This window comes from Cydia strobilella, chromosome 7, assembly GCF_947568885.1.
Source record: "Cydia strobilella chromosome 7, ilCydStro3.1, whole genome shotgun sequence".
NCBI lineage: Eukaryota > Metazoa > Arthropoda > Insecta > Lepidoptera > Tortricidae > Cydia > Cydia strobilella.
The window spans coordinates 19,179,498-19,323,676 of NC_086047.1; the positions used below are offsets into that span (position 1 = coordinate 19,179,498).

General features: G+C 37.8%; 6 protein-coding genes across 6 annotated transcripts; 1 reads left to right on the plus strand and 5 right to left on the minus strand.

Moving 5' to 3' along the window:
• Positions 1-7,225: 7,225 nt before the first annotated feature.
• Positions 7,226-38,027, minus strand: LOC134742636 (cadherin-23). The gene is made up of 25 exons (XM_063675812.1): positions 37,867-38,027; positions 29,557-29,767; positions 28,780-28,923; positions 28,305-28,453; positions 26,893-27,021; positions 26,451-26,669; positions 25,801-26,013; positions 24,761-25,585; positions 24,398-24,593; positions 23,738-24,038; positions 22,572-23,454; positions 22,136-22,321; positions 21,635-21,809; positions 21,032-21,151; positions 19,869-20,089; positions 19,387-19,513; positions 18,934-19,109; positions 18,621-18,741; positions 18,339-18,505; positions 17,279-17,451; positions 16,145-16,282; positions 15,542-15,602; positions 14,541-14,689; positions 13,800-14,050; positions 7,226-7,756 (listed from the first exon to the last, which is right to left on the minus strand). Exons 2-25 carry the CDS (start codon positions 29,765-29,767, stop codon positions 7,647-7,649), a joined length of 5,445 nt encoding a protein of 1,814 aa, XP_063531882.1. The 5' UTR covers positions 37,867-38,027; the 3' UTR covers positions 7,226-7,646.
• Positions 38,028-43,342: 5,315 nt separating this feature from the next.
• On the minus strand, positions 43,343-71,366 carry LOC134742628 (uncharacterized). The gene is made up of 2 exons (XM_063675805.1): positions 70,939-71,366; positions 43,343-45,603 (listed from the first exon to the last, which is right to left on the minus strand). The coding sequence occupies exons 1-2, from the start codon at positions 71,095-71,097 to the stop codon at positions 43,456-43,458; spliced, it is 2,307 nt and encodes a 768-aa protein (XP_063531875.1). The 5' UTR covers positions 71,098-71,366; the 3' UTR covers positions 43,343-43,455.
• An 8,251-nt stretch (positions 71,367-79,617) lies between these two features.
• LOC134742665 (protein Spindly) lies at positions 79,618-86,621 on the minus strand. Its single transcript, XM_063675853.1, has 6 exons — positions 85,975-86,621; positions 84,959-85,116; positions 82,964-83,055; positions 82,721-82,835; positions 81,512-81,659; positions 79,618-79,858 (listed from the first exon to the last, which is right to left on the minus strand). The coding sequence occupies exons 1-6, from the start codon at positions 86,499-86,501 to the stop codon at positions 79,618-79,620; spliced, it is 1,281 nt and encodes a 426-aa protein (XP_063531923.1). The 5' UTR covers positions 86,502-86,621.
• A 1,796-nt stretch (positions 86,622-88,417) lies between these two features.
• LOC134742629 (signal recognition particle subunit SRP72) lies at positions 88,418-102,628 on the plus strand. Its single transcript, XM_063675806.1, has 13 exons — positions 88,418-88,573; positions 88,913-89,147; positions 90,660-90,804; positions 91,055-91,245; positions 93,121-93,258; positions 93,768-93,900; positions 94,363-94,542; positions 94,653-94,811; positions 96,620-96,835; positions 97,357-97,454; positions 99,190-99,291; positions 101,730-101,834; positions 102,461-102,628. The coding sequence occupies exons 1-13, from the start codon at positions 88,471-88,473 to the stop codon at positions 102,588-102,590; spliced, it is 1,935 nt and encodes a 644-aa protein (XP_063531876.1). The 5' UTR covers positions 88,418-88,470; the 3' UTR covers positions 102,591-102,628.
• Positions 102,629-103,207: 579 nt separating this feature from the next.
• On the minus strand, positions 103,208-107,005 carry LOC134742630 (probable rRNA-processing protein EBP2 homolog). The gene is made up of 5 exons (XM_063675807.1): positions 106,854-107,005; positions 106,087-106,307; positions 104,684-104,842; positions 103,899-104,046; positions 103,208-103,601 (listed from the first exon to the last, which is right to left on the minus strand). Exons 1-5 carry the CDS (start codon positions 106,905-106,907, stop codon positions 103,239-103,241), a joined length of 945 nt encoding a protein of 314 aa, XP_063531877.1. The 5' UTR covers positions 106,908-107,005; the 3' UTR covers positions 103,208-103,238.
• A 3,014-nt stretch (positions 107,006-110,019) lies between these two features.
• LOC134742751 (uncharacterized) lies at positions 110,020-111,933 on the minus strand (the record flags this gene model as incomplete). Its single annotated transcript, XM_063675938.1, has 3 exons — positions 110,020-110,392; positions 111,241-111,308; positions 111,357-111,933. Coding segments are annotated over 3 exons (882 nt in total), but the record flags the coding sequence as incomplete, so codon positions are not given.
• Between the last annotated feature and the right edge of the window lie 32,246 nt (positions 111,934-144,179).

Here is a 144,179-nt window from a genome sequence, read left to right on the forward strand (position 1 = left end):
TGTCAGATTATAGCTTAGGTGCTGTTGTGAATCAAAATTGGCTCGGTCAGCCACCTATTTTCTACCAAGCCACTGTTCCCTCTTTGGGTCCAGATATTTGATCCAAGTGAGTGTTCAGAAACTTTTTATGGAAAATTGTATATAAATTTGCTTTATGATGTTACGAGTTATTTACGAAAAACTAAACTACCTACCTTTAGGAACAACCGTGATCTGATTCAGTTGAAATTTAAATTACTTCTTTATGTCCGATGACAGTGTAATAATATGCTAATGCAAAAATAGACGTGATCAGCCGGGCTAGCACATGATTAGCGCGAGAGTATCTCGCCGCGACATAGACTACTCGTCCCTCTTTAATTCATACAGTTAGTAAAAGACGGGTAGTCTATTTCGCGGCGAGATACTGTCGCGTCAATCATGTGCTCGGCCTACTGATTAGATATGAGCGCCGCCGGTCAAAATTAGTCGGCGGCGGCGACGAATCGGCGGGATGGCCTTAAAAGGCTTGATGTAGGTAGGTATGCAAAATTTTGCCTTGAAAACGTTATAAAATCAGCACATTATTCATTTCAAGGACAATTTATCGAATAATGGTTATTGGGACCGTGCACGAAGACAGCGCCACACAGCGGTTGCAACTATAGGCTTGTATTTTATCAAAGTATTAAGCGAGCAGTAAGTATATCGTAATAATTTCAGTGAAAACTACTGAACGGATTTTTATGCGGTTTTCACCTATGAATAGAGTGATTCTTGAGGAAGGTTAAGTCGTATAATTTGTTAAGGTTTTGTGTAAATTGGTTGTAATATGACGATATTTGGTAATCAAGTCAGAAAAAAATCACGCTGGCTAACACATTTAATCGAAAACGCTGCCCAACCCGTTTGAGATATAACAAAACAATGTATGGTGGAAAGATCTCTCTTTCATTGCTCTACAAAAAAGTCCGCGATGGTGTATGTCTATCTTTTAAGGATAACTTACTATACCCATTCTTATCTTTACTACAAAAAGATTTCATAGTATGTGGTATTTGCAAAGCTATTTACACGGATACAGTATTAATAATAATTACCAAATTAAATACGTCAGTTATATTAAGCATTTCATACAGATTACAAAGGTCCCTTACACCATACAATTTAAATTAATATCTCAGGAGTAATCGTAAATTAAACTTCCATTTCGACCCATATAACTTGTATGAAATGTTAAAGACGCTAATCCGTTAGTTCAGTTAGTTGTCAATCTTTACCACCTTATGCGCTGACAAAATATCTATTTTCTGATTCGGAAAGTAGTAGTATCTACAAGGTCACGAGGGAGTCCAAGGGACGCATTTATGCGTTAGAGCGAGAGCGAGCAAGTGATATTGATATCTCATTCCACCGCATAGCTGCGTCCCTTGGACTGGCCTACGCTGGGCCATCGTATAAGAATGTACAAATATATTGAAAAATTTATAAGAGCCATTTATAACGGTATTACGTTCTTTAAAATCGACAATCAGGATACCATGGCCATCCCAAAAGATTGTGCACATCAGCTTTTTGGTGGACTGGTGCACCTTCGCTTTAATAGGGGGCTTTTCGTTTTTAAAACGCCACTCAATCGACTCGCGTTTGCTCTCGGGATCATAATAAAGCACCATTGTTTCGTCTCCAGTTACCAGCCGTTTAATTATGCTTTTAGGGTTTTCGCCACAGAGCTCCAAAAATTTAGAGGCACATTTCACGCGTTCTTCTTTCTGAACAGCTGATAGAAGTTTAGGTACCCACCTTGCACTGACCTTACTCATGTGAAGATGATCGTGAATTATGCGGTGGACGGTGCTCTTAGAAAGCCCTAGTCTTGCTGCTATTTCTCTGATCTTTAGGCGGCGATCACTTAAAACTTCCTCTTGGACGCTGTTGATATTTTCAGAAGTGAGGACCTCCACTGGTCTTCCATCATGTCCCAGATCTTCGACAGCTTCCCGACCAAATCGAAACTCGTTTACCCAGTTTTTTACGGTGCTATAACAAGGAGAACACTCGCCGAATACGCCATCTAAACGATCTTTGATTTGAGCGGGAGATAATCCTTCTTTAAACAGGAATTTTATGACACTTCGGTACTCAATTTTGGACATTGCTATCCAATAGTGCATAACATGTCATGACATGTCGCGCAGAAATGGGTCAGTCCAGGTCATTATGGGACAACCTGGTACACCTGCTCTTATTAGGTACTATCTTTGTATACCAAATTAAAAAGCAATAAAAATACTTCCTTTACTATTATGGTTTTGTTATATTCATTCAACTCTTTTAAATCTTTTTTACATAATATTAGGACTACTTGGGCGGTTTACAAGTAATTTTTTTTGTTTGATATCTTGCAATCAATAAAAGTTTTTTGTTACAAACAAAAAATGGTACTTGTAAACTGGCCAAGTAGACCTAATATTATGTGGGACGAAAGTACACGTATGTATGCATATGTAGTTGTGCACGCACACATATATACTTAGTTTCAGAATAAAATCAAAGATGGCGCTTTCAAATCAGTTTCCATAAAATGCTTCAAGTGCTCTCTTTACCTATTATACTTACTTTACTCGTTGGTATAAATTATCTATTGGCATTTTTATCTGTCACCTCTCCAGTTATATAATTCTTAAACCTCCTTTATAGTTATGTTAGCCTGGTACATGTATGTATCAAACAAGTATACACAGAGAGAGAGGGAGATAAGACACCGTGCTGGTCGAGCGAAAGTTAACTTTAGTGAGTTAATAATAGAGTATAAAATTAAATTATCTATGGTAGCGATTTATTCTTGATTTATTAAGAAGAGCATCAATTACCCTACTTTCGGGAAATTACCCTATTCAACTTACTGGTCACACTCTTGTATTTGTATGTTCATAGTTATGTTCGCCTGGTATATGTATGTATATTATGTATGGTATAAATTAAATTATTATGTATGGTAGCGTTAAACGTTTAACGCTGTCAGTTGGAAGTGCCATAAGAAGTTTCACTTCAAAAAATATTTGAGATTCTCACAATGAGTTCTTTCATTTGATATATAACACGATATAGTTTGAAAAACTTTATTTTTTAATTTTCTCATTTACCAAGTGCTTAAGATCCATTCCTTCGACAAGGATTCCCATTTCCAGCAACAAGGATCTATGGAATCGATGCCACCAAGTCCCGGTCAAACAAGAAATCGCGAAACGGAAGTGGAAGTGGATAGGGCACACCCTCCGAAGACCAGATGACAACACGGCCAGGATTGCTTACAAGTGGAAGCCGCACGGGAGCAAGCGACAGGGCCGGCCGGCGCACACGTGGCCAGGGCTCGGAACCGGTATTTTTTTTAAACCCCGAAATAGCCCAATATTTTGAATTGTTTTATGCTCATTACGTAGGACTGAATCATGTATTTAGGAAACAATTTTGCATTATTAAAATGTCCCATTAAAAATGAAATTATAAACAAAAGAACGAAAAAGAACGTAATAATACCGGTATTTTTGTATGGAGCAAATACCGGTTTCCGACCCCTGCACGTGGCAGCGCACAATCGACGCTGAGCTGCGGGCAGCAGGACTGAGTTGGAGGGACGCGAAGCGCGAGGCGCAGGACAGGAGCGGATGGCGACGTCTCACGAAGGCCCTTTGTACCGATGGGGTACCATAGGACAACAACAACAAACAACAACAACAACAACATTTACCCATGACTTAAAACAACTTCATTTTTGAATTAATAGATAGACGATTTATTTTTAAAATGTGCTTCATAAATGGTCTCCAATACGAGTACCTATAATAATTCAGTTGCCAAATAAATACTTGTTACCTTTCTGAAAACAAACAAAAGCTGTAACAGCATTAAAACACTACTCATATTTATATGTATAACTTAGCTCCGTTTTAGTTGCTAATCTATTTATTTTAGTACTCATTTAAATTTATTTAAACAACCAGAATTAGATTAATTAGTTGACCGGTAAAATACGTACCCACCGTGGTCCTTTGATTCATTTCTTTCTCCGAAAATATTGGAAGGAATGGATAGAAATGAATTGGAGGGGAATGAAGTTTCAACGTTTTTTACTTTTAATTTCTTTATCGTCTTTGTGGCTAGAGGGTATCAAGCAAAAGGAATGAAAATATGTATACCCAAATGCTTATAAATAGTTAACGATCTTTTTCATGAGATTAATAAATTACTATGTATAAGGATAACAATGAGTAAATTAGCATTTTACAAATTCATGTGACCAGCTGACGGTGTTTCCACCGCGATACAGCCAGCTAACGATTATTTTTATTCACAACAGCACCTAAACTATCATCTGACAAAGTATCAAACGGGAGGCAATGACTGAAAACAATTTTTTTTTAAAGAAAGAAAGAAAGAAACAAAGAAAATACATTTATTTTAACATCAACCAACAAGTTCACAAGTTTACAAGTTCACTGACCACCTAAACACCTAAACTACCACCTGACAAAGTATCAACCGGGAGTCCTCAACCCACCAACGGAGCGGCAGCTGACTTCCACTAGGGTGCATCTTAAATACTTTGAATGTTTTGATGCACCAGGTGGATATATTTTCCATTTTTGCAGTATTTTTTATTAGATTTAGTGTCGTCCCCTAGCGGAAAAGTTTTGGTCTAGAACCGGCACTAACACACTACTGATATGCTATCACTAAATATATGAAAGTAAATTAACTAAAATTTTATTGAAACTCATGCCTGCTCTGCACCTAAAACAGTTTTTTGTGCAGCAGCAACACAGCAGCATCTGACAAAGTATCAAACAACGGGACGGGAGGCCATGACTGAAAACAATTTTTTTTATATGTTCATGTGACCAGCTGACGGTGTTTCCACCGCGATACAACCGGCTGACGATTGTTTTTACTAACAATAGCACCTAAACTACCATCTGACAAAGTATCAAGAGGAAGGCGATGACTGAAAACAGTTTTTTTTTTTACAAGTTCATGTGACCAGCTGACGATGTTTCCACCGCGATACAACCGGCTGACGATTGTTTTTACTAACAATAGCACCAAAACTACCATCTGACAAAGTATCAAGAGGAAGGCGATGACTGAAAACAGTTTTTTTTTTTACAAGTTCATGTGACCAGCTGACGATGTTTCCACCGCGATACAACCGGCTGACGATTGTTTTTACTAACAATAGCACCAAAACTACCATCTGACAAAGTATCAAGAGGAAGGCGATGACTGAAAACATTTTTTTTTTTTACAAGTTCATGTGACCAGCTGACGGTGTTTCCACCGCGATACAACCGGCTGACGATTGGTTTTACTATCAATAGCACCTAAACTACCATCTGACAAAGTATCAAGAGGAAGGCGATGACTAAAAACATTTTTTTTTTTACAAGTTCATGTGACCAGCTGACGGTGTTTCCACCGCGATACAGCCGGCTGACGATTATTTTTATTCACAACAGATCCTAAACTATCATCTGACAAAGTATCAAACGGGAGGCGATGACTGAAACTTTTTTTTTAAATTTTCATGTGACCAGCTGACGGTGTTTCCACCGCGATACAACCGGCTGACGATTGTTTTTACTAACAATAGCACCAAAACTACCATCTGACAAAGTATCAAGAGGAAGGCGATGACTGAAAACATTTTTTTTTTTTACAAGTTCATGTGACCAGCTGACGGTGTTTCCACCGCGATACAACCGGCTGACGATTGGTTTTACTATCAATAGCACCTAAACTACCATCTGACAAAGTATCAAGAGGAAGGCGATGACTGAAAACATTTTTTTTTTTTACAAGTTCATGTGACCAGCTGACGGTGTTTCCACCGCGATACAACCGGCTGACGATTGGTTTTACTATCAATAGCACCTAAACTACCATCTGACAAAGTATCAAGAGGAAGGCGATGACTAAAAACATTTTTTTTTTTTACAAGTTCATGTGACCAGCTGACGATGTTTCCACCGCGATACAACCGGCTGACGATTGGTTTTACTATCAATAGCACCTAAACTACCATCTGACAAAGTATCAAGAGGAAGGCGATGACTAAAAACTTTTTTTTTTTTTACGTGTTTCGGTGGCTGCCATTCCTCAACCCACCAACGGAGCGGCAGCTGACTTCCACTAGGGTGCATCTTAAATAGCCGTTAACCACTATACGAGGTTTCGCGAGGAAGGCGATGATTGACGAAATTTTCGCCTGGCTCGCGGACCATAAATGAAGTAATTTTTAATTGATACTTTAAAACTCCATTTAAAACACAAATAATTTATTTTCTATATACAGGTCATAAAATATTTAGATACCTTTAAAATCATAGATTTTTTTTTTAATAATTTGTGACTTAGATATATTATTTATAATTTATTATCACACTTATCTTAAGTTTCATGACACAAGTTTGTACATGATGGAGCTTATATGAAACATCTCTTAAAATAATATTTACAATTTCTAAAAAAACCTGTCTGAAAAGATAAAATACCATAACAGACAATAGGTATTGTAATCCGCCAACTGTCCGATAAGGAACTTCGTTCCAAAACAGCCTAAAATCGGCACAAGTTATTTTTCAGACTTATTTATAGTGAGTGTTCTTATACTTCTTATATATGAATGTAATAAAAAGGTGTTTTTTACCATATATCGGTATCTCTGTTTGTAATATCTGTTTTGTATACCAAAATATAGGGTCTATCGGGAACTCGTAGAATACAAATGTTGGTTGGTATTGGTGTTTATACATATTATAAATGTAAGCGACCATGAGTGGAAATCGTATTAGCATTTGTAGCCAACTTACAAGCTTAAAAACATCAAACCATTTATATCTTCCTATCTACGATATTTTGCCCGTGTCAAATTGAATAGGTATACCGTCCCAATGGTTTGTAATCTATTAAATTTAATCTTATGCTCAAACTTATTTCGGCATAATTAGGAAATTAGGCTAATCGTTTTGACATTCCAAAAAATAAACTGATTTGTCAGTCGGTCAACTACCCTATTCTTCGTGCTTAGCGTGCTTACTTTAGTTATTGGCACGGCATTGAAATCTTCATTTCCAAAACCTTCATTTATCCTCGTAATGCCCACCATACAAAGTTTTCCTATTTTTAGTGTGAACCTTATTGTATAGTAGTTTTTAAAAGGTTCGAATTAAATTGAAACAGAGTGTACTAATAATGCAAATTTTGGACCCGGGTATGTCCTTAAACTACGTCCAAAAGAGAGGTATGGGCACTGTGAATGACATCTCGCTTTGTGTGGTAGGGCACAGGACAGCGGATGTCATTCCAGATCTAGAGCAGAGCCCAACTGGGGAGGTACCACCACCTTACAGAAAATCGCAGCCAAATAACACTAGACCGTACTCATAGTGTTGTGTTCCTGCCGGTGAGTAAGGTTGCCAGAGCTCGAGGGAGAGGAGTGTTAGGGTCGGCAACGCGCATGTAACTCCTCTGGAGTTGCAGGCGTACATAGGCTACGGAGACTGCTTAACATCAGGCGGGCCGTATGCTTGTTTGCCACCGACGTAGTATAAAAAAAAATTGGGCCTAACGAGGTTATACCACAGATAACTGATAAAGGTTCAGACGGTTTAGGTTCTGTAGAGCGGTTCAGCGTACAGCAATGTCGGCGGCGCGGACATGTTACTGGTGGCCGGTGGTTCGCGAGATAGAAGCAGTGCTGAACGCGCCCGTTGTTTGGCTGAAAACAAAAATAAATGCTATCAATATAAGTATAAGTAGGTCTCGCTATTTCGAGACTCGTTTCGGACACATTCCACCAAGATATGGAACACATCTTCTTTTACTCCACATTCGGTACAGTTTTACACGTACGGAGATAAAAAGTCGTAGCGATGAGAGTTCAAGTACCTACGATTCACTTTATTAGATACCGGAGTATGAGTAACCGAGGAGATATAGTATGAATTTCCTCAAATGATTTTTACGCGTCACACCCTAATCTGTTAAACAAAAGCCTTTGTTTCTTTTGTTCAGCGGTTACCAATGCTACCGCTACTGACTGAACGGGAACAAACTCGTTTAAAAATAAATTTTACCGTAATATTTTTATGGTTCAAATTGCTCTGTATTCTGCGGCCGCACACAGGCAACCGATCGTCCTTCATTACCCCAACTCGTTATCTTAGAAAGAGCTGTTACATTTTGAATCTTAATACCACGATAGTTGCTTTTTAACGACATGGTTGCTTTGGCACGCGCTCGGCACGCGACTAAGGCGCCTCTCCAAAAAAGAAACAAAGGTTTTTGTTTAACGGATTATGGTCTGAGCCCTAAAAATCATTTGAGAAAATTCATACTATACCGTTACTAGTATAGTCCGTTGTCAGCATGAAAATATATATCGTCATCCTGTCCTGGCCGGTTTCGTCCACGGCGACTGGGTTTGTACTGGCTAGTGAGAGCGACGGTCGTGAGCTCTCAGGTGGCTGACGTAGCCTATTTTTGCAGTGAATGTACGGCCACACTCACCGCAGGTCAGCACCCCTCCGACAAAATTGTAGTTGATGACCGCAGGTGGTCGGGCCTTTAACTCGTCACGCTTCGCGTCGAGTTCCACTCGTCTCTGCTCTTCGAAGACCTGCACTTTTGTACTCACTGTATGCCTCCACTTCGGTCGATCTTGTGCCGAAGTCTGCCAGTGCAATGGTTCAATGTCACATCTCCGCATGTAGCGCTTCAGTACATCTTTGTATCGCAAAAGTTGGCCGCCCTGTTTCCGCTTCCCACTCTGCAACTCTGAGTAAAAGATGCGCTTAGCAACTCTGTCATTGGACATACGGGAGACATGACCACACCATCGCAACTGACGCCGCATTAGATAGGCTTCAATGCCGCTGACATTAGCACGGCGTAGCACTTCTGTGTTCCATATCGTAACACCTCCTCAAAGGTGTGTTGTCTATTTGATGCTGACGGTTTGAACCAGTGCCAAAGAGAGAAACAAGTTAGACTTACCATTAGAATGCAGCTATCAGACAGTGTTGGCCGTAATTGTTAATTTTAATTAACCATTGATCAATTTTATTAACCATTAGTTCCGCCATTAACCAATTGCATTAAAGTTAATTCGGATTAAAGTTAATTCGGATTAAATTTTTGAGACGTTAATGGCCATTGAAGTTAATTCGGATTAACTTTAATTCGGATTAACTTCAATGGCCATTAAAGTTTCAAAAAATTAATTAGAATTACTCTCAATTGCATTAACGTCTAATAAAATTACATTCGTGATATTTTAAAATGAGACAGCAAAATGACCCTGACTGAACCCTGGCAGTAGTAGCAGTACCTACCTACTACCTAGTAGAATTCTGGTTTGGTGCAACACAGACATACGCGGTTTTGGTCATTTAAATCGTCTTGATGAGCACTTCGGAGAGCCGTACCCATGATAGAGCTGATGCTGAACCCTGGCAGTACCTAATGGATCTAAGGTTTGGTGCAACATAGGCACACGCTGTTTTAGTCATCCGACTCGTCTTGATGAGCACTTCGGAGAGCCATACCCATGATAGAGCTGATGCTGAACCCTGGCAGTACCTAATGGATCTAAGGTTTGGTGCAACATAGGCACACGCTGTTTTAGTCATCCGACTCGTCTTGATGAGCACTTAGGAGAGCAGTACCCATGATAGAGCTGATGCTGAACCCTGGCAGTACCTAGTGGATCTAAGGTTTGGTGCAACATAGGCACACGCTGTTTTAGTCACCCGACTCGTCTTGATGAGCACTTAGGAGAGCAGTACCCATAATGGAGCTGATGCTGAACCCTGGCAGTACCTAGCGGAACTAAGGTTTGGTGCAACATAGGCACACGCTGTTTTAGTCATCCGACTCGTCTTGATGAGCACTTAGGAGAGCAGTACCCATGATAGAGCTGATGCTGAACCCTGGCACTACCTAGTGGATCTAAGGTTTGGTGCAACATAGGCACACGCTGTTTTAGTCACCCGACTCGTCTTGATGAGCACTTAGGAGAGCGGTACCCATGATAGAGCTGATGCTGAACCCTGGCAGTACCTAGTGGATCTAAGGTTTGGTGCAACATAGGCACACGCTGTTTTAGTCACCCGACTCGTCTTGATGAGCACTTAGGAGAGCGGTACCCATGATAGAGCTGATGCTGAACCCTGGCAGTACCTAGTGGATCTAAGGTTTGGTGCAACATAGGCACACGCTGTTTTAGTCACCCGACTCGTCTTGATGAGCACTTAGGAGAGCAGTACCCATGATAGAGCTGATGCTGAACCCTGGCACTACCTAGTGGATCTAAGGTTTGGTGCAACATAGGCACACGCTGTTTTAGTCACCCGACTCGTCTTGATGAGCACTTAGGAGAGCAGTACCCATAATGGAGCTGATGCTGAACCCTGGCAGTACCTAGTGGATCTAAGGTTTGGTGCAACATAGGCACACGCTGTTTTAGTCACCCGACTCGTCTTGATGAGCACTTAGGAGAGCAGTACCCATGATAGAGCTGATGCTGAACCCTGGCACTACCTAGTGGATCTAAGGTTTGGTGCAACATAGGCACACGCTGTTTTAGTCACCCGACTCGTCTTGATGAGCACTTAGGAGAGCGGTACCCATGATAGAGCTGTTGCTGAACCCTGGCAGTACCTAGTGGATCTAAGGTTTGGTGCAACATAGGCACACGCTGTTTTAGTCACCCGACTCGTCTTGATAAGCATTTAGGAGAGCAGTACCCATAATGGAGCTGATGCTGAACCCTGGCAGTACCTAGCGGAACTAAGGTTTGGTGCAACATAGGCACGCGCTGTTTTGGTCATCTGACTCGTCTTGATGAGCACTTAGGAGAGCAGTACCCATGATAGAGCTGATGCTGAACCCTGGCAGTACATAGTGGAACTAAGGTTTGGTACAACATAGGCACACGCTGTTATGGTCATCTCACTCGTTCTAATGAGCACTTGGGAGCGCAATATTTGAATATTATCTTGAGATACTCATAAGATAGATGACATATACTTATGGCAGTAAGCAGTAGGTCCTAGTAAGTACCTAGAGGTACTTACTAGGACTCAGGTATGGTCCAATCTATTCACGCGCTGTTTTGGTTCATCTTTTTTTATTAAGTTGATGGGAATAGTAACAAAAGTGCTGCCTAATCAATGTTTTGTAAATTTTTGTATTATTCAACACTTTCAGCGCCAAGCGCCCCATTTCAATAACAAAATGAACCCGACTATCGGGTTCTTGGCACTGAAAGTGTTAACTGATCATGATTACCAATGTCATGGTCATGCAATATTATGTAAGATATGAAAGAATATGTTTGTATTTATGAACTGAATCGGAATCCTTACAGGGATAAATTAAAATAACATATTTATTTATCATTATTTATTTATTTAAGAAAATATATTACAAATTATATACCACTAATTATTTTATCAATTATAAAAATTAAGTCTTATTTTATACATAATGATACAGATGTAGTGCATAATTGTTTACCATCGTATTTTCGCGGAAACGCACGAACGTGTCTTGCTATTTCAGTCAGTCTCAGTACAAAAATACTGAGGTTGACAGAAGTAGCATGACAAATACGAACGTTTCCGTGAAAATACGACGACAAACACTTATGCACTACATCTGTATCATTATGTATAAAATAAGACTTAATTTTTATAATTGTTAAAATAATTATTGCTGCTACTGCCATAAGTATATGTCATCTATCTTATGAGTATCTCAAGATAATATTCAAATATTGCGCTCCCAAGTGCTCATTAGAACGAGTGAGATAACCATAACAGCGTGTGCCTATGTTGTACCAAACCTTAGTTCCACTATGTACTGCCAGGGTTCAGCATCAGCTCTATCATGGGTACTGCTCTCCTAAGTGCTCATCTAGACGAGTCGGGTGACTAAAACAGCGGGTGCCTATGTTGCACCAAACCTTAGATCCACTAGGTACTGCCAGGGTTCAGCATCAGCTCTATCATGGGTACTGCTCTCCTAAGTGCTCATCAAGACGAGTCGGACGACCTAAACAGCGCGTGCCTATGTTGCACCAAACCTTAGATCCACTAGGTACTGCCAGGGTTCAGCATCAGCTCTATCATGGGTACTGCTCTCCTAAGTGCTCATCAAGACGAGTCGGACGACCTAAACAGCGCGTGCCTTTGTTGCACCAAACCTTAGATCCACTAGGTACTGCCAGGGTTCAGCATCAGCTCTATCATGGGTACCGCTCTACTAAGTGCTCATCAAGACGAGTCGGGTGACTAAAACAGCGTGTGCCTATGTTGCATCAAACCTTAGATCCACTAGGTACTGCCAGGGTTCAGCATCAGCTCTATCATGGGTACTGCTCTCCTAAGTGCTCATCAAGACGAGTCGGATGACTAAAACAGCGTGTGCCTATGTTGCACCAAACCTTAGACCCACTAGGTACTGCCAGGGTTCAGCATCAGCTCTATCATGGGTACTGCTCTTCTAAGTGCTCATCAAGACGAGTCGGATGACCTAAACAGCGCGTGCCTATGTTGCACCAAACCTTAGATCCACTAGGTACTGCCAGGGTGCAGCATCAGCTCTATCATGGGTACCGCTCTCCTAAGTGCTCATCAAGACGAGTCAGATGACCAAAACAGCGCGTGCCTATGTTGCACCAAACCTTAGATCTACTAGGTACTGCCAGGGTTCAGCATCAGCTCTATCGTGGGTACCGCTCTACTAAGTGCTCATCAAGACGAGTCGGGTGACTAAAACAGCGTGTGCCTATGTTGCACCAAACCTTAGTTCCGCTAGGTACTGCCAGGGTTCAGCATCAGCTCCATTATGGGTACTGCTCTCCTAAGTGCTCATCAAGACGAGTCGGGTGACTAAAACAGCGTGTGCCTATGTTGCACCAAACCTTAGATCCACTAGGTACTGCCAGGGTTCAGCATCAGCTCTATCATGGGTACTGCTCTCCTAAGTGCTCATCAAGACGAGTCGGATGACTAAAACAGCGTGTGCCTATGTTGCACCAAACCTTAGATCCATTAGGTACTGCCAGGGTTCAGCATCAGCTCTATCATGGGTATGGCTCTCCGAAGTGCTCATCAAGACGAGTCGGATGACTAAAACAGCGTGTGCCTATGTTGCACCAAACCTTAGATCCATTAGGTACTGCCAGGGTTCAGCATCAGCTCTATCATGGGTACGGCTCTCCGAAGTGCTCATCAAGACGATTTAAATGACCAAAACCGCGTATGTCTGTGTTGCACCAAACCAGAATTCTACTAGGTAGTAGGTAGGTACTGCTACTACTGCCAGGGTTCAGTCAGGGTCATTTTGCTGTCTCATTTTAAAATATCACGAATGTAATTTTATTAGACGTTAATGCAATTGAGAGTAATTCTAATTAATTTTTTGAAACTTTAATGGCCATTGAAGTTAATCCGAATTAAAGTTAATCCGAATTAACTTCAATGGCCATTAACGTCTCAAAAATTTAATCCGAATTAACTTTAATCCGAATTAAATGGCTAATGGTTAATGGCCATTAACCTTTTTAATTGTTAATTTTTAATGGTTAATGGCATTAGCGTTCGGCCAACACTGCTATCAGAGCAGCGATAGGCAGAACCCCAGCTAACGTCAACAACGCATGTTGCGTCGGCGTATGCGTGGCTCTAGATATACCACAGCTTGTAATGTTCAAGTCATACTTGTTAGAGAGAGATACAGATATAGAGCTGACTCACCGTTAGAATGCATACAGCATAACACCAAAGCCGCTATCAAGGCAGCGATAGGCAGCACCCCAGCTAACGCCAACAACGCATGTTGCGCCGGTGTGTGCGTGGCCCTAGATACACCACAGCTAGTAATATTGTGGACGTCATAAGTTTGTAAGATCTGTTGGAATTCGGTTCCGAGGGACCGGATTACTGCCTTCATGGCTTTCGGGGTTAAAGCTTCACCGGTGTCGGTTTTTCGGAATTGGAAGCATGGTCTGAAATAATAATAAAAAAATATTAATTACAAATTAATTCAAATGAGCCTTAAACAGAGAGGAGGCGTGCAGTGGACTAACCAGAAATTAGCACCTATTCATGAAAAACGAATAGAGGACCCTTCGATATCGAATCATTTGGATTGGACAATGTAAAAACGCTCTTATGCGAGGACCGATTTTCCCCGGGCCAGGAGTTTGTAGTTACGAGTACCTATCGATGGAGGAGGCCAACATTCAGTAGACTATGACTTAGATACCCCGGAGTGTCATGGAAAGCGGCAGCCTCGTGCAACTGTAGGTACAAGGTAGGCCTTTAGGGGCTTCTACAACCCGTAAGGTTCGTAAATTTTACATTTAAAACTCATTTAGTAGCGCAAGGTAGGTAGACAATTGAAATTAGGACCTTTTCGCTTGGTTAGGAGTTTATAACTATTGACGCTATCGATGGGAGACCTGTTAAAGTGGGCTATTTAGGCTGATGGCTTACCCAGGAGTGTCATGGAAGGCGGCTGCCTCGTGCAGTTGCAAGCGCAGGCCTTTAGGCGCCACGGCGGCGGCCACCCGCGCCCGCAGCGCCGGCACGAGGCGCGCGCTCACCACCAGGCGGAGCAAGTCACGCTCCCTCACCACCACCACCTGAAAACAGGTTAGATTAAAACACACACACACACCCACACACACACACACACACACACACACACACACACACACACACACACACACACACACACACACACACACACACACACACACACACACAAATCGGGTAGTCAAATCTCTGTTTTGACATTTTGCTGGGACATCAGTTAGCCGCGACCACGACCAGTGAAACCTGTGTCGGAACGTCGGTAAATAAAGGTAACAAAAAATAAATTCGCGATAGACCCGATTGTAAATGTGATTTAATACGAGTAGGTTAGATTAACTTTAGAACGAGGAAAACTTCTCACAAACTGCGACTTAAAGTTAAATTGTAGAATTATCAGTTCTTAGCACAATCAGAAGCCATGCAAATAAAATAATCATTCTACATAGACTTGGTCGGTTAATAAAAACATTCAAAACTAAAAAGTACCTGTATACATGTTATTTATAATCAATGTAACCTTGTATACATGTTATTTATAATCAATGTAATGGTAACCTTTGTATATTAAAGGACCAATTTTGTAATTACAGTTCAGTATAATTCAATCACCACACCACTTGGCCACAGAAGGCCAAGGATAGAAAAACTTGGCGAACACTGGAGGAGGCCTTCGCCCAAAGAGGGATTTTTACGAACATTTTTAAACATAATTAAGGAACTTTTATATTTATTTAACATTGTAATCTCGTAGATTAATAAAGGCTTTTTATTTATTTTGGTTTTTCAATCAGTATCTGCTTGTTTTATTCCTCATACGACTGAACCTTACATGGCGACCCTGCCATGTTTGTGCTCGAAAATTCTCAGAGCAATGTCTACTATCACTGTCTTTCACTTACCTCGACTAAGATGTCACTATATCTTTCAGGGTCTCCAGAATTATTAGCTCGGACAGTTAATCTGAAAAATACAGTCTTATGATAATTATCAACTAAAAGAAACGCAAAATTGTAATGACAATTACAACATTATAGAAAATTGTTGCTGAGCAAATTATTTAGCTGCAGAAGCTTTCCCAGAGAATGGGGATTAGGGATTATAACTATTGACTAATTAGTAAATATATCTTTGCAAAAATCAAGACAGGAGAGACGCTAGAGGCAGAAGATAGAGACACAATTTTGCAGAGAACTGTTCGACCCTTTTCCAGGCAGCACCAATCTACAAGGTTATCCCAAAAAAAATTTATATATACTTATTCCAATTAATACAGTTTTGATGATTCATTCGAAGACAAAAGACAAGTCACATTTCCCGAAAGTGCAATGTAATTTGAACCTAAATCAGAATGTTGAAATTTTATTGGTTGATAAATCCCACACACTGTTAACTGACAGTTCGTAAACCTAATTAGCAAAGCCATAAGGTCCCCCAATGGACAGAAGAGTGTTGCTGTTTGTACTATGCCTGGAAAAGAGTTAATATATATAAATAAAACTTACCGGAATATACCATCGGCATAATGTATAAGGTTCTTCATGATCCGTAGCTCTCCCGTGTTGTTGTTAAGTGAAATCACGTCCGATACGTTGTTGGACGACCGCGCTCGAATCGGAGACTCGAAGCTCATGTTCACGAATCTGTAACAGAAATGTATAATCGTACTGTTAAAGCACAAATTTAAAGGCACTGCCAATACATTATACTCTTGACAACTCTAGCAACTTTACCGACAGCATAGAGTAACTTATACTAGAGCGGTACTGTCATAGTAAATTTTGTAACCCCAGTAAATTCACTACCATCTGTCGACACACTTTAAAACTAGAAATGAAGATTTATAAAAATACGATAAAATGTATTTAAATATAGATAAATGATTTTTTTATTTGCATTAATTATTTTTATGATTTTGACCCATGTTCTGTCACTGATATGCGTTAAAATTGTTAAATAACAAACGAAACCGTCAACGCCATCTATACGACAGTTGGCCAAAACTAGTAGCGCCCTCTGAACGAGAATCAAATTTTCTTGATTTTCGAGGCACGTTTTTTCCTTAGACTGTATCCATCTATTACGGAGTTATATCTACCTTTGCCGTCAGTGAGACAACACCAGATACAAACAGAATACCTAAGTAGTAAATAGCTGTTTTTATGGCTGGCTGTAGTCTTATGTAAGGAGTTCTTCACAAAAAGGGCTACATATGACAGGACATACTGCCATATTATTGTCTTTGGAAGTTGTTTTATAACACTCACTTATGAGACTTCCGGTTCGAGCGCCATCTTGATAGTTAGCATCGTGATTAATTACTTTGTTTTTTGCTCATTAATATTGTTTAAAGTGTAATATCGATAGCTTATTATACAGTAAACTAATGTGGTAGTGTGCAGTGAATGGAGAATTAATTTTGAAGCGCGTTTAACCACCATCTTGGAGTCAACGGCCGGTAGTCCACGTGCTTCTTGTAAAGTCTAGCTATCAATTTACAAGAGCTAACAAATCACCGTACACTGTCTTGTACAACCGTACAATTTTTGTCGTTTTTAAACCTCTTAATACCTTGATACTGGCGAAATAGTCCCACTGGGCTGAAGCCATAATTTTAAAAGAAGAAGAAGAACACTCACTTATACTGAACAGGTAACGCGTCAGGATCCTTGTCAGTGGCCTTGACAGTAGCTATGACAGTGTCAATTGGCACGTTCAGTCGCACTCCTACTGTCATGTTGGCGCTCTCGAACTCAGGGAGATGGTCGTCTATGTCTAGAATCTTGATTAAGGCTTGCGTTTCTGAGGGGTCCTGAATAATCAATCCAGAATGCGTCCATTAAGTATAGGTACCCCACGTCCATACCAATTTACAGAACTTTGTATGCAGGGGAGGTGCCTTTTCTCTGCAGCTGACTGTACAGTCGAAGGCAAAAATATCGGGCCAGAGACATGGCTCAAAAATATGTGAACACGACTTTATTGTCTAAGATGTAAGAGCGTACACATATTTTTGAAACTTTGGGAATGTATATATATATTTATGCCCTTGACTCTACATAGTGTGGGTGTCAATCAACTTTTAGTGTCACTGTTGCCATGGTTACGGTTAGTTGCCCAGAATAAAAAAAAAGTGTGTGCGTGTAATCTTTACGCGCGATTGAAGTAAAACTTCTTTGACGATGCCGTTTATCGCTATGTTGACATTTTGACGTGTGTCCTTTTGTGCGTGTGTCACACAGACCTAAAATTTAGTGGTGTGTCACTACTGAGTGTTACTTCCGTCAGAAAAAATCTGAGTTACCCTCTAGTCACGTAGAAGTTTAACTTCAAAAAACTCTAAACTGGGTGGGAGTGTTAGGGTCGGCAACGCGCATGTAACTCCTCTGGAGTTGCAGGCGTACATAGGCTACGGAGACTGCTTAACATCAGGCGGGCCGTATGCTTGTTTGCCACCGACGTAGTATAAAAAAAACTAAAATTTTATAATGTTTAAATCAAGCATGCATTTTTGTGGCGCTTATAAAGCCATTTCCGTAACATGCTATCCGCTAAACATGTTAGTATTTTTTTATCTAACAAGCTATTAAAATTTTGTCCTTTGGACAACTGGATAAAATAACAACACGAAGTTCAGTCAGTATTTAAACTCTACGAGTAAAAATAAATGTTTTAACATTTAAAGAATTAAAAACTTACCAATCGATTATAAGCCTTATTAAACTTAGGCTTGGTTCCATATTTGAAGCACTTGATAGTGACGAGTATTCTCGCAATGGCCTCTCTGTCAATGCGCGCGGCTGCCTTTATGAAAGCTTTGCTGTCATTGGTGCGCTCGAGTTTCAACAAGCCAAGGTCGTTGCCCGCTGAAAGAATTGCAACCTTATTACTTCAATATTAAAGTTCACGTTACATTGAACTATATTTGTCAAATACTTGAGTCGTTAGGGTTCGTTTAGAAGTGGAAGGATTGTATTATACCAGTGATGGTATAATCAATGGCTGCGTTGTTTTCTATATCTTCATCTATGGCTTGAAGCTCTCCGATGATGGTGCCAACTGGTATCTCCTCTTTGGTCATCAGGAGGACTGGTGGGTCATCCTAAAACACATAATAGCTACTTTTGTGAAGTCATGTTCAATGTACGTCCATTCAGTAATGTTATATTTTGTTATTAGATCCTTCTCTCGGTGAGATTTGTGTTCAAAGTTGGTGGTTGGACTGGTTTTATGTAACCAGGCCAACCGCCTGGCCGATGTGTTTCGGTTGATAAGAAATATATGAACTTCCTACCAAGTTCCTAGCAAAGTGTGGCTTATGGTCGTCCACATCTGTGACATCTACGGTGACAATCCTGGTGGTCTGCTGAGGAGGCGACCCACGGTCTGTGACAAGTAGTACTAGTGTGTATGAGGCTTTACGCTCCCGGTCTAGCGACTGGCGCGTTGTAATCAGGCCGGATTGGGGGTCTGAAACAAAATTTTCTTAGTTACCAGCGTGGTCTGTCTGGAGAGTTACTCCCTGATTACATAAGCCTTTACGGCAGTGGGCCACTGTTATATGAAGTAGAGCAACCAGCCTGATGGCTGCGTGGATTGTTTGGGACATTCGCTGCAGCTTACTATACTGGTGAGTAACTACCTAGTATGTTCTTCTGTCTGGAGATTTGCTCATCGATGACAAAAGCTTTAGCGTCGATATTAGACTGTTGGATAGAGTATTCGGTTTGTATAGAGAGTTACTCACCTATAGCAAAAGACTTAGCGTCGGCATTGGTCTGTTGTATAGAGTAGAGTAATCGGCCTGACGGCTGCGTGGGGTCATCAGGGTCACTTGCAACTGCTTGGAACACTGGTGAGCCTATTGTTGCGTTCTGCAAAAAAGAAAGGAATGCTCAGTGAAAATTCTTATTTATATGAGAAAATAACTCTTAAAACATCAAGACAGTATGTACTCATGGAGGCAATTAAGCGTATCATGAATCATTCCCTGCAAGATTAAATTAAAAGTGAATCTCAGAGAATTGAATCTTATGAGTGATGGCAGAAAGGTTTCTAATTGGTATTCTACTGAGCATAAGCTGGAGAACGAAGCCCCCAAAAAACTGGACTCGGGTTCGGATGGTATATATGATCTACGCAGTTTTCTGATTGGAAAAATCAAGTTATTGCACACTTAGTTGACTATTGGTACGTATATGTGGATGCATGAGATGATATATCTCTTACCTCGCTCACACTAAGCTGTTCCCCCGGCGCGGGCCGGATGAAGTGCGGCACGCCGTCGTTGGCGGACACGTCGCCGATGTACAGCGACAACGACGTGTCGGCATTATGTCCGCCGCCGTCCGTGGCTCCGATGAGCAGGCGGTACGGATCCGTGCGCCCGCGTCCGGTCAGGTCGCGGCGGGATTTGACCTCGCCGGTGTTCACGTCGATTGTGAACAAGCCTGGAAACCAATAGTTATTTGTGCAACAAGAGAGGAAAGTTGGTTTTTCTCTTGAATGTTGATTTTACGTCCCGAGAAAGCGAAAGATTCTAAGTTATAATCTTGAGCGTAGCGAGGGACTCAAAAACACGAGATGTAAAATAACTTTTCTCTCGTGTGACACATATAATTACACAAAATAATACAGAGAAAAAAACGAAATTATAATAGAAGTATGAAGTGGCAGTTCATGGCCTTCACTAAATTAAAAAGCTACTTTGTTTTACTCCCTGGAGTGAGGAAAGTCGCACTTTCCTCACTCCAAGGAGTGACGAAAGTAGGCTTGTTCGAGCTGCTGAGGTGAAAAAATAATTTTACTATTCAAGATGATAATTCAAAATATTTAGATCACTACGGTTTCACTCAGTATTACCGTACCGTACCGTAGAACTGCAGTGATCTAAATATTTTAAAATATGTCTCACGATAGTTTAATTTCGAAGATGATAATTATTGATGAATGATGACGTTGATGTCCTAACACTCCTAACCAATTTCGATCACAATATGTGTCACAATGTGCGTAAACTGAATATTGATTTAGATATTTAAACATGTTAGTTGATACTAACACCGATATAATAAATATATAAAGGCGTGCGTATTTGGGCGTGCCTTGAACTCGTTTTATTTCATAACATTCTCCTTGAAACCAAGAACTAAGTATACAAACCTACTTACTACTTAGGTTTTATTTCATCAACCATCCTAGGTAGCCCTGGTTATTTTCTACTAAATTGTACGAGTAACCTACCATTGGCTTCTCCTTCGTTTAACAGTTCATCCTTGATTTCCCCTCCAAGCCCTTCATCATCGCTGGCAGTGATGCTGATAACACTGATGCCAACTGGGACGTTCTCGGGGACCATCGCTGTAAATGTAGTGATATGACTTGTGACTCACCATTAGCCTCTCCTTCATCTAGCAGCTCATATTTGACTTCCCCTCCTAGCCCTTCATCAGGATCGCTGGCAGTTATATTGATGACACTAATGCCGACTGGCACGTTTTCTGGAACCACCGCTGCAGAAAAAGAAAATGTGGTCATTCCGAACAAACAAACATTCTGAAATCCGAAGGATGGCATTCTGTAGCAAGTTTTCTTCAAGAAGTTGTTAATCATTGCACGCTGCATGGCGGGCATTTTATATTCGCAAGTAGGAAACACGACGAAGCATGTGAAATTGGAAAATGATAATTCCTGTTATATAAGATGGATTTTTTACATGGGTCAGTGATGTGAGGTGTGAAATTAGGTACTATTATTTATTCTGTGATGTAAGATTGTATCAAATCTCGTACTGCTACATAAAAATGGTCTTAGAAGATTTTCCCTAACTTTTTAATCATGTTTTTGTAGATCAAAGTTCACTTTTGTTGAGTACATTGTACATACTTATTATTGTTTTTTGTTCAAAAAACTGTGTCGCGTGACCAAAATATCCATCCAGTAACAATCCACTAATGTTTTAGTTAGTAAAGTAATTTTGCAATAGAAATCTTTACCAGTATACACTGCTTTCTCGAAAGTAGGCGCATTATCATCCACGTCCAGAACATCAATGAGTATAGTGGCAGTAGTTTTCAGTCTTTCAGCACCTCCTTCTGGCATGTCCACCGCTTCTATCTCAAGCCTTAGCACGGATTGACGTTCGCGGTCTAAAGTTTTGTTTGGGGCCAGCTGAAAAATGCAATAATATTACAGGAAGAATTTTCCAGACCAGTAAAGGACCATACACTCTTTTCATGCTTACTGGTCATGTACTGCAAAAATTGGGCCACTTTCCTACCAATGACTATTTATTATTTTTTGTCACAAATTAACGCGAAATATTTGATGCGTCGTGCATTTCTCATGAGGGTTTTTCGAGTGGTGCTACATTAAGTACTCAGTTCACTGCGACTGTGTGCCAATTATGTTATATTATGTGTTCTAATTTCAACGTTATTTGGTACAATAGTTTGAGTTTAATTACAGTAACCAATTATTTATTTAATATTATTTACCTTAATAACTCCAGTGACATTATTGATCGTAAAAAGATCAGAGTTTTCTCCTCTTAACGTGTAGCGTATATCAGAATATCCTTTAGCTTTATCTTCTTCAGTCAAAACTGCGTCTGCATCACTAGCTGTCACTGTTAAAATCTGCTCTTGGTCCTTTATTGATTCTAGGACGCTTACTTTGTAGAGCTGAAATTAAATTTCATAGATGATATCCAAGATCAACCTTATTTTATTAGAAGCGGGTGTGGAATGTGTGCCATTCACTAAAACGATTTTTCTGGGATAATTTGAAAACTATTTTGGTAAGCGCAGATACTATAATAGAAATGGATAGAGTGAATCATCATCCCAACCGAAATTAAACTTCCTAGTTACTTTAATTAAGTTACTCATTTAAATGAACGATAACGTTGGTTTGGTTATATCTTTTGCTTACCTCTTTATCAAATTTAGGAGGATTATCATTCAAATTGATCACTTCAATAATGACTTTCGCCATCGTATGTTTACTTCCATCATTACTCGTCGCCTTTACAGTTAATGTCAAATTAGGTGTTGTTAGTTCTTCATAATCAAGATGCTTTGTTAAAACTACTTGTCCACTTAAAGGATCCACTTGTAACAGCCCAGTTTCAGAATTAACGACTTTGAAACCTGACACTAAGTGTCCAGATATTGGGTCTTCAGCTATTAACACCAAAACAGTGCTACCTATAGGTTGTTCTTCTTTGATCTTATGATAAATTATAGGGTGTGAAGTCGACCAACCAGGGTTTGTAAATTGTGGATTTTTATCAGCATAAGGTTGGATATAAATCGTATGTTCCACAATATCGAACTGTTTATCCTTTTCAACCTCTGCATTTATATCGACTACTTTAACAGTCAAAATGATTATAGAAGCTTGGCTATAATCTAGTGTACCATTGACTATAATTTCACCAGTGTCTTCATTGATACGGAAAATGTGTTTATAGTCATATTGTGCGTTAGGTTTCAAATGGACACCAGCTTTGGAAAAAGCTTTTATTGGATCGATGATACTGTATTTAAGAACAGAGTTAACATCTGTGTCGTGAGCGACTAGTTGTGTAACAACATCATCAATTTTAGTTTTCTCTGAAATATAAGTGGTTGATTCGGTAATATTGAATTTAGGTGGTTTATCATTGACATCTTGGATGGCGACGAATACTGTGGTGGTTGCGGTTTCAGGGATAGGCACTCCACTGTCGACTGCGGAGACTATTATTTCGTAACGATCTGCGTTGACGTCTCTATCTAAATTGGCATCGTTTGATACTGTTATAAGACCAGTTCTGAAACAACGATTAACATTAAAATAGCCGTAGGAATAAAAACATGTTATAGGACCAAACTAGTAAGTAGGTACACAACAATATTACAAACACATTAATCTATAAAAGGTCAAACCAGTCTTAATTAAGGGGATGCTTTCAGCGACGGATTTAAGGATGAGCCGATGAAATACTCAATTACGCAATTCACCTAAGCAAATGAAATTATACCCACATGACGCTTTTAGGGAAATATATGATAAACGCAAAAAATAAATAAAGATATTATCAATATAACACTTACTTTTCATTAATAATGAAGTTATCTTTAGATCCCGATACAATGTGATACGTCAAAAGATCATCCAACCCATCCGGATCATTCGCCACAACCATCGTAACATTCTGCCCAGGCTTGGCATCTTCTTTGATGCTAGCTTTATAGTTCATCGGATTGAGCTCGAAGGTGAAATCCTCATTGATGTCGGGTTGCTGGTTGACGGTGTATTTGTAGTGGTGGTAGTTGCCCTTGAAGGTAGGGCGCTGGTTGCCGGGCACGCCTACTCGGATGTAGACGCGGGTTTCGTTGTGGAGAGGAGGTTTACCTAAAACCAGTAAACAGTTTATTCGTAAGTGGTCAATATTTAGAAAGAAATAGTAACTGTCTAAACTATTGTATTAAACGTATTTCAATTCAACGGTCGTGAGTCATACTAATATAACATCAATTTTAGGTTAAATTCACGTTATTCTAGATCGGACTCTTGTGAAAGAGTTTCTACTATAAGCGAGTTTCGCGTTTCCCTTTGGATTGCTGTGCCAGTCCTTTGTGCCAAGAACGATGTAATAGCTTAACATTTTATGGCATAGGTACTATTATCTAAATTCGTCTTAGTTTAGATGTTTAACAATTTTCACTTAAGATTCGTTTTTATTCTATCATTATCAGTTTAAAAGAACTTACCGTAATCAGTAGCTCTCACAACAAGTTCATATTGTCCTCTAGGAGTGTCCATGGTTTCAACCTTTTCAAGAATCACGATCTCACCAGTATCTTCATCAATAGCAAATACATTGCCTTTATGGGTAATGCTGTTATCAGACTCTAGAGAATATTTGATTCGACCGCCACCTTGCGATGGACCATCCGCATCTGTAGCCTGTCGAAGCAAATCATATATTTTTATAATATAATCTATAACCTTATTATAATAATCAAGCATGAATATCAGAAATTTTGACAGAAATCTTTTCTGTTACGCTTCTCATTGGGATATTTGTTTGTTATATGTATATACATTTATTTGGTTTTTAATGTACTACTTACCGTAACCACAAATTGTGGTTCAAAACTAGTCGCACCATCTCTTATAGTTCTACTATACTCAGGAACTTCGAATACAGGAGCATTATCATTCACGTCAAGAACCTCAATGTACACACTGGTAGTACTGAGTTTACCTCCACCGTCCTTCGCTATAAGCGTCAAGCTGTAACTCTTCTGCTTTTCATAATCAAGTAATTGACCAACGTACAAATTGCCTTTTGCTTTATCAGTTTTGAACAAATGAGATCCAAAACCAGTGAGTGAGTATTCGATTTCACCAAAAATACCATAGTCTTTATCTGTAGCTGCTACATCACCGATCAGACTTCCAATGGGAGCATTTTCATAGACATTAAATTTATAACTTGTTTGATCGAAAATTGGTGCATTGTCGTTCATATCAAGAAGCTTTACGTTAACTCGTGCTGAACTCAATTCTATATTACCAACAGATGATACTATATCGAAGCTGAATAGTCTTTTATCATCATCATCGACATCATAATCAAGTCGAGAAGAATCTTTTACTTTTATACTAATTGGAGTTCTGCCTTCACCATGGTCTGTGCTTATTGAAAACACTCCTTCCGAATTAAAAACATCTCGTAAAGACAAATCATATTTGCTGTTTTGCCCAATGTCATTATCTTCAACATAGATGGATAAACCAGGTATTGGACTTCCGTTTTCGATGTTTTCTGGGATCGAAATATCAAATTGATCTTTATTAAATTTAGGTTTATGATCGTCAACATCGGTTACTATTATAGTTATTGGCGTGACTGTATAGTCGGATGGCACTTCGTTGTTTATCAGTTCTGTAGCCTGAAGAAAAAGTATGTTATTAGATTTTCTCGCTGTTTAAAATAGCATAATCTTTTCCACATCTTTAATTATTTCATCAGTGATTTCAACTTTTACGATTTTAGAACCTTATTTTTTACTAAAACGGGATTTAACCACATATAAATAAGCCTGAAAATTAATCTCGAATAAATTCACACGTCGAAGGTAATTTTCAAGCTAATTAAGATAATTACCTTAACGAAGAAGTTATAAACTCCTCCATTCTGCATGACGACATCACTCTCCCTATCGATAGGGTTGTGAGAAGCGACCAGCACAGCTCGTCCGATAGGCCTCTCTGGCAGCAGCTTAAAGTACTGCTCACTGTCACCTTCAAGGGTCAGTAAGACTGGTCGTGGGTGCGCTGTATCGCCGTCTTTAGCTACTATTTCCATTATGCTGGTGTTCTGGAAAATAGGAAATTCGGTTATTATTAGTTAAAAGGTTTATTGCGGCAAAAAACATAAAGTTAAACGTCCTCAAACTCGGCTGAGCCTGTATAAATAGTCACGCAATTTTTTCTATTTCAGACGTAGATAAAGCTATACATAGAAAATAAGTCTTAGAAGGCTGAGCTCTCATAATCCAGCCATGGTTTCCACCTCAGTGGTAAATAAAGTTGATAATAGAAGATAGTAGACCTAGTATCTTACATCAGTCATTTCTAAGCTAAACAGGCCAAGCTACACTAGATAATGTAACATTTAAGGATTTGCCACGCTAAATGCGTTCTGCAGGCAGCGGTCAGGTCAAACTTCAACTTCAAAGGTTAATACGGGTTTGACCTGCTGACCACAGAACGCATCCAGTGTGGCAAATCCTTTAGCAGGTAATATCATCTTACCGGTGGAGTATTTTCTGGTACTGTAGCCGAATATGGCGCATTGATCAATACTGGTGGTTGGTCCTGTACGTCCCTTACAGCAACTGCTACACTGGCAAAAGTGCGTAAAGGCTTGTCAGAAGCATCAGCTGCTTCTAAACTTAACACGTAGGCTGAACGGCTCTCATAGTCTAGTGGTCGTTGGATGAATAGTCGTGCTTGGAATTCGTTTGGAGAAATCTGGAAAGTTCAATGGGTCATATATGATTAAAGATACTGATATTGAAGCTTATTATTTAAGTACTGAATAATAAGCTGTGTCAACATCTTTATTACCATAAATTATGGTAATAGAGATGTTGACACATGTTAAATTTTATAACTAAATCTAGTTAAATAGAGAGAAAATGAGCAATTTATCACATGGGATAAAGGCTAAGATGATGATGATGACAGGTCTTACCATGTCAGTAACGACTCGGAAGGTGGCACAAGCCTCAGCATCGCTGCCTCGCTCTTTGGTGGAGCACGTGACCTTGATCTCGGCATTGCGCCCTTCGTCGCGGTCCGTCACTATTATCTTTGGGTTCAGCTGAAAAAAAAACGTTAGGTTAGCAGTTTAATTATGTGCATCAACATCTTGCAGATAGCTAGTAAGTAGTCTATGTTGCATTTAACTTCTTAATCCATCTGCGTATTCAAATACAAACCTTACATGGCGACCCCGCCAAGCTTTGATTTTAAGTATACTTGCTTAAGGTAACGCTTAACGATTGAAATCGGTACTAATACAACAATTTATCACACAAACACTTCGGCTCACATTGTGGCCACCTTAAGAATGTGATAAAGTTTTCATTTACATTATTTGGCCGCCATTTTCTAAAAAGTGTGTACCTAAGTGTGAAAATGACGCATGAAAGAGTAAGAGAAAAATATCTAACCAATATATCCGTACCCGGGGCCTAGTTAAGATGACAATCGTACAACGACAAACGATAAACGAAAAGAAATTATGTAACGTCACGTAATTATTTCCATAGATATTTAAGATTTTTCATTATTTAGACGCAGCGGGCATATAGCGACTTGCGAGTCCAATATAATACCGCGTTTAGGGTTCTGTTGGGGTTGCCGCGGCACTGTAGTGCGTCGGGTATGTTTGCGGAGGCGACCGATGATTTTGCTGCCATAATGCGCAAGCGGTGCACCTCCCTGCTAGCCCGAGTTTGCTGCAGCACCAACGGGATCTTCAGCGCGTTCGGGATTCCGCGCTGATGCGTCGATAGACGCAGCTACATGTCTCGCGCTCCACGTAGGTAGGTTATTAGTTTTGTAAGTTTTATTTATTTATATGTAACTTTAATTGTTTTATTTGCTTATATGTAATTGTATTTTTTTTATACTACGTCGGTGGCAAACAAGCATACGGCCCGCCTGATGTTAAGCAGTCTCCGTAGCCTATGTACGCCTGCAACTCCAAAGGAGTTACATGCGCGTTGCCGACCCTAACACTCCTCTCCCTCGTTGAGCTCTGGCAACCGTACTCACCGGCAGGAACACAACACTATGAGTAGGGTCTAGTGATATTTGGCTGCGGTTTTCTGTAAGGTGGAGGTACTTCCCCAGTTGGGCTCTGTCTAGATCTGGAATGACATCCGCTGTCCTGTGCCCTACCACACAAAGCGAAAGGTCATTCACAGTGCCCATACCTCTCTTTTGGACGTAGTTTAAGGACATTACCCCGGGTCCGGACGTAGTTTAAGGACATACCCGGGTTACCGCATACATAATGTATTATTTATAATTGTAATTGTATGTCATAATATGGGACTAAAATAAATATTATTCATTAATTCATTCATAGAAGCATACCTCAACCTCGCTGCCCACGGGGGTCGCTTCGCTAATGTTGAGTATGTACGGTCTGTTGTGAAACACTGGGGGGTTGTCGTTAACATCTTTTACTGGGATGACTCTTCGGAGGGACACCGTATTGGGGTCTGTGTTAGCGATGCCTTCATCTGAAAAATACATGAAATAACAGAAATTATGTACATTTATTAAAATTTAGTGCCACAACATAGCACAGACTAAAAAAATGTAACATAATAAAAAACATTGGATTAAAACAGAAATTCTTCGATAGACCATGATATTTTAGGAACTGTTCATTCGTTCAGCAATGTAAGCCAAAATAGCTACTGAGTGGGACCCACGGGATACCACAGAGGGCCGCCGAGCGAAAAGCAGAACGAAAAGAAGATGACGGGACGAGTCAGATACGATTACCACTTGTAATTGTTATTATGAGATTATGGGAGTACCTATTATGCTCCTAAAAACTAACCTGTAATGCTGATGATGACTTCCAAAGACGGCTGCTCTTCGCGATCCAACTTCTTGGCCAGCGTCACTACGCCAGTAAGGGAGTCCACGGTGAAAAACTGTCCGGATATGGAGTACCTTAGCTGACTGTTCTCCGGGTCTATGCCTGCAAACAAAGAATAGATTTAATGTTTGTGATGCTTGAGACATAATGAAAGAATGTCTGATTCACTGGTACAGCCACGTTTTGCAAAAACCTGCCAATTACGTGAGTAAAAATGGCTTACTATGCTATGCCTGGATTCGTTAGAGTAGAAGGAAAAAGTTCAAAAAGTGCTAGTTGGAGTTTGCGAGACATTATATGCGTATAATAGCCTTTTTTATAAGCCAACTACACCAAGTTGGCTAATAAAAATGCCCCACTGTTGGGCAAAGGCCTTCCCTCGATTTTACTACTCGACCCTGTCGTTGGTATGTTCCCACCATAGAAAGATATCTATGGTTCCCACCATTTCGGATATAATTCGTCGTCACTCCATCTCCTTTTCAGTCTGCCTGCACCCCCTTCTGCACCATAGGTATATGATGTTCTTGGTTCGTTTGTTGTACAATAGTCTTACTTATTATGAAAGAGGATATTGAAGACCGTGAGATATGAACGAGAAAGTTTTAGAAAACGGACCATATCGCTAACCAGAATGAAATGCTAGGATGCCAGAATAATAAACAGTTTTCAGCCAGGACTTGACTGGGCTGGAGAGTCTAAAAAATGTTTTGCCTTTAAAAGGGGGTTTTGTACCTTGTAGCTGATAAACTGGTGTTCCCACAGGAGTGTCCTCCGGCAGACTGAGCTGGGACATGTCACCAGCTTGAGGCACGAAGTGAGGAGCTCTGTTGATGACCTGAGCCGAACATAGCCCCAGCAGCGTCAGGATAAGGAGAATGATGAGGGGGTTCGGCTCGTTGACGATGATCGCGAATTTACGGCGGTTCGGGATTATTTCTGCCATCTGGGAAAGAAAGGTGATACCTACGTGAAACATTTTTATAATAATGGAATGTTATGTGTATAAGAATGATAAAAGTATGAAAACCCACCGCGCGCACGTGGGGTTTCGCGGTAACCGAAGACAATAAATATTATGTACAAATGTTTTTTTATTTTTTTTTATTAAATATTTATTAACATACAAGATATATACAATGGTACTACGTAAACGAAATTAATTACTAGCTAAATCTAAAATAGGCCCTTGAGGCATTTTGTACCAAGGATGCTGGCGGCATTTCCTCGCTGTATCGCAATGCTGATACGTTGTGAATGAAATTATGTTTCAAATGTTTGTTTAACTACTTAGTTACGCAATTTTGAAGCTTACTAAACTCTGGTTCAGCAAAGAATGTTAAAAATTCTCGCACAATAGATCTCTCTAAATGCTCTATTTCATTAAAGACGATTGGTGAGAGAATGTAACGCGGTCACGATTCCGTTTCGCCTTATTACCACACAAACATCACAATACTTTCGAACCTCGGCTAATCGTACATCATTTTATTGTTTTTAGGGTTCCGTACCTCAAAAGGAAAAAACGGAACCCTTATATGATCACTCGTGCGTTTGTCTGTCTGTCTGTCTGTCTGTCTGTCACAGCCTATTTTCTCCGAAACTACTGGACCAATTAAGTTGAGATTTGGTACACATATGTAAGTTTGTAACCCAAAGACGGACATGTAACGTAAACAAATGAATTTTAACCACGGGGGCCACTTTTTGGGGGTAAATGAGAAAATTAAAATATAAAGTTTTTCAAACTATATCGTGCTATATATCAAATGAAAGAGCTCATTATGAGAATCTCAAATATATTTTTTTTATAATTTTAGGATAAACAGTTTAGAAGTTATTCAAGAAAATAGGCAAAAAATGACCCCTTTATCTCCGAAACTACTGGGTCAAAAATTTCAAAAAAAATACACAAAATAAATCTTTATCTATAGATCACAGGAAAACCTATTAGAAATGTGCAGTCAAGCGTGAGTCGGACTTAATTACATAGTTTTTGATCCGACCGCTACGGGTTTTTTAAAGACATTTCACTCACGACTCACGTTTCACATAAAAAATACATTGTTTTAATTGTGTAATGTACGGAACCCTTAAAACGCGAGTCCGACTCGCACTTGGCCGGTCTTTTTACGCATCTGGTTACGCTCCAAAGTGTTATCCTAATGGTAGCAGACTCTGGTATACCTACAAATTATAGTAATATGTAGGTACTTTTTAGGGTTCCGTACCCAAAGGGTAAAAACGGGACCCTATTACTAAGACTTCGCTGTCTGTCTGCCTGTCTATCTGTCCGTCTGTCTGTCCGTCTGTCTGTCACCAGGCTGTGTCTCATGAACCGTGATAGCTAGACAGTTGAAATTTTCACAGATGATGTATTTCTGTTGCCGCTATAACAACAAATACTTAAAAGTACGGAACCCTCGGTGGGCGAGTCCGATTCGCACTTGGCCGGTTTTTTTCTATATATCTGTATATTTGGGTCCAGTAGCATACGCAAAACGTACCTATGCGTGCATGAATGTGTGCGTGCTCGGACATTGCCACCGCGTTCAATTCATAGTCGTACTAAACTTGTACAGTCGCCGTCAGATATATCTGAGCGGCCGTGTTGCTCACAAATAACTGAACACGCCTCTATTGTCAAGACGTTAGAGTGCGTGTTCAGATATTTTTGAGCACCTTGGCTGCTCCGATATATCGACTGTATGTACCACTGTGCCACTATCCCACTTCTCTAAGACAATTGCCTTACATCGTGGTCTGTTGCAAACTCGACCACATCTGTAACCTGTAACCCTAGTGTAAATTTAATTTCATTTGATAGCGTGACATGACGTACATTTGCGTTAAGTGTAATTTTGTATGGGATTTTGAGTTTCCAAAACGTCCCGCTTGGCGCGCTGTTCAAAATCGCATACAAAAATAGACATGAAATGGATACTAGGTTCTGGCGCAATGACGTAATGTGTGGTTGCAAGCTTCAAAATGACGCTTGTGAATTTCTGATTTAGATCAAACTGTACATCAAATTTATCTTTAACCTGTTAACAATACAGTTAAAAAACCGGCCAAGTGCGAGTCGGACTCGCGCACGAAGAGTTCCGTACCGTTACGCAAAAAAACGGCAATAAATTCACGTTTGTTGTATGGGAACCCCACTTAAATATTTATTTTATCTGTTTTTAGTACTTATTTGTTGTTATACATAACAGAAATACATCATCTGTGAAAATTTACACTCTCTATCACGGTTCATGAACTATAGGTACAGCCTGGTGACAGACGGACAGACGGTCAGACAGACAGACAGACAGACAGCAGTCTTAGTAATAGGGTCCCGTTTTTACCCTTTGGGTACGGTGCCCTAAAAATATGGTCTTTATACTTATGAAATCCTCATCCTCACCAAAATGGCAACAAGCTGTGTTCAAATTTCAGTCTAAATGTGGTAATAATACAATTTTAAATTGTGTACTTAATTCTATTGTATTAATGGGTGTTTGTAACAATTACGGAGTATTGCGTAAATATTTTTCTCAGTGCGGTCAGTGTAAAGATTCTTGGTGTAGATAAGTTAATTGTAAGTATAGCGTAGTTGCTATGTTTCTGGGCCCTAATTTCCTTTAGGCGGGCCAGAACAGATTCGTATTAAATCAGTTGAAGTTTAGGCCTTAATCTGAGTAAGTACGACTCTAAGGTTGCCAGTTTCTATTTAATTCGGATTCTAAATATAAGTATCCCTAACCGCATTTATACGTCATTATGACGTCAGCAACGTCATTATTACGTCATTATGACGTCGCTGACGTCACTTTGCTACCATCAACCTAAGTCAAACATCTGATTTCAACCTTGAATGCCACAACGATACCTTGTCACATTAATATGTAATGTAATATAAGGAATATTACGCGAAACTCTGCGTAGGGGGCGCCACTATCACAATCTGAGGGTCTATCGCAAAACAAGAAAATCGAAATTTCGTTATCTAACATCTCTGTCACTTGCATATTCGAGCGATAAATAGGCAGATAGCGAAATTTCGGATTCGCGTTTCCCGGTAGATCCTCTATAAACAAACCGCCTTGATGCATCAATGTCATATTAAATTCTATTATCTCTGAAAACCTGTTAAAGGTACAGTATGTATAAGTTACTGGCTAAAAGGCTAGTGCTGCACTCTGGTGGCAGAACATTGCAGTAATATCCCCTATTAGGAAGGCGATTCTGTTTAAACACCCTAAGTCACGGCTAACTTGTAAATGTATAGGTAATAGGCGTAAATTGACCAAACCAATGAATATCATTAAATACCCAATGTTTAAACATGGTTTCCTTAAATCCGTATTTGTTATGCAGTATTACGTGATCCAATCCAACGCCTCAATGCATTTGTTACAAATTACAATTATACTGAATGCAGTAATTTAGAGCATACGTTTTGTTGACTGTATATTTGGCGCGGCGTACGTAAGTGTATACGTAAGTTAAGCGAGTAAATATTCTTTATTGCAACAATAATTATACATTTCACAAACACGTAAAACTTTAAAGCAAAATAGAACCAGGTAACAACAGGCGGTCTTATCGCTGAAAAAGGCGATCTCTTCCAGACAACCTTTGGGTAGCAGGAAATGTAGAACTTATACAAAAGTCAAAAGGTAGTGTAAGGAGCTAAATTATGGAGACTATTAAACACAAACCAGGGGTCGGAAACCGGTATTTGCTCCATACAAAAATACCGGTATTATAACGTTCTTTTTCGTTCTTTTGTTTATAATTTCATTTTAATGGGACGTTTTAATAATTCAAAATTGTTTCCTAAATACATGATTCAGTCCTACGTAATGAGCAGCATAAAAAAAAATTATTTATTAATTTCTGTTGCCGTTATAACAACAAATACTAAAAAGTACGGAACCCTCAGTGGGCGAGTCCGACTCGCACTTGTCCGGTTTTTTAGCAAACTCCAACCATAACCGCATAATCCTTACAAAAAAAAACTTTGCAGAGGGAAACCTTGGTTGGTAATATTGCTATCCATTACCGAGTCAAACTCTCACAATACCAGTATAACCTGACCTCAGAGCTTTAACAACTATGCGTGGTCTAAGAAAACACTTACATTGGTTCTTCTTAGCGTTGGACTCATTTGTTTTTATCAGCGTTTGGAACACCACACCTTCATTTTCCCACGACTATTGTTAGGTACAGAAACCACGATAATTATGCTTGCGTAATAGCTCTTACAGCATTGGGAAAGAGTTGATAATTGCGCGTTTATGTGCGTTTAGATGGTGTTATAACGGGTCACTGGCATATGGAGTTACGGAGTTACGTAGGTAGGTTGTGTCACGAGACTTTTTGGGAGATGAAGTTGGTTTGACTAGTTTCTAACTTATTTGACGTTATAGCGTGTATTGCTTTATGTCACCCCTGACTGTACCATATTCTTAGAAATACCAAAGAGGATATAATAGGATAGAGCGGTATTGTCATAGTAAAATTTGTCATCATCATCATGTCAGCCAATAGACGTCCACTGCTGGACATAGGCCTCCCCCAAGGCTCGCCACTCCGACCGATCCTGTGCCGCGTAAATTTTGTAATCACAGTAAATTCACTGCCATCTATCGACACGCTTTAAAACTAAAAATGAAGATTTATAAAATTACGATAAAATGTATTTAAATTAAAAATTTGCATTAATTATTTTTATATGATTTTGGCCCATATTCTTTTACTGATATGCGTTAAAATTGTTAAATAACCAACGAAACCGTCAGCACCCTCTATACGAGAGTAGGCCAAAGGTAGTGGTGCCATTTGATCCAGAATCAAATTTTCGTGATTTTCTTGGCATGTTTTTTCCTTAGACTGTATCCATCTAGAAATACACTAGTTCTGATTCACATAAGGCCCATAGGTGTGTGTTCCGTTCACAGTCTCCCCAAATTACGGTAAAAGTTTCTCTTTCCGTTTGTTCCCGTTAGTCTCAAAGTAATATTACCCCAATTTGGTTAATAAGTAGCTATGCAAGTCAGACTATTTTTCTACTCGTCACCTGTAATGGTTGAATTAAGATTTCTTATACTAAACTGTAATTGGGTACTTTTCATGTATGGGCTCCCAACTCAACTATAATATTCATTTCGAAACGGTTTAGTCAACTATAATGAATTTGACCAATCACTTGGCACCGCGGTCCAGTGGAAAAGACACCACGCGCGACTATTTCATAAGTAATACCTATTCATATATGGGCATTTTTCTATGAAAAGGGACCTTATTGTCGATGGCGCTTACGCCGCACAGCGTCGCGCGGCATTGTATTTATATCGGAGCATCGTTAATAATGGCGTAAGCCCCATCGACAATGAGGTCCCTTTTTATAGAAAATACCACATATTATGCACGCGTTGGTGTCTTTTGTACTACTGAGATACTTACCTAATTTTCTTTAATTATTTATATAGATTTTATAGTAGAAAAGGTATTAAGTATTTTAAATCGTAGAAAAAGTATTGTATACAATAGTGTCATCCATACTAATCCATACTTCCATACTAATATTATAAATGCGAAAGTCTGTCTGTCTGTCTGTCTGTCTGTGTGTTCCCTCTTCACGCTTAAACCGCTGAATCGATTTAGATGAAATTTGGCATAGAGATAAGTTGAGTCCCGGAGAAGGACATAGGATAGTTTTTATCCCGAAAATCATCCCTTAAGGAAGTAAAAAGCGGGGTGGAATTGAGATAATTAATGAAGTGTCTGCTAATTTGTGTGCATAATATGCTCAAATTGAATAATTGCTATAAGACTTTCTCCAGGCGCTATTCTTACTCTAGCTGGGGTTACTAAGTCCACGCAGATGAAGTCGCGGGCAAAAGCTAGTTGTATAATAGAGAGCTTTTCAGTCACGATAGAGCAGTGTAAGTAAATAGAGTTAAGGTACTTAGAGACCTTACAGTAGTTGTAAGTACATAAATACGGTACAGGGATGGCACGATAAAAGATTTAGGTAGTCTAAAATGGGTTTATGACGAATCTAGAGGACTATGAGAACCTATGAGAATTTATTTTGTTCTGTTTTTAGTATTTGTTGTTATAGCGGCAAGAGAAATACATCATCTGTAAAAATTTCAACTGTCTAGCTATCACGGTTCATGAGATACAGCCTGGTGACAGACAGACAGACGGACAGACGGACAATGGAGTCATAGTAATAGGGTTTCTAGGTCTAGGGTTCCCTTTGGGTACGGAATCCTAAAAATGAACAAAATAAAACTGCAGGAACCAGTGGAAAATGGCGCATTACGCGGGAAATTAAATGTGATCGTAATTTCCTGTATTTTCGTTCAGAGACCTCGGAATCGAACAATCGATCGGTTAACGTAGATTTATAATGGTGACTTGTATTGTATTTAACTGTCAAAGCATTTATTTCTGTGCCACTTCGTACCCGGTCAGTGTCACAGTGAACTACCTACATCTACAGCTACACCGGCAATGGCTATTTTAAAGCCTAACGCCGCTGCGTAGGCGAACACGCGAACGCGAAGCGAAGCGATGCGGCGCGAATCAATTCTTTTATAGTTTTGATACCTATAGAAGTGTCCTACGTGGGCGATCACCACAGACATAAATGTGCTATTTTCTAATTTCTATAAAAAGGGACCTTATTGTCGTTGACGCTTACGCTATTATAAACGATGCTCCGATATAAATACAATGCCGAGCGGCGCTGTGCGGCGTAAGCGCCATCGACAATAAGGTCCCTTTTTATAGAAAATGCCCCAAATATACCATAGATGACGCAAATGGATCTACTTCGCGTGTCCGAACCCCGACCAAGCGTCGAGGTTGGCCGTCGCTACTGACAGTCCGCGCGCGTCGGTTGTTGCAGCCGGACGTCCGCGAAAACTTGAAAAAAGCCTCGTTGCGTGATAATTAAGTTGTTATTGTTGTTAATCTACTTACAATCTATTTTCTGCAAAGTACCTAACAAAGAATAACACAAACAAATGTAACAGATAACTGATAAAGTTATTGGAAACATAATCGTATGTTACGCTTCCAGATTTTTGTTTATAATTAATAAAATAAGGAATAGATTTGTTGTATGAAAATGTAATAGAGCCATGGGTAGTTTAAATTAGCAAATTGCTAACCGTTTGGCATTTAGCTTACCTTCATATTTTTTTATAGTACCTAGACCTCAAAGAACATAAAAATACGTTTTGAAGGTACCTACCTACCTACTAATCTACCCAAAACATATATACAGGGTGACAAAGAAAAATGGGTCCACTGAACTGACCGTAAAACTCGATGTTCATCAATGCCTCTAACTCAAAATAATTAAGATGTGTAGTTTGTCAAAGGACTGTCTCATTTAAAACATAGACAGAGATAATCATACTATCTTTGTCTTACACTAGTACTAGCACCCAAAAGAAAAGGATGAGTATAGTTTTTTTTTTGTTCTTATTTACTGACAATTTGGTTTGACCAACTATATAAGATTATAATACAATCTACAGTACCTACTTTATTATTTATTTAACCTCAGGAGTCACAGGTTTGGTTATTATTATTTTATTCTTAACTTTTCTTTAAGTGAAATGTATATACCAATGACAATATATGATAATTACTGAATAAATGATATAATATCATATGATATAAAAAGGTACATGAGTACCTCGTTTAACTACAGGCTTGATTAGTTCTATACAACCTTGTCATTTAAAATTGGAAACCCTTTCGCGTTTAAAAGTGTCAAACCTAAATAAAAACTTATTGCGATAGAGTTCTAGGTCTCAGTTTCCTTAGTAACTAAATATGTGCACTTAGAATTATTAATTTCGCCTTAAAATGTAAGTATAGGAACATTTAAATCTAGTACTAAAAAGACCTAAGAATAAAGACCTTACTAATATTATTGCGCAAAGCACTCTAAAAAAAACGGCCTTGATGACTCAAAGAAAGTTCCGTCTATTGTAAACATAACTGTAAGTAGCAAATAAAACGGTAACCTACCTTCAAACAAATCCCTTATATGCCAATATCACTAAACTACACCACACAAAACATATTAGCACTAAAACACACTATAAACACTAATAACATTTATTTTTATAACATATTTGTTACGTTCTAACTCCTCTGCGTTCAAACCGTACTGTCAAAACTTGCACCACCGGTACAAAAACTCGTTATATTCCGTCTTATTCAACCAGCATTATTATAGTAAGTTAGAGTAAGATCGATATATTTCTCAGCTCCTTCGTTGAGTATCTGCAAGATACAGCCTTTTTGCGAATGAATATATTCTTCTCACATACCGGGCGTTAGACAAACGAGCGCTCAACAGAACCATCATAAGCACGTTCTCATTTCTACCTACATTTGCTTGGAATTTCAAGGTCATAGTTATGCTGGTTTTTACTTCGCTTTATGACACCTGCGTAAGGCAAGTTTTTGTATTAGCACCGAAGGTAAAAGTAACGGGGTTTTACTTGAGATGCGTGAGCGTCGAATTCCCAAGCAAATTCAACTAACCATCGTAATGTGAGCTTAGATCTCTTACAAATATATAAAATCGCAGATCGCTTTTATACTGGTTATATTTTATGCGCTTGGGCAATGGATAAGACTTGAGATAGACAGATGAGGGTCACGTGGGAGTGAAAGAGATGGATAGTGGGTCATATGGTGGAGGGCAAGACAATGAGGTCATTGTTGGGAAAGGTGAGAGGTCTATGTGGGAAATGGGATCTCGGTTATGTGAGATATTTATATTATACCTTAGTATTTTAGGAATACTAGATTCCCTAGATTAACTTACTTACTTAATCCTTGTTTTTATGTCATAGATACTAAAAATGGCAGTTCTATTGCCATAATTTGTCTGATCATTTGTCATTTTAGAACAAAATTGGTACATAAACAGGATGATTTGATAGAAAATTGGCCAATCAAGGTATCATTCAACTATCTAGGGCATTAACGAGGAATAACTTTAGTTTAGTATTCATAACTGTCGCCTGCGGTATTTCCGGACGCCGGCAACGTACTTGAAACCCCTCTGGTGTTAAAGGTGTCCTGGGTGACGCTTACCATCAGGTGATTCTACTGCTTGTAGGTACGCCTCCCATATAAAAAAATGCAATTAGTAATAAATATAAAAATGAGTCAAAAAAAATTAAAACCTGGCTTGACTGGCCTGACTAATCAAATATGGAATTGAATTGTCTATTTTTATATAATATTAATATTCCTTTTTGTCTTCACCATCTAAATTTCACCCTGTATAACTGCCTGCACTAACCCACGTCCAGCACTTTCCACGCAATTGCAAATAAGTCACGTTCATGAATTATTAAAATACAGCCATCACAGAATGTTCACGTATTTAGCATTATAATCATAAATAATTCTGTGATAGGCGTGATTGTAATGGATAATCAGGGCCACGGTAAAAAAACAAATAAAGGTGACTGTCCATTTATGACTGCCGCTGCACTGCAGTTGCGACGTTACGCGGTCCAGCACTACTGTAGCAGCACGACTGCTGCTGTTGCGGCGTGCAGTCGCGACAGCGTTCGTTGATGGCTTGTCAATGTCAAGTCATATAATGGCAGACGTACAAATAAAATACTTATTTTATTTTTGTATTTTTTACGAGAAGAAGCGAGTAACGATAATGCTACATGTTACATGAAAAAGAAGACCAGTTTGCCTTTCTACAATAGTACAATAGTCAGAGTCCGACGAAGGCAGCTACGCAATATTAATATAAAATCTGATATTTAATGGTGATCGTTTATTCAGGGAATATTGCCCATTAAACGAAAAGCAATTCAACATTGAATGAGACTTAATAATTGACGAAATACAACCAAATTCCTCAAATGAAATTAATGCAGAGGAAAAATATTATTCTTAACATTAAGGTAAGATCACATTGTGAAATTTTCTTCCCCATCCTCTTGCCTGAATGCGTGACCACCGCACACAGCAAGCCGACGCAAACGGGACTCATGTAGATCGTGATATATACTACTTAATCCACCTGCATCAAGTATAGGTACCTACTCGGCCGTCAGAAACGTGCGGCTGGATTTAGAAGTCTGTGATAAACGTCCCCTCAAAACCATGCCAGTAGGCTCTTTATCAGGTTTTTCATTGATTTCTGCAGTGATTCGTGGGTTCCGGAGATGGCGATGCGACACGTAACAATAAATTATCCAATGGTGGGCAGACAGTCGTTCCGTATTAGCAAAATATTACAGATTTATCTTTCTAAGTATCCATATTAAGTAAATTTTACTTTCTTTAGGTACCTAACAGTGAAGTATGATGAATAAAACTAATTTGTAAGAGCTATAAGTAATTGCGCAATTTACACTTCATATTGTCCAGTTTCGTATTTCAAACTGAAACACAAATTTAAATCTTATAATTCCTCTCGTGTTGCAGGTGTCCCACTCTTCATGATATGACCGCACCATCCATATAAAACTTGACGGGCGAGACAAGAAATCCTTAAGCTATTTGCCTCACCTTGGCCGATAGAAAGAACTATTAATAAATTAATTTGAATAATAAATGGTTTCCTCGTGTTGGTGTAATGAAAAATTACGTGTTGCACTGTAACAAAGTTTGTTTAACCCTCATGCCTTGAGATCCCCGCAACTGTCAATATTCTAAATTTTAAACCATTCGCTTCTCTCGTAGTTCAATTTTGTATCCATTCGTACGTTTGGGTATCAATACCATGAAATATTAAACAACATCTTTGCCCCTTGTAATAAAAATTAACGATTGCTTCTTTTATTTAGCTCAGAAATGGCTTTGCAATGACAAAATGAGAAAGTGTCACCATAAACGACATTATATAATTATAGTTTGTCAAAGGACTGTCTCATTTCAAACATTAGATGACCAACTATACTATGATATTACGACTAGAGTTGCCAGGAATATTCGCAACTATTCGGTATTCGGCCTATTCGGCCACTTTGCCGAATATTCGGTATTCTATTTGCCTCTCTATCGCTCGTGCCCTGTCGAGCTTATAGGCCTTATGGCTATCTTCGCAAAACTACGAAAAAATATAAGAACAGTTTATATAATGAATTTATCATGGAATGTTAAAAAAATCACATAGGAAAATATAGGGACTGTCTCAATTGAAATAGACAGAGAGAATCATATACTATCTTTGTCTTGGGCTAGTATACTATAGCACCCAAAGGAAATGGATGAGTAGATTTTTGGTTGTTCTTATTTACTGACAAATTGGGTTTGCCCTTCGAGCAACACGGAAGGGAGTCGGCATTCGCACTATTTCCCCTCTGTCGAGGTACAAGATCAATTGTGCATGCATACAACTAGCGCGGTACGTACAACACACACCTCGTGTTGCACACAATAATTGTGTAATGCGCTCTTTATTATAAAGAGATCGAGGTGTGCAAGACTTGTCTTTGACGTGTGTCATTTTCTATGTATTTGTGTCATCATTAGAGATTGGATTTTGTAAGTAGTGAGTGAGAAGTGCGACTGTGTGCACGTTTTCCTCCGTAAAAAATGGCAGAACGATTTGTACGGTAAGATATCGCTTGGGCTCCTCCCTTCCGACGTGTCGGAAGCCGGTGTTGCTCGAAGTGTTTGCCAGACTATAGTTAACTTCCAAATTTGACGCTCCCTTTTCGGACCTATCATTCTAGTTTCCTGACTGGCTCTGTGACATGGCTCAATCTAGGAGGATATTACCAAACGGAGCCGCCACGTCTGTAATTTGCGGTACAAAAACGTCTGCCAATTTTTGCGGGGGAGGGGAACGTCAAATGTATACGTAACGTCAAAATAGCCATGTCAGATAAACGTCAGTCCATACATTGTGTATGACCATTGGCCGACTATTTTCGACAGAGGGGAATGCCAATGGCTACTCCGTTTTGTTATATCCTCCTAGGGCCTATATTGAGCCTATATTAGCAAAAAAGTTACAGTCGCCATCGGATATATCGGAGCGACCGAGGTGCTAGAAATATCTGAACATGCACTCTAGCGCCTTGACAATAAAGGCGTGTTTAGATATGTGTGAGCTCCTTGGCCGCCCCGATATATCTGCGATATATGGCGACTGTACCATCGGGATTCTTTGTCCGTGGGTGTAATAAGCTCCTTAGAACGTAGTGGTTATATCCTCTTTGCTTAGAACTACTAATATCTGTGACCAAAGACATTTCAGTGCAGGTGACAGATTTGACGTGCGGTCTGCAGCCGCAGTTGCAATAATACACCAAATACGCAAAAATGGCCATGCTACGTGCGGTCAGTCTTGTCATTCATTTTACTATGGAAATTGACAATAACACCGACGTGTCGGAGCAGTAGTGCAGCTGCGGTCGGGAAAACGTTAAAATCACCATATTACGTGCAGTCGATAACGTCATTCATTTTACTATGGAAATTGACAATAACACCGACGCGTTCAGGCCGCTGCAGTAGTGTCGGTGCAGTCGCGCAGCTGCGGTCAGAAATGGACTGTCACCTTTATGGTTTATTTGTTTTTTCTAAATCAACCTGGGGAAATGAAAAATGAATAATTTGGATTCAGCAATGTTCAGTAGTATGGGTAGTTTCAATTATCAAATTCTTAACTTACGTCAACGGTCAATATGTTTAATGAACTACGCCTGCGTATTACAAGCCAATCGTGAATCTTATCCTACAACTGTTTGGTTGATGAAGATTATGTATTAAGTACGCCAAATCAGCTCCGGCTTACCTAGAGTTAAGTTTGACTTACTACTGCCATCTATGAAGATTAATTCTAAGCAACATCAAGTTGTAAAACAACAAGAGCCTGTGCGCACGCTCACGCGCAACTCACCTCAATCACAGCCGCAAGTTGTCAGGAGCGTTTGCACGTAGTTTACAGCCTTGCTCATAGATGGCGCTTCAACATGAAAATAAAAAAAGGCCTGTGAAAGTTGATGGAATGGGCTATACAGGATGTAATGAAGTCGATCACTGCTTATTTTTTTTTATTTAAGCTAAAAAATAATTACTTTATAACTTGTATATAAAATGTTATTAAAACAAGTGTAAACTTTTAATTTAATGCACCAATTGGGTTGGCTGGCATTCGTTGAGTTTATTGACAGTTTTATTTCACAATGCAAGATAGTACCTACTAATGGCCGGGTAATAGTCAACCAATGGACTAACTAAACTATTCTGGCTTGGCAAACCAATAAACAATAACTATTAATTTTATGTATTCGTAAGAAAGGGATAAAATATGAATTAAGTCACTAATAAAATTGAGGCTTGTAAAGTTGTATGAATAAGGTAGGGGGGGGGGGGAGGGGATATGATTTTTAGATCTTGTCCGAATAGCTACTCATTTATGCTTACAAACTGTACCTATATATTTTATAAGCTTTGTGAGTCAAACTCATATTTTTTTTAATAAAACAAGAATAAATAAGTTAATATTTTTATTTACAAAATTATCTACAGCTACAGCCCCACATAGAAAACTATAAATTAAATATATACATTACATTAGGTAAAGTCGGTGGGACACAAGATTAAGAAAATAATAATCTATTAATTTTCATCTTTATTTTCATTATTATGGATGTTAGTATTATTTCGCTTTATTTCTACATATGTTGGTTTCTTCAACCCTGTGACTGTCATTTCTAATCTTTTTTTCCTATCATTTTCATAGTCTTTATCAAACCAATCATTGATCATTCTTGAGTTTTGGTTGACGCTCCTATAGTGACCGTTTATTTGCGGTACATAGGTTTGTACTGTTGTAGTTTCATCAGAATCTTCTACTTCTGATATTGTTTCTTGAGTAGTGGTTGTCGTAAGTTTTATTTCATTTTTGAGTTTCACTACTAGTGTTGAGGGCTCTACATTTTCTTGGATTTCTATACTGTCTCCATAATTTCTTCTGTTCATTCCAGTTGGGGTACTAGTACTAAAATCCATGTCGCGAAATCTTCGATGGGCATCAATATACTTAGTATATTCAGTATTAATCGGCCTACTATCAATATTAACAGGGTAACTATTGCCTATTTCCTTTTCCCCGAATCTTCCATAATGATTTAAAATTTCTCTTTCCTCAGAATTAAAATCTCTATTATTATAACCATTTGGCCCATTACCAGCTTCTACTTGTTTTAACTGATCATAATGGTCTTTAAACTTTACGTCGTGGAGGTTCAATGTCCGACTGTTTACTTCAGTTGTGTAACTACCACTTTCCATTTCTTTTAATCTTTGATAATGATCAGGGACCTTAGCATCTTCAGCACTAAACTTGACTACATCTGGTGGATGTGTGGGCCACGAGTAGATTTCACTGGTACTTGATACTGTGGTTTCAAAGGTTGGAATAAAAGGCGTCACAGGGGGTGGGGGTGACGGAGGTACTGTCCCGTACTCCACTGGTATGATGCCTGAACTTCCCACATGATGATCCTCTACTTGTGGGAAGGATAACTCTGGGGCTTGCGTTAAAGGTCTACCTGTATTGACTTGTGTGGTGGTGGTTACTGGAGTGGTCGTATATTCTTGTTTATTTTCAGTAACATTACCGACCTCTTTTACTACCGTCCTCTGAGGATACAGATTTACATGAACGATCATTGTCGCTTCTTTGTTTGGGCTCGATTTCCTTAAAATATCTTGAGGAGGAGGTTTTGTTTTATTAAGTATAGGTCTTTTTAAACTTCTCGGCATATACATACGCCGAACGGGTCCGTTTGATTTCCTCTTAAATTGAAATCTAACAGGCCGTGATGTTGTAAAATATACTTTGTTGATAGCTGAGGAAGTTCCGTCGCTTGGAGAATAGTCTATAGTTGTTTTCGTTGGAACGTAATTCAGCATAACTTTGAAGGAATTCGGCTTGTCAACAGTCGACGTCTCGATGTTTTTGATTTCGCTCGCTTGCGCATCAACAACATTCTTGTCGTCATTGTCTTGTTTCTTTCGTATCGGTCTGAACATCGGTGTGGTTGGCTTGTCCAAAGTCGGGGTTGGGGCGAATCTTAAGAATCCATCCGCTAACAGATTTACGTCACCTGGACTATCAGGCTTGAAACTGAAAAGCGGGTCTGACACGTGATTTCTCGTTTCTGCTTTAGAACTTTGCGATAATAAATCTAATGTGGATGTTGTCGGTTTCTCTTCCTTACTGGTCTCTGCTGACGGTTTAACATATACTCCAGAAAACGCTATATGAGTGCTTGGATTAGAGGGTAGCTCGTGTAGATCTCCAAATTTAGCATTAATAGTCCTCTCGAGATACTGTATGACTTGTTGGAGATTCTCAAGCCTCTGCGCGTTGCGGTAGCTTTCGACCCAGCTTTTAGAACCGAAGTTTCTACTAAAAGGTGTTGGTGTGGGGCTTCTTAATTCAAAAATGAACGGTCTCGGGCTCGTTCTTCTGATGGACGTCGTTTTTGTGGTTTTCGTTTTGTTTCTAAGGAGTCGTGCTCTTTTCGTAGGGACAGATATTTCTACGAAAGGGTCGATGTAGTGGTTTTCTTGCATGGCATTGACGAGGAGCGGCATGCGTTCGTAGTAATCCTGGTCGAAGCCGAAATAGCTCCTGTCCAGGCGATCGGCAACTGGCAAGTCCGAGCTCCCATTCAAACTCAAGTTTCCATAACTGTAGATATTTTGTACTATGCTAGATTCTACTGCAATCCCGTATTCGTAGATTAGTAGAATTACCTAAAAATAAAAAAATAAATATGTTTAGAAACGTTACGTTTAAACAGGGAATTACTTATTATTGTACATAACTCAATCTTTATATGTGCCATTCTCAACCAAGGGTACTTATTGTCGGTTGTCAATAAGGCGCTATTTCCATATAGCTTCAATTTGAAATCAACCTTATCGACTAGCGACAATGTGGTACCTTTTGGTTGAAAACGTCACATATTTAAGAATATTGCCGTTCCCTACCAGGGCCCATGTGAAACACCTGTGTACCTACCAATGGATGCAATAAATATATGAATACTACTATTTACTTCTCGTCTACCTACTTAATCTTTCTGGTTTAGCCCATTGTTTGACTGATAGAAAATGCCTTAAGGTATCAAGTGCGCCATTTGTACTATATCATGTGTTATGCAGTTAAGATTAAATAAATAACAAGGCATTGTTAACTGGTTATTGTCCATTACTCAGGTTGCTATTATTTTATTGTATGTATACATTCGTGCTGTGTTCACAAGTGTCATATTATTTATTTATACAGTATGTTGCTAGTAACAATGAGGTAATAATAAATAAACTTAAATTTAAAAGCGGAAAAATTACTGCCTTGGATGAGACTTGAACTCACGGTCTCTGGATCCTATCCAGAGGCCGTGCAGTAATTTTTCCACTTTTAAATTTATTCTAAGCTTAACAGCATCGATCGCAGACGTTTCTGCTTGATAAAAACTAATAAATAAACTTAACTAACTTAGCGGTTCACTCACGTGTTTTTAGTCACTCGCGCGACATGTTCCGGAGAGCCTGTTACTGTTAGTGCTTGAAAATGGAGACCTAGGCTCTCCGAAACATGTCGCGCGAGTGACTAAAAACACGTGAGTGAAACCGCTAAGTTAGTTAAGTTAATATGTCTCACGATAGTTTAAATTCGAATAAATAAAATATGTATGATTGTAGAATTGATGTTGTCATGAGTTGAAAAAAAGGGCAATCTGAATCGTATTTTTTTATTGGTGTCATTAATTACAATGAATATAAACGATTCTAAGGCCAAGCGCGCACTACGATTTTTTGTCGTGCGATAATTTTATCACAGAAATGCAACATATGTGTTTATATGTCAGTACGGGCATATTTTATTTTATTTTATGTGATAGTCAGCAAACGAGCAGACGAGCCGACAAAATACGACAAAACATTGTTATATGTATTATAGCGCGATTCCGAAATCGTGTCGCTAAAATTAAAATAGTAGTGCTCGCTTGGCCATTAATACTTTTAGATAAGAATTTCAGTAAATTTATTAGAAAACAACACATAACTAGCTAATTATAATTAAGTATCATACTAATAACCAACCCTTCGTATGCCCCTGTCAAAAATTTGCTACTGAATTAATAACCTTGAAATTGTAAATTACAGTCCAAATAGTGTGGGACGTATACGGAACAAGGCATACGAAAGGTTAATAGTGTTTTCGGAACTAGTAATTAATTGGTTTGCCAATAAGCAGTAGGTACGGAATTAAACAAAAAACTTATGCCGATATTCATAAGTGTTTTCAACTAAGCAAACAATGAAAACGGATTCTTTGTATGAAGAATTCTGTAGCAGCTTTCATTACCCGTTCATACAGTTTCGGAATTCTTCATACTAAGGACACCTTTTATCTTTTGCAGGTTTTGGCGATATTTGAGTGAGGCAGAGACGCAGATCAGCAACACCCTAACCCTATAGTACATACGAAGCCAAATATGGCAGCTCAACTTTATTGACATCTATTTAAGTTCAAACAAAGTATTTCATTTAAGCAAATAATTTTATGTCACATGCAGTAAAGGGTTAACTGCCCGACAGTGAACTTCATGTCTTTGCAATTGGACGGTGAATACTCAGCAATATACCTATGCCGAACAGTTAGAAATTTGTTAATTTAACCCACCCGTGGCTCCAGCCAGTACAACCTGTTTTTATTGCTGATGATTGTAGCAGTCATAGCAGACCTTTGGCACAGGGCGGATACGCTAATATACATCAAAAATCACTTGCGTTTCTGTGTGTGATCGACACGTCTGCACACGCGTCATGCGTCATAGTGTGAGTAAGTTGCTTGAAAATAGTACTTAGCGGCCGGCAAACGGCCGTCAATCTGCTGTCGCGGGGCGAGTTAATTCGAATCGGGGCGGGGCGGTGCGTGGCCGTTCTGTATGATAATACTATTACTTATTCTGTGCCTTTGGATGAGACTAGCCCAGGACCGGGATAAGTGGAGTACACGAAGAGAGGTCTATGCTTAGCAGTGGGCGACTGAAGGCTAGAATGATGATGATGATGATAGCAGACTTAAGTTTTTCAGGAAAAGACGAGTGCATAGCAAAAATAACAACGACATAGGTACTCGTAACTCTCAACATTTCCATCTTCACTATTTAGAGGGTTGGCATTCCAAAACTGTGCGGTTGTGCGTTGACACCCCTAATAGAAAGGAGGAGTGTCCCTCCACTGCCAATACGACGTTCAAAGACTTGCGTTGCGATCCCTCTGGTATTGCAGGTGTCCATGGGCGACGGTAATCGCTTACCATCAGGCGGTTCGTCTGGTCGTTCGGTTAAAGATTGCATATATATACAAATTGGGACAGGCAACGCCGTGGTCGGGTATCCTAGAGGTCCAGCGGCGGTAGCACGGTCGCATTTTTATCGCTTGTCACCATGTCTGACATTCTAACGAGTATGTAAGTGCGAAAGTGACGGGTATAGTGACAGGTGATAAAAATGGAACCATGCTGCGCCCGCAGGCCGTTAGCCGCGTAATAGACCTGTACCAATAACTTCTGAGGTTATAAGAATATTAATGTTGCTTATTTTTTATATATAGTTTCCAGACCATATACTAAACCTAAAAATAATATTTTGTGTCATCCTAGGTATTTGCTTAGGTAGAAATTTAGGTATTTCTTTTTTCAATCAGCATTCCGTAAAAAAAATATTAGAGACGAAATTCTTTGTTTCCCTGTACAGGCAAAGTGGCTTCCGACGTACACACGCATTTTGTGTCATTTTCATCCACGGGTATAATGGCATTTAATAAATACCTAATATTGATCCTAAAACGCCAAAAAAAATATTTGAGTCGGCAAGTGAAGTGTTGTACTTTACAGAACATTGTTATATGTTATTCAAACAAATCTGTGTCAAATTCATCCACCGCTTTTATTTAAAAAAAAATTTTTTCTAATTAACACCCTGTATCTGCCACAAAAAAAAATTCATATTATTAAGTTTACGTCTACAATATTATAATACCACATTGAGACATCATTCATAATTTGGGTCATTTTGATCCACGGTTTTTTTACTATCTGGCAAAATAAAACTCAATTGAGCAAGAAGGGCGTGCGCGGGGAAGGGTACCTACGCGGGTGGGGTGCTTATTATACTTGCCGCAATATCAGCTTGCGACTGAGATCTTAATACTATCTCCTTTACCCTTGTTAAGACCAACCAAGAGTGAAAGAGATGGCATTATGAGCTGTCTCGCCACTTAGTTTTGCGATACAGTGTATTTATTTCATTCGGAGGCATAATTACATTGTCTTATCAATCTTACCGTAGTAGGTATATAAATATAATTAAAAATAAACTGTAGGCTGCACTCCTCATACTGACCAACATTTGTGACGTTCCTAATCAAAAGGTACCACTTTCTCTGACAGGTTATTTGTATAAAGATATAATCAAATTTCGTCTTTATGGTAAACGACAAAGTGGTACCTACCTTTTGATTGAGAATGTCACATCAGCGACTTAAAAATTACTTTTGTTTCGATTTTTAGTAGACTTTTTAAGTTTATTTTAAGACGCAATTTATTGTGATTTTTGTTATGATTAAGCGTGGCAAGCAACATTAATTACAATGATGATGATGTTCATTAAATACAATATTTTTTCATACTATACTGAACTGTCACCCTATACATGAGAATGAACAGCGCCCTCTTGACAATGATCATATATTACTGGTCAGGCTTTAATATGTGTCATAATTTAGTAAAGTCCCCTTTGTGGAATCTAAGTTTCCGAGTTACAGCAGTTTAGTGAGCGTTTTTTTTTAATATAAATTAAGGGTTGAATAAAGAGGAAAGAAAATTTGATTATTTTTGCGCTACGACGCACGGTTTAGGAGATACAGCCCTATAAAGTTTTTTTTATTGTTTTTTTTCTTTTTTTCTTTTTTACATTGTGTTTTTTGTATATTACTTTGGGGTTTCATAAAGGGGAACGAAAATTTAATTATTTTTGCGCTACGACGCATGGTTTAGGAGATCAAGCCCTATAAAAAAAAACTTTTTTTTTTCGCTTTTTTTGTATAAATTAATGGTTACATAAAGGGGACCGAAAAGTTGATTATTTTTGCGCTACGACGCACGGTTTAGGAGATACAGCCCTAAATAGATTTTTTTCTTGTTCTTTTTTACATTTTTAAATCTTAATTAAGGGCTTCTTAAGGGGAACGAAAAATTTGATTATTTTTCGCTACCATGCACGGTTTAGGAGATACATCCCTAAAGTTTTTTTTGTTGTTTTTTTTTTCTTTTTTTTGTCATTGCGTTTTTTGTTATTACTTTGGGGTTTCATAAAAGGGAACGAAAATTTTATTATTTTTGCGCTACAACACACGGTTTAGGAGATACAGCCCTAAAATGATTTTTTTCTCTTTTTCTTTTTTGCGTTTTTCAATCTTAATTAGGGGCTTCTTAAAGGGGTACGGATATTGATTATTTTTGCGCTACGATGCACGGTTTAGGAGATACAGCCCTATAAAGATTTTTTTTTTTAATTTTGCGTTTTTTTTAAATATAAATTATGGGTTGCATAAAGGGGAACGAAAATTTTGTTGTTTTTGCGGTACCACGCACGGTTTAGGAGATACAGCTCTATAAAGTTTTTTTCCTGGTTTTTATGTTTTTTTTTTTAAAGTATTAATTACGGGTTTCTTAAAGGGGTTTTTTTAATTATTTTTGCGCTACGACGCATGGTTTAAGAGATACAGCCCTATAATGTTTTTTTTTTTTAATTTTGCGTTTTTTTTAAATATAAATTATGGGTTGCATAAAGGGGAACGAAAATTTTATTATTTTTGCGCTACGACGCATGGTTTAGGAGATACAGCCCTATAAAAATTTTTTTTAAATATTGCGTTTTTTTTTAATATAAATTATGGGTTGCATAAAGGGGAACGAAAATTTTATTGTTTTTGCGGTACCACGCACGGTTTAGGAGATACAGCTCTATAAAGTTTTTTTTCCTGGTTTTTTTTTTGTTTTTTTTTTTAAAGTATTAATTACGGGTTTCTTAAAGGGTTTTTTTTTTAATTATTTTTGCGCTACGACGCATGGTTTAAGAGATACAGCCCTATCATGTTTTTTTTTTTAATTTTGCGTTTTTTTTTAAATATAAATTATGGGTTGCATAAAGGGGAACGAAAATTTTATTATTTTTGCGCCACCACGCACGGTTTAGGAGATATTATATCTATATATATATATATATATATATATATATATATATATATATATATATATATATAGCTATAATAGCTCTATAAAGTTTTTTTCCTGTTTTTTTTTAAAAGTTTTAATTAAGGGTTTCTTAAGGGGAACGAAAATTTGATTATTTTTGTGCTACGATGCACGGTTTAGGAGATGCAGCCCTATAAAGATTTTTTGTTGTTTTTTTTCATTGTGTTTTTTGTACATTACTTTGGGGTTCCGTATAGGGGAACGAAAATTTTGTTATTTTTGCGCTACCACGCACGGTTTAGGAGATATAGCTCTATAAAGATTTTTTCCTGTTTTTTTTTAAGTATTAATTAAGGGTTTCTTAAAGGGGAACGAAAAATTGATTATTTTTGCGCTACGATGCACGATTTAGGAGATGCAGCCCTATAAAGATTTTTTTTGTTTTTTTTTTTCATTGTGTTTTTTGTATATTAGTTTGGGGTTCCACAAAGGGGAACGAAAATTTGATTATTTTTGCGCTACGACGGTTTAGGAGATACAGCCCTATAAAGTTTTTTTTTGTTTTTTTTTTTTCATTGTGTTTTTTGTATATTACTTTGGGGTTCCGTAAAGGGGAACGAAAATTTTATTATTTTTGCGCTACGACGCACGGTTTAGGAGATACAGCCCTAAAATGTTTTTTCCTCTTTTTCTTTTTTGCGTTTTTCAATCTTAATTAGGGGTTTCTTAAAGGGGTTTTTTTAAAATTATTTTTGCGCTACGATGCACGGTGTAGGAGATACAGCCCTATAAAGTTTTTTTGTTATTTTTTTCTTTTTTTCATTGTGTTTTTAGTATATTACTTTGGGGCTTCAATAAAGGGGAACGAAATTTTTATTATTTTTGCGCTACGACGCATGGTTTAAGAGATACACCCCTATAATGATTTTTTTAATTTTTTTTTGCGTTTTTTTTTAAATATAAATTATGAGTTGCATAAAGGGGAACGAAACTTTTATTATTTTTGCGCCACCACGCACGGTTTAGGAGATATTATATCTATCTATATATATATGCATCGTAGCACATAAATAATCAAATTTTCGTTCCCCTTAAGAAACCCTTAATTAAAACTTAAAAAAAACCAGGAAAAAAACTTTATAGAGCTATTATAGCTACCTATATATATATATATACCTATATATATATATATATATATATATATATATATATATATATATATACCTATATAGTAGTAGTAGTAGCTATATATATATATACCTATATAGGTATATATATATACCTATATATATATATATATATATATATATATATACCTATATAGTAGTAGCTATAATAGCTCTATAAAGTTTTTTTCCTGGTTTTTTTTAAGTTTTAAAAAGGGTTTCTTAAGGGGAACGAAAATTTGATTATTTATGTGCTACGATGCACGGTTTAGGAGATGCAGCCCTATAAAGATTTTTTTGTTGTTTTTTTTTTCATTGTGTTTTTTGTATATTACTTTGGGGTTCCGTATAGGGGAACGAAAATTTTGTTATTTTTGCGCTACCACGTACGGTTTAGGAGATGCAGCCCTATAAAGTTTTTTTTTGTTTTTTTTTTCATTGTGTTTTTTGTATATTAGTTAGGGGTTCCATAAAGGGGAACGAAAATTTGATTATTTTTGCGCTACGACGGTTTAGGAGATACAGCCCTAAAAAGTTTTTTTTTTGTTTTTTTATTGCGTTTTTTTTAAATATAAATTAATGGTTACATAAACGGGACCGAAACGTTTATTTTTGCGCTACGACGCACGGTTTAGGAGATACAGCCCTATAAAGATTTTTTCCTCTTTTTTTTCATATTTGCGTTTTTAAATCTTAATTAGGGGCTTCTTAAAGGGGAGCGAAAATTTGATTATTTTTGCGCTACGATGCACGATTTAGGAGATACAGCTAATACAGCCCTATAAAGATTTTGTTTCTTTGTTTCATTGTATTTTTCATGTATTACTTTTGGGTTACATAAAGGGGAACGTAAATTTTATTATTTTTGCGCTACGACGCATGGTTTAGGAGATACAGTCCTATATTTTTTTTTACAATGCATGTGCTCGAAAAGTGCGTTTCCTACGGAGCCATATCGTGCGGAAAGTACTGCTTTTCCGCACTAGTGCTTTTTACTTTACTTTACTTACCGTGCATATGTCGAAAGTTTAAAGGGCCATATGTACTGTAAAACGTACGATACACGTGCGAATAGGTAATTCGCAACTCTTGTCGATTTAAAACACTCCTTTTAATAATTAAACTTATTTGCCATGATATGTTTTTTTATTTACTCGCACAATGCATAGTAAAACATTGTATGATACACGTGCGTAAAGATGATTTCCGCACTTGTTGCATAAATAGCAATTTTTTTTATCAAAGAATAAAAGAAAGTCACGGTATTAATAACCAAATTTTACTTTAGTGGTACCTTTTCCCTATCACTGTCACAAATGTATGTGGCGTTCACGTAAACGCGATATTTTTAAGATTTCCCTGCGCAATGTTGCCAGCTCGCTCGCAAATCAAACATGTACTTACAGTTCTTTTGCATAATGGTGACATTGTACAATATCTATAAGTTTTAAATAGATAAAAGATAATTCGACGCATTCTTTGCTTGCTTGTTGCTTGTTGTTGTGTTGTATGCGTAACTTCTTTGAATAAGTTGCGTTAATTTGGCGCACAGGCGAAGTAAACATGCGTTGCGTACGGCAAGGTCACGCCGCGGCCCCACCCTGCACGGCCTCCGTTGCTCATTCAGACCGCCCGCTAGCTTCGTTTGAACGCAAATAATATTTTTGTAATATTTGTTTATGCAGTGGATGCAAGTGACACAAATTCATACATCTTATTTATCCCGCATTTCAAATTAATAAGATGTAAACTCTAATATCTTTAATATTCTTTTGTAACGGTGACAGCCTGTTACAACAAAATCATCAAATATCTTATGAAGCTATGCCTTAATAAGACACAAAATCATTTAATGGACCTATTTAAACGATTAAATTCGACCTAAGTAATTTTTTTTAACTCTAATTTTTTTTTGTGTCATTTAGAATATTATGACATAGTATCAGATTGCAGTGGACGTAATTGACACAAACTATGTTTTCACACTAAAAACACTATCCTAAATGCAACACAGTTACATGTTTTCTCTCGAATATTTTTTTCTCCAAAATAATTCAAAATAAAAAATAATTACCACAAAATAACAAATTACTAGAAAAGCAAATTATATATATGACACAAAACAAAATGTAAGATTTACATCTTAACAAAGTATTCATAAGCGAAAACAGAATTGACTTTAATATTTTTATAACCTAGGGGTCAAAATATAGCCAGCGGTACAGGTCTATAAGCTGAAGCCGCCGGTTCGGATCCGGCCTCCGCCACTGGAGGGCTTCGCCACTTTAGTATATATATTACATCCATTTCGGTTTATCATTTCCATATGTTTTTTGTGCTCAATTTATTGTGATAAATTGCTTTGTAGGTATTTAATAATCTGGATTTTGTTATAAAATACATGTACTGTCATCCAAATTGTGCTATAGGGTACACTTTTTAATAGTTATTGTAACAAAACTTTATTCATAATTAAATAAAATAAAATAATTGCGAACTTTATTTTCAAGCTCAACTTTGACTGTATTTGAAACAGTGATTCCTGGCAATGTTCGGCTCAGTAGGCAATGTTGAACAAGTGTACGGTACAAATTGTTAAATCACACGAACCTAGCCATACCGTACCGTACCGTACCGTATTCAAAGTTAAACTGTCATAACATAAACTTTCAAATAAGTAACATAATACAACTAAGTCGGCATTTTTTTCTGTAGTGATGCACTGGACTTTTTCCCCAAAATAGGTAAATTTAATGTTTTTCCTACTCAGAATCACGAGCTCCTTCGTCCCTACTAATAGGAAGAAAAAAGCGTCCCAAGTTTTTATTTCCATTCCGTTACCATTTTACAAACACTGCACGGCCGAGTACGGCGGTAACGAAATTGAAAGTACGTAAAATGTATAAAAATTTTGGGACATTGTTTCTTTCCTAGGAGCATGGAATCAGCTCATGATTCTGGGGACAAATTAACATTAAATTTACATATCCTAGAAAAAGTCCAGTGCATTACTACAGAAAAAAATGCCCAAGAATGTCTAGTATTAGTTTAGTGGAAAAACCGTTTTACATAAAAAAACTTCTACTTGTTCAATTTTCGTGTTACTTATATATAAGAAAATTTAGCAATTAAAACTAATAACCGACATGTATATACGCTAAGTACTTAAATGTTCAATGTTCATGCCAAGTTTCATGTTACTTAACCCTTCGAATACCTTGTCCCGTATACGTCACAGACAATTTCAACTTTAATGTACAATTTCAAGGTTATTAATTCAGTAGCAAATTTTTGACACGGGCGTTTGAGGGGTTAAGTATATCGTTTTAAAATGAGAGTATACTTCAATGTATGGCGGCGGCTCGTGGTTCGTGTGTTAAATATGAATCAAAAATTTAAACTAAAAACACTTTGTTCGTCATTATTGTCATTAATGTCATTAGTATACCAACTAGTCGGATAGTAGTCGGTCAGTTCAGGATTACGTCGAATTTCCAAATTAGATGGTCTAGTTTTAGGCATCATTGATTTTGATGTTTCTGCCGATGCACTGTCTTCTTTATTTATAAAAGTATTCGCAAGAGCGGTATAGTTAATCGGAGCATCTTCAAAATACATTAACGAACTCAGCTTAGTTTCGAAATCATCTATTGGCGTTTCGTCACCGGTCATGTAAAATATTTCTTTTATTTTCGATCGTTTGTGTTCAGTAGTAGGTGCTTCAGTAGGTTTAAGTAATTTTCTAGTTGACAGTTGCATCCTTGGAACTTTCTTTGCTTTCTTTCTTGACTTTTTTGGTGAATGTTTGATGTTTTTGACATTTCCTCTATTTATACCACGCTGTTTTTCCTCTCTCCATAGACTCCAAGCATCTTTGTCTCCATTTATATAATATTTTTGTGTCTCCGTGGTAATTGTTTTTGTGTGTGTTCTTAGCCTACTGACATCTCTGTCTTTATTTAAATGATGCTTTCGTGTTTTTTTGATATTTGCTTTTCTACGTTTCATTAGACTATTGACATCAATTTCTCTATTTATATCGCGCTGTTGTACTTCTTTAGTAGTTGTTTCTGTGTGTAGCTTCAGACTACTGGCATCTCTGTATATATTTATATCATGTTTTTGTGTCTCTGTGGTAGTTGTTTTTGTGTGTGGGCTTAAACTACTGACATCAAGGTCTCTTCTTTGTGCATCTTTAGTAATTGCTGTTGTGTCATTCAGGCTTGCATCATGTTCATCTTTTCTTATATTGTGCTGCTGTGCCGCTTTAGTAGGTGTTACCGTGTCTGTTTTATGAGTGCTTAAATACTCATCTTCCTCATCAAATTGTATATTTACTAGCTTTTTTTGTCTTGCCTTCTCATGTGAAGATTGTATACTGTCGTGGACACGTTGACCCCTATTTTTCTCATCTTTCTTCAATACTGGGGTAGGCGTTGTTGTGTGTGACTTTAGACTAATAAATTTTTCTTCATCCTCAAAAAACCTTAAATGAAATGGCAAATCTTCTGATGATGAATCCTCCCGCTGCAGCTTATTGGACATTGTAGTCATTTCGTCTAACCTCAAGATTAATCCACTATCTTTTTTAGAGAGTAAAAATGATTGCATCATTGGGGTTAATGGTATGTTTTCATCCACGCCATTTACCAAAAATTCTGGTGTAGATTTAAATTTTTCATCATTTTCTTTCAACGATGCACCTGATTTATATTTATATATAACTGGTGTTTCTTTAGTGATTTGATAAGGCAGTTTTTTCTGTTTATTTTCATGAAGCGCTTCAGTTGGAATAGACACACGTTTTATCGGATCTCCTATTTCATGATTTAAAAAACGCTTAAAATCCCATTGCATCATTTTAGGGTCTTCTATAAATGCTGCCGGTAGTGCCGATGTTTGAGGTTTATTAACGATTAAGTTTTCCAATTTACTCAAACCGCTTAAATAATTTTCGAAGTCATTAAATTCTACATTTTTTTTGTTATTAATTTTCTCAGGACCTGTACTTGTATTTAGGTCTTGAATAGATCCTGGTGCGATATTGTAAAGTTTGTCATCGAAATCATATAGCTCTTCCTGTGCCATTTGTGTATATTTCACAGTGACATCACTCACTGAGCTGTTTTCGTTCGTCCTATTGTTCGTAGGCTTAGCGTCGGAATGTAGTGTTTGGATGTAAACATTAACAAAATCATCGTACCTTGTGTCTGTTTCTTCATTCTTATGACTTTTAAATAAGTTTGATTTAGTGTTTGTTTCATTTATATGCTGTTCAATTATTGAGATTTCAGATCCAAAGGTGTCGTTATTACTTATATTAGAGATGGGACTATATGCATTTGTTGCTGTTTTTATTTCGGGAAATATTGTTGTCGTTGCACGTTTAATATTTTGAAATTTTACAGAAGGCCTTTTGATAGGAGAATAAGTTTTAGATTGTTGATTCATGCCCGTCGCCGTTGTGTGCTCTTTGTTAGTTTTATTATCATTAGATTTAACTTCAATTACTTTTGGATGTAATTGCTGGATACTTTTATGGAGTTTTTCTAAAATTTCTGTGAGGTTGCTACGAAATGGACATTTGCAGGATAAATGTTGTGCTGGAACCATTTTTGATTCAGCTTTATTGTTTTCCGATCGCTTGGTTTCTGCCTTAGAGGCTTGATGGTAATCTTGATGAAAAATGTCATCTGTAATATTTTTCCGGGAATTCCGCCCGATATAAATATCAGACTGTGTCGTTTCATCTGTATTTTCAGTAAAGGACATAGAGTTAAGATAAGTTATCACTCTCTGATAGTCGATAATCTTTCTAGCTTTTGCAATACCATCTTTACGTCTATTTGGGAGAAAGCGTGAAGGCTTATATCCTGGTATTTTCCGGTTTTTAGCATCAGAAAACACATCTTTCTGAAAAGAGTAAGTTGTTTGTTCATGTGAAGGTTTAAGGTTGGATTCTTCTACTATAGTTTCCAAGTGTCGTTTCTGATCTAAAGATTTGAGTATGAGGGCTAGTAGTTTTCCGTTGTTTTTCATTGGGTACTTGTCGAAGACATTTGAGTCGTTGACGACGTTCATCCAGCTGAGCTTGCGTAAGGTGTTTTGAGTCGGTTTGTAATCTGTTCGGAATCCAAACTCGTAGATCAGAAGAGTTACCTGCAACCAGCAAAGTACAACGTGAGTGCTTAATATGTATACGTCGCTTACGTAGTTGAATTTATTTGTCTGTCGCATGATGAATTACAAGCAAAAATCGATGATTACAAAAGAACAAAGTGCAAATACATATTATTAGCAACAATAAAGTACTTACGGTTAGGTACACATCTAGCACAGAAGAAAGACACACGAGTGTTAGATAATACAATGTATCTACCTAACGTATAATCAGAGGGCCTACCGCGAAAATCGATAATCGAAATTACGTCGTCGCCTCCCTATCGCTCATACAAATTCGAACGATATTGGCAAATAGACAAACTAATTAGTCGAATAAGTCGCGGAAGGGCCTCAGCGATTAAAAAAATATTTTGACAATTGTTGAAACCAGAGCTCGGAACCGGTATTTTTTAAAAACCCCGAAATAGCCCAATATTTAGAATTTTTTTATGCTCATCACGTAGGACTGAATCATGTATTTAGGAAACAATTTTGCATTATTAAAACGTCCCATTAAAAATGAAATTATAAACAAAAGAACGAAAAAGAACGTAATAATACCGGTATTTTTGTATGGAGCAAATACCGGTTTCCGACCCCTGGTTGAAACGAAAGCATATCTAAGCTTATGGGTACCTAAGCGGCGGACGACACTAAACTTGACGTTTATTGCATTACTGTTATAACGTAGGTTACATTGTACTGTTGATTAAAAAATCCATATACAATGTAGAAAAAAAAGAACAATAAACAGACCATTTCGCATTGTTTTTCACGTCAACCGCCTTGCATGTTACCGTCCAGACACAGCCATTATGTCCATCCTTAAATTAAGTATCGAAAAAAAAATTATAATGAGGTTGGTATACACGCATGCGCGATAAATCAAATGAGAAAGCGATTGTTACCTATAAATTGCTTTACGCGTATTTTACGATATGTCACTGGTCAAGTCATATTTCACGGACACTAGCCAGTCAAGTGTAAAAATAGGAGTGCATATAATATAACACTCAAAAATATGTCCCACAGTTCTTAATTCGCTAACATAAGAGCTATGGGACATATTATTGATACGATGTGTGCACCCATTTGTTTACACTTAACTGTACATACCACTGGCGAGGAGTCCATTTAAAAAAAATATGGGGCATTTTTTATGAAAAGGAACCTTATTGTCGATGGCGCTTACGCCGCACAGCGCCGCGCGGCATTGTATTTACGAGTATATCGGAGTATCGTTAATAATGGCGTAAGCGCCATCGACAATAAGGTCCCTTTTTATAGAAAATACTACATTTATCTTTGTTTCAGAGAATTAAATCCATAAAAAATATCCCTGTAAATTCTATTTTCCGCCCTCTGAACTGGAAGGTCAGATCAGATAGCAGTCGATTTGGTAAAAACCAGTGCTCGCGCCATTCGCTAAAATTTTAAAGCTCCTTTAGGAATGAGGAAGGAGTTGGGCAAATTATTTTCTCACTCCCTAGTAGTGTTGTGATAATTGTGAGCTTTGTATAATTCAATTCCCACCGGCTGTATAATTAGGATCATCAGCAGCTCTATATAGGGTGAAATTTTAACCATCCGTTCATACGTAGTGACTAGTGACTTTATAGGTCATACTGAACAACTTTTATTATGGCAACAATAACAAATTCGCGAAAAAAAATTTGGCTGTTTCATACATTCCGGCTGATGTGATACAGCTGATTTCAATGGGACAGCCAAACATTTTTTCGCGATTTCGGCATTGGTCCCATAATAAAAGTTGCTCGGTATGACCTATAAAGTCACTACGCAGTTTGAACGGTGGTTAAAATTTCACCCTATATATGATTCATTTTTACCTATGGTGAAATGTTGCAAGTGCTTAAAAACTAGTGTTGTATATAAATTTTACTGAATTTGTGGTCTCATTATTGGTGCCACGTCCATTATAAGGGAGTTTACTATATTTATTTTTTTGAAGTTATTGTACAAGTATTTATCACCTAAACGTTGTAGGCCCAATGCCTATAAAAAAAACATAAGCGCTATATTTTTGTACAACGGTGCGAACTCTACTGCATGTAATAATATTTACATTTTCAAAGCATAATATGGTCAATATGGTCATAAACTCATCAAATTATGGCCTATGACCCAAAGAAAGTTGGTCAACTGGCCTTTCCAGAAAGCACGTATTTTAATACAAATCCTTATCTTTATCTAAATGTTTAGAGAAGGCCTATGGTGATTACACTGATATCGTTGCATCATCAACATCATATGCGTTGCCTAAAGCAAATATACTTTACACCCTTGGTAATAAAGTCGCTTTTACCTCTACCCTAGAATCTAGATGCTTATTTCTGTTTGACCTTGTTACTGCTCCATTATATTCTTGATACATCATAATGATAAAACACATAAAAGCGCGCATCATATTCGTGGACGTATAATGACCATTGTAAAGAAAGCACACTCGATTGACCTTTTGTAAGCTTTATCGTAAGGAGTTAAGGTATATCGTCAGTTAACCGTTTACCGCCATAATAAAAACAAATGACTACAACAAACGTGTATAATTTGCGGCTTTCTTCCGCGTACGCGTTGAGCGTAACGCGGCTTTTAAAAGGACGTAAGAGACGTATCATATACATATACACCAGCGTCTATCTACTGGTGGTAACTGAGGATTCGTAAACCTTAATTTAATGAAAATAGGGTCGAAAATTGGTCAGATAAGTACGATTGTGGTCTTTTGAACTTGCGAGCTTGAAAACAATTTAGAACAATACGGTTAAGCGTCCTTGGCAAGTTCGGTTCTCCATTCAAACTTACGTTCAGCTCTGAAACGTTGTACTTACAATAGGATAAGGTTAAGAGGGGCTCCCATACAACAAACGTGATTTTTTTGCAGTTTTTTGCGTAATGGTACGGAACCCTTTGTGCGCGACTCAGACTCGCACTTGGCCGGTTTTTTAAAAGGTGTGTAGGTCGTACCGGTCCGGAAATAGCAGTTCATTCCCCAGTTTAGCAGTGCGAGGCAGTTTTTTTTTTTTTTTTTGAAAAAACGCACAGTTGAGGACTGCCAACCATCTAAGTGGTGAAGATGAAAATGTTGGTAAATCATGGCGGAAAGAAGCGGCAGGGATTAATCCGAACAATTCCTCAGAGCACTTCAAAGATTAAGTCTTAACTTAACCAACTCTACGAAGAACGCATGCGCTCAAGCGACAAAGACAAACAATTTGTCGTATTCTACGCCACGCTTGCGCGCGCGCCGCGAGAGCACGCTTCCACAGTAATTATGGTTGGGGAGCCCAAGAGGGGATTTTTGTAGTTACTCGGGCGCGTCAGATTCTTCTTCTTCCAGTGCCATCTCCTACCGGAGGTCGGCTATCATGAGGGCTATACGAACTTTAGACGCAGCCGCGCGGAATAATGAACGTGTAACGTGTGCTCTGTTTGATTTGAACCATGTTCGGAGATCTTTAAGCCATGAGTTACGTCTTCGTCCGGATGATCTTTTACCTTGGATCTTTCCTTGGATAATGAGTTAAAGCAGTTCATAATTCTCGTTTCGCATATATGACCACTCTTTATTTACCAACTGCAGCACTCTTTCGTTAGTTATTCTATCCGTCCATGATATTTTCAGGATTCAGATATGAAGGCGTCAAATTAAGATATGAGTAATATCTTGCTTCCCCGTGGAGTCTACCTTTACCAATTTTAGCCGTCTATGTTGAGCAGTTGGTTGGTGGGGGGGTTTTAAAAAATCGTTAAGCAGATTGTAGATTTGGTCATTTTAGTCCAAATTAATGCTATAATTGTGCTATTACTAAATCTACAATTATTTGTACGCATTTCCTTAATCTGACTGTTACAATGTTAAATTGGGCGTCGAACTTGAGGTCATCAGGTTAAGGAAATGCGTACAAATAAGTGTTCATATTCAGTTATAGAAAAATTATAGCATTAACTTGGACCACAACGACCAAGTCCACAATCTACTTAACGATTTTTTTAACCCTCCACCAACCCCCAGAAATTTAAAAATATCTGTAGACGCTTTCCTGCTCGCTGGAAAAAAAACTTTATATAACCTTATTTTCTTCTTATCATCTTTCGATTCCAATAGGTCTCTTCGACGCTCGAGTAACTACACATTTAGCATCGCCGGCTCCCCAGCTATTAAAACTGTCATTACACACACAATTTCCTCCGTACATGTGTTCGCTCAGGAACATTTGCATATAATTGATTTCCTTTCCTGCTTTTTTGGTTTTGCGGTTCGGAAGTGAAAAGCAATTAGACGACGACCAGAGAGTGTAATAATAGTTGAATAATAATGTACATTCTGTACATTGTGCAACGTGGGGGGTAAGTGAAATATTGGAGACAAGGATGGTAATTAAAGACCCGAGTTTGCAATATTTTTTACCCCCGGAGTTACAACACAATGCTTTTCATCACTCTCTTGGGAAGAAACAACTAACTTTTAAGCGAAATTATTCTTAAATACGGTGACATTTCAAACATTCGCCTATGGATGGTATAGAAAGGATGCCAATCTCTTATGGCAGAATTGTTGCAAAAGTGACCGCTTTCAGCTTTAAATAATAGTTCCTAATCTCTCCGGTGGCGCTAGTTAGGCTCTGGGACATGAGTATAACATGAACCAACAAATAACCCGACCAAATTACGTAGGTTGTTTTTGGTAGTATTTCGGTGTATGGTGGCGCCGCCTAATTACTGTTTTTTGATGGACACTTTTCATACATAGAGATTTGGCTCCTTTATATAGTCTCCATGCATTCGCCCGCGATTTTGTCATTTTTTGACAGGTTAGGCGTTGAAGGCACAGACCGATTGGTTTGCTTAAAAATATTTAATTTGATTAATTTAATAGCCGTTTAAAACTATATTTACACAATTTTCAATTGTGGTTGAATGTCTATGGGTCTGGTCTGTGCCTTCGATGCCTAAACTACCAAAAAAATTCAATATGGCGGACGAATGTTTGAAATGTCACCGTATTTAAGAATTATTTCGCTTAAAATTTAGTTTTTTCTTCGCAAATGTGATGAAAACCATTGTGTGTAACTCCGGGGGTAAGAATATTGTTACTCGAGTGTTTAATTAGGCCAGGATTACACTCGTAAGTTTTACTTACGTAAGTAGGGACAAAGCTATTTGCTAGAATGAGATAACGATATTCACATCTCATTTTGTAGTATACCTGTGTCCCTACTTACGTAAGTGAAACTTACGAGTGTAATCCTGGCCTTATATATAGACTCGTACAATAATTCACATACCCCCCACGTTGCACAATGTACGTACTAATTATACCTACTTGGTTCGTATGAAAGTGACATAATTTAAAAAAAGCTGTAACACAATCTTCACAATCCATAACTCCCGTAGGATGAATGCATTTGTCCTTTAGTACCTAACACCTGCATGAAATATGATCTTGTTCGAGCAAGTGTGATGAAGAATGTAGAAATGGTTGAATTCGATGGTATTCCACCCTATCTCGCGCGTAAACTTGAATGGAAGCCTAACCGAAAGTTGAAAGGTTTGCGTGAGCAACAAGAGCGTATATCTCTTCCACTACTCCGGCTTCAGTCATTTGGAGGCAGTTTTCGTTATGCTGCGTCTAAGTGCTGGAACAATTTGCCGCCACCAGTAGTTAACTGTAAGTCCCTGGCGGTTTTCAAACTACGTTGCAAGGCTTATTTACTGGACCTCCAAAAGGAAGTAACATACACTTTTGGTTGAGTGACCTGCTCAATAGATATTTAAATTTAGCACTTTAGTTAGCACTTTTTTATCCACTGCGCATTGCTCGGTTTTGCTATCATGTCCTATATGTAATAGTGTAAATGTTTATACTGTCCTTAGCTAGATACAATTACGGCGGTGGCAGAATAACAGCGTCCGTTGCTGAAAACCTTTGGGGCTGCTGTGCCCCGAAGCCTTTTTGGCACAGACATCAGCTGAGCCACCTTCCCTTTCAATTAGTTTGTAAGCATTATCGTGTACTTTTATTATGTACCTATGTTACAACTTCTTGAATAAACGTCTTTTATTATTTATTATTATTAAATGTCTAAGTTTAATCGTCACAATGAAAGTATAAAAATATTGCCAATTATATCATTAGAAATTAGAAGTAAGTAGGTACCTACAGCTAAGTAGGCGTGTTAATTTATGCTAATAAATTTTATTGCTAGTACGTGCAATATCTTGCGGGAAATTACCGTTGAATTTTTACTACATTAACTAGAAATTTCCTTTTTTTGGACTTAGCCATTAAAGAAAGTCATTACTCATGCTTGAATGTGCAGCCCAAGTGCAGCCCAAATGGGGAAGTAAGTTGTACACAAATACATATTTATTAGTTATATATGACGACCGGTCTGGCCTAATGGGTAGTTACCCTGCCTGTGAAGCCGATGGTCCTGGGTTCGAATCCCGGTAAGGGCATTTATTTGTGTGATGAGCACAGATATTTGTTCCCGAGTCATGGGTGTTTTCTATGTATTTAAGTATTTATATATTATATATATCGTTGTCTGAGTACCCATAACACAAGCCTCCTTGGGCTTACCGTGGGACTTGGTCAATCTGTGTAAGAATGTCCTATAATATTTATTTAATATTTATTTATTATTATTTATTTATATACTAGGTTGTACACTGTCGGCCAATATGGCCAAATATATTGTAAACATTCCTTTGTTACCATAGAAATTAGAATATTTGGCCACTTTGGCCGTCGTTGTTTTTTTTTTCTTGAAGGTCAATGTGGTTCAGTGTAGGCAAAGATAGATATAACTCCGTAATAGATGGATACAGTCTAAGGAAAAAACGTGCCTCGAAAATCACGAAAATTTGATTCTCGATCAGATGGCGCCACTAGTTTTGGCCTACTCTCGTATAGAGGGCGTTGACCGTTTCGTTTGTTATTTATAATTTTAACGCATATCCGTTGAAGAACATTTTTTTTTTATACCACGTCGGTGGCAATCAAGCATACGGCCCGCCTGATGGTAAGCAGTTACCGTAGCCTATGAACGCCTGCAACACCAGAGATATTACACGCGCGTTGCCGACCCTTTAAAAACCTACACAACCTAAACATGGTTTAAAATCGTATAAAAATAATTAATGCAAATAAAAAAAATCATTTATCCATATTTAAATGCATTTGAACGTAATTTTATAAATCTTCATTTTTAGTTTTAAAGTATGTCGATAGATGGCAGTGAATTTACAGTGGTTACAAAATTTACTATGACAGTATACCGCTCTATCTTATGTAGGGGACGGACTGAAAATGCACCAATGCGCAGTCAATTTGTAATGAAATGGCTGACGCAGCTCACGCAGCATATGCTGAGCCCGTTCCTTTTGCGCATGCAATTTTTTTTATTTTAACGTTATATTTTGTAAACGAACAGATTTTAATTGTGTGTGGCAATAAATGGTTTCTTATTCTTTGATATCGCACACCTTACAGAAGACCACAACCAACCATATATAAGTACGTTCGGTTTTGCTCTAGTTTCGGCCGAAACGTGATTTTTGTGCCAAAACCTGCCGAAACCGATCGAAACTTCGGTCGGACAGGACACTACTTACCGAAAATACAGTTTCGGCAGTTTAATATTGGGATAAACCGAACCTTCGGCCCAGATACGGCCGTATACCTATTATCTTACAAAATACAATCGATCAAAACAGAGCACGAGTTCTCGAGCCATTTAAAATATCAATGAAATATGAATTAATAACTATTTTTGACCTTTACTGGACACCTTCATCAGCTGCAAGTTTACCTGTGACCCGTTACTAACTTGCTACTACATGCTATTATTACACATTACACGAATTACACATGAACTACAGATTATTAGATATAAAGCACATTTGCAGCAACACATTTCCGACATGTAGAGTTACGAAAACGACATAAACATAACATTATGTTATGTGAACCAATCATTAGGTATAGTATACACCCATCGCTCAGCACGATTCAATGATACAATACGTGATACAGCTTCTAAAGCATGATAATATCGAGGTATCATCTGATGCATGGGCCGTGTTGCATAATGTTACAAGCGGAACTACTTTTCTAATTTCACTTATTAGAAAAAGATCAGTTCCGCTTGTAATATTAGTTGTAGTTTATTATGCATCACGGCCCTGATTTCTTATAGGGATATACCAGTGGTTTCGATTTATTAACAGGTCACATTTCGATCCATTTCGAGAATCTTCGCCATGAACCACGACGGTTGCCTAATGAACGAAATTGCAGTTCTTGGTTTAGTCAGGGCCAGGGACCGGCCCGCTATCCCTTATCGGGGTTTTATAAGGGTATTGCATAAGGCTTAACTCACCATACCCTTTGCCAGACGAAACCCTTTGTTTTGGTTTTAAAAACCCTTATATAAAGCTACCACATTTGAGTAATCGGTAGCCCAAATACCCTTACAAAACCCTTATCATCCGCTCACCAACACCTTGCATATTGCTTATAAGGGTTAGCCTTATAAAGGGCTTCCCTTTTAGCATATAAGCGTGCTAATTTAAGTCGTCTACCTTGTTCATAAAGCACACATTACTTCGAATCCGAGCGATCGTCGGCGGCGACGGCGGCGTTCTTTGACTAGGCACGTATTTTCTTTCCTTTTCATACACTACCGTAGATATATACTAATCCTGTCTCTTTCACGCAAAGGGAAACCTTTATAAAAAGCGCTTAAAGATAAGGGTAACCCTTATTAAGAGCTAGCCTTATTTTTGGTTAGCTTTTCGGTAAGGGTTAGTCAAAGGTAAGGGTATGAATGGGCTTGCAGTTCAAAAGGGAAAGTCTTTCAATGTGTTAGCCGTGTTTAAGTGTCGCCCATTGAAAGGGTTTTATCGCGGAAAGGGTTGTCCGGTCCCTGGTCAGGGCGGTGTCACTTTGCAGTTTAGGTACATTTGGCCGGCGCGCCTCCCGGGCAGGCGTAAAGCAATAGGCTGCCGCTCGACTCGCGCAAAATTTAAAATACATAATGCCTTCGAAACCTAAATCTATAGATATTGTTCTGTTTACGGATGTCAGAATAAACGGAAGAACAAGGAAGCAGAAGAAAAAAAACCGGACTATATTGACCAACATATTTTCAAAGGAATAAGTACTTCTGTGGCATACCTACTTCCGTGAGAATCAGACATACTATTTCCGGATAAAAAAATTATGTTTACAGAATCAGCGCTTATAATTCCTACATATTTATCTTAAAAATAATAAATCAGTAGGTATAGATACAAAAACTTGTCAAGTGACAACCCCGTGCCGACACTCGCAGCTCGGTCATAAAACTGCGGCGCGCAAAGAAGATTAACGGTTCGTGCGCGGTTATAAGTTTCAATTTTGCTTGCAGGCGGCGAGTAAAGGTATAATTTTATACCTAAATCTGACTTTTGTGAAGGAGTGAATTTTCTGTACGGTAGTACTATTAGTTATTCTGTGGTTTAGTCGATCATTTTAGAAAGCAAACAATAATTACCTTCAAACATCTCAAAATTAGCCCTCATATAATCTGATAATAACACCATGCATATGCATTAGTATAATTATGTGGTTGTTTTTCAATTGGTCGGAATCTGTGGGTGGAAAAATGGTTTCCAAAGATTTTAGTGAAAGCGTGCATGTTATTGTGTTGCCTGGTGTTAAATTAGAATACAATGTGGTAAAAGTTTGGTTGCAAAACTGGCAAAGAATTGTGGTCAATGTAAAATTGAAGGGCCGGAAAAACGACAGATCTTTATGATGATGGTTGATGGTTGTCAAGCACAGTTGTCAAGTTAACCCTTTACATAACTAACATTTCAAAAATGACAATCGAATGACATTCTAAAGGGGCCCACTGATTACAAGTCCGCCGGACGATATCGGCCTGTCAGTTGTTTGGAACTGTCAAATTTTTGTTCTAACTGACAGGCCGATATCGTCCGGCGGACTGATAATCTGTGGGCCGCTTTACTCATGTTTGAAGTGCCGTATATAGGAAATATATATCTCTTAGCCTGGTAAGGGGTTAATCAGGTAAAAGAAAGAATACACAGTACCTATTTTATTATTCTAATACATACAGTTGTGTGCAATAAAATAGCAGTCAATAGGAAAATGAAAATTAGGGGAAAAGAAAACTATAACTTTAGATCAATTATATTGGATTTTTTTATAATTCTTCTGCATTACTTAACATTGTTTCAAAATTAACTGTAACCTTTACTTAAATAATATTAAAAATTGAAAAGTATAAAAAAAAATATATCATGAAAATCGGCTTTTTACTACCTCGCTGAAATTCTTATAATAACGTAATAACCTACGAAAAAAGTACAATTGTGTACTATAATTGTAATTTAGTATCTTGACTATTATGTCCAATCAAAAAGCTTCTAATCTAAACCCATGTCATCCAGAAAAAATAAACTTTTCTATAAGACGAATCTTCGTCTCAGAGTGTACTAGTGGTCCATCATTCGGACTTTTTAGGGTTCCGTAGGTACCCAAAGGGTAAAAACGGGACCCTATTACTACGACTCCGCTGTCCGTCTGTCTGTCACCGAGCTGTATCTCACGAACCGTGATAGCTAGATAGTTGGAAGTTTCACAGATGATGTATTTCTGTTGCCGCTATAACAACAAATACTAAAAAGTACGGAACCCTCGGTGGGCGAGTCCGACTCGCACTTGGTCGGTTTTTTGTTGATTTTTAACTAAATACGTCATTACGGTTAAAGAGGTTTTATGTTTATTAATTAGGTGTTGTGTAGGGTAACCATGATTCCATGATTGTAGAGAATTAAATTTGTCCTCGCCAAAAAGGTAAAAAATCTGAAAAAGTGTGGTATGTTTCAACTAAATACGACGGTAATTGATTAATCAACAGTTACCGAGTATGCAGGATTAGTCCTGCTCACGTCTCATGAATCATCCTGTATAGGCATCATCCTCAGGTTAGGTTAGTAACACGCAAATGCGTATGAGCTCTTACCCACTAGCGACGGCCGCTAGGCGTTTTCCCGGCGGTTCCATATCGGCAGCGCTTCCTCCACCTCCGCGTGTTATTTTGTATGGAAACGCCGAGAAAACGCAGGGCAGAAACACTAACACTAACAGGACAGAAACTACAGGCACGACTGTAAGATCTAACGCGTAATGCGCGTGTAAGGCTAACTATTCAAGCAGAACGTTACAAGATAACAAGACTTTTCCCAATATTCTCTTGGCGTGTTAAATTTTCCTTATGTTTGTCTCTTATAAGTCATATAACGTTAAAAAGGAGAAAACATTGGTGTGGTTTATCGCCTGAATGCACTTGGTTGGCTTGGTATTCTGTAAAGTGATGGATGAGGACGTAAACTAAGTAAGAATGCGATTTTTCTAAGTATTTGGAATACTAGATCAGCTTTGTGCGTGTGACAATGACAACTGATATATGATTTAGTGCCCATTTCAATTTGTAATCATACGTCTTGTTATTTTTGATCACGTGTAAGATTTATACCCTTTATTTATAACTAGCTTTTGCCCGCGACTTCGTCTGTGCGGACTTAGTAACAGCAGCTAAAGTAAGTTGGAAAAATTCTCATAGCAATCATTCAATTTGAACATATTATGCACACAAATTAGCAGGCACTTCATTAATTATCTCAATTCCACCCCGCTTTTTACTTTCTTAAGGGATGATTTTTGGGATAAAAACTATCCTATGTCCTTCTCAGGGACTCAACCTATATATATGCCAAATTTCATCTAAATCGGTTTAGCGGTTTAAGCGTTAGACAGACAGAAAGACAGACAGACAGACAGACTTTCGCATTTATAATATTAGTATGGATAAGGATAAATAAGTTGGTCATTAGCAAAATATTAGCCATTCTCCGGCGTAATAATGTCATTAATCGGTGCATTGTTGTTTTTGTTTGTACAGTCGAAGGCATAAATATCGATCCAGACCAATGGCTCAAAAATATGTGAACACGACTTTATTGTCTAAGGTGTAAGAGCGTACACATATTTTTGAAACTTTGGAAATGTATATATTTATGCCCTTGACTGTACCTATATTTGAATGAGTGATGGCATGATAGCTTTAATTTTTCTATTGACCTAGTGGACACATGTATTGGCTAACTATTATTTAATGTCAAACATTGACTAACTAATAACACCAAACACGCAACATACACAGGCAAAAATACCTAGCCAAGATGATAACCGTTGATGGTTGATAGAAAACGCCAATCAAAACTTAAATGTGACGTTTACAACCAAAAGGTACCACATTGTCGCTAGTCGATAAGGTTGATTTCAAATTGAAGCTATATGGAAATAGCGCCTTATTGACAACCGACAATAAGTACCCGTTTGGTTGAGAATGGCAATTGGTTAAGCTGTTAGAGGTTAGACACTTCCAAACTCACCACAACAACTGTAACAGTGATAGCAGTGGAAACAGCCGCGCAAGCACATCCTCGCCTAATCTGCCTCTTCCTTGACAGCTTGAGGAATTCCGCCGTATGCGAATCGATGGTCTTGTACAATCCAAACTGCCGCAACCTGCTGCTACCCTCACTAGACATGTTCACATCACTATCATCACTAATGTCACACCAAGATACTACCTGGCAGGCGAACTGAACTTTTTTTTGTCTCTGGCAGTTGAGCGAGTTTTTTTTAAGAAAAAAATTGTGGACGTCATGCGCGGTCGGCGTTCGCGATAGTGTGGCGCGGGTGCGAGGAAATGTGTTGATGTTTTCTTTTGAGATTGTTTTGGGATGGGCGTGTGGGTTGTCGATAAAGTGAAAGTAAGGTTATTTTTGAGGAGGGATGTGTATGATGCCATTGCGTAAGGTTTTCAGACAGGAGCAGGAGTTTCGTACCCGAGGTGCGAGCTACCTTAGGGGCGCGTAAGGGCAAAGACAGCCGCGAAAACTTTCTTTCATGCAGTAAAATTCAACTTAAAGAAGGTTAGGAAACCCTGTTTCAAATTGTAACTGTCCGAAACACGGAAGTGAGTTTGAGTGAGTGTTCGGCTTGGAAGTTTTTTCTCTATACATTATAATGTTTTTGAATCAAATTCCCTATCGACTGGATTAATTTAATAGTAAAATAAGCAAAATGTACCACTTCTCGATTTGGGACCAGTGTGCGTTGGTAACTGGCCAAGTAAGCGGCCAAGTATCAGTACGTATCCTTACTTCGCCATTTCTAGGTTGGAGCTACGCCCAGGAATTGCCGGTATCTCAATTTTCATGAGAGTCGCAAACAAATTAGAACATATACCTAAAGGAAGTCGCACAGCAACCAAAAACAATTGGGACCCCTGCTGTAAGCAACAACACAGCTAATTAAAGACTTACTTAAGTGAAATAACTGGGAAAAAGTCATTATAATTTCAATAAAAAAGGCTGGAGATAATCTTCTTAAATAAGTCTTACCATATAGCGCTAGCAGAATTAATTTCAAGAATTATCGATATGGATACATTCGATAAAGGTATGTAAGTACATCACTATATCTCATATGCGCACCGAAGCGCAGCAGGCTCGGCGCGCTTGACAGGTGAAACGACCTGCCCGTACCATCTGATAGCATCTGATCTTCTTCGCCATCTCGGTGGTCTATCTGTTGGCGGCCGATCGTAAAATAAGACAGATCATGACATTTCTAGGCATATCGTGAATCGTGAAAATCATTGTCTCGTTCCCCGAGTCGACGGAGCCCCGATACGCGGGGCTGCTATTTCTGGAGAGTCAGCAACAAGCAACCTAACGAACCTATCCTACCTATATAGCCGGTACGAGCCGGGGTTTGAATTGCGACCTCCGGATTGAAAGTCGCCGATAGGCTACCAATGCTTTTTTAGGGTTCCATACCCAAAAGGTAAAAACGGTACCCCATTATTAAGACTCCATTGTCCGTCTGTCTGTCTGTCTGTCATCAGGCTGTAACTCATGAACCGTGATAGCTAGACAGTTGAAATTTTCACAGATGATGTATTTCTGTTGCCGCTATAACAACCAATACTAAAATGTACGGAACCCTCGGTGCGCAAGTCCGACTCGCACTTGGCCGGTTTTTTTTCTTAACTAATAGTGAAGACAAAGTTGATTGACTATTATTAACTAGTACGTAATTACCATAGGCGTTGACTTTTACGAAATACATCATTAAATGTCTAATAAATCGCGTATTCGAATCAGTATCGGCACCGACGAAGTGTGACGGCCGACGGTGATGTATCAGTTCTCTTCCTATACAAAAACGTTATAGGCCGAGATCCAACAGTAAATCAGTCGTAAGAACGTTATCCGGCCTGGCGTCGCTATTGGACCGAGCGTGGAGGGCTGGAGTAGCGTTGAAAAAACCGGGAAAATTGCGGGAAAACGGCTCGTTTTATTCAAATTTCTTTCGAAAAAAACAATATATTTTTCAATATACTTAATTAAGAATTTAAACAGGTAGGTTAAGGTTGCATGTGTAATGTGTTTGTTTATGGCATTGACACTGTCATCACTTATCAGTGGCATTGTGTGTCACGTATTAAATTTTTCTGAATAGAACTGGAAAAAAAACGAAATCAACGAAATTTTGAAAAATTCCCGAAAAAAACATTTGATTTTTTCCGGAATTTTCATCCCTAGTCTGGAGGTGTCGGAAAACGGGGCTCACTCCAGCAATTCCTTAGACTGTATAATCACACTCAATATGTTATTCTTATTCAATCTATAATTTATATTTAAGTCAGTGTCGTCTCTAACGATATAACACTTTAAACTCTCGCGTTTTGTACACATAATTCATGTCATTACCATTTAACGCGATTAAATTTCATTATTTTACCTTTTTTCCGACGTTTCAGCTAGGTTGCAGTCTTCTGTGACCACAGCTAGTGCAACCTAGCTGAAACGTCGGAAAAAAGGTAAAATAATGAAATTTAATCGCATTAAATCATTTTACGGTTTAGACTCACTTGTTTTAGTCACTCGCGCGACATGTTTCATGTTTTACGGTTTAGACAGGTGAGTCTAAACCGTAAAATGATTTAATGTTAGTATGTCTCACAACAGTTTAAATTAAATTTAATCGCGTTAGTCCCGGTGACATTAATTATGTCTGAGGAAGTTATGTCATCCCATAGGTAGCCCATAACCACCCAAAACTGACGGCGCGGTTAGGTTCGCGCCACGCTTGACCATGGCTATGGCATGCATGGCACAGGCTAAATACGCCCCTAGTTGAACTAAAGAGATAAAGATAGTTTATTATTCAAGTAGGCATATTACAATGCGCTTATGAACGTCAAACAAAGCTACGCCGGCTCTAACCCTACACCTCTGCCCCGAGAAGATTTAAATTAAATTAAAATGGCGGGACACATCTTTACAAAACAATACATCTTATAATTAATATGCATTAAGAGTAAATAAGAAAAAAAATACAATTTACAATTACTAGGACATATGAAGTATAAAATATAATATGTAATTAACTAATTATGTTAACCCTTAAATTTTGGAAAAAATGATTTTATCTAGTTATTTGGATGTAGGATCTAGGAATCTCTGAGGTGTCCAATGCTTTGTATACATTTGGCAACAATATGCATTTAAGGGTTAAACCGTAGCGTTTGCCTGCAATGTCACTCTTATAGAAATGTGTTGCAGCATTAATTAACCAATTCACTATTCACTCATCCTGCTATTGTCCTAGTTTTGCATTAAAATGACAGATCGGCCGGACAAAGCTTTGTACTCTTTCAGAGAAAACAATTCTCTGATAACTTAATGAACTCGCAACAATCTCAGTTGGATCTCGTACTACGTATGTTTAATAACGCCTGCGCAACACAAGGAGAAAATGCGACAATTCGTCAAGCGTCGCCGGGTGAAAATCATATGCATTAGTGACCATTGTATAGATGTATACTATCAAAGACCTATGTAACTTCGTATAAGATGAATACAGTCACAGAACGTATAATCAAAGATAGATATAACTCCGTAATAGATGGATACAGTCTAAGGAAAAAATGTGCCTCGAAAATCACGAAAATTTGGTTCTCGATCAGATGGCGCCACTAGTTTTGGCCTACTCTCGTATAGAGGGCGTTGACTGTTTCGTTTGTTATTTATAATTTTAACGCATACCAGTGAAAGAACATGGGTCAAAATCATATAAAAATAATTAATGCAAATAAAAAAATCATTTATCCATATTTAAATACATTTTATCGTATTTTTATAAATATTTATTTTTAGTTTTAAAGTGTGTCAACAGATGGCAGTGAATTTACTGGGGTTACAAAATTTACTATGACAGTACCGCTCTAGTATAAGTTACTCTATGGTATAATAGTACTAGGTACAGAAGATTCACTCCCTAACAAAACGCGACTACTACGCGCAAGGCGGCGCAAGCGCGTGCAGGCGTCCGTTCCATAGCGGTGTGCGGCAATGACTATGGCAAAACCTCAAAATTGAGGCGGCCGCAGGTACTTGTAGCTACGCGACCAAATTGCGGAGGGAGACACGCCTGATACAGTCTAAGGAAAAACGTGCCTCGGAAATCAAGAAATATTGATTCTCGCACAGATGGCGCTACCACCAATACCAACCTTGGGCTTATTCTCGGCTAGATGGCGTTGACGATTTCGTTTGTTATTTAACAATTTTAACACATATCAGTGAAAGAACATAGGTCAAAATCATATAAAAATAATGAAAAAATCATTTATCCATATAAATAACTAAAAAAAAACATACAAATAATTTATGATTTACGTTATATGGTATTTTTATACATCTTCATTTTTAGTTTTAATCGTGTGTCGATAGATGGCAGTGAAAATACTGGAGCTACAAAATTTACTATGACAGTACCGCTCTATCCTATTATATCCTCTTTGGTCGTACAGTGAAGTTATCACTGTACAATACTTAAGTGAACAGATTCGAAGCACGAATTTTTCTTAGACTACACCGCTTCTACTTTTCATCACTCTTTGTTCTGGACTGATATAATGGCTCCCTCTACACGATGGCCCAGCATAGGCCAGTCCAAGGGACGCATTTATGCGTTAGAGGGAGCAAGTGATATTGCTATCTCATTGGACTGGCCTACGCTGGGCCATCGTGTAGAGGAGCCATAAAATAATTAATTTTTAACAAGCAGACACGTCTGCAATCGATGCTATTAACATATTAACATCGTAACTGGTGAATTTCCAATATGACTTGGAACTCCGGTGGCCGTTTAAGAAGTGTAACACTCTTACGGTAGATGTCGCTAGGGCCCCTAGACCCATATAGTGGAAAGATTTGCTGACTATGGATGAGGTCTTGTTGGCTCAGTTGGCAGAGCGCTGGAGTATCGATCCAGAGGCCGTGAGTTCAAGTCTCACCCAAGGCAGTAATTTTTCCACTTTTAAATTTATTCTAAGCCATAAAATAATGACCATGACAGAACCATGGAATATGACAAGGTATAAATTAAAGACAATATTAGTATAAAAACGCATTAAACTTATTTATTTATACTAATTTAATAGCTAAGGCACTTAATGTATTAATTAACTAAATGTCAATGGGCCAAATGAGGATATAGTTCACTCTAAGATTAATTTTTATATTTTGCATAATGATGATAGTTAATTTTGAAGTGAACAAACACAGAACCATGGAGACTATATAAAGGAGCCAAATCTCTATGTATGAAAAGTGTCCATCAAAAAACAGTAATTAGGCGGCGCCACCATACACCGAAATACTACCAAAAACAACCTACATAATTAAGTCGGGTTATTTGTTGCCTTATATGGTTCATGTTATACTCATGTCCCAGAGCCGAACTAGTGCCACCGGAGAGATTAGGCACTATTATTTAAAGCTGAAAGCGGTCACTTTTGCAACAATTCTGCCATAAGAGAATGGCATCCTTTCTATACCATCCATACACAGAACAAATTGTGTCCGCGAGGTGTCCGCCATTTTTTGCGTTTGACGTCCTGTCACTAAGCTAAATATGGATGGTATAGAAAGGACGCCAATCTCTTATGGCAGAATTGTTGCAAAAGTGACCGCTTTAAGCTTTAAATAATAGTTCCTAATCTCTCCGGTGGCGCTAGTTAGGCTCTGGGACATGAGTATAACATGAACCATATAAGGCAACAAATAACCCGACCAAATTACGTAGATTGTTTTTGGTAGTATTTCGGTGTATGGTGGCGCCGCCTAATTACTGTTTTTTGATGGACACTTTTCATACATAGAGATTTGGCTCCTTTATATAGTCTCCATGAAGCTAAAGAATAAGCGCAGCTAGTCAGTAGCAATGAAGTGTATGCACTACATTGAGGTGCGAAAACATTTTCTTTGAGAGGGTTTACTGTTCGGCGAAAATTACTTGACAAACTTTGAGATCCTAAACTATTTATCCCATATTTTTAGTTGGGCAAAACTTCATTTCGCAAATTTACATAATCCAACCTAACCTAACCGTCTAGTACGCCATTTTCATTTCGCAAAGGGGTTGGGAAATGAAAGGGGATACCACCGTTTAGCCAAAATATTTTTCGCCAAATTTCACTTCCCAACAAACTTATGGCATCAGTTTCATTTCCCAAATCAAATTTTAGCAAGTTTTTATTTCGCAACCATTTCATTTCGCAACTCTATAGTTGGGAAATGAAAATGACGTACTAGGTTGGGTTAGGTTAGGTTGGATTATGAAAATTTGCGAAATGAAATTTTGCCAAATGATAATTTGCGTAAAATAGTTTGGGAAGTAATATTTTGGGATTTTTGGCAATACATTAGTAAACCAATGAAATGGTTGCGAAGTAAGGTTATGCCAACGATTGGTTTGCCAAATGAAACTTTGGCGAAAAGTTAGTTGCCAAGTGAAATTTGGCGAAATAAATTTCGCCAAAAAGGAAGTACACCCTTTGAGAGGCCGCCTCTAGATACATATTACCTCAATGGTTTTTTACATGGAAAGTTTAATTTACTTAACTATCAGAGAAATTTCCAAATATACATATAAACAATATGCTAAGGCCCACTTGCACTATCCACTAACCCGGCGTTAACCGGTTAAACCTGGAGTTACCAGTACAATTTGACACTAGGTTAACTGTTAACCCCGGGTTAGTGGAATTATACGGCAACTTCTAATTAGGAATAGTGTTTAGACCTTAAGTACTAGGTATATTATCTAGGTCCCTATAAAATATCTACAATAAAAATTATCACATCTACCGGGTGTTTCCTGTAACGGGAGCAATAAATTAAACCGGAGGCCGTACGCCTGACCAACATTTGTTCAGCAACTTTTTAAAACTATGAAATTTTTAGATTATATCTTTTTCATACAAATTAAATATTATTTTCAATGTACGCTGCCATCTGTGTGTTTGAAGTAAATTTTGCAATACATTGCGTCCAGAATAAACTTTAAAGTGTAATGAAAATCAAAACGCAAGTTATTTTTAAAAGTTGCCTAACAAATGTCGGTCAGTTCGAGGAGTACAGCCTACAGTTTAAATCAATGCTCCTGTTACAGAAAACACTCGGTATATTCTTTTTCTCAAAAATGGACGGCAAAGTCGACGTTGCCGGTTAAAAAGTAGGTCGCGAAGTGCGTAGTTTATGGTCAGTCAAAAAATTAAAAAGTTAAAATAGATGTAATAATGCCTTATTGAAATTTCATTGTGCTGTATTTTTTCTTTTTCTTTGTGTATCTTCTTTAGTTAATTTCGAATTATGAGTTTACTATAGCTTTGGCGTGTAAATGTAGGAATCGTGCAATAGTGCTAACCACCAATTGTTTTTGTTAATATGTAGCTACTGGTGAGAACCTGTAATTGGCTTTTTGTATCATATTTATAAAACCTATAGACATGTTAACAGCTGTTGGATCTCCGAATAATAAATAAATAAAAACATTGCAGTTTCGATTTCGGGACTGCAATGTTCCATACAAATTCCATTATTTGTCGAGTTCCAAACTTTTTAAAAGTTGAAGTGGCCATATCAAATGAAGTCATAGGTTCATTAAACAGCCAAACAGATGATCGGTACTTATTATTATAATGTCGGTACCGCGACTATTTAGGTGTCTCAAATAGGTTGGCGTATTTGCAGCAGAAAAATACACTTCCATTTTTAATTAAAAAAATAAAACGGCGGCAAAGCAAATCTTTTTACTTTTTTCTGTGAAAATATATACATAAGAACGTCGCTTCTGTAAAATATTTCTATTATATTTGCATTTATTGCGCCATTTTTGAGAAAAGCACTATACCTATATATGACTCGGCTGGAAGGTTACTTGCTGGCATATTAAATATATATTAATAACGGGTCACTCACGTATTTTAAGTCAAAAACGCTCGACATGTTTCACTCCGTACCGAGGAGCGTCATCAGGAGCTTGCGTCGTTGTGTTTTCGACTTAAAATACGTGAGTGATCCGTTATTAATATATTTAATATGTCTGTGTCTCACGGAAGTTTTGTTATTAAAATGGCTACTTGCTGGCTTCGGATTCAATTAAACGGACTCCCAAGGTCGTCCGTTCAAAACGAATCTTCAGCGTGGAAGTAGCTACTTTCGAGCCTCGACAATAATGTACTATTTGTTAACTACTGTGAGCTCTGACCTCAATTAGCCTCATGCATGAAGTTTATATTTGAATGAAATATGTTTTATTCGGATGTTTGTTACCGTTATATCATGTTACAAATGCATTTCCGTTTTTAAATTACCATTTAATTACTTAAAATTATAAATAAAAAGTACAAAAATTTGCCCGCGAAAAGCTAGTGAGCGAAACGCTCGAAACGCCACGTGACGTCACGCGTTCGACAGATTAGTGTCATTAGTAGCAAACGTCAGTCGGGCCGCCCAACGTGTGACTTCATCACGCTCTGTCGAATTCGCGCCAAAAATTATGAGCGTTTCAACCGCTCAAAAATTTTCAACATTTTAAATATTTTTTAATAAAATAATGTTATGGTTTACAAAAGTATTTTTATCATTTCCGGTGTTCCAACGATATAAATTATGAATCCAAAAATAAAAATAAATTCATGCATGGAGCTAATTGAAGGAGACTTTCTTCCTAACGTCATCGGGCGTCATCCTCTTCACCTGCACCGTTTTGTAGACGGGGGGTTCGCCGTCGGCGGGTGCGGGGGCGGGGGCGGGGTCGGGCTTGCCGGGCGTGGCGCGCGCGGCGAGCAGCGCCACCTTGCGGCGCAGGTCGCGCACCTGCGCCGCGCCGGCCAGCTGCGCCGCGCCCAGCGCCAGCACGGACGCGCGGAGGCGGTCGCACTCCGTGCTGACGGAGTAATGTTGCATTACTTACACCAAAGATAGATATAACTCCGTAATAGATGGATACAGTCTAAGGAAAAAACGTGCCTCGAAAAACAACAAAATTTGATTCTCGATCAGATGGCGCCACTAGTTTTGGCCTACACTCGTATAGAGGGCGTTGACTGTTTCGTTTGTTATTTATAATTTTAACGCATACCAGTTAAACAAACATGGGTCAAAATCATATAAAAATAATTAATGCAAATAAAAAAATCATTTATCCATATTTAAATACATTTTATCGTATTTTTATAAATATTTATTTTTAGTTTTAAAGTGTGTCGACAGATGGCAGTGAATTTACTGGGGTTACAAAATTTACTATGACAGTAACGCTCTAGTATAAGTTATTCTATGCTTACACCCCAGGCCAAAAGTATACAAACAACGTTGTTTATTTAATACCTCACGTTTCTATCTTTGTTGTATATATTTGTAAACTAAGACTTACATTAGGCAAACCCAAAAGATTAAAAATACACGCTTAATATGAATACATCCTAAAATATTGTCAAAAAACTAAAAAAAGACTTAGATATGTAATTTGTTATGTATGTTAATTTACAACTCTAAACTTTAATACTCTAAAAAATAAATTAGGAAAAAAATACATAATTATACCTACCCTTTAATTACATGACAAAAAATGTTGAATTGGCAACTATCACAGCCAGAGTAATTTACTTTTAAAATGTTCTATTATTATTTTCACCAAATTGTCAATGAGTAGTATAAAATCCATCGCTTTAAAGATCACACTTTTCTATTGAAATACAAGCTTGTTTCCATACTTTTCGCCTGGGATGTAGGGCCAGTTGCACCATTCCCACTAACCCGGGGTTAACCGGTTAAACCGTTAACCCGGTGTCTACTTGTACTGGTAACTCCAGACCCCTATTTCATCACGGTGACAGGTGCGACATCACTGTTGCTGACGTCGCAGGCCTCCATAAATTACGGTAACCGCTTACCGTCGGACGTGCGGGGTGCTTGTTTGCCACCGACATTTTAATTTATAAAAAAACTCCATTATATCGCCAGTAAATAAGTACTTATTTTGCGAAGCTAATGACAATTGTCACAAAAAACACGACAATTGTCACGAAATTCCGACACGGAACTCGTTTCCTGTCAAGAATTACCGGTGACAATTGTCATCATAATCATCATAAACTTTTTTTAACCGATATAATAATATATTTTTTAAATAATACAATGATGGTGGCAAACAGAAATACGGCCCGCACGATGGTAAGCGGTAACCGTAGCCCATGGAGGCCTGTGACGTCAGCAACAGTGATGTCGACAATTGCACCTGTCACCGTGGTAAAATAGGGGCCAGATTTAACCGATTAATCCGGGTTAATGAATAGTGCAGGTGAAGTGGCCCTTAGTTAGGTTCTAAATTTAAATTTAAAAATTTGAGGCCTCGCGTAAGGACTTGAACCAGCGCGACAACTCCCGCCGTTAGCGCTCACACAACTCCTCCGAGTAGCTTTCTCTTGTATAGTAAAGAGTAACAGAGATAGCACTACTGCAATCGCTCGCGTCGCTTAGTAAAGAGTGACAGAGATAGTACTACTGCAATCGCAGGTTGTTGGTAAGGTAGTCTTACTTGAGATGATCGAGCACGGCAGGCAACCAGCCCGGCTCAAGTCGAGCAGGCGGCGAAGCCTCACGTAAAGACTTGAACCAGCGCGACAACTCCCGCCGTTGGCGCTCACACAACTCCTCTAGCTGAGTTATGCGCTCCGAGTAGCTCTCTGTGAAATAAAAATAATAATTTAAACAGATACTTTTAGTTTGGATCGAACCAAGAATCAATGGAACGCCGGTATTCTATAAAGATATATCTTGTTCGTAAACTGAAACGCTTATTAACTTCAAACTCACATTACCCCCCCTACGCCATTACGCTCCCTATTACAACATAATCATTTGCAGTTATTTACTAGTTAACTCATATATATATATATATATATATATATATATATATATATATATATATATATATATATATATATCATAGAGTAACTTATACTAGAGCGGTACTGTCATAGTAGATTTTGTAACCCCAGTAAATTCACTGCCATCTGTCGACACACTTTAAAACTAAAAATGAAGATTTATAAAAATACGATAAAATGTATTTAAATATGGATAAATGATTTTTTTTATTTCCATTAATTATTTTTATGATTATGACCCATGTTCTTTCACTGATATGCGTTAAAATTAAATAACAAACGAAACCGTCAACGCCATCTATACGACAGTAGGCCAAAGCTAGTAGCGCCCTCTGAACGAGAATCAAATTTTCATCATTTTCGAGGCACGTTTTTTCCTTAGACTGTATCCATCTATTACGGAGTTATATCTATCTTTGATATATATGTCGGAGAATAGCTGAATTGTGCGCAATCTTTGACAAATAGAGCAAACTAGGGTGTTACCTGGTGTTACCTGAGTGGCGTTCGACGCAGTTCCGCCAAGCCGTCATAGAGTGCGCTATCAAAAACAGATGATATCCAGAACAATTGAATATTGCTGTCAATCAATCTTCAGATGAGAACGAACGGGAGAAGATGACGTCGTGGCGGTTCCTGGGTCTAATCCACTGCTTTGCTTTGGATAAGAAATGTAACCTGTGCTGTGATTTGTAAACAGTCTTGTGCAGTAAAGACTGTGAGTTGAATATCGTATTTCATTGAAAGCCCTCGTCACCCACGATTGAAGGTTCTAATGTGCCTCCGATAGTATGATACGCCCACTATTCCGACATATAAAGAAAAATAAAAAAAATATATACAAAACACGAGCATACCAATAAGTTCCCTGTCGTAGTGAGCGGCGTCTCCAGCCTGCTGCTCCCAGATATTCTGCTTCTCATGTAGCAGCGCCTCTACCTCCGCTTGTTTATTGGCTAGATCTCTTCTCAGCTAAAAAACATTCATTTTACTGTCACTTATACTATTTTACCACTAAGGGCCAGTTGCACCTAAACATCTGTTACCGTTAAAACTTAACTTTCTTTACCACAGTTATATTTTAAATGTAATTTACTTACTCTTGCATTAGTCTGCTTCATCTGTATAAGATTCTTGGCCATCTCTTGTCTTTTATCTTCTACTTCAGCAAAAATGGAATTCCCTTTTGCCGCTGCAATTTAAAACAATTATTTAAATTTTCTACAGTACATCTGGTGCTCCATTAGGACACCCTGTGCTAATAAGCACATTACGCAACTACGTCCAAAATTTAAACGGTCATATGTACTGTAAAACGTTGTACGAAACACGTGCAAATAGGTAATTCGCAACTCATGTCGATTTAACCCATTAGCGCCCAATACCCACTGGGGGTACACCTAGGTTACGGTGTTAGATTCGATTTTCTACTGTAACTCTACCAAACAGCATTAAAAAAATGGTGGGTACCAAAACGTGGGTGTGGGCGCTAATGGGTTAAAACGTGGTTAAAAATCCGCCACTCGTTGCGAGTTTCGCACTTGTATCGTAAAAACTATTTTATAACCAGTGTGTATGCAGGAAGTAAGCTTAAACAGTGAAAAAGCGTAGTGTGGTTGGCAAAGCAGTTTGAATCTAGTCTGTTTAAGCTTATACGGGCTAATGTAATTTCATATTTGAGTGGCAAACCTGATTTCATTTCTTTTTTTTTAAATACCTATATAGGAATTCAAGTTTTGGAGACCCTATACATTTCTAAGGATTATTTGATAATTTTTTATTATTATATATGCTTCAGCTCTGACACTTACAGACTTTTACATCTCTAAAGAATTTTGGATGTCTGATGCTTCTTTTTAGGGTTCCGTACCCAAAGGGTAAAAACGGGACCCTATTACTAAGACTTTGCTGTCCGTCTGTCTGTCTGTCACCAGGCTGTATCTCATGAACCGTGATAGCTAGACAGTTGAATTTTTCACAGATGATGTATTTCTGTTGCTGCTATAACAACAAATACTAAAAACAGAATAATATAAATATTTAAATAGGCCCCATACAACAAACGTGATTTTTTGCTGTTTTTTTCCGTAATGGTACGGAACCCTTCGTGCGCGAGTCCGACTCGCACTTGGCCAGTTTTTTAATATAGTTTTTTTTTTGCGTAATTCGACATTTAGAGGAGATAGGTACATATTAAACATATTAATAACGGGTCACTCACGTATTTTAAGTGACCCGTTATTAATATGTTTAATATGTCTGTGTCTCACGGAAGTTTTTTTTTTTTATGAAATAGGAGGCAAACGAGCAGACGGATCACCTGATGGTAAGCGATTACCGCCGCCCATGGACACCCGCAACACCAGAGGGGTTGTAAGTGCGTTGCCGGCCTTTAAGATGGGAATACGCTCTTTTCTTGAAGGTTTGAAGGTCATATCGGTCCGGAAATACCGCAGGCGACAGTTCATTCCACAGTTTAGCTGTGCGAGGCAGGAAGTTTCTAGAGAAATGCACAGTTGAGGACTGCCAACCATCTAAGTGGTGAGGAGTTTTGTTATTAAAATAAGATAGGTACATCTCTAATATTATTATATTTTGCTTGTAATTTGCATTTAGTAGAGAAGTCTATTAAACTATGTATTAGGCAGTAAGCATCCCGAATAAAATAAAATAAAATAAAAATTATCTAATATTTCATTTATTCGATAATTAGTATTTTAAAATCTTTGGTTATTTTTATTGCCCCTGTAAAAGTGCCCCTGTGGCCTATTTGCTGAATAAATGTTTGTTTGTTTTTTTTTTTTTTTATCCTATCTGGCTTTTACTCCCCGCAAATTTGTTTTGTTTGAGTTCTGAATGGGGTTGGCAACTGTCAAAGGTTTGCAGAGATGGCGCCATCATAGCTTGCCCCTTTTTCTATGAGATTTGGCTTAAAGGGCTGGCATCCAGGGCATTAAAAAAAACAAAAATTTGACATAATTCTAGGGATTGACAGGGCAAGTTATGCTGGCGCCATTTGCTAATTCTGACCCCAAAAACCCCATTCTGAAGCACTGAATTATTCCGATACCTATTTAAAAATGTACATCACTCACCATGCTCAGGGCCTTCATCAGGCTGATGCAACATGGCGCGTGCCTCGGCGAGGTCAGCAAGCGCAGATGCCTCACGCTCTGCAGCAGCTCGGAGCTCTTCTCGCCGAAGTTCCGCAGCTTCACGCATCTGACCCATCTCTGCTACCAGCTCTTCGGACCTAGAAAATAAAAATAAAAATCAAATCCTCAAGAAAGTTACTAAGTTACATCAGTGGCATTAGGAGGGGCAGACCGGGCTAGTGCCCCGGGTGCCATCCAAGGGGGCGCCAAAATGAGCAAAAGGCAGCAGCAGGGAAACTTTTGTCAGTCATCAGGGGGCGCAAATTTGGTGACTGCCCCGGGCGCCATAGCCTCTAGCTACGCCCCTGAGTTACATCAACCCACTAAGTTAAATAAATAAATCCGTTTATTAAAAGGGTGGTCACTAACAAGGTTCAAGGATGATCTCATAAGGAATGATGTAAGCCAATACTAATAGATGTGGTCTGAGCAGATAACACTTTGTCTCTGAAATCTATAAAATCTTCAAATCTATGGGGTTAAGCAGTAGATGTGTGGTGAATGCAAGTGTGTTCTGCTTAGCTAGTAAGCTTTATAACAAATTGCCTGTCCATTTCAGAATGTAACCCTAAAATCAGTTTAAGCACAAACTACTGACACTTTTAATTGATAATTGTTTTTACACTATTTCTGAATTTTTGCTGTATAATTTTAATGCTACTGATTTGACATGACTTTAATATTAATAATAACTAGGTATTTATATAGATATGTAAATTAATTTCGCATGTTAGTATGTAAGGAAATTATTCAAGTTTTTGTACGCCATCAGGCAGGGTATAGTGCTACAAATATTTATTTATCGCTACTGTAATCAGTTTGACATATACTCACGAATAAAAACACTGAATAAATAAATATAATTTAGACAATTCATTGTCTCATTCCAAACATCAAGTTTCCAGACTAGCAATTAAATTCTCTTTTCAAAAATATAAACAGCAATAAAAGCTCACCTCATCCTCCAGGATGCTATCTCAGCCTTTGTCTCTTCTAGCGCCGCCTTCGCTGCCGCGACCTCCTCCAACGCCACCGACAGAGCGGCCCGTGCCTCATCTAACTCCCCTGTATCACGCTCCGGCGACTGCCTGTCTTCTTTAAACGCAATCTCCTCTTTCAAACGACGAATTTCATCTTCAAACTTCTTCACCTCTTTAGCATGACTCTCAACCAGTTCCGTACGCTCCTCGCGTAACCCTGAAATGTCCTCCTGAAGCTTAGTTATTTTGGAATTCAGCTCATTCTTTCTCCGCTCCTCTTCAGCTTGATGGGACTCTAGTTCGGCCGATAAATACCTCTGCACGTCTAAAGCTGTGTTATGATTTCGTGTGGCTTCATGTAGCTCCTGTTTTGTGGCATCGTAAATGCTGGATAAGTTTTCGAATTGTTTTTTGAGAGAGTAATACTTCTCAGTCAGGTCACCATTAGTTATGTCGACTATTTCTGTGCAACCTGTTTTGTTGCTGATGGTAGAGTAATCCATTGTCCCTTTATATAACTCAACACGCAAATTTATACAAGTTTCGAACAAAAATGGTTCAACTTTAACTGAGAAACACACGAGATTACACTCCGTTTTTTTCAAACATAAACGGCAACGGCAAAATACACAATGACAATGACATGTTATTGACATGTAGACATGAATGACATAAAGGCCAGACAGTCCAGACGGGAACAATTTTTCGTCAATCTGAAGATCTGATGTGATCTAATGCAAATCTGAAGCTCGCTCCGGACTACACGGCGCGAAGCCGCGAACGCGAGTGTGGAGTCGATTTCGCTGATTAGCGAACTAGACTCCACACTCACATTCGCGGCTTCGCGCCGTGATTCGCGCATGAGTGTGAAGGGCCTTTGAGGGCTACACCGTTTTTGTGGTCACCAGTTGGCGCCACTGTAGATGCAGGTCCAGAAAAAGAGATCTCAAAATTCTTCTTTGATTATTTTTAAAAATCAATACGTTCTAATATACACAAAGGTATTTTAGCGTCTAAATGAGCCATTTTTTCAACCTGTTTATTTTTGCATTTTTGCATATATTTTATTTGGCACTTTTTAAACCACTAACATTTATTGAGATATATCAATTGTTTACCATGATTAATCAAAGATGGAAAATAACCACAATTATAAATAAGCTCGAACCCCCAAAACTTCTATGCATTTGATATTTTGAAAGACCTCCATCTTACACTAGCGCCCCTAGCGGCGAAATTAAACGCCATCTTGATAGTTAACCTCGTGAACAATTCCTTTGTATTTTGCTCATTAATATTGTTTAAAGTGTAGTATCGATAGTTTATTATACAGCAAAGATAGATAAAACTCCGTAATAGATGGATAGAGTCTAAGGAAAAAACGTGCCTCGAAAATCACGAAAATTTTATTCTCGATCAGATGGCGCCACTAGTTTTGGCCAACTCTCGTATAGAGGGCGTTGACTGTCTCGTTTGTTATTTATAATTTAAACGCATACCAGTGAAAGAACATGGGTCAAAATCATTTAAAAATAATTAATGCAAATAAAAAAATCATTTATCCATATTTAAATAGATTTTAACGTATTTTTATAAATCTTCATTTTTAGTTTTAAAGTATGTCGATAGATGGCAGTGAATTTACAGTGGTTACAAAATTTACTATGACAGTACCGCTCTATCTTATTATATCCTCATTGTTATACAGTAAACTAATGTGGTAGTGTGCAGTAAATGGATAATGAGGGCTAACGCGTATGAATTCGCCGCTAGGGGCGCTAGTGTAGATGGTGGTCTTTTCCATAGTTCGAAATGACAAATGTCACTTGTCACTTCAATGACTGACAGCTGTTCTTTAGTCTTTTGGACCACCATCAACAGAGGCGCCAACTGGTGAGCAAAAAAACGATAGCCCTCATTAATCTTGAAGCGCGTTTACCCACCATTTTGGAATCAACGGCCGGTAGTCCATGCTATTCGCATTAGGGGGCATTTTTTAAATTTAGAGCGCGGAAATATCACCATAAATCTTAAATTGGTGAGTGGCCAAATTGGCTTTTGCGTCGGCACCATGATAAAACAATTTAATCAGTTTGTATTCCCGTCTGGACTGCCTTAACTTTTTTTTTAATCTACTGCAATCGTCTGTTTTTCAACCAATCAGCGTACAGCTTCTGAACAAAGTACACTCCTTAAACTCCTTATAACTCACAACTTTAAAATCTAAACCCAGGAAAGCAGCTGAAATTAAACAATTGCTATTAAAGTTTTCTTAAAAATCGTAGTTTATTAAAAAAACTAATGTTTTCTTGTGAAATTAACCTATTAAGTTTTAACAAACTGTGATGTGATAATGTAACTTAATTAAAGAGGGTACGAGTAAAGTATAAGTAACGTGTAACGAAACGAATGATCAGCACCAGCAGAGATGGCGATGTGACGTTTACTTTACATGCCAAGTTGTCAAAAAAAATGTCGGCCAACAAGGAAAATAACCTTGTTCAGGCCTATATTGAATTAAATAAATTTTGTCAAGGCGGAGATTATGATAGAGCGTTAAAAGCTGCAGGGAAAAGTAAGTACATTCTTGTATTTCACCAAACTTCATATCCATAACCATACAAATCTGGCCGCGATCTTTTCACGATTATTTTTCGAAAGTTGACTTTTGATTGTTTTTTGTATGTTATCTATTACTAATAAATAAACTAGCTTTAACATCACTAAAGTAATATTTTTTGGTCAAAATTATCTCCACTCCAACCCATTTAAAATCTTATCCGAACGTACATTTTCTCACTAGAACCCTTGACCATAATGTGACTTAAACTACCTTTTATTTGCATCCAAATTCCTCTAAAACATCTTTTAAAAACAATAACCTGTTTTTAATCATAAAATATAAACGTTTCAGTCCTGCAAATAGCACCAAATGAACAGAAAGCATTTCATTGTAAAGTGATTTGCTTCATCCAGCTGCATAACTTCAAGGAGGCTTTAGCTGTTCTGACGAACTCTAAAAATGCTGCGCTGGCGTCTGATCTCCACTTTGAGAAGGCCTACGCGCAGTACCGGCTTAATTGTCCTAATGATGCATTGCAAACTGTTGATAATGCACCTGAGATGACTATGGCTTTGAAAGAATTGAGGTCAGTACTTTGGTATTGTTGTCTATATAGATGGTATAGATGAGATGACGGGTGACAGAGAGGTATGGAAGAAAAAGACATGCTGCGCCGACCCCAAGAGAATGGGACAAGGGCAAGCGGATGACTTTGGTATTGTTGACAAATTACAAAATGTATTAGATAATTACATAGACAATGAACCTATTCTTTACTTCTGCATTTGTTAATACTACACATACGCACCACACCTTTACCTTCCTACAACACTTCTATTCTAATCAGACATTATAATTACTATTATAACATTTTTTTTTAACATTGATAGTCTGTTAGTGACCTGGATTCTAGCAGAAATACCAGTGCTTCGCTTGAAAGAGTCATTTAACCGAGCCAGAACCCTTTTGTTTTGCTGCGACGCACAGCAATCCTATGGTTTAATTTTTAAGTTTTGTTTTTATCTTAATGTTGCTTTTTAGGGTCCCGTACCCAAAGGGTAAAAACGGGACCCTATTACTAATACTCCGCTGTCCGTCTGTCACCAGGCTGTATCTCATGAACCGTGATAGCTAGACAGTTGAAATTTTCACAGATGATGCCGTTTTTGTGTTTTTTTTTTTTTTTCTGTTGCCGCTATAACAACATATACTAAAAAGTACGGAACCCTCGGTGTGCGAGTCCGACTCGCACTTGGCCAGTTTTTGTATCTCTTTTGTTTCGTTTTTATATGTGTTTATTGTGGCAAACAAATAAATGGTTTATCTATCTCATCTATCTTTACTCAGCAATTTCATGAGTTATCTTTATGAGGTAAAAGCCATGAGCATGAGGTACCATATGTTCATGCATGTAAAAAACCGGCCAAGTGCAAGTCAGACTCGCGCACCGAGGGTTCCATACTTTTTAGTATTTGTTGTTATAGTGGGAACAGAAATACATCATCTGTGAAAATTTCAACTGTCTAGCTGTCACGGTTCATGAGATACAGCCTGGTGACAGACAGACGGACAGCGGAGTCTTAGTAATAGGGTCCCGTTTTTACCCTTTGAGTATGGAACCCTAAAAACTACTGTGGGTTCCATCTAAACCGGTATAGCTATGATTTTCTTATTGAAAACTAAACCAATTTCCATACTATCCAATAATAAAATTTGTAGGATTAATGTTACAATTACTGTGAAATATTTGTATAAAATAAGCTTATTTTTATGACCTGTTAAACTATACATAAACTATCTATATAAGCCCTTTATCCTGAACCAAATTTTTTCTTCCTTCCTTTGGTAGTTTTTGCTTTGTTTTTCCTTATCATATATGTATTTTTGATACATTTTTTTTCTATTTTTGTTATAATATGTCTCTAAGTTCAGTGTGCCTCCTGGCAAATGCCTCCTCTAACTCCTTCCATTGCTTTCTATTTTGCTACTCTTCTCCAGTTTGGACCAGCTGTCAGTTTGAGTTCGTCTTCCCACTGTTAAACTCTAATGCAGTCTTAATAATCCTAACCGATTGCTTTATTGCATCATATCTTTACAGGGCTCAAATCCTGTACCGCTTGGAGCAGTACCAAGACTGCTACAACCTGTATCGGGACATCGTGAAGAACACCACCGACGACTATGAAGATGAAAGGAAGACCAATATGGCTGCCGTTGTTGCCAATTTAGGGGCCCTGAACCCGGTAAGCATTTAATTTAATTTAATGGTATTTTTGGCTAACTCTTTACGATCACTGGTGGGGTGATCATTCCTCAACCCACCAACGGAGCGGCAGTTGACGTTCACGAGGGTTCATCATACATAGCCGTTAACCGCTATATGAGTTTTCGCCCGGGAGGCGATGACTGACGAAATTTGCGCCTGGCTCGCGGTCTATAAAGATCATGATTTACAAAAAAAAAAACATTTTAATTTACGAACTCCTTTTTCAGTCAGCAGACTTACCCCAATTCGACGAGAACACTTATGAACTGGCCTACAATGTTGGAAGCACTCTGGCCATGCGTGGCAAATACAACGAAGCCCTCCCGGTCCTTAAGAGGTCCGAGCAGGCTTGTTCCGAGAGTGTTCTGGAAGACGGAGGCACTGAGGAGGAGGCTAAAGAGGAAGCGGGTATCATCAGGTCAGTAATTGTTAAAAATTTAGTAGTATTTAAGTTACAGCAGTCTGTATTGTCCGATATTCTATAAAATACCTTACTGCTTATGCTAACCTTTCTCTGCAGACGTCTTGTCTGGTTGCTCTTGGCATAGGCCTCTCCCATATTCTTCCGCGCGTCCCTGTCCAGAGCCTGTCGTCTCCACAAGGCTCCAGCCACCTGCCTGAGCCGTTTTGTGGTATTCCCAGAAGCCTAACGCGGATTACCCTAAAGACCTACTGTCACTACAAAACCATTCAACTCTGAAGGGAAAAACCAGGTTTGAATCATTCCAAAGCGCTTATCAAGGCCTTCAGCAAAAAGGCATCTTCGAACGCCTTAGCGCTGTCTAGGAACCAACTGCGCAACTTGGTAAGGGTGCTTACCGGGCACTGCGGCCTAAATAAGCACATGCACGCTGTGGGGAAACGTGACATGGGGCGGTGCAGACTCTGTATGGAGGCAGAGGAGACGCCCCTGCACATCCTCACAGAGTGCCCTTGCCTAATGCGTACTCGTGACTTAATCCTGGGCAGACATATATTGCGCCCGGAGGAGTTAGTCTCTCGAGATAAAAAAGATTCCGCAGCTGTTTGAAGTTGCAGGTTTGGATCGAGAGTTGTAGTAGGTGGCGATCACAATAGATCAGGGATGGTCGCAATGATACATAGGCTTTGGAGCCTTATATAGCCCCTAACACAAAGAAGAAGAAGCCACCTGCCTGAATTCGTCTTCCCATCTCATTTTTTGTCTTCCAATAAACATTTAGCATTACTAACAGAAACCTGTCCTGACCTGTCCATTGTAGGCCGAATGTCTTTTCAATAAGGTTTCTTCTTCTTCTTCTTCTTTTAAAATTATGGCTTCAGCCCAGTGGGACTATTTCGCTAGTATCAAGGTATTGAGAGGTTTACAAACGACAAAAATTGTACGGTTGTACAAGACAGTGTACGGTGATTTGTTAGCTCTTGTAAATCGATAGCTAGACTTTACAAGAAGCACGTGGACTACCGGCCGTTGACTCCAAGATGGTGGTTAAACGCGCTTCAAAATTAATTCTCCATTCACTGCACACTACCACATTAGTTTACTGTATAATAAGCTATCGATATTACACTTTAAACAATATTAATAAGCAAAAAACAAAGTAATTAATCACGATGCTAACTATCAAGATGGCGCTCGAACCGGAAGTCCTTCAATAAGGTTTATTGTATGTCAGTTAACAACGTGGATGATGGCACATGAAATGGCTAAAATGTCAAGGCAAAACATGAAAATAATTTGACTAGGCATATTATTAAAACCCAGACATTCGGCATTGTATAGAATGCCTAGGTGTTTAATAGAACTCCTCGTAAGGCCTGGTAAACTAGTTGAGGAAGCTCCGCGAATGTCTATTTCAGAGGATTTTTATGAATTCAATTCAATTCAGAAGGAGGCTGGCTCAACTGGACTCGGCTGGAAAGAGCTGGAAGTCGCCGTTTAGGCACAGGGCGGACACGCTATACATAAAAAATCACTTGCGTTTCTATGTGTGAACGGCACGTCTGTACACGCGTCATGCGTCATTGTGTGAGTAAGTTGCTTAAAAACAGTACCTACTGAGCGGCCGGCAAACGGCCGTCAATCTGCTGTCGCGGGGCGAGGGCATTTGAGGCGGGGCGGGGCGGTGCGTGGCCGCTCTGTATGATATTACTATTACTTATTCTGTGGTTTAGGATCGCTACTCGCTGGAAAAAAATTCTGAGAGCCCTATGTCGCTAATGACAACGAATGGGATAACGGGATTACATCATCATCATATTCAATTCAAATTCAAACATATTAAAGTAACTCATGAAAAAAATTCCATTTTAGGGTGCAACAAGCATACTGTCTACAACAGATGGGCAGAGAGAAGGAAGCGGCAACCATCTACCAAAACGTGTTAAAGGACAAGCCAAGCGACCAGGCGCTGGTTGCCATTGCTAGCAACAATCTTGTTGTCATTAACAGGTCAGTGAATTATTGTTCACGTCTGTACTTTATTACTGAGAAAGGTCAAATTATTTTCTTTTCCGACCTGAAGATATTTTTTACGTATATATTCCACAATTTTTCGAAGACCCACTACATATACACGGTGGCTAAGAAATAAGTGCATTCCCGTTACCAGGGAGATTTTGGGATTATACTGAGCAACTTTTACTATGGGATCAACCCCGAAATCGCGAAAAAAAATTTGGCTGTTTCATACATTTTGGCTGGTCCATTTTCTATGGGAGGTTAAAAATTTTCACGCGATTTCGTGGTAAGTCCCATAGTAAAAGTTGCTCATTATAATCCCAAAACCTCCCTGGCAACGGGAATGAAATTATTTTTAGCCACTATATAATCCACCTAAAATAAGCTAAGTTATTTTTTTAATTGTAACTAGCGCATTGTTTGGCGAATGCTGATGAAGATCATGAAATTGTTTTGTTTTTCTTACCGATGTATCTTTACTAAAATGCTTGTATTTGCAGGGATACCAACGTGTTCGACTCCCGGAAGCGTATGAAGGCGGCCACGGCTGAGGGTCTCGAGCATAAGCTCAACTCACGCCAGCGTACCTCCATCACTTACAACCAGGCTATACTCGCCATCTACTCCAACCAGGTATGTCTACAAGGCGCATTCCATAAAAATGTCTACTTTGTCGGGCATGTCACACGTAATATACCTTAATAATCTACAGAAACCTGTATTATATACCGTTGAAGTAGCGTCACGTATTCGACATTATTCTCGAATGCCATAAGATATTATATCAAGAGTTACCAATAGTCTGCATGGAGAATATTTCGTTCATACTGAACAACTTTTACCACTGGCAAACCTCGAAATTGCGGAAAAAATAAGCTGTTGCAATCTCTAAAGGAAAGCTTCATCTTCATACTTACTCATCATCTGCTAAAAGTTGTTAAATTTAATCTTGTTTTCATTTATCATCTTACTTTTACAATTGAAATTTCTCAGTTAGTGTTTATTGATAAATTTTAATCGTGTAATTTTGCAGCATTTGAATAAAAGTATCTATCTATATTTATGGACCGAAATAACCAATTGTAATTGTTTCAGCCCGATTTCTGCAAGCAATGCTGCGTCAAACTCACCAAATCCCTGAAACAAGAACAGCGAGCGGCCCTCGTGGAAGCTTCCTCCCTCGTCAAAGACGGCAAGAAGAACCAGGCCGTGCAACTGCTGCTGAAGGAGGGTGGAACCCTGACCCTGGCTGCGGCTCAGGTGTTACTGGCGAGTGTAAGTGTTGAGTCACTAGCCGTTTTTAATAAACACAATAACAACACAAGTGTATGTTTTTTTCTCTCAAATCTCTAGATCTATTTTTATATTCTAATAATTTTCCGCAGGGTGACCGCAAAGCAGCCGTCAAACTACTAGAAGAGAGCGAATACAAATACCGCCCTGGCGTTGTCGGCGTTCTGACTACGTTGCTCTGCGCCGACAACGAACTGGAGAAGGCTTCGCGGCTCTTCCAGGATGTCTATGAGCATTACAAGAATGATGAGGTCAGTTACACTTTGGTGCCGTGACCAGGATATTACAAAAACTTTTTACTTTGTTTGAAATGAATATGTGTTCTGAATATGTGTTCTGTCTACGTTGCTCTGCGCCCTGCGCCGACAACGTACTGGAAAAACTTATTTTACGCGATTAAGTCTCGTCGTTGTGAATAATAATGAGTAAAAAAAAAAATTAATTCATAAATCCAATTTACACGTCAAAAAATTAAAATTAGAATACAGTTAAAATATAAACTGAGATTAAACGTAAAATTAAGATCTATAACTTAAAAATTAATATACAATTAGGTATAATTAAAGCAAACGCATATTCATTCACATGTGAAAAAAATTAAGATTATGGTTAAATTTAAAAGAACATTGAGATCAAAAATAAAAGCAAACAGTGCGTTCTCAGACTATAGACCAACCATAGACATAGTATGTATATACAAGTAGTGATAGACGCGCCACCGAGCGACCGGGGGTAAGAGAAAAAATATTCATATAAAATTTAGGCAGCATAGGATTTTTTCTCTTTCACTCTTATAAATTACGGTGTTTCACCATCGCCTCCTACTGATGCCACCAGGTCGGTGATGAGGACAAAGCATGGCACTATTTTCTCTTTCCTCTTATAGGAATCGCAATAAGACTATCTTTATCTATCAAAGAGTGTCAGGCCCTTGCTAATAACTAAAAAAAAAAAAATTTTTTTTACTGTATTTCAAAAAAAGAAATTACAAAAATTACTTACAGACTTAGCCTAATCTACACTCTAATAGATTGTACGCTAAGTATGGTCTTATTTCTAATATTTCTATTACATTTCTATTACATTTATATTATTACTATTTATTTGACACGTATAATATGCTATATATTATATGATGTTTAACTTAAAAGTTCGGGCAGTGCTTTATTATTATTTTAATTTTATGGGGCTCACCCTCTTGTAAATTATCTATTATATCTCTAGGAAGACTATTTAAGACGTGTGGCAAATAACTCGACCGGACTCTTTGCCCATAATAGTTGTCGCTACTCGGTATATAGTCAATAGTCAATATATTCTTTATTCAAATAGGCCTAGCGAGGAGCACTTTTAGATTGTCAAGTTTTAAATATTACCTTAATCTAAATATCAGAGCAATCTATCGATGCAGTTATTATTATTCTTAAAAACATTGAATTATTATACATATGTCAAACTTAATAATGAGAATTCACAAAAGGATCGTCAAACACCAAAATTAGCCTCATGCATGAAGTTTATATTTGAACGAAATATGTTTTATTCGGATGTTTGTTACCGTTATATCATGTTACAAATGCATTTCCGTTTTTAAATTACCATTTTATTACTTAAAATTATAAATAAAAGGTACAAAAATTTGCCCGCGAAAAGCTAGTGAGCGAAACGCTGGAAACGCCACGTGACGTCATGCGTTCGACAGATTAGTGTCATTAGTAGCAAACGTCAGTCGGGCCGCCCAACGTGTGTCGTCATCACGCTCTGTCGAATTCGCGCCAAAAATTATGAGCGTTTCAACCGCTCAAAAATTTTCAACATTTTAAATATTTTTTAATAAAATAATGTTAAGGTTAACAATAGTATTTTTATCATTTCCGGTGTTCCAACGATATAAATTATGAATCCAAAAATAAAAATAAATTCATGCATGGAGCTAATTGTATAAAAAATAGCCCAAACCGAATACGGAACCTCCTCCTATGAAATTGAAGTCGGTTAAAAATACTAGTCTATCGAAATATTTACCCCGACCGACACTGACTGATAATTTCTCCCTCAGCGTTTCGCGTCCCTCCGCGCGCTGTGGCAGGCGGCGGCGGGCGTGCACGCGCGTGCGGGCGCGGGCGCCGCCTCCGCCGCCGCGCACGAGGCCGTGGCGCGCGCGGCGCCGCACGACGCCCGCAGTCTCGCGCGGCTGGTCAAGGCGCTGGCCGCCGCCGACCCGGGGAGAGCCAAGCAGTTGGCGGAACGACTACCGCCGCCGGCTAATGTTGAGGTATTATCGTCATTTTAAGTGCATACGAAAAACACAATCGGACCAAAAATGCTTAAAATCAAAATGGCGTCAAGTAAAAAGCGGTCAATTAAGCTGCCGCTCATGAAGCCGTGGCTCCAGGCTTAGTGCCCAAATAAGTAAGAACTTTAAGTCTAAGGAGAGACTTTGCCTTGTATGTATTCTACCAGCAGCTCCAACTACAGGGAATTGGGCTGAATGAACGCGACATGTGATCGACAGCCCGCCTGCTTCCGGCCGGACGTCCCTACACTACATCTACATGTATTCCACCGCTTGTACAATGGGCTGTGCTCTAAAGAATTGTTTGACATGATGCCTGCCGCTTTCTATCATCGCACCGCTCACCGTCGGCAGGGTTCATCCTCACACCCTAGAACCTAAATAGTCGCGTACTGTGTTTAAGAGAAATTCCCTCCCACGGACGCTCCGGCTGTCTAAAAATCTTCAAAAATTACGTTACGTATTATTTGAACGTCCCCTAAATTTTCTTACAATTTCAGGGTAAAATTGACATAGAAGCGCTAGAGTCGTCCAAATGGATGATGGGAGCCAAGGTTGTGAAGAAAACTGTTCAGAGCAAGCAGGAGCAGTCACCCGGGTAAGACTTACTTTATCCCTTCTTATAGTTCTTATTTTTTCGACCGGTCTAACCTAGTCGGTAGTGACCCCGCCTGTGAAGCCGATGATCCTAGGTTCGAATCCCAGTAAAGGCCAGGGACCGGCCCGCTATGCCTTATCCGGGTTTTATAAGGGTATTGCATAAGACTTAACTCACCATACCCTTTGCCAGACGAAACCCTTTGTTTTACTTTTAAAAACCCTTATATAAAGCTACCACTTTGAGTAATCGGTAGCCCAAATACCCTTACAAAACCCTTATCATCCGCTCACCAACACCTTGCATATTGCTTATAAGGGTTAGCCTTATAAAGGGCTTCCCTTTTAGCATATAACAGTGCTAATTAAAGTCGTCTACCTTGTTCATAAAGCACACATTACTTCGAATCCGAGCGATCGTCGACGGTGACGGCGGCGTTCTTTGACTAGGCACGTATTTTCTTTCCTTTTCATACACTACCGTAGATATATACTAATCCTGTCTCTTTCACGCAAAGGGAAACCTTTATAAAAAGCGCTTAAAGATAAGGGTAACCCTTGTTAAGAGCTAGTCTTATTTTTGGCATAGAGTAACTTATACTAGAGCGGTACTGTCATAGTAAATTTTGTAACCCCAGTAAATTCACTGCCATCTGTCGACACACTTTAAAACTAAAAATGCAGATTTATAAAAATACGATAGAATGTATTTAAATATTTTTATGATTTTGACCCATGTTCTTTCACTGATATGCGTTAAAATTGTTAAATAACAAACGAAACCGTCAACGCCATCTATACGACTGTAGGCCAAAACTAGTAGCGCCCTCTGAACGAGAATCAAATTTTCTTGATTTTCGAGGCACGTTTTTTCCTTAGACTGTATCCATCTATTACGGAGTTATATCTATCTTTGTTTTTGGTTAGCTTTTCGGTAAGGGTTAGTCAAAGGTCAGAGTATGAATGGGCTTGCAGTTCAAAAGGGAAAGTCTTTCAATGTGTTAGCCGTGTTTAAGTGTCGCCCATTGAAAGGGTTGTCCGGTCCCTGGTAAAGGCATTTATTTGTGAGATGAACACAAACATTTATTCCTGAGTCATGGGTGTTTCCTATGTATATATATTATGTATTTATCTATATAAGTATGTATATCGCCGCCTAGAATTCATAGTACAAGCTTTGCTTAGTTTGGACAAAGGGAATTGATTGTAATAGAGAGGTATTAGTCTAAGAAAAAAACGTGCCCCTTAGTTCGACATCCCAAAACTAGGGTTCATCCATTAATTACGTCACACGAATTCGAGGTTTTTTGACCCCTCCCCCCCTCCTTCTCACACTTGGTCACATTTCGCAAACCCCCCCCCCCCCCTGGTGTGACGTCACATTTTTTAAATGAAATCGGCAAATCGAATTAAGTATTATTAATATTTTATCAAAATATTTTTGACAAAAGAAATATTAGTAATTTTATAATCCAAAACAGATTAGGAAAGAAAATTAAATGATGAAGAACGATTATAGTTCCAAAAACTCGTTATTTAACTGTACAGCAAATAAAATAATTGAAATAAGTTAGTGACGTCACACAGTTTGTGGCTCCCCTTTGTCACAACATGTCCCCCCCCCCCCTAAACGTATGATGTAATTAATGGATGACCCCCTATGCATAATACCACATTTAAAAAAATTAACTCAGTTTTTGTCTGCTAACGATATATAGTATGTAACGTAATTACAGAACGCCAGGGTCGGAGTTGGGGTCCAAGCGCAAGCAGAAACGCAAGCGCAAGACCAAGCTGCCGCCCAACGCGGACCTGGCCAGGCCCCCGGACCCAGAGAGGTAAGTTTTGACTACACTATCTTCTAGTATTCTATAGTATCAAACAGCGATTGATATAGTGTTTAGATTTCAAACAGTCCCCTTTCGGCTTATCCTTTGTCTATTGTTAAATGAAACCGCACGTGCTACTTACTAGCATAAAAAAATGGTAGGGCCGTTTTAACCGGTTATTGAATTACCACTCTATGAAGATTGCAATAAGGTTTAAAATGAACTAATTGGAAAACATATTCCATAGCTGTGTGGTCTTTGCGGTTACTGAGTGCCGGCAAGTCGAAAGCTACAGAACCAGTCTAAAATGTGTCATCGATATGCGTAACAAAGGCGCGTTATCGGAGAGCGCACTTACACTGTTTTTTTAGCGTTGGACTAGCCTGCGCTCAGATGCCATTTAAAATTATGCACGAACCAGGTAAGGGACAGGGACGGATTGCGATTAAAACATTTTGATGGATTCATGACAAGTATGTATTTATTTAAGGCTTATTATTCACTGGGCAACTAAAATATTAAACAGGACCTTTCATTGGGCATAATATATAATAATATAATTTGGCCGTGCTATAATATTTTAAAGGGCAATAATTTATTAGCTCCAAATATAAGCATCATATTATTAAAAGAACTGGCATCAAATTCAAGCCACAAAAATAATAATTGGGATCTTGAAATGATAGGTTGGCCTCTATGATTACTTAGGTGTAATAAACAACTAATATGACAACAAATATTAAAAATCATACGCTTTACAATAATAGATGCCAATTTATTATTTAGTTGCCAAACTATCATTTCAAGATCCCAATTATTATTTTTGTGGCTTGAATTTGATGCCAGTTTTTTAAATAATATGATGCTTATATTTGGAGCTAATAAATTATTGGCCTTTAAAATATTAATGCACGGCCAAATTATATTATTATATATTATGCCCAATGAAAGGTCCTGTTTAATATTTTAGTTGCCCAGTGAATAATAAGCCTTAAATAAATACATACTTGTCATGAATCCATCAAAATGTTTTAATCGCAATCCGTCCCTGTCCCTTACCTGGTTCGTGCATGAGCGCAGGCTAGTCCAACGCTAAAAAAACCAGTGTAAGTGCGCTCTCCGATAACGCGCCTTTGTTACGCATATCGATGACACATTTTAGACTGGTTCTGTAGCGTTCGACTTGCCGGCACTCAGTAACCGCAAAGACCACACAGCTATGGAATATGTTTTCCCATTAGTCCATTTTAAACCTTATTGCAATCTGCATAGAGTGGTAATTCAATAACCGGTTAAAACGGCCCTACCATTTTTTTATGCTAGTAAGTAGCACGTGCGGTTTCATTTAACAATAGACAAAGGATAAGCCGAAAGGGGACTGTTTGAAATCTAAACACTATAATAAACATGAAGGAAGAACTAGCGCTGCAAAATGACCCTACAGGTTTTGTGCCACGTTGGGTGGGGCGTAAATATTGTGCCACGGCGCTATTTAGTTCGCAAATGGCGGCCCGTTCTCACAGCGTAGGAAGAAGTATTTAGATTATTTCTTCAAGGAAAATATATGCCTTATTGTGCGGTTAAATGATGTGCTAGCCGTTCCAACAAACACTGAAAATATTATGGGATTAACTTTCACGTATAATTTAACCAGGGTAATTTTGATTTCTTTTATTGCATATAAAACGTTGTATATTGCATGAAACCGTTTTCATTGTCGTATTTTCAAGTGACAGTGTTACGGCCAATCAGAGCGACTAAAGTTTTTCGGGTCGGTGAAATTGACCAATCATAATCTTGGTCAAAGAAAACCCATGCCTAAACTTTGACTTTGCAATTGGTCCGCTGGTGAGCATGCGTATTTTAATTTTGGGGCCACTTTTAGGCTGATATTTTGTTTGAAGCTAGTCTTCCATGCTTTTTTCGTTCGCTTGTAACAAACGATTCACCCTGCCAATGCCAATACCTCTCGTAAATTAACCATGGAAAGAGCCAATGAAAAATTATCCACGTCTTTTCACATTTTCTAATAGGAAAGGAAATTTTCAAAATGGAAACTTCCGACATAAATTTTTTTTTTTTTCGACAAAATAGGTGAGTGACCCGTTTTTAGGGTTCCGTACCCAAAGGGTAAAAACGGTACCGCTGTAAAGGGTTCGAAACGTCAGGATGTATTATAAATTCAATATACGCGATATAATCTGTTTTTAAAGTTTCATTTCATAATTTGACATTTGGTAGGATTGATAGGGAAACCTATTATAGTTGGCCAAACCAATTTGTCAGTCAGTAACAACCAGAAAAATTATACTCATCCCTTTCTTTTGGAAGCTAGTACTAGTGTAAGACAAAGATAGTATGATTCCCTCTGTCTATGTTTGAAATGAGACAGTCCTTTGACAAACTATATTTGAAAAGTATTGACATTACGTAATGTTCCAAACCAGATGGCTGCCGAAGTACGAGCGCACGGCGTACCGCAAGCGACGCGGCGTGCGCCGTGACGTCATCAAGGGGAGCCAGGGCATGTCCACCACGGCCACTGATCACTAGTAAGTATTTTAATTACTATATCATCACACTTGCTCGGAAAATATCTTATTTCATGCAGGTGTACTGAAGGACAAAGGCCTATATTGTTTCCGCGTGAGTTATGGATTCTGAAATAGTTATTTGTGCAACAAGAGAGGAAAGTTGGTTTTTCTTGCGAGTGTTTATTTTGAGTCCCGAGAAAGCGAATCACGAGCGAAGCGAGTGATTCTAAGGTAGAATCTTAAGCGTAGCGAGGGACTCAAAAACACGAGATGTAAAACAACTTTGCTCTCGTGTTGCACACATAATTTTTCACCTCAGTAGTGAGAACATATTAAAGGTTAAAATGTATTTCGAATTACACAGAATAAACAGAAAAAAAAAGTATTATAATATCTACGATACGAGACGGGACGGGACCGGACCGGACCGGACCGGACCGTACCGTACCATAAAAAAAAATGTAATAAAAGTATGAAGTTCATGGCCTTCAGTTAATTAAAAAACTACATTGTTTCACTCCTTGGAGTGAGGAAAGTCGCACTTTCCTCACTCCAGGGAGTGACGAAAGTAGGCTTGTTCGAGCTGCTGAGGTGAAAAAACTATAACTAACTCGTGATTACTAAACTGTTTCTAATGATTACAGCGACATGAGCAAGCAGGCGCCCAGCGCCGCCGCCTCGGCCGCCAAGAGTCCTCGCGTGGAGAAGCAGCAGGATTCTGCCTGGCAACGCAAGCAACAGCAGAAAAAGAAAGGAAAAGGTCGCAAGTGGTAATTCTGTTCCGATATATGCACAATAAATGATTATTTGTACCGATTATTTGTCTTTCATTTTCCAACCTTTCTGTATTTACCATCAAGGGCCGCAAGTGGTAAATCTGTACTTTGTGCCTATAATGTAGGTTGGAGGACCCAATCAGTCTATGCAGGGGGGGGGTCACTTCTCTCTGTAGCTGGCTGTTGTGTACTAAAGTTTTTCATTTCCCAGTAAGCCTCTAAAAATGGCATATACTCGAGGAATTTTAATTAGAATAAATAATGAGACCTAGCGCCGCCTCGGCCATCAAGAGCCCTCGTGTGGAGAAGCAACAGCAAAAAAAATCGGGCAAGTGCGAGTCGGACTCGCCCACCGAGGGTTCCGTACTTTTTAGTATTTGTTGTTATAGCGGCAACAGAAATACATCATCTGAAAATTTTAACAGATAGACGGACAGCGGAGTCCTAGTAATAGGGTCCCGTTTTTACCTTTTGGGTACGGAACCCTAAAAAAAAGAATGTGTTTTAAATATATCCGGTTGCTTGGGCACACTTTGGTTTAAAGTAGTTTAAAGAAAGGTTGATAAATCGTTCTCATTCAAAATTATAAACAATCACTGAAATAAAACAAGTAAATAGGCACTAACAAATTTTATTAAAAAATACATTATCTCTTAGCATTTTTCCTCTTAGACTTCCCGGGCCTCTGATTCTTTCCTTTTGGTTTAAACTGCTTATTCTTAACATTCTTATAATCAAACGGTTTCTTCTTGGCCGAGCTATTGAAACCTTCCATATTACTGGAAGATTCCCTAGTATTTAGTTTAGAACCTTTTTTCTTACCCCCGAAGCCGAATTTCTTGTCTTTCATAGCCCGTTTCTTGGATATCTTGTTCTGTGGGCCTTTGCCTTTATTTTTTCCTTTGTTGTCATCTAGGAAGTCTAGGTCTGTGGATTTGCCTTTGCGGACTCTCTTGAGCTGTTCGAGCATTTCTCTCTTTTCTGAAGCCTGTTTCAATCGAGCATCAATCTGGAATAAGTGTTTTTATAGTAAATGAGTGACCTATAAATACATTACGTACAGATGTATGAAATAACATTTAGTTTTGTGTTTGTAACGAAAATTCCTAAAATTACTTAAACATCCAGACAGAGACGGATTTGTATCGTAAAATATTAGTTACAACCAGAAATTAAGCTTCAGTATTTTAAACTGTTTCGGTCAAAACACTGCCAAACCTTTTGGCCGGACCGAAACTGTATTTTCGTCAGTGTGCGACTGAGGTTTCGGTTTCGGTTTCGGCATAAAAATCATGAATTATCATACCTGCACCCGTTTGGCGATCTTCTTCTGATCGCGCAGCTGGCGCACCTTCTCCGTGCGCGCCTGCGCGGCCTGCTTGGCGAGCAAGTTCTTGCGCACCTTCTGCATGTGCTCGTCCGTCTTCGCCATCTCGGCGAAGTAGTCTTCAGGCCTGCGGACGGTGTTATGCATTTGAACCAATGTTTGTGGGTAACTAATCAATGACTTTGAAAGTTGATTAAATAAAGCGTGTGTTAGACGGTCGCTGACAAGCCTTCAGACTGTCTGACCTTGGTAATGTTTGTATGAAATTTTGTTGGTAACAACTGTCTACACGGTCCGTCCAGACCAAGGCCACGCGGTCTGAGGGGCTTGTCGGCAACCGTCTAGCAAGGGCTTTAGACACATAATCAAAACAAGTGTTACAAAGTAATATACTAATTTATTTATTTATTTTATTACTCAAATACTAGTAACACATAAATATTAGTAACACAACTTACACAACTACAAACTAGAAGAAAATACAAGGAAACAATACGCAAAAAAACGAATAACAAATTAAACATTGGATTTGGGCGACGACGTAATAGCGTGGCTTCGTTGCTCCGGAATGGAAGCGCCGAAACGTGATTCCCTTCGGCTAGAAGTCCGCGTTGGCGATGGTGTCCTGCAGCCGTCGCGGCACGCGCACCACAAATGAACTGAAGTGCACATAATTACTTGACTAGCCGGTGCACCCGCAGCGTGAATTCCGTCTTAATAGAGGTCTACAAATTAGGTTCAAAGAACACTAGGTATCACATTACCTTCTGGTAGGAATATTCAGTTCTTTAAGTTTCTTCAGTCCCTCCACCACGGCAGCTTGCGCCTGGCGGTGTATGACGTTCTCTCGCTTGAACTCGTTCAGCACGGGGTCTTGTGACGGGTCGTACATGTGTATACCCTTGCTGTTTTCTTTTATATTCCTGTGACATGCGAAAAAAATGTTTGTGAATAGATGACTCAGGTTTTTGAGAACATATTTTGTAACACTGAAAGTAGGGTGTCTCTTTTTTTGCCTTTAAATATTTTGATATGACCCGGTCTGGCCTAGTGGCTGACTTGCATCTGAAATTCCCATACAAATTATAAGTTTTTATTGGTTTTCTTTTCGCATCAAGATTTTTTCATTATTAATTTCTGAAAATCGCAAAATAAGGGACACCCAAACTGAAGGTGATAATTATTCTCTCATTAAATTTCATTGAATTTGGCTAGGGTTGTCTTATTGAAATGAATTTACCCTACAATTGTTAGTTTAGGTTTATTCCTAAGCTATCTCTTTCACAGATATATCTGGTTGCACATTCCACAATTTTACTTATTTGTCTTGTTTTATGTATTTCATTTTTATATTGCATTCATACAAAATAAATCAGTTCTGTTTCTATTTACAGTACAATCACCCCAATCTGGCACTAATGCTGACTCAAAAGAGCCGAATTAAGGGAGAATTGTGATGATCGATGTGCGTTACCTAGGTTGTAGAAAATATATTAATTACTGAAATAATTGATATAATGAAATACAAATAAAATCAGACCATTATCTGGTTACCATCCATACCATCGGATGTCGTGAGTGTTGAAGTGACAACCCTAGCGTACAAGTTAATAAGATCAAGTGCAGGTAGTTCCCAAACCCGCGCAGCAAGGAGATGTTGATACAATTCCTTGCCAGTCTGCCTGTGACCACGAACGTAACGTCACGTTCTAAACGTCAGGCCACAAATAAACGTCAGTTTTTACGCTATTAAGTCCCGTGTTAGTTTATAATTATGGGCGTTATCTGGTTCTTAGTCATTTAGAAACAGAATAATATAATGATCATTTGCACCCTTATTTTTTGTGCCTGTGTATCGGACCATCTTAAGTGCCAGATCAAGATTTAAATTTATTTCTAAACTTCTTCTTCTTAACTTAACGCGATCAAGGGCTATGTGGGCTGCCCTCTGCATGGAACCACATGCTTGTCTAATGGAATCCGACCATCTTGCCGGGTCTCTTCCTCTAGCACGCTTGCCTTCAACTTGCCCCAGTATGATGTCACGTTCGAGGCTGTGGTGTGGCGATCGCATTATGTGCCCAAAGAATCTGAGAGCCCTCTCCTGGCAGATTGTTGAGTCGTTTGGTGATTTTTAGTTCTCTCAGAATTCTAAACTAAAGCTTACTTTCTCCTCTGAGCGGTCTCCTGTATTTGCAGTGCGACGTCCGGTGCCATCGGTGCAACTGCAGTCACCAAATCCAGGGCTTCAATCCACGGCAATTTGAGCTGAAACTCCTTCAGCTTCAGCTTTAAATCTGCTATATTGTTCACATGCTTCTTTGCTTCTTTCTCTATTACTTCATTCAGACCTGGCTTGAGCAAGCCCTTCGCGAACGCCTCTTGCAACTACAATAAAAAAACAATTACATTTAAACCAGAGTAAAGTAACGTTTTCATTAACTGACATCATACAACATACCATAGAAAATAGACGAGGCAGAATGATAGGTCACACACGACACTTTCTTTAACACTATATTAGAAGGCAAGATAGAAGCGAGAAGAGGCCGCGGAAAACCACGAGCAAGCTACACACAACAACTGAAAGCGAAAGCAAATGTCGTGTCTTACAGGGACCTAAAGAACCTGGCCGAGGACCGAGAAAACTGGCGCATACTCCACCGACAAGAGCCATGCTCTTAAATTATGATGATGAAAGTAACGTATTAGGTATTTTCGTTTGATAGGTCTGTGATTTTAACTATCGTATCGTACTGACATTAAATTGAAATAAAACGATACCCACGTATTGAAAACACAATTAGCACATCACCAAATGCGTCAGGCATTCATCTTAAAATTATTTTATAACAAAAAAATACGTTGTGCCGTGTGGTCATTTTAGGAAAACAAAAATATACGAATAGTTTGTAATACATAGTAAATACTGACCTCGTCATCTGAGTCGACTTCTGATTCACTGTTATTTAAGACAAAGTCACCCATTGTGTAATTAAAATATAGTTAAAATTAAAACTGAGATAAGCAGCGAATAATCGTGAGGAATAAACATAACCTCTTAAAAACGTATGGTGTACTTGACACTCTTGACAGTTCAACACCTGTGTTGCCAGTTTAATTGATAATGATATTAGCTATTCGAGTTCACGTTTTTACTGTTCATGCAACTTTAAAAGCTGATCCTAGGCCTGTTCGAGTGCAGTGAAAGGTGGTTCACCGTACGTGGGATAAGCATAGTTCGACTACGTTAGGCCTCATAATCACGAGCGCTTTTTCAACGCGCGTTAAAAAAGCGTTTGAATGACACAAATGGAAACATGTGTATTTATTGAATCAAAGATAGATATAACTCCGTAACAGATGGATACAGTCTAAGGAAAAAACGTGCCTCGTAAATCAAGAAAATTTGATTCTCGATCAGAGGGCGCTACTAGCTTTGGCCTACTATCGTATAGATAGCGTTGACGGTTTCGTTTGTTATTTAACAATTTTAACGCATATTAGTGAAAGAACATGGGTCAAAATCATTAAAATAATTAATGCAAATAAAAAAATCATTTATCCATATTTTAATACATTTTAACGTATTTTTATAAACCTTCATGTTTAGTTTTAAAGTGTGTCGATAGATGGCAGTGAATTTACTGTGGTTACAAAATTTATTATGACAGTACCGCTCTAGTATAAGTTACTCTATTGATTGAATTAAATACACATGTTTCCATTATTTTATTCACCCGATGACGGTAGCGCTTATTATCAAGCGTTGTTGGATTTTCAACTTTAAGCCTTGGACTTTAAATCGAATTTAGCGTGCGGGCAGATTCTAGCGCTTTTTTAACGCGCGTTGAAAAAGCGCTCGTGTATATGAGGCCTTAGTAATTGAGAATATTACACGAAACTGCGCAGGTGGCGCCACTATCGCAATTTGAGGGTCTATCGCAAAACAAGAGAATCGAAATTTTGTTATCTAACATCTCTGTCACTCTTGCATATTTGAGCGATAAAGAGGCAGATAGCCAAATGGTAGCCACGAGACAAGACGGACTCCTCTACACGATGGCAAAGCGTAGGCCAGTCCAAGGGACGCAGCTATGTGGTGGAATGAGATAGCAATACAATATCACTTGCGCCCTCTAACGCTTATGTGCGTCCCATGGACGGGCCTATGCTGGGCCATCGTGTAGAGAAGCCATTACATTACAGCCCAATCAAGCTCTTTTGTAGGTACAGTCGCCATCAGATTAAACGTAGCGGGTAGCGGCTAAGGTACTCATAAATATCTGAACCTGCTCTTTAATCTCATGATAATAGAGGCTTCCTTCAGATATTTTTAAACACCTTGGCCTCTCCGATATATCGTTTATATGGTGTAGTTTTGAAATCATAAATAAAGAGAAAAAAAAACGGAAATCTGTCACTGGACAGTGGACACCATTTATGGATGGTATAGAAAGGATGCCAATCTCTTATGGCAGAATTGTTGCAAAAGTGACCGCTTTCAGCTTTAAATAATAGTTCCTAATCTCTCCGGTGGCGCTAGTTAGGCTCTGGGACATGAGTATAACATGAACCATATAAGGCAACAAATAACCCGACCAAATTACGTAGGTTGTTTTTGGTAGTATTTTAGTGTATGGTGGCGCCGCCTAATTGCTGTTTTTTGATGGACACTTTTCATATATAGAGATTTGGCTCCTTTATATAGTCTCCATGACACCATTACTATACCATTACATTGCATTCACCTCATAGTCAAAGAGTATATAACCACTGCGTTCTCATAGTGTATGGGTTGATAAAACACCCGGTATCTATGCATAGAATAAAGATTGAGTCCCCGGCAAGCTCGGCCGAATTGCACCTTCCCATACAAACGTAGTTCCGCTCTCATTTAAAAACTACGTGTTGGATTGGAATGAAACTTTGCACATACAATGACATGAGATATATCTAAGTCTGTAATTAGTTTATATAGCTCCAGTTTATAAAACAAACGAAATAGAGCAAAACAACTTTTGTATGAAAAACTTGAATTCGCTGTATTTTTTTTACACGACTGCCCAAAAAAGAGAGTGTAATGTTTTTAACTATGGTATCAGAAGCTACATAAACTAATTACAGATATAGATTTACCTTATCCTATTGTAAGTACAAAGTTTCAGAGTAATCTAGAGAGTCGTTTTAAAATGAGAGCGGAACTACGTTTGTATAGCCCGCTCCAGACTACGCGGCGCGAAGCCGCGAACGCGAGTGTGGAGTAGATTTCGCTGAAAAGCGAACTAGACTCCACACTCACGTTCGCGGCTTCGCGCCGTGATTCGCGCATGAGTGTGGAGGGCCCTTATGGAGAACCGAGCTTGCCGGGGACCCATAAATTGATTAATTAGAAAAGTAAAAACACATCAGATATTTTTATAAAAATGTAATTTACTATCTTAAAATATAATTAGTTAAAGGCAGTGTTGTTTCCACATTTTTTTTTGAGTATTTACCATTCTATTACAATTAAAATACATACTTAATATATCACTAGAATCGGGTAACTTCGATGTTTCCAAGACTAAACTGTCAAAATAAAGTACTAAACAAAAAAAGGCAAATACATATTTACAATTTTTTACTACAAGTAATTTTACAGAAATTTTTCTTTTATCCTTTTTGATTTAGATATTGTAATCAGCTGTCATTTCCATACATTTTGTTTAATGTAAACATTTATAATAGGTACATTATAAAATTTATTAAAATGACAGGTTGTTACCTATTAATCTGTAAATCCATATATCACTTTAGTTTTACTTACATACACTAATTTTTAGTGTAATAGTTAAAGCGATGGACAACAATTTAATTATAAATTCTTTCTTTTGACAAAGTATAAGTTCGTTCGTAATTATTATAGATCGTTAAAACAAATTTTAGGCCTCAAAACCAGACCTAATAACAACCTTACTTCAAAGTACTAACGAAAGTACTTTTTGGTATCACATTTATGGCAACTGTGAATATACTTTTATCTAACTTAGAAAACGAATGGTACTCGTGGTTTATCGTAGAAGTAGCCTTGATCTTCGATGAAAGGGGCTCGGGTTGTCGATGGGGGTAAATAGATTGGGGGAGCTCTGGTCGTGGAAGGCGGAATGTAGATTGGGGGTGCCCGTGTAGTAGACGGGGGTATGTATACTGGAGGCGCCCTGGTGGTAGATGGGGGTAAATAGATTGGGGGAGCTCTAGTAGTTGAAGGGGGTAAGTAGATTGGGGGAGCTCTGGTTGTTGGAGGCGGAATGTAAACGGGTGGCCTTGTTGACGGTGGGATGTATGGAGGTCTTGTAGTAGATGGGGGAAGGTATACTGGGGGTGCCGTGGTTGACGGCGGTAAATAAATTTGAGGAGCTCTGGTTGTAGAAGGTGGGATATACACTGGTGGTCTGGTGGGGTATGTGAAGGGGTTTGAGGGCTGGGGGTAGTAATAGCCTGTAGTTCTGGTCTGTGGGAGTTGAGTGGAGTAAATGGGTGGAGGAGGCCGCGTAGTTGGCGGAGGTGTGGGTCTAGGCGTAGTCACTGGGGGTAAGTAAGTAGATGGCGGAATCGGTCTCCTAGTGGTAGTGGTTGGGGGTAGGTAAGTCGATGGGGGGAAAGTTCTCGCGGTTGTGGGGGGAGTTCGCCTAGTTGTAGTTGGTATTGGGTAAGTAAATATAACGCTAGGTTTGGGGTATATGTAACCTGTAGTTCTTGTTTGTGGTAATTGGGTCGAGTAAGTAGGTGGTCTTCTGGTGGTGGGGGGTGGCGGAGGCCTTGTTGTTGAGGGTGGTGTGGGTCTAGGCGTAGTCACTGGGGGTAAGTAAGTAGAGGGTGGTAAAGGTCTCCTAGTTGTGGTAGGAGGGAAAGTTCTAGCCGTTGTTGGGTAAGTGAAGATCACGCTTGGCGCGGGGTAGTTGTAACCTGTGGTTCTAGTAGGTGATAATATTGTGGAGTAGGTTGGTGGTGGTCTTGTGGTGGGTCTTGGCGTAGTTACTGGGGGTAGATAAGCAGTAGTCGGTCGCCTAGTTGTAGGTGGTGGGGTTGGACGGGGTGTAGTTACGGGAGGTAAGTAAGTAGAGGGTGGTAAAGGCCTTCTAGTTGTAGGAGGAAGGTATGTAGAAGGAGGCAGAGGGCGCCTAGTTGTAGGGTAGGTAAAGATTACGCTTGGTGCGGGGTAGGTGTAACCTGTAGTTCTTATAGTTGGTGGATTAGTGGGTGGGGGTCGAGTGGTGGGGGGTGGAGTTCTTCTTGTAGTTGGCGGGGGAGTTGGGCGAGGAGTTGTTACTGGGGGCAAGTAGGTAGATGGAGGGGGTGGTCTCCTAGTAGTTGTAATAGGGGGTAAATAAGTAGATGGAGGGGGTGGTCTCCGAGTAGTTATAACAGGGGGTATATAAGTAGATGGGGGGAAAGTACGAGCAGTAGTTGGTGGTGTTGGGAAAGTGAATGGAATGCTCGGTTTAGGGTAATTATATCCAGTGGTTCTTGAGACAGGGAGTTGGGTGGAGTAAGTGGGGGGTGGTGGTGGTCTTGTAGGTGGTGGTGGGGGTGGAGGGGGAGGTCTGGTTGGTGGGTTGAAAGGTATATTAGGCCGCTCGTAAACGTAGCCTTGCGTTGGTTGCGGCGGCGGCGGCGGTCTAGTCGGCGGTAGAGTTTGTCTAGTCGGTGGCGGCGGAGGTCTGGTCGGCGGCGGCGGTGGAGGCCTAGTCGGCGGGTTGAAAGGTATGTTTGGCCTTTCATAAACATATCCTTGTGTCGGCTGCGGCACGTAAACATTATTCTGGTTCTGCGGCTGAGGGAAGGGTATCTTGGGCTTGGGGTAGAAGTAGCCGTCCTCGTCGAGGTCGGCGCGGATGGGCGCGCCGAAGACGGCGTAGTTCTGGTTGGGGAAGCTGGAGATGTCGGGTTCGGCGCATGTCTGGTGCAGCGCCAGCAGCACCACCGCCAGGTGCAGTGACAGCCTCTGGAATTGAGAGAATATGAAGTTATTACAAATTAAATTAAATTACAGTAAACATAACCTTTATTCATTTGGAATACAGATTATAATATTTATTATCGGATTAACAATTATTATTATTCAATTAAAAGTAAAACTAAAAGTAACTAAGAATAACAACTTATAAATAAAAAAAAAATAAAAAAACAAAACTACTCGTAATTAAAAAACATCTAAATAAGGCCCCCGCGGCATACAAAACATTGTAGAAATACTTAAACCATTTGAAAAACAACCCAGTAAATGTAATTTTTATTTTATAAATTAAGAAAATGCTTAATTTAAGCACATACTGGGGAAAAATTAAAATATAGAATTTTCAATATAGCCCAGCGTTTTTGAGACAAAATACTGTTTTAAACTTTCACGATTTTTACTCATTATTATTCACATTGTTTTTGAGACATATTTTACCGATAACGTGTAAATATTAGGTATATGACAAGGTCATTTCGTAATGCGGTTAGCGCCTCAAATACTGTTTGTATGCACATGTTTGGTTTAGCCGCAGTCAAAATATTATATAAGGTAGAGTCTATAGTCTCTAGAGTAAATCTAACGAAAAAAATCGACAAGGCGCCATTCATTTATTACGTAAGACGATTTTTGTTAGTTTTTGACCCCCTCTCTCCCCAAGAAAAAATAAAAATAGGCTCCCCACCCCAGGGCTCGGAACCGGTATTTTTAAAAAACCCCGAAATAGCCCAATATTTTGAATTATTTTATGCTCATTACGTAGGACTGAATCATGTATTTAGGAAACAATTTTGCATTATTAAAACGTCCCATTAAAAATGAGATTATAAACAAAAGAACGAAAAAGAACGTAATAATACCGGTATTTTTGTATGGAGCAAATACCGGTTTCCGACCCCTGCCCCACCCTTATATTACGTAAGAATCTAAAGAATTTTTTTGGAACCTTTATTTGTACCTACACAGGTACTGGAGCCCGTTTAAGCTAATTTTGCAGCGTGTTTGATAGCATAGAGTGTGGAAGTATTATTTTAAACGTCATAATTTCATTGAAATCTTACGTAAGAACTATGAAAACCCTCCCTAGCCTCGTAAGAAAAAAAAAATATGTTCGACCCCCCCTACCTCCCTAAATCCTCTTACGTAATAAATGAATGGCACCCAAGAGAATAAAACCTGGGCCATGTAACTAAATTTGGGTTAGTGTACTGTTACTATATTTACTGTGTTGTTAACCTTTTGGTCGATCTAACAAATTGCTCCCACTACGGTTTAATGCGATGTCCTTAATCTTTTGCTCTTAAATCATGTCATTATTTAATGATTTGTTCAACTTTTAGACACTTCTACAGGTCTTTCTAGACAATCTAGACAGCTAGATAAATATAACGACATTAACGACTTCATTATTATTAGCAAAGATAGATATCACTCCGTAATAGATAGATACAGTCTAAGGAAAAAACGTGCCTCGAAAATCACGAAAATTTGATTCTCGATCAGATGACGCCACTACCTTTGGCCTACTCTCGTATAGAGGGCGTTGACGGTTTCGTTTGTTATTTAACAATTTTAACGCATATCAGTGAAACAACATGGGTCAAAATCATAAAAATAATTAATGCTAATAAAAAAAAAAAACATTTATCCATATTTAAATACATTTTATCGTATTTTTATAAATCTTAATTTTTCGATAGATGGCAGTGAATTTACTGTGGTTACAAAATTTACTATGACAGTACCGCTCTATCCTATTACTTATATCCTGTTTGTTATTAGTATTTATTAGGCTGTGACTAATTCCGTCACTGTGCCGAAGACACGAGGATCAATAGTACTTTCTCTGACCTTGAACTTAGCTACGTAAGATCATTTCATGTAGGTTCAGTCAGCTTCTGTTTTTATTTATTTGAAGTGAAATTGAGGTCAAGGTCAGTTTGTCCAGCAACAGTATTTTTATTATACCGGGTGTGGCCTGAGCAACTAATTAAAACATAGATTGTTACTTCTCACTTTTGTTTAATAACTTTTAAAACATTATTGCTGCCATTCGCGTCTTTAATCAGCTTCCAGATGAATTGAAAATGTTAGATGGCATAGAATTTATGCGTTGTTTAAAAAAATGGCTTATTAAGAATGAATTCTATTCACTAAAGGATTTCTTTGAATTATATTCTTCATGATACTTTGTCCCCTGTACAGATACCCATGCTATATACGTGTATATTAGTTAAGTGTTTCTTAGTTTTAATTTAGTTTTAAAAGTGTCCATTGTATACCCGAATTGGGTTACCGTTGAAACTCACATGTATCACATCACATAACACCCCTGTAACACAGTTGTACAATAAAGAACTATCTTATCTTATCTTATATTATCTTATCTTATCTTATCTTATCTTATCTTATCTTATCTTATCTTATCTTATCTTATCTTATCTTATCTTATCTTATCTTATATTATCTTATCTTATCTTATCTTATCTATGAAGTCTTTAGAATTTATAATTTTCATACAAATTAAATATTATTTTCAATATATACGCTATTATCATTGTAATTGACATAGACATAGATTCTCAAACATAACAAAATCCGCAATACATTGCGTCTTAGAATAAACTTTAGTTTTTTATATTATTTTATGTGATAGCAAACGAGCAGACGAGCCGCCTGATGGGAAGCAGTCATCGTCACCCATGGACATAAGCAACATCACAGGAGCCACTTAAGCATTGCCGACCCTTGAGAACCCTAAATACCCGCTTCTTGAAGAATCCCATGTCGTAGCGCAAAGGAAATACCTCAGGAGGCAACTCATTCCACATTCTGCAGTGTATTAAAAATCAAAACACAAGCTATTTTAAAAAGTAGCTGAACAAATTTAATGTTGAGTAAGCCTACAGTTTAGTTTTTTGCTCCTGTTACAGGCTACACCCGGTAGAAAAAGTATCACTTAAATAAATTATAATTATTGATTATAAACTGAAATAGATAACATACACTAAAGGAAAATTGACCAAGTCCACCGTATATTTGTTATATTATTAATTTGTTTACGTTACATGTTCGTCTTTCGGTCACAAACTTGCATATGTATACCAAATTTCAACTTTATTGGTCCAGTAGTTTCGGAGAAAATAGGCTGTGACAGACGGACAGACAGACGCACGAGTGATCCTATAAGTGTTCCGTTTTTTTCCTTTTGAGGTACGGAACCCTAAAAACACAAATCAAAATAAGATACTTCTTAAAATAATTTGATTTGTTCCCTAGTTAAATAAATTAAAATAAAACATTACAAAAATCGTAACCTAAAAAAATTATATTGATTTTCTATTAAGTTAACTGCAGATACGTTATTCACCTGGAATTGTACGATTAGAATCAAAATGTACACGTAGCTGACTTAAGGATGACTCACGTTAAACCGGGCCGGGTCCGGGTTGGTACTTCCGGCGCTTACTTTTCTATAACAGATGTCCGGTAAACACGTGATGCTTTCCATAGAAAACGAAGCGCTGGAAGCTCCGGCCCGGACCCGACCCAATCTAACATGAGTCATCCTTAATCTCATTTAATATCATATTTTGTCAATGTCAAATTACTCATTCGATAAAAGTTAACTTTACGAATGTTATCGTTTTAACCAAAATCCTGCATGTCAAAGGTCACGTCGCTAACTGACCTAGTTCCTAAATGGGCTTGTCACGAAAAAACAAGTATTAGTCAAAAATGTTCGTGGATATTCGTTGTTTAGTTAAGAGTGTTAAAACACCTTAATTGGTATAGGTTAATAGGTACCTAAGTTTAAGGAGTAAATACGAAATTAACATAATTTGCTCATGTTTTACATCAATTACCACATTATTTGAAGGAAAGTAAATAAATCTTGATTTGATTGCTTTGAGGTAGGTAAGTATAGTAGGCAAAAATTACAATGATTGTTTGAACACCTTGGTTAGAAAAATATATGGCAATTAAACTTATATACCTATTACCTACTACTCTGATATTGAAATTACAGAATAAGCAAAAGTATTCTAAATTTATTGACTAACATTTTCTAAGAACAAACTAAATTACTTTCTATGAAAATATTTTGTGTTATTTCATATTTTAAATTTGAATTCATAATTTGTAAACACTTTTCCCCAATTGCTAACGGTTTAACTATATTTTGGACTACAGTTTTTGAAATGTCATGTTTTTATTGATTAACATATCACCACCTTGTAAGGATAATTAAATTGCCTGTCAATTTTTTTAGGACACCTGTCAGTCAAGGTGTCAGTGACAAAATTCCGCTTGTTATTAATGATAGAAAGCATCTCATTAAACGACTTCATCATTTTAATGATGATTTGTAGTTTTGACAATTTAACGAGGAGTCTTTGTCAACAATAATAACATATCTTTTTATTCGTTTCGACATAAGGACCAATTCGAACAATGATCTAGATATCCACTAGATATGAAACAGAAACGATAACGAGATATTTAAGAAAATCATGTCAAATTTGACATTTCCGCGGTTCCGAATGTCCTCTTGATTTGCTTAAGCTATTAAGACATCCAATGGAAATCTAATGGATATCCCATAACGTCACAATAATTGTAGCGTGAAATGACAATTGGTTTCTCGAATCGAACTGCAAAAGATAACTAGTTGAGAAAAAAACTATAACGTATCTATTAGATCTCGTATTGTTCTCGTATCTAGTAATTATCACGTTGTTCGAATTGACCGGTAACTATCTCTCTTTATTTCTTCTCAAATCTAAAAACGTCTAGACAGTGACATAGAAATGTAAAAATAGACCCATGTATTTACAATTAATTTTCATGTAAAAAATTATCCAATACTTTTGTTACCTAGTCATAAATTCTACGCCTATTATTCCTTCACGGCCCATATTTAATTAGTATTCTGTCAATAACACACTCAATAAATGGACAAACACGCACATTTTACATTCCATTTCGGAAATATTGCACGGATATAGACCGAGAGAACACACACAATGAGGCAAGCGGCGCAAATACACATCCGTCACACTGTTGTCAGAATAACTAGGCTGTTATTTCCACCACTAAGCAATACTTACACAAACCAGTATAAAGTATGTCTCTAAGCACCAATTGCACTATCTCACTAACCCTGGGTTAACCAGTTAAACCGTTAACCCAGTGTCAAATTGTACTGGTTACCATGGTATCTCCAAGTTTAACCGGTTAACCCCGGGTTAGTGGAATGGTGCAAGTGGCGCTAATCCGTGACTATGTAGGGATTCTGTAGGCTGTTGACCTAACGAACCTTGAATCCGCCATTTAAAAAAAATACATATAAAAATTAAAAATTAACTGTGCGATTCAGTTTCCTTAAATACTTAGCCATTCCCCGAAATTAACGAAGTTTAAAAAAAATACCATGTATAATGGCTTGTTGGAGTTGGTGTGCTATGTAGCGTTGTACATAAACTCATAAGGGGGTCATCTTGCTTAATGTAGCCTTAAATATTTAGCGCCAGGTTAGGCAGAGAAACGTGCATGGTGGATAAGACACGATAAAAACTGGCTTGGTTCACCTTCCTTATAGGGATCAATTTTGGCAATCGGTAAAAAACAAAGTTTTGACGGTCTCCTAAACTTGTCTGTAGTGACAAAAGAGTATAAGTATACTAAGTCCGAAAATTTCTTATTTGAGTCTCGAATAGTGAAAAAAATATCCCGCTGCACTCCCGCGCGTGTCCGCCGGACGATATCGGCCTGTCAGTTGTTCGTAACTGTCAATTTTTTGTTCTAACTGACAGGCCGATATCGTCCGGCCGACAATCAGTTGGCCCCAGAGTGCGGCGGGATATTTTTTCAGTATTCGAGACTTAAAAAAGAAAATCATTTAAATTTTCGGACTTTACCCAAAGCCTTTTGGGTAAAGTAATACGTACGTATTTCTTACGTACGTAATTGCCTTCTAGTACATATTACAATAAGCTAACTGTGATATTAAATTATTTTTAAACGGGTCACTCGCGTATTATTAAGTCGAATAGTTCGACATGTTTCGATCCAATAAAAAAGTCCCGTTTTAAAATAATTTAATATGTTTGAGTCTCACGGGAGTTTTATAGCTAACTATATTGTGAAATAGGTGTACCTATTTTGCTACACACTTTCCTGGGCCGATGTATACAACATACTGGTATGCAAATAAAGATCTCAATCTCTATTTATTACCCGTTAAATTACTTAAATTGATATAAACCCTGTTGTTATAAATAGCGAAATAAAAAATAATCTATAGCAGTCCTTGACATGCAATAGTAAACAAACATATTATTGAATACTTTGTAACTTGCATCTTGCATCATATGCATGCAGTAGTCAGGTTGTGATGAAATAAGTCCAAGTTAGATTACTTGTACTAGGTTCTTTAATGATCTAACTTTGACCTTTAAAGAGCAAACAATATTCTGCTCTATAAATCTAAGTATTTTAATAGATGTTGTAAAAATAACGTTGCAATAAAAAATTTCTTAGAATTTAAAGGTATTTAACATTATGCTCTTTATCAAGTTTATAAAAAATATCGACGCTAAATTAAATTTTATGCTCTATACCTAAATCTAGATATTTTGATAGACATTATTAAAATTACAAGGGAGTTTCTCAAAAAATATATCTGCCGTCTAATTGCCGCGACGCGACCCATACAAAATGTATGAATAATAGAGTCGTGGCAATTAGACGCAACCGCAGACATATTCTCAGATAATGACCCACAACACAAGTTCCCTTAACATCCTACGGAAACCCATTAGAATACTTTTCATCAATCTGAACTTTTCGAAACTTAATTGTACGAAATATCATTTGATATTTACCAGTCGCTTTTCAGTGAAGCAAAACTTCGTGAGGAAACCGGACTAATCCCAATAAGGCCTAGTTTAGTCTCTGGGTTGGAAGGTCAGATGGTAGTCGCTTTCGTAAAAACTAGTGCCTAAGCCAATTCTCGGGATTAGTTGCCAAGCGGACCCCAGGCTCCCATTAGCCGTGGCAAAATGCCGGGACAACGATGATAATAGGGTATTTGGCTACTAGTCAAATCAGTTTCTTTTTTCAAACTGTCTAAATCTAAACGATTTTGCTACTATAGAATTTATATGTACTTAAGTAACACTAACATGTTACGTCACAATCAAATTATCTACTCTTTATAGTTTTACACTTAAAATAGAAATTGTCTCGAAATAACTGCTATCTACGTTTCTCTATAAAGGAAGACTCACGTTAGACCGGGCCGTGTCCGGGCCGGAGCTTCCGGCGCTTCGTTTTCTATGGAAAGCATCACGTGATCACCTGTCATGTCATAGAAAAGTAAGCGCCGGAAGCTCCGGCCCGGACACGACCCGGTCTAACGTGAGTCATCCTTTAATCGTCTGGTGCTTTATTTCATGCATGGTGTAAAATAATTTATTTTAAATACAGTCAAATACCCTATAATCTACTTTTAAATTTTAATATAACCGGCAAAATACGAAACCCACTTACGTCAATTTAAATTAATTTCGAACGCGACCCTCGGACGATCATTATCGTTAATAATGGCTATAGTCCATTTTTTTAAGGGCAATTTCATCTTCAGTGTCGCCACGTCTTTATTTGGTTCTGGTCCATGCTTTTACAAAGATAAAACTGCGTTCGCTAAAACTATTTACTTTAAACAAGTCTTTAAAACAAGAGCGTCAAAGTTCGATTCAGATTGCTTATCGAAAATGTTGAATTCGACAGGTGCAAAATTATATTGGTGTGACAGATCAAGATTCCCTGTGTGGAACATTGGCCAATACTAAATTATAGTCCTTTCTGAATGAAGCGCTTCTGGCAATAATTTATTGTTAAGAAATTGTATGGGACCATAAATGAGGCAAGACGTTTTTCGTTCATTGTTTCAGGAATGTTAAGCTACCTATTTAATTGTTTTTGTACCTTTATTGCGATTTCGCACTTAAGTTTCTGTGTTTCGCCATTTTAGGTTTTAATGTGATTATTATAAATGTCATCTTAACCATATATTTTAGTAAGTACTTATTTTAATTGTCTGTTGGCAATGTTTTCTATAAACGTTGCAAAAACTGAAGTTATTTTACCAATCTCTTTCAACGCACGGTTTGCGGAGGTTGCGGGTTCAAGTCCTGCCGGAAGCGTAACTTTTTCCATTTTTTCCTTTAATATAAAATTTGAAGTTATTTCAGGATTCTTGCAAAAATCATTTTCTTCATCACGTTAAGTAATTTCGTAATGTGTTTCCTGACTTATTCAGTCTTACAGGCCATTTCGTATTAAGGATGACTCACGTTAGACCGGGCCGTGTCCGGGCCGGAGCTTCCGTCGCTTACTTTTCTATGACATGACAGGTGATCACGTGATGCTTTCCATAGAAAACAAAGCGCCGGAAGCACGGGTCCGGACACGGCCCGGTCTAACGTGAGTCATCCTTTATTTAGTTATCACGTGTCTCGCTGTGCCAATATGTACGGACAAGTACGAGCGAAATGCACGATATTTGAATAACATGTCTGATATCAGTGTACGTTCGGATTGGCCTGTTAGTCTCTTCATGGCAAGTGAATAGGGTATTTTACTGTATTAAAAATAAATTATTTTACGCAACGCATGAAATAAAGCACCAGAAAATTAATAGAGGAACGTAGACAACAGTTATATTTAGACACAACTTCTATTTTAAAACCCGTATAAAACTATAAAGAGTAGGTAATTTGATTGTGACGTCACATGCTAGTGTTTCATATAAATTCCATAGTAGCAAAATCGTTTTGACAATTCGAAAAAAGAAACTGATTTGACTAGTAGTTAAATAGCCTATTGGTTATTATCAAAACAGTTAGTCTATTTATATTAATACTCTAGTTTGTCAGCTGAGCACGGTAACATTTTTATCGCCTGTCACCATGCCTGTCACGTTGATAGGTGATAAAAATGCAACCATGCTGACACCGCAGTATATCCTGATGTAATTGATAATGATTATGTTTAAAACAATAAAGGCATCTATAAAAAACAATTATCACCTTGTATCTATCTCGAAATGATAATGTATTTATAAAGTATTGTTTTTATGCAGGCGTTTGCGAGCACTGTATGAAATTCCGAGACACATCCTACTCATTATAATTTGTTATTGACGGCGGTGTAATGTGACATTTCCTATGAGTGATGTAGAAGCATATTATAGTACCTATGAACTATGCTTAGTAATAAATGAATGTAAAAATGAAAAAAATTCATCTTTACAACTAGGGTACAAATTACTTATATTGACCGGAATATAGACCGTGATTACCTTTTGGAATATCTGTTCGTCGAAATATCGGGAGCTCATAAATAATACAAAAGGTAATCACGGTCTATATCCCGGTCAATGTAAGTCTAGTGAAACTAACCGTGAATCATTCAAAACTCTAGGGTACCAATTATTCTCTCAATCTCAACAAAACGTTACATTATATATAAATAAATAAATAAATATTATAGGGACTAAGTCCCACGGTAAGCTCAAGAAGGCTTGTGTTGTGGGTACTCAGACAACGATATATATAATATACAAATACTTAAATACATAGAAAACATCCATGACTCAGGGACAAATACCTGTGTTCAACTGTTCATCACACAAATAAATGGACCATCGGCTTCACAGGCAGGGTCACTACCCACTAGGCCCGACTGGTCGTCAAAACCAAACAAAACCATAGAAAAACCGTAGACTGCAGACTTCATTTGCAACCAGTATCTATGGGTTTTTTCACCTCAGTTTAAGAGAGTAATCTTATATGAAAAAAATATGTATACCTATCTACCTACTATACCTATACTAACTACATTAAGCAACGTTTAAATATACCTAGTTCTTAGATTAATCAAGACAATTTCGCTTTAAAACAGCCAGAATATATTAAATATATTAATACGTGAGTGACCCGTTATTAATATATTTAATATGTCTGTGTCTCACGGAAGTTTTGTTATTAAGACAGCCAGAATGTTATATACCTACTGAGTTATAATTTGATATCTTATTTATTATTGATGATACTTCAATTGGCAATTAAAAAGCAAATTTAACGTATATAGCAATATTCTACTCCACACAAACATTTTCTAGGATCTAGTTTGTCGGGTTTGCCAGAATTAGCAGGTTTGATATAAACAGGTTTGCAATTTGAATTAAAAATAGCAGACGAAAATACCCATATGTCACAGAGGAGGTTTATTCTGAAACCATTTTGTGACATCAAAAAACTGTAGTAAAACTTCTACAGAATTAGACTTATATTGACTGGGATATAGACCGTGATTACCTTTTGTGTTATATCCTGCGTCGAAATATCGGGAGCTCATAAATAATACAAAAGGTAATCATGGTCTATATCCCGGTTAATATAAGTCTAGTGAAACTAATCGCGAATCATTCAAAACTCTTCTACGGAATTGTTTGACACTAGACTTTCCTGGTGTAGGTAGTAACTGACAAAAGTAGAGTTCTTAGAATATTTTTTTTATACTAAGTCGGTGGCAAACAACTCAAACAAGTATACGGTCCACCTGATGGTAACCAGTCTCCGTAGCCTATGGACGCCTGCAAATCCAGAGGACAGTGTTACATGCGCGTTGCCGACTCTCCGCACCCTCGTTGAGCTCTGGCAACCTTATTCACCGGCACGGCAGGAACACAATACTATTTAGTTATTTTATAAACAGAACATTTTTCGTATTTAGAGCACAAAAGCAACGAAACTAATGCCTACGAACTTTAAATTCCTGTTCTGATTGAAACTTACGAGTAATTATTCTATAAAAAAATAAATAATAAATAAATAAAAAAATAAAATCGCAAGATATTTTTTTTTGCGTAATCTCTCTGTAAACTCAATAATGCAAACTGGATCATTAACGAAATAGATACGTATCAAAAACATCCTAGAAAGCAAGCACCTTGACTCTACTAACTGTGAGAAGGTGGCTTATCTTAATCACCAATTTCAAAACAAAAGATAAACTATGCAATTGACCTATTCTCAATTTCTCACCGAATGAACTTGACTAATGACTATACACAAAATTCACTTAGGAGGGGCGTAGCGGAAATAAGAAGGGAGCAAAATAAATGGCGCGCCGCGTGAAACTTACAACGGAATTAAATTGAATTGAATTGAACAGAAGTTTTGGCCATCGCGCGGGTTTTTATTACCTTTTATCTCAATTGCTCTGAAAACATACGTCGGTTTAAAAAAAAACTCATCAGATCCCTCGGCTACATAACTAGCTACTTTATATTAAAATTATACTCCTATGGTAGGCAGTGTAACGATATACTATTGAAAATAAATGGAAATTAGTCATGAGTTCGTGATTTGTTTTCTATTAGCTCAACTTTAGCATTTTAAAATTTTGGTTGGAGTCTGCTTTTCCAAATATCGCATATTTTCCGTGTCAACTTGTTCATGGCCCTTGATTAAAATGGGTAAAAATTCAATATAAAACTACAATAATATTCTTCTACTAGTCAAATCAGTTTCTATTTTAGAACTGTCAAAACGATTTGCTAATATGAAATTTATATGAAACATTACACGATGACGTCACGGTCAACTCACCTACTTTTTATATTTCTATCCGATTTATTAAATAGGACATGTGTTTAAAAATAAATGCTATCTATGTTTTCGTAACAATTATCTGGTGCTTTATTTCATGCAGGGTGTGAAATAATTTATTTTAAATACCCTATTTTGTGTTAGCCCCCTCTTAAAGTTACAGAATAGTCCAAGCAAAATTGGCCGTGTCCTTGACATATTATGTTCACGGCCTCGCTCCGATAAACGCCCGGCATCCGGATACCAGAATAGGACTTGAGACCATGCCTAAACGATGACGCCTGGCTTTTCCAGTTTTGGCGTCGGTTTGAGACCGAACGGCATTACAACAAACTCGTAATTTACAAATTTGAAGAATCGATTTTGTTTGTCGATTGGGCCCAGACATACTTCAGAGCTTTTAAGGGGCCCACTGACTACCAGTCCGCCGGACGATATCGGCCTGTAAAATTTGACAGTTTCGAACAACTGACAGGCCGATGTCGTCCGGCGAACTGATAGTCAGTGTCAGTGGGCCCCATAAGGTGACGTTCGGAATAGTTCGGATGCCAACTGCAGGTGCATTACCACAGAATAAGTAATAGTACTACCGTACACTGTACAGAAAGGACACTTCCTACAAACCCGAACTTTGACAGCGAGTAAGGGACGAATCATGCTGGTCCTTTCTAATGTATGTGCCTATCCCTTTCGGCTATTTAGGGTTGTCAAAATTCAAGTCATTATCTTATCTGTGGTCGTGCAAGCAAAGGGACATCAAGTTGTGCCAACCCTAATATGATAATGATAATGATGTAGGTATCATTCAGTTATCATTATGATGTCAGTGTACGTCCGAATTGGCCTGAATGAAGGTCTATATTGGGTCGCATAATAATTGATTGTCCTAATGTAATGTTACGCATAAAACTCATTTCGCATAATTGTTATTGTGCTGAAACTATTCACATTTCTGAAAAATTATAAAACAAACCTAACCTAACCTACCCTATTCTACACAACCTATGCAAAACATTTTCGAAAATACTTTCTGTTTCAGCTGGAGAAAAATTATGCGAAAAGAGTTTTATGCGTAACATTACGTATTTATGTTTTGTAAATCTGTTTGTGAAATAAACTATTCTATTCTATTCTATTACATTAGGACAATCAATTATTATGCGACGAGATAGGCACCCCCTGATCATTCAGCAAATTCTATCCTATTTGACCAGCGGAATTTTATTCGTCACCCTTCCGATCAGCCCAGATTAGCCCTTCCTCTCTACTGACCCTGACGTTTCTCGTGTCGGATGTAAATAATCCTGATCTCCATATTTGATCAGAATGCATGTAAATACCAACTTATTTAGCATAATGTGATCGCCCTTGACTCGGAAATGACTTAACTTGGTCGAATGATTCTTTCAACGTGGGTTGATGTAATATGAGCACTTAGTTCTGTCTTTTATGTCTACTTTAAGGATGACTCACGTTAGACCGGGCCGTGTCCGGGCCGGAGCTTCCGGCTCTTACTTTTCTATGACATGACAGGTGATCACGTGATGCTTTCCATAGAAAACGAAGCGCCGGAAGCTCCGGCCCGGACACGGCCCGGTCTAACGTGAGTCATCCTTTATTCTCTTTGCTCAGAATGCATTGGTAAATTCAATTGATTATATAATGGTATATGACCAATTTAATTTACGATACTTTAATATTTTTACACAAATTTTTATCAAGCAGATATACGTTTGGGAGGAAGGGCCTGACACTCTCCAAAGTAACCTCTAACTAGGACTTTTAATCCAACTGTACTCGTTTATTTATTATGTGACTAACAAAAAAAGGAGAAAAAACAATCTCAACTTAAATACTTAGTAATTTTACCGCTTTCGAGTTTCGATATTGTAAGGCAACGTTTTTAAAATAAATAAAGATCGACAAGATTCGATCAAAATTGACACTTGGCGCACATGGTCTTTACCGTTCTTTCATTGCGAAATGTGACAGTGATAGCGGCAAATCGATGAAACGGCCTTAATTAATCCTTCATCATCATCATCATATCAGTCCTTATCGCCCACTGCTGAGCATAGGCCTCTCTCCCAGTACGCCACTTGTCCCGGCCCTGAGCTAATCTCATCCAGAAGTGACCCGCAATCTTCCGGATGTCGTCCACTGAACGAGCCAACGGACGCCAGGGGCTTCTTTCATTCGAAAGCGGCCACCATTCCGTTAACATTTTATGCCACCTGCCATATTACTGCCTAGCAACATGTCCCGTCCATTTTAGTTTGGCAATGGCGAAATAAACGTCTTGAACATTAATTGCTATTAATCCTTAAACTTTATTATGTTAGCACGTAAATTAAATTCGCGTTAATTTTTCCCTGCGGCTCATTTAGGTATCGGTGGATTTGATTAACGCTATATGTAACCTTTCTAGATTTATGGTTAATAGAGTTGAGATGAGACTGTAATAGTTTCGACACTAAATCTTGCCTGAACTTTGTTATAAGTGTACTTAATTTTTTATTGCATTGCCATAATGCAATCTTGATCAAAGATTTATAGAAGATAGTGCAATACACACATCTGATGTGTTGACAACACATTGCCTGGTATTTTAGTCTTAGGTTGCGTTGAAACAAACTTTTAAAATGTTATTGATAGTTTATCTGTTATGTCATATGCCGATGAATCAAGATTTATCAGTTTTTATGACTAAATATGCTTGCAAATATTTTCTGCAACTATTGCAAGCATTACGCAAACTATACGAAAATTTTCCTGTTTGAGCAGTTTGAGCTAGAAATTGGTAAAAATAATGTAATCAAAGGTGATTATTTATAATTTTGACTGCAACTGGGTATATTCATTCATTCATTTATTCCTTACTTATTACTTTAATAATCGATACTGGAACGAAGCTACAAAATTCGATGATGTTTAAAAGACACTCATTTCCTGGGTGTTGGTGTGCCGAGGCCAAATTTTTCTTGGGCGAATTGGGGCAGCGTTTAAGGGAGAGAGGTCATGACCCTCGTTCCGGGTCATTCCTGATGCAGAGACTGTCTGTCGCGATCCAGCGTGGCAACGCGGCGAGCGTGATGGGCACCTTTGCGTCTGGACGGGCGCGGGACGAGTGGTTTGACTAGGTTCTAGGTGTGTCTTTTTTTGTTTAGTTTTAATTTAGTTTAGTTTATAGTTAATTTTAGGGTAATTTATTATTATGTTTAAAAGTCTACCACGAACAACTAAATTAGAATGTCGTTATTCTCTATATCGCTCTTGCATACCTATTTGATTGACAGAAAGTCAAATAGACAAACGAACGAAGTAGTTCGCAGTACAGTGTCCTAACCCTACTAATACAATAAATGCGAAAGTAACTGTTTGTCTGTTACCTCTTCACGCTTAAACCATTGAACCGATTTAGATGAAATTTGATATGGAAATAAGGGGCCCGGGGAAGGACATAGGGTAGTGTTTTTCAATCATCATCATCATTCCACGCAGACGAAGTCACTGGCAGAAGCTTTTTTTTCTATGTGACGGTCAGCAAACGAACAGACGAACCGCCATATCAGGTCACCATCGCCCATGGACAGAAGCAACATCACAGGACTGGAGCCACTTACGCGTTGCCGACCCTGGAGAACCCTAAATACCCGCTTCTTGAATCCCATGTCGTAGCGCAAAGGAAATACCTCAGGAGGCAATTCGGTCCAGATTCTGCATGTTCTAGCTAACGATAACACGTTTTAGCACGTTCAGCTAGTGATTTATCTGCATTACGGTGTTGGCCGAAAAGTTAATGCAATTAACCATTAACCAGTACAAATTGCAATTAACGTTCGGCCAACAGCAACACTGATTACGAGGTATCCATGCAAAAGCACGTTGGCTATTACCGTTACATAATGTGAACTTGACCGCCGACCTCATCAAAACAAACATACATCACCTGTTGTGTGATACGTCGAGAGTTAGCACACGGTTTTGTTTTGCAATCTATTATATTTGCAAAACAAATCGATTTATGTTATTCTTCACATCTCTGTCGGAGAGTTTCTTTTCTTCTTTGAAATCGGTGGGCAAAAGTTAATTTGATTTAACACTTTAAACTCTTGCGTTTTGATGTGTGTGTGTTTTGAGTTAATGTTTAGGGTAGTTTAGTGTTGTTTACGAATATCTCAATTGACATTTTGCTGGGACGTCAGTTTCGTGACCACAGCTAGTGCAACCTGCCTGGCTGACACGTCGGAAAAAAGCTAAAATAATCAAATTATTATTATTAATATATATATTATTATTAATCGCGTTAGACACCCGTTAAAGACATTAATTTGATTTAGTTCTAGAGAAAAAAGAGTAACAAATAGGACACAGTTTTACCGTTCCAAGATAAATTCTTTCTTAGAATTATTTAAGGCAATAATTGTAAAAATAACGAAAAAAATAAGCTAGTTTTTCGGGTATTTTTTACTTTCCTACAAAATGCATCGTCCTAGTCATGTCCTAGTGGACATGTTTTATTTTTCCAATTTCTATCTACGTAAAAATATACACAAACTACACAAAGATGTACAAATACAAATTCTACAGGTAAGGTAATAATTGTAAAAATAACAAAAAAATTAAGCTAAAGTTTTTCGGGTATTTTTTACTTTCCTACAAAATGCATCGTCCTAGTCATGTCCTAGTGGACATTTTTTATTTTCCAATTTCTATCTACGTAAAAATATACACAAACTACACAAAGATGTACAAATACAAATTCTACAGGTAAGGCAATAATTGTAAAAATAACAAAAAAATTAAGCTAGTTTTTCGGGTATTTTTTACTTTCCTACAAAATGCATCGTCCTAGTCATGTCCTAGTGGACATTTTTTATTTTTCCAATTTCTATCTACGTAAAAATATACACAAACTACACAAAGATGTACAAATACAAGTCTATGGGAGAGACAAATTTTTTATTCGTTATTTTGGGGTTGGTCCCGTAATAAAAGTTGCAACGCAAAATATTACCGAAAGTTAAAAAAACAATCTGATAGCATTTTTATAAATTTGCATCTTAAAACTGTATCTAATTGGCATTTAAGTGATTACCGCATTCCTTTTTATGAATGAAAATTACTTTTTTATGGTTATACTCTGGACATCTATATTTATTCATAAAAATTAAATATGTCCGAAAAAAAAACCTGTAGAAGTCATTGAGATATTTTTACTATAACGAAATAGTTGCGAAGTCCTTAACCCGCATCGGGCCAGCGTGGGGTATATAATCCATGCCCTCTTGATTAAAAGCCCAGTGGGAAGTATGTAGGATGCGTGATGAGATTCGATTATTTATGGGAATTAAGTAAACTTGAAAATTACTATTGTGTAGTTTCGATGAACTAATTTGTTTAAACATGGTGATGATATGATTTTTGTAGGCATTAAAACCTCCACAGTGTTACAAATATTCGGCACATTTTATACACATGAGTACTATTTTGTTAATAATACAACGTACCAAAAAATATTCGATCATATTTATTAATCAATAAAATAATGGGCCTTTGTCAGCGTCAAAGTTCCGGCCATACTCGAGCCCGTAAGTCTGGCTAGGGACGATGACAAGAGGCCTGACGGTATGACGTTGGTGCCTTCGAGGATGGGACGGCCTCTAGTCTGGGATGCCACATGCGTTGACAACCTCGCGCCGTCCCACCTTCCGGGCACCAGCAGTGATGCTGGTCGTGCCGCGTCCATGGCAGAAGACCTCAAACGCCGCAAATATGCCACCCTTGGCAGCAGTTATATTTTTGAGGCGTTTGGGGTCGAAACGCTGGGGCCGTGGGGGCCAAGCGCGCGCCGGGTATACAGAGATAGCGGCGCGCCTTATAGACGCCACAAGGGACCAGAAGGCTGGCCAGTATTTTGCTCAACGCATTAGCATTGCCATTTAACGTGGCAATGCAGCCAGCCTTCTGGGCACATGGGCCATCGGCAGTGACTAGGAGGACGTGTTTTATTTATAGGGCCTTTATTTTAAGTTTATTTATACCTAGTTTGTATTATTATTTTTAAGCCTATTTGTATATTCATAGCTTTGTTATTAAAATGATTTGCTGATCCTTTATAAAATAATGTATAAGTCCGAACATATTCGTTTTACGTCAACATCTCATATTTCATTGATTATTTGATTTTATGTCTTATTAGTTTTTGGGCTGATAAACTAAACCCTATATATACTACATGTGTTGTTAGCGTCTTGAAAAGGCTAAAACATGAAACTTTAAATTAAGTATTTGTAACTAGGTAAGAGTGGTATGACTTATCAAATGGTATGACTTATTGGTCTCTTTGGTTTATTACATTCTCGTGCCGATTATATAATTTGTGAGCTGTAAATTATTTAAGTTGCTTTACTCCTTTATTAATAACTTATTTACTAAACCGGCGAGCGTGTATGAGGAATGTTATGAAAGGGAAGGAAGCGAAAGAGGTATGTCAGGATCGTAGCAAGTGGAAATCCGTGGTCTCTGCCTACCCCTCCAGGAAATAGGCGTGATTATATGTATGTATGTATGTATGTATGTATGTATGTATATGTATGTTATTTATTGAAGAGGTTTCATTTTAAGGAAGTCCTTTAACGATGACTACGCTTAGTAAATATTACTCGCCGATAAACCACTTACATTTTTGCTAAACACACATCTTGTATTTTTTATAAGTAAAGTGAAAAAATGTTATCTAGCTACCTACAGATAAAGAAAATAATGCAGAAAACCTTCAAAACCTTTAATTTTATTAAATCTTTAATTTTCTTATACGTCACAATTTTACCGAAGTTTGACGTTTTAAATAACACTTGCACTGCGTGTGCTATCAGAATCGCTACAGACTTATCTTGGTCTAACAGTTAGACCAAGATAAGTCTGCAACGATTTTGAATATCTTAGACTAACTCTAAGAAATTCCTTGCAGGAACTAATTCAACACAAAAGTAAAGTAGCTAATATTTTCAAGAGATCCTCAACTGTCACGTAAACTAAACAAAAACTAAACCAATATGGTGACCCCGGATTCATTTCGAGTTTCGACGTAACTACTTAACTTAGTAGCATCCTTTAACACGTCTTCCAATTTAAGTTCTATGCGTTTGTCTTAGAGCTCAAAATCCAACGACCCGAAAGCTAGAATCAAATGCAAATATGTCTTTTCAATGTCAACTTGTAACCAATGTCGTACAAACATCGATATGTCAAAGGTGGGAAGGAAGAAAAATACTGATATTCGCTGCTTCGTCAGTGCAATTTTGAACGTTGTTTCTATATAGAGTAAGTACAATTTGGGTTGGCGTTAGATTAATTTCATGTGATGGTCTATTAACATTAATTAAAGGAGACTGTGTGTGTTTATTCTTGACCTTAAACGTTACGAATGAGTACCTAGACTTCAGTAATTTTATACAGGTAATTTTATAGGTCATACTGAGCAACTTCTACTATGGGACCAACCTCGAAATCCCGAAGTCTATGGGAGAGACAAATATTTTATTCGTGATTTTGGGGTTGGTCCCATAATAAAAGTTGTTCAGTATGACCAAATTTGCATCACAAAATATTACCGGAAGTTAATAAAACAACCTGATAGCATTTATATAGATCTGCATCTTAAAACTGTATCTAATTGGTATTTAAGTGATTACCGCATTCCATTTAGTGAATGAAAATTACTTTTTTATACTTCTACTTTTTTACTCTTGACATCTATATTTATTCATAAAAATTAAATGTCCGAAAAAAAAACCTGTAGAAGTCATTGAATATTTTTACTATTACGCAACGACGCAATCGCAACCGTACCACGCGAATAAAACATCGTAAGCGCCGTAAAAATTCATGGCGCTTACGCGTTTAGGTCGCGAAACTCACGCTCCGATTCTACGGTAAAAAAAATGTCATCTGACATATTTAATACATGATCAAATGAACTTTAAAGTGAAGTTCGATCAGTATTATATGAGTAAGCTTTATTCGAAGATATAAAAAACCAGGTATGTTAATGTTTAAATTTTACCTTTTTTTTTCTTTGGCGGCTGGTAGAGGGCTAACAGTGGTAATAAATTTAAAATTTTATGACAGTATTATAATTTATAATCTATGTATTTTCCCGCAACTTTTGATTATGATTGTTTCCCGCATTACGAATTTTTAATTTTTATTTTTCTCCATACAACAACGGCCCACCCTAATGGACAGGATCACAGGAGTGTGGGCGATAGTACCAATGAGTTTTTCGGAATTTATATACGATGTATCATTTGATATTTACCAAACACTTTTCGGGGAAAGAAGGCCTAGTTTTCCCTCTGGGTTGGAAGGCAGTTACTTTCGTAAACCGTACCCCAGCGTAAAGCGGACCCCAGGCTCCCACGAGCCGTTGCGAAGAGCCGGGACAGATGCGACGAAGGTCAGTAAATACAACATCTACAGTAACTAAGTTTTTATCTTAAAATGTGTCCAGACCTAAAAACACCTAAATAATAAAACCTAGCATCAGATAACTTAATGCCTAAACGACTATACGATAAGAAGCCTGTTTGACAACTTCTGGTCTAAGCATAAGGTCAGCGTAGTGAAGAACCTAGTCTTACATAAGCTTTACAAACATGTTTACTCCGTAGTCTTCGTTCGTATGAGTACAATTTGTATACTCGTAAGGCATATCGTTGTTGTTTGTTTTGCAAGGAGTTGTTTAACTCCGCGTGCTTATATTGCCCGAGCAAGCGAAAGATTACAATATTGCTCACTACGCTCGTGGTTCGAAAAGTGGAACCTTAGCGTTGCGAGGCTTCTAAGGCACGAGGGTTATAAGCCAACTTTGCTGCCAAGTGAAAAACAAAATTGTTAACCACAAGCGAGGACAATAATTATACGTATAAGTACAGTGCGACATGAAAGTAGAAATAAAATAAAATGGAACTAAACAATTTTCATACAAAATTGTTGCCATCAAAATTGTTTTACGTTAAAAATGTGACAGTTACGAAGAAAGTGGCGCCCTCATTTATTTTCTACTATTTTATGTCGCACTTTACTAACTATAAAACGTTACAAATGTTGACGATAAATAACCTTCAACAAAATAAAATGGGTACCAATAGCAGATTTTTAGGGTTCCGTACCCGAAGGGTAAAAACGGGACCCTATTACTAAGACTCCGCTGTCCGTCTGTCCGTCTATCCGTCTATCCGTCTATCCGTCTGTCTGTCTGTCACCAGGTTGTATATTATGAACCGCGATAGATTCTGTTGCCGCTATAACAACAAATACTAAAAAAGTACGGAACCCTCGGTGCGCGAGTCCGACTCGCACTTGGCTGGTTTTTAAAAATCGAACGATGCTTCATTTGACGCGCCACACGCATGCTCTCTAAATGACCAATGGCCGACCCACTCATTATGTAACGTCAACTCGGATTTATATCGGGCTCCTTAAAAGGATCTGAGAAGAGGAATGCGTCCAAGGTGTGAGGACATCCTTGAGTTTAGCCGGTCATCGTAATTTTGAAGAGCAAGATTTAATGTGTCTGTTACCGCGGTTATGATAATACTATTACTTATTCTGTGCCGCGGTAGTTATTGATAAATTTTTTTGTAAAAATATTTCATTTACAACATACAAGCTTTTATCGCTGGCGGTACTTTTATTTCAACCGGTAACTGATACACATCGAGACAATTCTAACAAATCCAAACAAAATAAGGTTGCGTTGTTTTATCACAAGAAGTTCCTGTGCCCACCTCCTGTGTCTATCAACAGATTTTTTCGATTTTTTAATTTTTCTAAGAGTTAGAAGCTTTTAAAAATTTGTATATAGGTAATCTGTTTTTCGTTTCTAGTTTTTACAATAATAAAAAGATTAAAAATAAAACAAAACTTTATGGTAAAAATTTGGAGCGAAAAACAGATTTCATTCAAAACTTTAAACACTTATAATAATTAAAAATTTGAAAAAAAAAACATTCGCAGCTGTGGTTGATATACAACAAATTGCGTCAAAATATTTCCAATAATCTTAATATCAATAGTTTGTATGAAAAGGCGATTTCGCGCGGGTCCACTTTCGTCTATAAAATGGGACATACGCGCTTGTGTATACATAATCGCGTAAAGACCCATTTAGAATTTGCATGCGATTTTCGTTACATTACGGTAAGTGGTCTACTCGTATCGCATACAAGTTCTTAAACTGTCTAAATGGGGCTAAAGTAATACAATTTCGTTGTTCTAACGGCATTATTCACGTGGTGATGGCGCCCTGGCGCCTATATACGCCGCACAATAGGTCAGAGATCGTCATTTCGTCAGTAGCCATCTTCAATCAATGTCGGCCTGTCGTCGAACTAACTTTATCGTAAGCTATCTTAATGGTTTCTGTAGGTGCTATGCAAATAAATTATAAGCAATTGAAAACCAAAGCATTCGTCAGAATTGTGTGTGCGCGAATGGTATTTTTTTAGTAATGGAAAATTTTGACTTAAAAACTTTACTTTCTAATTCCAAATTCCAAATTATTTATTTGTTAAACATAGGTATGTACAACAGGTCTTAAATGTATAATATAGTATCACAATGTTTCGCCACATGGCACACAAATAGCTACAGAGCCGTAGCGTGAAATTATAAACTAGTCTTAATAAAATATACACAACACAACAAATTAAAAGGAAATGAAATCTCCTGAGTCAGACAAAAAATCTTGAATAGAATAATATGCTTTACTTACTAGGAAATCATATAACATTTTTTTAAATTTCTTTAAATCATCAATTACCAAAATTTGTTTTGGTATATAGCTTATTATAAATTTTTGGTGCCATTCCAAAAAAGCTTTTTGCTAGTAACGCTGTTTTCTATGATCTAGATTGTATTCTATTTTGATGGCGATAACTTATGAAATAGAAGAATTGGTCAGGGTTATACTTAACATATAATGCGACTTCATATATATAGAGACAGGGAAGCGTGAGAATATTTAGCTTAATAAAGTAGGGTTTACATGATTCCATGTTTTGTATACCGCATACTGATCGTAACGACACTTCGGCACTTTTTTTGAGCTCTGAAAACTAATTCTCTATCAGTACAATTACCCCAGAATATGACCCCGTATCTCAAAGTTGATGTAACATGAGCGTGATAAGAGATTAAAACAGATTCTGTTCCTAGACTTGACGTAAACAGTGAAAACAAATCGAAAGCAAAAGTCCTGAGTTGTAAAGAGCGACATTTGCTTTGTTATTAAAATGGCTGCCAATCACTTTCGTAATATGCTACCGACTTGCATACATCTCCGGTTTACTTCACTGACAAAACAGTGTGTATAGTATAAACTTGTTACATTTGTCTCCATATGCAAGTTCGACGCGTGGTCAAGAAAAAATGCTTTAGTTTTAAGTCACATAACATAATTCGTCTCCGATTTGTGCTTGTAAACTAGATTCGAATATTAATCTGCCGAATCCGATGCATGTTAGTCTATATTCATTGGCCCTTTTTGCTGAAAATACTTTTTCCCCTCACTAGCTCGGAAAGCCGTCTTTTATCCTTTAAAACAAGCGGGGAAAAACGCATTTTATCCACTAGTGGGGAAAGTAATTTGACCTTGAATGGAGCGTGTTTAAGTAGCTTGACAGATAACAAAACGTAAAACGCTCATAATAATGGTTCGTTCGATATTAATTATCATTAAATAAATGGTTTGAGAATCAAATAAAAAATACCAAATTTAGCTTTATTTAATAATTTTCAGTCATAAACCTTAAAATTCCATAAGAAACGTTAGATTTTTTATAGTGATGTTAAATATAATTCTGAACGCACAAGTTGAGTCGATGCAATTTCAAAACGCATAGTTGACATTTCCTACGTCAGAACAGAAATGCCAACATTGTCAACATCAACAAAATTTTTACTTAAAAACACTTTTCACCGACTCACGTAAAAATCAGAATTTCCAGTGTTTTCTGTTATAATATCGTACAAAAATAAGTGATTCCAGTGATGAAGATGATCTAACGCCTGTGGATGTTGCACTTTCCTCGCTATAGTGAGGGGAAAAGTTTTGTGTTACACACGGGTGCAAATGTATTTTACTTCTCGTGTGTTGAAACACTCGCTACGCTCAGGATTCTATTTTGGAACCACTCGCTTCGCTCGTGGTTCAACTATAGAGTCCTTTCGCTTGCTCGTGTTTCAATTCCACACTCGCGGGTAAAATACAACTTTGCACTCTTGTATAACAAATAACTATTTTTAATCAGAGTTCACTAATTGTTTACCAATTTTCGTTCTAAAATACAGAAATAACATTTATGAGGTTTCTTGTCTTTTTCAAAACCTATCAAAGTAATAGAATACGCTTCGAATCCTTAAAGTAAAATCTACAGCCAAAGGATTCCAATTACGTCTTCGTACTTACAAAGTACTTGTTTAAGTCAAGCCATTAAACCTACGCCTAACGACATCTGCGAAGCCTACTTGCTTCAAGGCTGATCAAATGTTGCCAACGTCGCTTAATTTGTTAGTAATGAGGACTGAATCGATTCATTATGGCCTTCGGCGGTGGAATTCGGAGTCACCACGGTCAAGGGGGAAGAATCAGTGAATAAATATAATGACACAACAGGCGGTTTTATAGCTAAAAAGCGATCTCTTCCGGACAAACTTACCTCCCTGTCCCTCCTCCCTGTCCTGTCCCTGTTGTTTACCTCTGCTTGTGTTGTTTTCTTTTGTATCGTTTTCTTTTATTGTGGTGTGAAATAATAGTATAGTACAGTAGTAGTGTGCAGTAATAGTGTAGTAATAGTAATAGTGGCATTAGTTGGAGAGACAGGATAACGAATGAGGAGGTGCTAAGAAGAGTGAGTGAAAGAAGAGCTATTCTGAACACTATTGTAAATAGACGCGGGAAAATGATTGGACACTTAATACGACACGACCACTTCTTTAAAACTATCCTGGCGGGGCGGATAGGAAGGAAGCGGGGTAGAGGAAAACCCAGACGCAGCTTTTTAGATCGTGAAAGAAAAAGTAGGGGTCGTGTCGTATCAAAAAGTCAAGCTGGCGCGGGATAGGGAAAGCTGGAAGATACTCCACCGACAAGAGAATAACTTAAGTTAATGATGATGAATTACGATAAAAGTGCGAAAAATAGGAAATTCGCAACGAGTGGCTATAAATGAAAACACGACCGAAGAGAGTGTTTTAAATCGACCCGAGTTGCGAATAACCTATTCGCACGTGTATCGTACAACGTTTTACTCTCTTTAAATTTTCGGCGGTACAGTAGCACCATATACAGGGTGAATATTGTAATATAATAATTGAATATTATTTTATTAGGGAATATTGTAATACTGTGCTTAAGCTTAACTTAAGCTCGGTTCTCCATACAAACGTAGTTCCGCTCTCATTTTAAAACGACTAGCTAGATTGCTATGAAACTTTGTACTTACAATAGGATAAGGTATATCTATGTCTGTAATTAGTTTATGTAGCTTCAGATATCATAGTTAAAAAAATACAGCGATTTTAAGTTTTTCATACTAAACTTGATTTTGCTCTATTTCGTTTGCTTTAAAAACTAATTTCAGACCTAGATATATCTCATGTCATTGTTTGTGCAAAGTTTCATTACAATCCTACACGTAGTTTTGTCATACAATCCTACGTTTGTATGGGAAGGTGAAATTCGGCCGAGCCGCCGGGGACTCTTAAACAGGCAGGGAAAATATTGAATGGGTAAAATTAAAAACCGGCCAAGTGCGAGTCGGACTCGCGCACGAAGGGTTCCGTACCATTACGCAAAAAAGGCAAAAAATCACGTCTGTTGTATGGGAGCCCCACTTTTGAGTTGATTGAACGAGAGGTAAATTGCGGTTTACGATTTATGACGTATTAAAAAAAACTACTTACTAGATCTCGTTCAAACCAATTTTCGGTGGAAGTTTGCATGTTAATGTATGTACATCATATATTATTTTTAGTTTTATCATTCTCTTATTTTAGAAGTTACAGGTGTCCCCCGGACACACATTTTACCACTTTGGAAGTGTCTCTCGCGCAAACAAATTGATATTAGAAACCTCAATATCATTTTTTGAAGACCTATCTATAGATACCCCCAAACGTATGGGTTTCATGAAAAAAAAAATTTTTGAGTTTCAGTCCTAAGTATGGGGAACCCCCAAAATTTATTGTTTTTTTTTGTGTGAAAATCTTAATTAAATTAAATAAATTAAATTAAATATTCGTTTATTTCAGGCCTGGGGCCCATAAAAATGTTGTTAGTAACAATGCCTTAGTCTACATTAGTATATACAACAAGTAATAACAATTAAATCCTTATTGATTAAAAGAAAATTCAAATAAATACTACAAAAATTAATAATTACAAAAAAAAAACAAAATAAAAATTTACACAAGCCCAAGCACAATACGGTTCACAGAATACATCTACTTACCAAGTTTCAACAGTATAGTTCTTATAGTTTCGGAAAAAGTGCCTGTGACATACGGACGGACAGACAGACAGACATGACGAATCCATAAGGGTTCCGTTTTTTGCCATTTGGCTACGGAACCCTAAAAATCGTATCTACACAAGGACAAGTACCACGTAGGTTCTACTACAGGGAAGCATAGTGGTGCAACCTGTGGTGATTGGATATTTTGATGTCATAAATTAAGTAGATATCTAATGAATCCTGCGATAATTTCACTTAATTACACCTATCCTATTAAGCTTCGTAAAACAGGTGTTTTATTCAAAATTTAATTAATGTGCGTAAAATGCATACAGTTGACCTAAATAAAGTAGAAACATCCCACGACTCATGGTCAGATTTTATGCAAAACATATCAGACGCGCAAAATAAACTGATTTTATTGCACGTCAACATAAGATCAACAATTAAAAACCACTCTCAACTAGAGTACATCGCCGCCAGTAGTCCAAGATTAATACATTTAATAATATTAACGGAAGCTAACATCACAGAAACAACTGCAAGTTTGTTTACGATTGACGACTATGTTATGTACACAGAGCTGCGAACACAACGAAAAGGAGGCGGCATTATTATCTACGCGCATAAAAGTATTTCTTTCATCAAGATCCCCGTAAAGACAATGTTCTTCGAGTGTTTATATGGCGAAGTGGAAATATTTCAGGGCAATAAAATCAACTTGTGTTCAATTTATAGACCGCCGAATCTAAGTAAGTCTGCTTTTATTAGTGAATTGTCGCATTTGCTATCAAAGTATCCTAGTCAATCGGACTGTATACTGATAGGTGATATGAACATTGACATTTCGTGCACAGACACTACTGTAAAGTCGTACATAAACAGCTTAAATGAACTGGGATTTGATTGTTGTATTTCACAGTTTACGAGAGTCGAGTCGAACATAAATGGAACATCCAAATCATGTATTGATCATTTGTTCATTCGTGACGCATGCAAGCGAGGTGCATTTAGGTATTCTGCGCGCTCAGCTGTTGTTCGAGAAGCGCCGGCCGACCATTACATAATAGGACTCGCTCTTATCAGCGAGGCCAGAGTAATTAACAATAAAACTGTAAACAAGTTAAATAATGAAAAACTTAAACTAGAATTAAGTCAAATAGATTGGAGCCCGGCATTTCATTGTAGCGACCCGAATGAAATAATTGATTACATTATTGGCAAATTCCAGACAATTTATAAAAACTGTACCTATAAGACAAAAATACATGTTAATAAAAGACAACAAAGTAGCTGGATGACTGATAAATTATTGAGCATGTGTGATAAAAAGAAAGAACTGTTAAAAATATATTTAAAGGACACTACAAATAAACAAAATGAGTTAGTATATAAAAAATATAGAAACAGGACGAATAGAGTGATATGTAACGCCAAAAATAATTGTATAAAGAAGGAAATATGTAATAACTTTAAAAATCCAAAAAAAATGTGGGGAATAATAAACAGATTGACTGGTAGAATTGTTAAAGCTATCGATGATGTGATACTTAAGTCCTTTAGATTAAGAGCAACACAATTATGTAACAAATTTGCTATCGACTTCGATAGTAATGTCAACAACATTAAAATAAACTGTAATACGCCGTTACTTGATGAGAAAAATTATATAAATTCTCCATTGGTGTCAATGCGATTAAAAAAAATCAATGAAGAAATTTTACATAAAATCATATTACAAATGGATGACAAAAAAAGCCCAGGATATGATAAGATCAGAGCTAAAGACATAAAGTACATCTCCGGACAAATTACGCCTGTTCTGACTCACTTAATTAATTTATGCATAGAAAAAACTACATATCCTGATAAGTTAAAAGTGGGAATTGTAAGACCCATACATAAAAAAGGTAGTTACACAGATACTAATAATTATAGGCCGATAACAATTTTATCGGTCATAGATAAAATTATAGAAAAATACCTAGGTAACTCGATAAGTACATTCCTATCAAGTAACGGCATAATACACGAAAAGCAATTTGGTTTCCAGCGGAATAAAAGTACGTCGCAACTTCTGTCCTTATTCACTGATGAAATCAATGACTACCTAGATAAAAAACACCATGTACTCGCCATAATGATCGACTTTTCTAAGGCATTTGACACTTTATGTCACAGTACACTTTATGAAAAACTAAAACAAAATGGTATACAAGGACCCATGCTGGATCTCATAAAAAATTATCATAGTAACAGACACAACGCGGTTAGCATCGCAGGCGAACAAAGCGACCTAATTCCGACCTTATGCGGCACCGCACAAGGCTCAATTTTAGCTCCGACGGAATATTTATTATACGTTAATGATATGTATCATATATTCCAACATGGATCCGTATATCAGTTCGCAGACGACACATGTATAATTGTAGCCCACGAGGACTTGGAGACTGCACGGGACATGATGCAAAATGACTTTGATGCACTGTGCAAATGGGCCCACGATCTAGGTTTATCGCTAAATTACTCTAAAACGAAACTTATGTATATACACTCACCTTATAAAAATGTAACCATAACGCCAAAAATCGTGGCCCACGAACATAAATGTATGCACATGCCCCGTGCGGCCTGTAACTGTGCTCACCTGGAGATTGTACAGGAACACACCTACCTTGGACTAAAAATAGACCAGAAATTCAACTGGAATCCACATGTTAATCATGTTTGTAACAAACTTAGAGCTATTCTGTCAAAACTATTTATACTTAAAAACAAAGTTCCCTACACTACATTAAGACTTTTGTACATGTCAATGGCCGATTCTCTCATAAGTTACGGTTTAGAAAGTTATGGAAGAACATACAAAACATATCTAAACGACATTTATAACTTACAAATACGTCTACTTAAAACGATTGTACCTACAAAAATCAAATATAAATTCAAAAATAACTATGAAAATCTATTCAAATACTGCAAAGTGCTAACGGTGTTTGAAAAGGTTGATTTAGCCATTATAACCCAATACTATAACCATATAACAGAATTAAGGAAAAAAACACGACCCGCGCGATTACGTAACCTAGCGAACCTTCCGACATTTGAAGTTGAAAAAACAAACAATGTATACGGGCAAAGAGTGTGGAAGTACATCTTACCGAGTACCTTGAATAGATTTTCAGAGGAATTATTAACACTTATAGAAGGACGAACGAGTAAACAAGCAAGAAATATTATTAAAAAATACTTAATTAAAATAAGAGGCCAGTCTACCGAAATCGCTTAATCTAATATATGACCTATGTACCTAGAAAAAAATTATATGTATAAATATTGAATATAAGATAAGACTCCTTAACTCAAAAAATCTTTTTAATTTAAGATTAGTAGTTAAGTTAAATATTACATGTGTTTTTTTTATAAAAATAAACAGTTTAAATTTTAATTTTAAATTTTTTTTTTTTTTATTATCGCAACCGAATATCGATCTTGAAAAGGTCGCCCATCCAAGAAATCGAAGAAAGTGTTGCAAAAGCCCGATTAATTGCACCTGTCAATGAAAACTCGACCTCATTCTACTCGATATAAGGCGTAAATTAATTCGGCACTTCTGAAGTCTGTAATCCGGTGATTCGTCATTATGAGATGTTGCAAAATGGGACGAAAGTTTTGTGCGGGGGCCTTGGATCGGACAGATTGCTTGGACATATGATACTTTATTTCCAGATATATTAATCATGATATTACGTTATGCAATCCATTACCAGAATGCCTAAATGTTCGATGGTTTTCCCTTTATAGTCTACAATAAAAAAATGGCGGTTGGCGTTTACGACGCGTAGCATGCAGCATTTTCGTATTGGAGCGTTGTGAATAACAGCCGTTAGCGCGAGCCGCCATAAGGTACATTTTTTTGTTCCGCCACAAATATTATAGGACAATCTTACAAATCGAAATAGTCCCACAGTAAGCTCGGTAAGACTTGTATTATGAGATTTATGAGTGCTAGACGACGATAGATTAGATATTTAGATGTGGATAAATACTTAAATAAAGAAAACATCCTTAACTCAGGACACAAATATACACACACTTTTTTTCATTTCATTCCATTTCTGATCACACCAGCAGAACAAATTTATAGACAACGAATGTCCTCTGCAAGCTCGGTTCTCCATACAAACATAGTTCCGATCTCATTTTAAAACGACTAGCTAGATTGTTTTGAAACTTTGTACTTACAATAGGATAAGGTATATCTAGGTCTGTAATTAAGGTAGTTTATGTAGGTTCAGATACAATAGTTAAAAAAATACAGTGAATTTGTTTTTCACACAAAACTTATTTTTGCTTTATTTCGTTTGTTTTATATACTAGAGCTATATAGACTAATTACAGACCTAGATATACCTTATGTCATTGTATGTGCAAAGTTTCATTACAATCCAACGCGTAGTTTCAAAATGAGAACGAAACTCCGTTTGTATGGGAAGGTGAAATTCGGCCGAGCTTGCCAGGGACTAAAGTTAAATTATTGATTTTGAAAATCTTTTCAGTATTGTAACAAACGCAAACGAATTAAGTGTATGTGTTGTATTTATATTATAATATTTATAATAGTATAAAGTACCAAACTATTTGTTCTATTGAGACCACAAATCCCATGACCTTCGATGTGTACTTGATATTGTTGCATTAATTATACCCTACATTGTTTCTAATTTAGAAGGTTAGTATATACAGTGTGAAAAAAAATGGGCCCTGGAGGAAAAGTGTCTTAAAATTAAAACCTTAAGTTAGCTCATTTTACTTAAAGGAAACATTCTTTTATTTTTAAAAAGAAACAAAACTGTATTCAAAGATATTTTTTTAAATTAGTTTTTCTTGTCCGGGAATCGAACCGACTAATTAGCGATAAAACCGAGTTAATAGCGAGTGTAAATTTCAAAAAATAAACATTCGCTATTTTATTCTACTAGTCGACACAGTTACTCGTAATGTCAATTTCTCCAAAAAACATTAGGTCTTACACTCGTCTGTCATACAAAATATCCATAAAATCGAATATTTTGTATTCAAGAATATTTTAGACAAAGCGAAATTGAGAAAAAAAACGCAGTTTTGTTTCTTTAAAAAAATAAAAGAATGTTTCCTTTAAGTAAAATAACAATGTACCTAATGTACCAAAGTAAAAATAACAATGTACCTAATTGTATAATGAAACGATTAGTACTGTTTACCTATCTACCTACATTGCCGCGCCCATCAGGGTTTCATGTGTCATTTGTGTACCTACCTATACTCTTAAGTACTTGTAAAACCTGTAATGTACATGTGAAATGCAATAAATAAATACAATACAATACAAAAGGAACTAACTTAAAATTTTAAGGCATTTTCCCTCCAGGGCCCATTATTTTTTTCCAGCCTGTATAAATAACCGTATTACGAAAGACAACAAAGTTTATGTCTTTGTTAGAACGGTGACTGGAGAAATCCATCACTTGTGTAGCAGACTGTACATTGTACACACTCCGTTATCAGATCATTCACACTACAATAGGCTATTAGACAAGTTTTTAAATAAATAAATATTAAGTATATAGGACAAATACTACATAAATCGTTAATATACAGCATGGAAAATAAGTCGGGACCTGGAGGAAAACTACCTTAAATCCTTAATCTGGCTCATTTTACTTAAAGGAGACATTCCTTTATTTTTAAAAAGAAACGAAACTGCAAAGATTTTTTAAAACTAGCTTGCCTATAATTTTTTTTAACACTTAAATTATTTAACTGATAAATTGTTCGAAATGAGCCCCCTCGTGCCGGCCGCCGCCGTTGAAATTCATTGAAATTAGCAAGCGTGTACATACTTCATATCTTTGAATGTTGGAGAGATAAGAGAACTGTTACGTGTTTTTTACTTATTGAAAGTGAACAGTAACCAAATGTTTGTTAGAGTTTTATCCTGTATAATAATACTATCGATTAGTATAATAAAATAGGGAGTGTTTTTTAATTTTAGTTGGTTCGAGTCCTGGGCGAG

Bases quoted from the DNA above. Each gene is read 5' to 3' on its own strand.
- LOC134742628 (XM_063675805.1), bottom strand. From the start codon at position 71,097: ATGTCTAGTGAGGGTAGCAGCAGGTTGCGGCAGTTTGGATTGTACAAG. The intron at 45,604-70,938 runs GTGAGTTTGGAA...TTTTATTTTTAG, and splicing joins TCACTGTTACAGTTGTTGTG to GTAATTCTACTAATCTACGA.
- LOC134742636 (XM_063675812.1), bottom strand. From the start codon at position 29,767: ATGGCAGAAATAATCCCGAACCGCCGTAAATTCGCGATCATCGTCAAC. The intron at 28,924-29,556 runs GTACAAAACCCC...CTTTGTTTGCAG, and splicing joins ACCAGTTTATCAGCTACAAG to GCATAGACCCGGAGAACAGT. The intron at 7,757-13,799 runs GTGAGTCAGCTC...TTTTGTTTTCAG, and splicing joins ATGCTGTATGCATTCTAACG to CCAAACAACGGGCGCGTTCA.
- LOC134742665 (XM_063675853.1), bottom strand. From the start codon at position 86,501: ATGGATTACTCTACCATCAGCAACAAAACAGGTTGCACAGAAATAGTC. The intron at 83,056-84,958 runs GTGAGTGATGTA...TTTAAATTGCAG, and splicing joins TGATGAAGGCCCTGAGCATG to CGGCAAAAGGGAATTCCATT. The intron at 79,859-81,511 runs GTAAGACTACCT...TTACTCCGTCAG, and splicing joins GCCGTGCTCGATCATCTCAA to CACGGAGTGCGACCGCCTCC.
- LOC134742629 (XM_063675806.1), top strand. From the start codon at position 88,471: ATGTCGGCCAACAAGGAAAATAACCTTGTTCAGGCCTATATTGAATTA. The intron at 89,148-90,659 runs GTCAGTACTTTG...ATATCTTTACAG, and splicing joins ATGGCTTTGAAAGAATTGAG to GGCTCAAATCCTGTACCGCT. The intron at 90,805-91,054 runs GTAAGCATTTAA...CTCCTTTTTCAG, and splicing joins ATTTAGGGGCCCTGAACCCG to TCAGCAGACTTACCCCAATT.
- LOC134742630 (XM_063675807.1), bottom strand. From the start codon at position 106,907: ATGGGTGACTTTGTCTTAAATAACAGTGAATCAGAAGTCGACTCAGAT. The intron at 106,308-106,853 runs GTCAGTATTTAC...TTTTTATTGTAG, and splicing joins AAGTCGACTCAGATGACGAG to TTGCAAGAGGCGTTCGCGAA. The intron at 103,602-103,898 runs GTATGATAATTC...CACTTATTCCAG, and splicing joins AGATCGCCAAACGGGTGCAG to ATTGATGCTCGATTGAAACA.